This window comes from Cupressus sempervirens, chromosome 2 (assembly GCF_028749045.1).
Source record: "Cupressus sempervirens isolate cs-2001-9-10 chromosome 2, ASM2874904v1, whole genome shotgun sequence".
NCBI classification, from domain to species: Eukaryota; Viridiplantae; Streptophyta; class Pinopsida; order Cupressales; family Cupressaceae; genus Cupressus; species Cupressus sempervirens.
In genome coordinates, this window is record NC_143119.1 from 536,365,739 (window position 1) to 536,509,917 (window position 144,179).

Below are 144,179 nucleotides of genomic sequence, written 5' to 3' on the forward strand. Positions count from 1 at the left end.
TTTTATTTCATCCTAAATAGCTAAAATTCTTGCCAACTAATCATAAAATGTTGGCCACTCAATTCTATCTATTAAGTACACTACAACTTGCCTTATCTTTTCTTCATAATGATTATTCAATTCTACATGCATTGCATATAATTTATTCTTTTCTTCTTCAAATTCCTCTACAATGTATAATTTAGGCCTATGTGGGGTGTCTAGTATATCAAGAATGGTAGTTGATTTGAATGGCTCAATTGGTGGCTAGAGATATACAATTCTTATCCTACTGGATTCCCCCATCTTCCTCTTCCCAAGTTGCTTATCAATTTGAGATACCTGATTTTCCAATAGCTATATCTATTTTTTGCTTTGCTCATAGGCCTTTAGAACTTCTTCAAATTTAGCATTAAGTTCTAAGAACTTACTCTATTATTTCCTAGACACCACATTCCCAAATTTTAACATTTATTCAATCATTCCAAAAATTTATTGGCTACTCACTTCATCAGCCCTATATACTGTAAGAGTACCAGTATGTGCTGCACTAGAAATTTCTTGCATTCTATTTTTATCTCTTTTTTCAATTGACCAAATTACTAGGGCTTGATGATCATCACTAAATTTGATTCCCCTATGTGCTTTTCAAATTTCTTCCTCTATTGTATATTGCACATTTTTATCTTTTGTAATTGAGTCAAAGATCAGAGCATTAGCTATATCCCACTAAGGCAAAATTAGGACCCCTAACTCCTTAACTAACTGCCTCCCAGCCTCAAGTATTAACTAGGCAAAATCAATCAAAAATTTATATTTTACCTCTTCCTCAATAATAGAGTCTAGTTTGCTAGGTTGTTCTGCCTTTATTTCCTTACATACTTTCTCAAAATTTCCTATATTCTTTCTCCATAAAAATTGTGCAAAAGCCTTAGATTTTGTTGGTGTTTGAAAATACTATAGGTTTCCAATTATCCCAATGAAAATAAGACACATCTAGGGGCACCTAACTCCCATCCTGAACACATCTTTTCAAACATCAGGAAAACTATAAGGCTTGACCCTTTTTCGAATTCAGGCTTTGCAATACCTAGGTGGGTGAACCTCATAAGATCTAATTGTGTGACTAGTGTAATGAGCATAATCAAGATCTAGAATAAAAAATGAAACCACTAAATCTTCTATACTTTATCAAAAAATAACAAGCATGAAATAGCTAATATCATGATTCATGAAACTGGTAAGCTAAGTGAGGGTTAAAATTTGAATAACTTTCAACATGAAAGGGAAAAAAATTTGATTAATGATGTTGACATCAGCAAGACCTAGGTATGAGCAACAAAACTGAATGATCCTATAACTACTTAGTGCCTTATTTATTGGACAATTACATGAATTACAACCATACATCTCCTATAAATCTTTGACATAATTCCTACATCAAGATCCCTAATCTATCTTTCACCTTGTGAATAGACATCTACATGAAAATGAATCTCATACTCAAAATATCCCATCATGAAATCTACAAGCCTTGTGATAAACACCAAGAAATTACATGGCTCTTTGTTCCACAAGCAAGGTATTTTAGTCACATACATCCTTAAACAAAATGAAACCCTATTAATGCTCTTGGTTCACAAATTAGGAGAAATTACATATTCATGAATAAGAGACAAGATTTAGACTGAATTTAGAACCCTTTCCTGTGTTTTATTCATTCCCCTTGAAAATGAATACATAAAAGATGTATAGAAAATAACTCACGAATCACCTAAAAAATTCCAACTATTTGCATTAAAATTTAAATGTTGCTCAATACAAGAAGAAATTGCTGAAGTATGGTGTCTCAGGAGTGAGAAGTTTTTCTCAGCAAAACTAGAACCTCTATAATGAGAAAGAATGAGAATGATATAGAGGAAGGAATTTCTAGATCTGCTCTGCATTTGACATGTTTCCACTTGAAATTCCCTCTACTAGCAATGAAAAGAGTCTCTCTGACCTTTCTCTATAATGGGTTAATCAGATCCTTAACCATTTTGACTCTCAAAAGCATAAAGTATCTGAGATATTTGGTTGAAAAGATAACTAATTTCTGATGTCAAATTTGACCTTAAGGAAAAAGTGAAAATTGAGTTGAATATGACCTTTAGAAGCTAAGAAAACCTCTTAGAATTTATTTTCTTCACTTTCACGTTTTAACAAGCCTTTATATCTACCTCATAACCAATTCTGATGATCAATGACAAGTTTTGCCCATTCTATTGAGAATGCCTTGGGAATCACAAATTGGCTTATAGTGTGAACCAGTGAACAGTTTTGCAAAAACCAACCTCATTTTTGTTCCAACGATATATTGGAGCACCTATTTTGAGCAAAAATTGCCCCTGTTATGCCTCTTTGAAGATCAGGCTCCCACTCTATGGCCAAAGCAAATAAAAGAATAAATTTAAATTTTTTTAAAAGCCTATAGTTTAAACCATAAGAATTCACTATTTAAAATTAAATTTTTTAAAGTTTAGAATGAACATGCAAATAGGGATCTTTTTAAATTTTAAACTCCTTTATATCCCCTCAACCAATTCAATAGTGGCATTTGTCACATCTCTGGGAGGTCCTCTAGGCAAGCCCCACTTGTCAATCTTTGATAGGCCAGTGAACTCAGGTGGGCCCCACACATCCTTCCCAAATCTTTCCAAATTTCTAGATTTTCCAATAAGTCACCATGTCACTTGCCAAAAATTTTCCAATTTTTCAGTGGAGACATGGTGACCATCGGATTTCGATCAACTTTTTGGCGACTTCATCCTAGAGTGCCACATCATCCCCACCATTGCAACTGTTCATGCACCTGCTCATCGCCACTTGGTCCCACATGTCACTGCAACCTCAATGATTGCTATGTGACCATAGTTAACTGGTGAGAAACTCTGCTTGGTGACATACTGATAGTCATTATATCCTACATGTGGTGTGATCTCCTTCCTCAAATTCCATGTCAGCATCTCAAGCATGCATGTTCAAAATTTATGTTTGCTGACCTCTAGCTGGCATTCTAATTCAGGACCCACACACACACCTTTCTTTCAACAAAGGTTGGTTTTCTTAAAGACAACTTACCTTTGGAATCTAATATTATTTAAAGGCTTAAAACTTTCTGACACAATCAATGTGGGACATAATTTTTATATGGTTTTTGCTCTATCCTCTATGATTGCTTTGGAACACCTTCCTTCCTTTTTTATGGCATCTTATTCTCCTTCTGATTTGTATGATATTTGATTATAAATGTAAACCAAAGTTTCTCCATGGTGTTGACTGCCTTGACATGGGCATTATTCTTGCAACTCTTCAAGCTCCTTGTGTGTTTCCTTCATGTGTAGGGTCTATCTTGTTGATGTGATGCTGCTTCCAATTCCCCTGTGGATTGCTTTTTCTTTGGTCTATTCTACCTTTTAATATGCTCCCTATATTGATCGTCATGTATAGATTTTGGAATATTATCAACTTCATTGTAGATTCCCACTTGCATAGGAGTTCCCTCTAAACTAAGATGCCTACCTTTTTAAAACTACTACCTTCACTCTTTCCATTTGGGTGCCTTCAACTACAACTTCAAACTTTAACAAGTGGCTTCTACCTTTAATCTATGTGGGCATCTTTCCTTTCCTCCTATTTGATGTGGATGGTGCTTTGCCTTTTCCAGTCATGTTACCTTGCCTCTTTGTCTCTTGCTATGCCACTAACTTGCACCTTAACTGATGCTCTATTTTGTTTCCATGACTCCCCCTTTGGCATGATCTTTTTAAATTTTAAATCCTTTCAATGAAAAGTCTTTGAAAACTGAGTGAACACTCTTTTGGGTGGGATTTTCCATTTTTAGTGTTTTTAACACTACCTTTGCAACATATGTCATGTGTTGGATATCATCCCATGCCAAGTTAGTTTTACCTGATTGACCTTTTTTTTACATAACCTTATCATACTCATCCATGAGTATCCTTTTTGAATCAGGATTTTCTTCCAAAAATTTCATAGCCTACATTAGAGAAGCCCGTGCTGAGGCATGTCCTACTAAAAGAAGACCAAGATAGTTATCTTTAATCTCTAAGTCAGTCATTCTTTCTTCTTGAGAAAACCCATCTCTAGATATCATTGATTGAATGAAGTCATCTTTAATCTCCTCTTGCTTTCTTCTCCTCTAAAATATGTTGTCTAATAAGGTCATTAAAATCTCACAGGCCTTGTTTCCTCTATAATAGCTTGTCCCTGGTAGTTTGATATCAAAGCTAGTTATCCCATCAATTATGTAGCTTAGATAATTCTAGTCCATTTTCCAGGCTTGCTAATATATGGCTTATTATTCGAAAAGAAAACATTGAGGTTCCATCAAAGACTGAGACTATTTTTGTATACCAGCCATCAAGAGTCTCAAGACAGATGGCTTCCATTTTCTCAAAGTTTTTATTTATATTATCTAATAATAGTGGTTCTCCAACCAATCTTCTTATTTTCCTATGAATATCACCTCTTGGATAGAATATATTGTCACTCCCCAAAAAATCTTTAGCACTTTGGGTGCCTCCAAACTGGAATAATTTGTGTTCTGATTGAAACAAAAAAATTTCTTCTTCTCTATTATATTCAAATACCCATTTAAATCCAAGAATGTTGGTCATAAATTTTCTTCCATACCTTATGGAATTAGTTAGGCCCCCAAGTGAGTCCGACTAAAAATAATTTTGTTTCTGAACACCTAAAGTGGTAAATTGATCCATTCACCCTCTCATACTAATTAGAAACAAGTTCAATCATTGAACCATCAATTAAAACTCATTTTACCATTAATTTACAAACTATCAATTTAATGCTAGAGGGTCCTTTGATTGGCCTTAAAAAATGACTAGAACACCTAATCAAGATTTGAAATCAGACATACTAACTCTTTGCCCCGCACACTTTTACCTTGTTGAATGTCATCTCATGATGAATTTAGGATCAAAAGATATTGACCATTAAAGTGACCCTTCCAAAATTGCCTGCAAGCAAACATGTTAGAAAGCCATAAAATGCTTTCAGATTTATCTTTAAAACTAGGCTAACTGACACTTGGGAAAATGAAAACTGGGGTGTTGGTTCATTGTCATGAGGAGAGTATGGATCTAAAATTTGGGCTCATGAAAAATAACTAGGCACAAATGGTGAGCGGTCAAAGTGGGCTACTCAAATTTGTAGATTGGAAACAACAATAGAAAAGTGATTTTACAAACAGAATTGACCTAGGAAAGTCTGCAGATGGATTCATCATGACTTGAAAATTGACACATTTAAAGTATTTTCAGAGTATAACATAGTGGTACAATCTATTTGATCTCAGCTATCATGGATTAGGAGCTATAACATCACGAACAGGGGTTCTGACAAATTTGCAAATGCTGACACTAGTAAACCTTTAAAAATTGCATTTGGATTCACGTTTGAAAACTGATCAAATATATTTTTCATAAGCTCAAACTTGAAACATAACAATTCTCTAACCTCTAAAATGCAACACAAAAAGAATTTTAACATTTTGGTCAACTGGATCAAAATTATGGCAAGTTAAACAGGGCTTCCCAAAATTTAGAATAATTCATGTTAGCATGACATTAGTAGATGACCAACTTTGAGGGATTCAAAACCTAGTAAAATAGACTTGAAACAACTTGAAATCTAAAATATGGGCTCTTTGGTATGGATACTAAACACTCCCAAAGTGATGAGTCATGAAACATAACTGGGTGCAAGATATTCAATTGCAAACAAGGCCTCCTATCATTGTTTGACACTTGAGCAAAAATGCAGAATTGATAAGTGCTCAAAATGGGACTTCACGAAATGGCTCGAAATGATAATTTAACTTCATGAAACATATAGATGCACTAAATGCAAGATGATAGAAGCATTAAAAATCTCTTAGGCCTCTCAAGTATAGTTGAGTATGCATGCATTTAAAATCCTTTAAGGACTTGATTTTCTCAAAGGTACTCAAAATTGGGGTTACAATTTTGAGCACCAATAGTGGCTCTGTCTGGGGATGCATGTCCCTTGTGGGCATGGAAAGGATTTATATCTGTGGAAGAAGTAGACCATTCTCAAAACTTTTCTCGAACAACTTTATTGAAAGGAAGAAACAACTACCTCTACTATGTATAAACAATGGCCCCAGGCCATCGAACTTCAACAAAAACCTTTATCTCTATCATAAATCTGATTTTCATCTGAACATGCATGAGGTAAACTAAAAATACTTCTCCTATTAGTTTCACCAATTAGATCAACATTATGAAATGAATCACTTGGCAAAATGAAATCAACACCTTCACTTTCATAATGCATAGAAAAACTAGCTTCACTTTCAACCACTTGCTCATTATGAAAGTTATGATCAGCATGCTCAAAAATATCAAACTAAAACTGAAAATCCTCTTCATTTAATGACTCATACATGCTATCAACTTTGAATATGAAGGCTTCATACTCAACTTGGGGAAAAGGATCACACATACCTTCAAATTGTGTTTCCTTATACATAACCAGATTGTACTCAAATTAACACTTTGATTTGTACTCACACACGTCATCAATGTCAAAATCTAAAACTAATCCAAAGTCCTTCAGTGATTCTTCACAATCAACAAATGAATCAGTCATATTAAAACATTCATCCTAAAAATCCTTGCAAGGAGTAGGAAATTTTTTCAATAATCATCTCATCAAACACCTTGTCCTCATAATCACAATTGAAATGCTTATTAGTGTATTCACTATCACATCTAGAAGAAGAATAAGCTGATTTCTTATAGCAGTATGATAGTTCATCAGCATTTATACCTAGCTCAACTAAATCTAAAAATTCCATGTCTTCTTCAGACAAGGGGTTGATAATACTGTGTAGTGATCCTTTTTGAACATCTTGAGAAAATATAGGTTGATCATCATCAAGACTTTCATCATATAAAGCATTAGTGTACACTTTAAATCCATTTCTAACATTATTGTTATGGAAATTTTCAGAATGTGAAGAAAAATTAGAACTATATGAAGAGTTGATTTCTTTTCCATGAGTGGAGCATATAGAAATTAAACTAATGCTATTCTCATTGTCTTCATCAAGGTGATTCAAATATCTTGCAAACCTATCATTATTTATCTTACCAATAGGTGCTAATTCATTGATCTTAGGATCACTCATGTACTATTTATTATTACTAAATGCATCCTCAAGACATTCTTCTACACAATTATGCACTTATAAAAAACCTCTTTACCTTCATATTGTGTATACAACCTTTCTTCACAACTTTCGAATTGAAGCTGAGTTGTACAATTCTGAAATGGAATTTCAATTTCAAATTTAGAGAAAGAACTTATACCTTTACTTTCATAAGAGTGGCAACTTCTATTTTTGCTTTCTTCTTCCCAATTTTCATCTTATTCACATGAAGATGCATATGTACTGTCACTATCCTCTTCTTTCCTCGAGCAAAAAATCTCACCATTTTCTTCAACTGATGCTTCTTCATAATATGTCAAATCAAAAAATTCACCTTTGTCACTTGACACATCACTTCCAACTTCTTCATCCTCATACTAAGATGAATACCTTTTCTTTTCATGATTGGTTATGTTTTTAACATAATGCAAATCATTAATAGAAGAATAAATAACTAAAATTATATCTTGCATGTATATTTTGTCAAATGAATCAACTCTATCATTGGCTTTTGTAATACTCTAAAAATGTGCATTGAATTCAGCAAGAAGGGAATCATTTCTTCTTTGCAACAAAGATACTTTAGTTACACGTCTTTAATTCTGAAATTTCAACAAGATTTTTTACAATAGCAGGGGTACTTATTTGTTGATCTAAAAATAAACACTCCATTTAACATTGATTTTTCCTTTGCACCTCATCTTGTTGGCAAACATTTTTAGATAAATGACTTCTATTCAATCCATATTTTATGTTATTTTCAATCTCCATTGCTGTCATGAATTCCTGATGCAAAGTCTCAAGTTCCTTATCTCTCAATAAGTAACTCATCTTCTTATCAAATGCATTGAGATAAACCACTAAACATACTTGATCATCTGGCTTCTAACTTTTAGGAATATCATTCAAAACTTTTGCAAATCTGATATTGAATTAAGGAACTAACTCACTATTCCTAATTTGAATATTCAAAAACTTATCAAAATAATTAGATATGCTTTTTCTTTCCCCAAACTGCTTCATGAAAGCTAAAATTAATTCATCCCAAGATGAAATTGAACATGCTAGTAAAAATAAAAACCAATCCCTAGCATCAACTTCTAAAGTTTGGACAAACAACTTCATAAGAATATCTTCGTGAGAAATTTCAAAATAACCAACCAAGTCACTAAATACCTAAATATAATTACTGGCTAAAGTTTCATGGTTACCACTAAACCTAGGTAGATACTTTCTGAGATTGTAGGGCATAGTATTCAGGAAACAATGAATGCCATCAAAACATAATGGCATATGTCTCTTGGTAGAAATAGATCTATAATTCCCACTAACTGTCTACATACTAGGTGAAGGGAAATTTTCCATTTCTAAAAAATTTATAACTCAATCACCAAGATTACTTTTAGTAATTATTAATTGTAGGAGATCTAGAATCCTTTCTACCAATTCAGATATTCAAACATACTTCAAAATGCATAAACACTTTTGTTGAGTCTTCTTTTCACATAGTATGTTGAACTGTATTAAATCATTATCCTAGTTAATGCTAAAAACCATTTGATGAAGAACCTTTTGTAAATCTTACTTTCATGTTAACGAAATCACATGAAAGTGGAAAAATACCTTTAGTGTTGATGCATGAAAAAATAGATCTACTGATTGGCATAGGTGTCAGTTCTAATTTTTCACACCACTATTCCCAACTTTATAGAGTTTCCACCTCCTTAAAGAGGAAAATGAAATCACAATAGTGATTCACCTTGTTTATATTCAAATTTCTTATGACAATAGATCAACACAACACTTTAGAACTCATCAGTCAGGAACTCAGATATCTCTCTTCTTGCTTAAAACATAACATAACTTTTAGATCTACCTAATTCAGTTGAAAAATCTTGAAAACATTTATATAGAACAAATCTCCACTAGTACAAAGATCCTTGAGAGAGTTTCCACTCAAAATTGTGAGAAATATTATAAAAATATGATATATAACATGACAAATCTGAACTAGGTTTTCAATTTGTAGAACTTTGCAAATTTTCAAACACTTTGAAGAGAGATAAATCTTTGAACAATTCTGACTTTGATTTTACAACAACACTTCAAAAACTAAAATTGGCTAAATTGATTGAAAATTAAACTTAGTAGCAACACAATCTACATTCAATCTTTCAAAGCTACTATTGTCCAAGAATAAGCTTAATTGGGGAACACAAAATGTTTCATACAAAACTGAATATGCAAAAGATATTAGAGATTTCTTGCTCCTTATCAATGAATTCCTTCATAGACTCCCTATGAGAGTCACCATTTTGTTGTTGTTTGAAAACACTATAGGCTTCCAATTACCTTGACGAGAATAAGAAACATCTAGGGGTAGCTAATTCCCATTCTTAACACATCTTTTCAAACATTGGGCCAACTATAAGGCTTGAACCTTCTTCTGCTTTAGGCTCTACAAAACCTAGGTGGGTGAACCTCATAAGATTTGATAATGTGACAAGTGCAATGAGCATAATCAGGATCTAGAATAGTAGATGAAACCCCTAAGTCTTCTATACTTAACCAAGAAAATCACAAGCATGAAATAGCTAATAGCATGACTCATGAAACTGGTAAGCTAAGTGAGGGTTAGAATTTGAATAACTTTCAACATGAACAGGAAAACTTTTGATTAATGATGTTGATATCAGCAAGAGCTAGGTATGAGCAACAAAACTAAATGATCCTACAACTAATCAATACCTTATTTATTGGGAAATTACATGAATTACAACCATACATCTCCTAGAAATATTTGATGTGATTCCTACATCAAGATCCCAAATCTACCTTTCACCTTGTGAATAGACATCTGCATCAAAATGAATCTCATACTCAGACTATCCCATCATGAAATCTGCAAACCTTGTGCTAAACACCAAGCAATTACATGGCTCTTTGTTCCACAAGAAAGACATTGTAATCACATACATCCTTAAATAGAGTACAACCTAATTCATGCTCTTGGTTCACAAATTAGGAGAAATTACATATTTATGAAAAGGAGACAAGATTTTGACTGAATTTACAACCCTTGTTTCTATTTTATTCATTCTCCTTAAAAATGAATACATGAAAGATGTACAGAAAATAACTCACAAATCTCCTAACAAATTCAAACTATCTGCATTAAAACTTAACTACCCAATACAAGAAAAAATTGCTGAGGAATGGCACCTCAATAGTGAGAAGTTTTTGTCAATAAAACTAGAACCTCTACAATGAGAAATAATTAGAATGATATAGAGGAAGGAATTTTTAGATCTGCTCTACTTTTGACATGTGTCCACTTGAAATTCCCTCTTCTAGCAATGAAAAGAATCTCTCTAATCTCTCTTTGCAATGGGTGAATCAAATCTTTAACCATTTTGGCTCTCAGAAGCATAAAGTATCTAAGATATTTGGCTGAAAAGATAACTAATTTCTGATGTCAAATTTGAACTCAAGGTAAAAGGAAAAAATTAGTTGAATACGACCTTTAGAAGCCAAGAAAATCTCTTAGAATTGATTTTCTTAAATTTCACAGTTCAACAAGCCTTTATATCTGTCTCATGACCAATTCTAATGATCAATGACAACTTTTTCCCATTCTGCTAAGAATGCCCCAAGAATCACAAATTGGCTAATAATGTGAACTGGTGAAGACCTGTGCAAAAACCAACCTCATATTCAAAAAATTTAGATCATTCTGATTCCAATAATATATTAGAGCACCTATTTTGAGCAAAAATTGCCCCTATTATGACTCTTTGAAGATTGGGCTCCCACTCTATGGCCAAAGCAAATAAAAGAATAAATTTTAAAATTTTAAAGAAGCCTATAATTTAAACCATAGGAATTTACTATTTGAAATCAAAATTTTCAAATTTTAGAATGAATGTGCAAACATGGATATTTTTAAATTTTAAACTCCTTTATATCCCCTCAACCAATTGAATAACACCATTTGTCACATCTTTGGTAGGTCCTCTAGGAAAGTACCACTTGTCAATCTTTGATAGGCCAATGAAATTAGGCAGACCTCACACATCCTTCCCAACTCTCGCCATATTTTTGGATTTTCTGGCAAGTCACCATGTCACTTGCTAAAAAATATCCCATTTTCTAGTGGCGACATGGAAACCACCAAATTCTAATCAACTTTTTCAGTGACTTCATCCTGGACTACCACATCATCACCTCCTCTATGCCTGCTCATCACCACCTGGTCCCACATATCACTGCCACCTCAATGGTCACTATGTTTCCATAATTAACTGGTGAGAAATTTTTCTTGGTGACATAGTGATGATCATTAGATATTACACACGGTGTGATCTCCTTCCTTAGATTCCATGTCAACATCTCGAGCATGCAGGTTCAAAATTTATGTTTGACAACCTCCAGTTGGCATTCTTGGGGCCCAAATGCACACCTTGCCTCCAACAAAAGTTAGTTTTCTTTAAGAGAACTTACCTTTGGAGTCCAATATTATTTAAAGGAATAAAAGTTTTCCACACAATCAATATGGGACATATGTTTTATATGGTTTTTGCTCTATCCTCTACGATTGCTTTGGAAAACCTTCCTTCCTTTTTTATGGCATCTTATTCTCCTTCTAATTTGTATGATATTTGATTACAAATTCAAATCAAGGCTTCTCCATGGATTTGACTACCTTGATGTGGGCATTATTCTTACAACTCTTCAAGCTTCCTATGTATTTCCTTCATGTGAAGGGTCTATCTTGTTGACGTGAAGCACCTTCCAACTCCCCTAAAAATCACTTTTTCTTTGGTTAGTTCTACCTTTTAATATGCTCCCTATATTGATCTCCATGTACATATTTTGGAATATCATCAACTTTATTATAGATTCCCCCTTGTGTAGGGGTTCCCTCTAAACTAAGATGCCTCCCTTTTTAAAACTGCTACCTTCACTCTTTCCATTTGGGTGCCTCCAACTACATCTTCAAACTTTAACAAGTAGCTTCTTCCTTTAATCCGTGTAGGCATCTTTCCTTTCCTCATGTTTAACATGGATGGTACTCTACCTTTCCCAGTCATGTTGCCTTGCCTCTTTATCTCTTGTTATGCAACTAACTGCACCTTAATTGGTGCTCTATTTTGTTACAATAGCTCCCCTTTTGGCATGATCTTTTTAAATTATAAATCCTTAAAATGAAAAGTCTTTGACAACTGAGCAAACACTCAATTGGGTGGGATTTTCCATTTTGAGTGTTTCTAAGACTACCTTTGAAGCATATGACATGTGTTGGATATCATCCCATGCCAAGTTAGTGTTGGATATCATCCCATGCCAAGTTAGTTTTACCTGATCCATCTTTATTTTTCATAATCTTATATACTCGTCCATGAGTATCCTTTTGAAATCAAGATTTTCTTCCAAAAATTTCATAGCCCACATGAGATCAGCCCCTGTTGAGGCATGTCCTACTAAAAGAAGACCAAAAGAATTATCTTTAATCTCTAAGTCAGTGAGTCTTTCTTCTTAAGGAAACCCATCTCTAGATAGCATTGATTGAATGAAGTCATCTTTAATCTACTCACCCTTTCTTCTCCTCTAAATTATGTTATCTAATAAGGTCATTAAACTCTCACAGGCCTTGCCTATTCTATAATAGCTTGTCCCTAGTAGTTTGATATCAAAGCCAGTTGTCCAATCAAGGATATCAATGAAGTTCTTATGCAACTTAGATAACTCTAGTCCATTTTCTAGGTTTGCTAGTATATGGTTTATTATTTGAAAAGAAAACATTGAAGTTCCATCAAAGACTGAGACTATTTTTCTCAACCATCCATCAAGAGTCTCAAGATAGATGGCTTACATTTTATCAAAATTTTTCTTTAGATTATCTTATAATAGTGGTTCTCTAACAAATCTTCTTATTTTCCTATGAATATCTCCTCCTGCATAGAATATACTATCACTCCCCAACAAATCTTTAGCACTTTGGGTGCCTCCAAACTTGAACAATTTGTGTTCTGATTGAAAAACCAATTTTTCTTCTTCTCTATTGGATTCGAATACCCATTTTCATCCGAGAATGTTGGTCATAAATGTTCTTCCATACCTTGTGGAATTACTCAGGCCCCCAAGTGGGTCTAACTATAAAATAAAATAAAATTGAACACCTAAAGTGCCAAAGTGATCCATTCACCCTCTTGTACTAATTAGAAACAAGTTCAATCACTGAACCATCAATTAAAACTCATTTTACCATTAATTTGTAAATTGCTAATTTAATGCTAGAGGGTCCTTTGACTGGCTTTAAAAACTAACCAAAACACTTGATTGAGCTTTGAAATCAAGCACACTGACTCTTTCCCTACACACTTTTACCCTATTGAATCTTGTCTCATGATGAATTTGGGGTCAAAAGATATTGACTATCAAAGTGACCCTTTTAGAACTGAATGCAAGAAAATGTTAAAAAACTATAAAATGCTTTCAGGTTCGGCTCTAAAAACTAGGCAAACTAACACTTGGGAGAACAAAAACTGGGGCATTGGCTCACTATCATGAGGAGAGAAAGGATCTACAATTTGGGTTCATGATAAATAACTGGGCACAAATTGAAAGTGGTCAAAGTGGGCTACTCAAATTTGTAGACTAGAAACAATGATAGAAAGCAATTTTTACAAATGAAATTGACCTAGGAAAGTTTGCAAATGGATTCTCCATGACTTGAAAATTGGTGCAGTTAAAGTATTTTTAGAGTACAACATAGTGGTACAATCCAATAAATCTCACCTATCATGGATTAGGTGTTATAACATCATGAACAGGGGTTCTAAAAAATTTCCAAATGTTGACACCAGTAAAACTTAAAAATTGCATTTGGAATCACATTTGAAAACTGATCAAATGGATTTTTCATAAGCTCAAACTTGAAGCATAGCAAGTCTCTGACCTCTAAAATGGATCACAAAAGGAATTTTAACATTTTGGTCAACTGGGTGAAAATTATGGTAGGTCAAATAGGGCTTCCCAAAATTTAGAATAATTCATATCAGCATGACATCAATAAATGATGAACTTTGAGGGATTCAAAAGCTAGTCAAACAGACTCAAAACAACTCAAAATCTAAAACATGGGATCTTTGGATGGACACTAAACACTCCTAAAGAAATGATTCATGAAACATAACTGGGTGTGAGATATTCAATTGCAAACAAGGCCTCCTATTGTTGTTTGACACTTTAGCAAAAATGTAGAATTAACAAGTGCTCTAAACAAGACTTCACGAAATGGCTCAAAATGATAATTTAACTTCATGAAACATATAGAAACATTGAATGCAAAGTGCTAGAAGCATTAAACACCTCTTGGGCCTCTCAAGTATAGTCAGGTACACATGCATTTAAAAGCCTTTAAGGACTTGATTTTCTCAAAGGTACTCAAAATTGAGTCTACAATTTTGAGCACCAACAGATTTAATTTTTTTTCATCATTTATAAACTTCTAAGAAGATTGAGCAATGGTTGGATCTATCTCCTTACCTTGATAATCATCAATTGTGAGGTCTAAGGAGGGTAGAGGAGGTTCTTGAGGCACTCCTCTTTACATGTCTACAGAAGTGACAATTACATCCCCTTCTCCACCTATTTGTATTAGTTTCTCTCTTAAGGATGTTTCATCCTCTATTATAATTGGGTTTTGAGTTGTGGAATACTCTTCTACACAAGAAGAGGATCCTTGTTCCAGTTTCTACCTCTTTGGTTCAATAGGTGTAGGTGGGCTCTCTAGCTTTAGGCTTCTATGAGGGGGAACCTATATATGTTTTCAACTACTATGTACCCTACCCTCTTCTGCAATGTATACTGATCTAGATCAACTATCATTTTTTTTTTAATCTTCTCTCCACCTCTATTACTCTGTCAAGATAGGCTTTGACATATGTAGCCTTCTTGTCATTCATAGTTTACATTATTGTAGCGAAATTATTCATCAATACATGCATTTTGGCTCCCTAATATTTTTTCTCTTTCAAAGGATCATAATCAGAGTCAAATGCATTAATGAATTCAAAAATTTTACTAAATATTATTTATTTCTCTTGCCTCAGCTCTTGTTCCTATAAGGAGAATTTATTCCTAATAATATCTTCAGGGAAATACACCTGCTATGTGATATGGGTGGCTCTTGTCCTTTCTCTTAGAAGATCAAAGAATCCCTTTGGGTCAATGTACCTTGCATGGGATTTTTCCATATTGTACTTATTCAAAAATAGACTAAGATGTCTCCATCCCTTCCTCGCAAAAATAAAATCATGCAGCAGAGTAACAACTAGGAAGAAATTGCCCTTACCCTTACCAATCATATCTCTTTCCCCAATGGTGCTGATCTACCACAACAATTCTACTATCCCTATCTTCAATGGAAAATGGAAAGGTAGAACATAAGGCTTCCCCAAAAAACCATATACCCTAATCACTATAGAAACATTATATGGGATTATATCACCGCAATTGTCACTAACTAGGAGCCCTCTTGCATAGTGTTTAGGTTTGATCAATTCTAACAGTGATTGTGGGATCTTAAGGCTATCACCTCTCAAAAGGAATCTAATCTTGGATGCAAAATACCTATTAAACCTTACAAAATTGGCATTACTAGCCTCCCAAGTCATATAAACACTCCACAATTAGACTAGTAACTTTTCACCATCCCTTTACAATTCTAGTTCCATACCTTTAGAGAAAAAAGGCATCTCCCTTAAAAGACATACATGCATGAGCAGGGAGTACCAACAAAAGGGTTTTTTTACCTCTCCTTTTGATATTGCTACCAAACCATTGTGTATTTCTTCTACTAGGAAAGAGGCAAAATCCGAAATACTACTCATTCCAAACTATAATGTTTGAGCCATAATAAGAACAATAGATCTTGGGATGTAATCCCCTTCATCCATCCCAAAGAGTTGATAGAGGGAAAAGTACAAAGCTCAAAGCCTAGGATTGAATTTTTTCTCATTAGTGGCTATGGGGTAGTGGGTGTAACTAAAGGTAGTGTCCCAATTATGGTGAAACGTTATTGTAGAGGCCCTACTCTTAGGTACATCTTTGTGCATCATACCTTGCTTGAAGGTCATCCATGTCAATAATCTTGTTTACAACATGGTTATGGTTGAGGTTGAAAACCTCATGAATCAATTCAAGAGAAACCCTAAATAAATTATCACCAGCATAGTTTTTTGCAAACCTAGTAATTGGATCATATTTCTTAGATAGGTTAATCAGTAGATCACTATCAAAGAAAACCCCAGGGACTACTAATTTTCCAATATTGAACTCCCAGACATTACTTAAAGGGGTATCTAGTTTTCTTTCAATAAACCTTTTCTTGAATAGTTCTAAACCTCCCATGGAAATCTAAGCATCTCTCAAATTATTTTCCTTATCATAGAAACCCTTAGAAACCACTAACTTAGGGTTGTTTGGAATGAAATCCCTACTAGTTGTTATTTCATGCACATATGGGTGAAATTGCTCAAGGAAATCATCATGGACAAACCTCTTAAGATAGTCAATGTTTCTAGAGAATATCTTTTGTGGAGGCATTTTTTGAAAACTTCAAGTTTCACACAACAACAATTCCTTGACTTTAGGAGAATGCAAAGCACTTACCTACTAAACTATGTCTCCTTTCTGTTGAAATTTTCTATAACTCACTAAACACTTGGTAACATTTTGTGCCCTATTTATGGAAAATTTTATGCTTTGATAACCTTTCATGATTTTATGATTCAATTATGGTAGATTCACAAATTATACTCATGTATTAAGATCACACGATTGAGCTCTATGTGACATTAACTTCCATTAGCCATTATTTCCATGTTGCACTCAAATTTGAATCTTATTCATCAATCTCATAACATTGAATGACCTTGTTTCAAAAAACAAAACTGCTTTATGGCTTTAAAGATCCATCCACATGTTGAACATTTGCTTCCCCACATTACTTAAAATTCTTGCATCTTCATAATGTGGGCAAGCACTAGCCGTCAATCTTCCCTCAAATTGATGGTCAAGAAAATAAAACATCTTTACAGTAATATTTTCAAAAGTGAAATCCAACTGGCATAATAACTCAACATCTATTTCTAGCCTGTCACACTTTAGCACACCTTGTTGCAATTGGTCCCACTTTTCCATGCATTATTTTAGTGCTTCCTTTCATTAGTTAAAATTCTTATAGCTTCATAATGTAGGCAAGTGACAACCCTTAATCTTGGTCAAATCAATGATCAGATAATTTTGTATTGCTATAACACCCAATCAGCTCTCTAGCCAATAGAAAATCTCCACATGAAATAGTATATTTTGAAAATTTTCATGCAAGTAGCTTCCTTTTTACCTCCTAAAAAATTGGGTCCATAATATCATGCTTTCCATGTGTCAGATAGATGCTTCCTCATTTTTCCTAACTATCAATTATCTTCACAATGTGGGTAAACACTAGCTGTTGATCTTTGAAAGATCAATGATAGAGCAATCTTAGAACTTGGGAAATATGAAATAGAAATAATGATATTAGCATGGACACATTTCATTAAGCCACTTCTCTACATTATGCAAAACTTGTGCAACTTCATCAAGCAAGAAAGTGTTATTTGTTGATCAATCCAAGATCAACGATGGAGCAATATGATGGTGTGGAAAGCCTTGTCATAATTTTTAACCAATAGAAATATGGTACCTATGGTAAGGAAAATGAACAAGTATTAATATTGAAAATTTATCTCACAAAGTGTGGCACTAACATCATCGTGAACATGTGTCCACAAGGCACTTCCCTGCATTACTTAAAACCCATGTAACTTCTTCAAGTGGGAAATCATTATTTGTTGATTGATCCAAGATCAATGGTGGATTCGAAACAAATTAAAGTCTGCTCATGGTACTTTGCCTACTATCACCATGGATAGTTTTCAACATAGTCCTTGCCCACTTTTTTAAAAACTCGATCAACTTTACCAAGCAAGAAAGTGTTGATCATTGATCTAGAACAAACAATGGTGTAGTGAAACTATGGAAGAAATATCCACATTGCAAAGAACAACCAATGAGAGATCAAATAAGTGGAAAGTGTTAGGACATTGTGGCATGATAGGGAAATGACATCATTTAGGGACACGTGTTGCAATAGCACTTCCCTACTTTACTTAAGTCTCTTGCATCTCCATAATGTGGGTAAGTGCTATTTTTTGATCTTGCTTTAGATTGACAATTGACAAAAACTATCCTTTCAAACATAGAAAAAATGACCTTGATCAAGGATTGCTTAGAAAATAAAGGGTTTAATCACAAAAATAAAGTCATCTTTTATGAAAAAAAACCTACGATAAAATATAATCCAATGCCAATTTGAAAACACTAACCCTTTTGAACACTAGGGCACAAAAGGGGGGTTCTTGTTGGCATTATGATACATTTTTGTCATTAGTTACAACACTTATTGGATTCTGAATGCTTACCGAGCTCTCACCGGAAGCCAAGCTTTACCTAGTTCTCAGTGTTTATCGAGTAATCAAGGTGAACAAAGAAGTTAGTATTTATCGAGTAATCAAGGTGAACAAAGAAGTCAGTGTTTACCGAGTAATCAAGGTGAACAAAGAAGTCAGTGTTTACCGAGTGATCAAGGTGAACAAAGCAACCAGTGTTTACCGAGTATTCAAGGTAAAGAAAGGAATCAGTTTTGACCGAGTAAAGATGTACTAAGATGTAACTGAGAACTTCATGATAACCGAGCTCCTAAGGTTATCAAGGAAATTAATTTTTACCGAGCTCAGACGGATATCAAGGAAACTAACTATCACCAAGTCACAAGGTTCTATCAAGTGTTTCCTTTGATCACCGAGCAACAGTTCAGATAGAAGCATTCACCGAGTGACATCTCTTCTACCGAGTCTCCAGTGGTTACCGAGTTTAGAACTACTCGAAGTGTTTAGTATGAACCGTGCCTTCACTTCTACTGAGTGCATGATGATGCCGAGTAACGCAGTGGACACCGAGTATCAGAAGGACACCGAGTCAGTTCAGTGAACCCGAGTTTTTACCTTGGGCCGACTTTGTATAGAGATTTGCACTTGTTGTTTTAGCCGACCTTGCATGTATTGTTTAGCCGACCTTGCATGAATTGTTTATATGGATGGTATATATATGCAATGTATTGTATCATTCAAAGAATATAGTTGTTATGGCAATAGTAATGAATGGAAATGTGAAAGTGTGAAAGTGCGAAAGAAATACATGCGTGCGAAAGTATGTGGGCTGAATTGTGAAGATATTCAGCAGGTCTATTTTTGAAGCAAAAAAGTTTTATCTATCACATCAAGGTGAATCAGAGCATAGCGGATCTTATCAGCAATCAGTTGTAATCAGATCCACTGTTTCATTCTAACAGGTGAATCAATTTTTGTAAATCCTTTAACAAGGTAGACTTAACAGTCTTTTGTAAATCTCCTAACAGAGTGCATACTTTATTGTATGTTTGGAAATCCTCTAACAAGGTGGATCTAGCAATCCTTTGTGCTCCTAACAGGGTAGATCACCAGAAGTGGTCATTGTAAGCCTTAACCAGCCAACTTCATACTGCAGTAACGAAGCTTGTGGGTTTCATCCCCACCCCAGTTTTACTTTCTATTTGGAAGGTTTCTGGGTCACCAAATCTGTGTGTTCAAGTGTTGCAAATGATTTTGTTTCATGCTTACAATAGGTTACTTGGATGAATGATGAATATATCAGTATACAGTTTTATTGTTTGAAATTTTAGAAGTTACTGATTCACCCCTCCCCTCTCAGTAACTTGTCATATCTTGAATATTTCCAACTTAGAAAATAAGGGTTTAATCACAAAAATAAAGTCATCTTTTATGAAAAAAAACCTACGATAAAATATAATCCAATGCCAATTTGAAAACACTAACCCTTTTGAACACTAGGGCACAAAAGGGGGGTTCTATCCTATCCTTTAGGAAATTGAATTGGGGTTTTGATTTAGGATTACTAGATCAACAAAAAGGGCCTTGGTTTTTCTTTTATGGGAAATCATAAGCCACATACAAAAACTAGGCCAATAGTGGCTTTGTCTAGGGACATTGAATAAACTGGATTCAAATTTAGGCTTAGAATCCCTGGGGGAAGCAGGCCACAAGCTTGACCTTTTTACTTTTAAAAACTTTGAGAGAGAAAAATCACAGAATAGAAAAATATACAAGAGCTATATAGAAGAAACAAAGATTTTACAAAATATATAGGGAAACCTAGACTATTTTTCATGGAAGAAACAAGTATTTTTCAAGAAAAATACATCTTCAAAAACTATCCATGAATTAGTAGTTCAAGAATGTTAACTAAAAAATCCTTGAGAATAAAAGAGTCCTGTTGGGATGAAAAATTGCATGATTCATTTTTAGTCCCATTTCAAATTTTGAGTCAAACCAAGGCCTATGAATGCCAATAATTTCATATATACCCGGCTATCAATGTGAGACCCCTAAGGTGTTCAATGTTTCTAACACCTTCCATTCAGCTTGTCTAGCTGCTCCACGACAAATTGACATTCTGAGTCATTTTGTGAAGTCTTTTTTTGAGCTAGTTCCAAATTTGCATTTTCACTTATGTCAAACAATGATAAGTATCCATACCCAAGAACATAGGTTTCAGATTTTGAGTCATTTTGAGTTCGTTTGATTAGGTTTCAAACCCCTCAAAGTTGGTCACTTATTTGTTTTCAAGCATTTGCACTTTGTTTCTGAATTTTGGGAGGTCCTAATTGATGTGTTGTAACTTCTGACCAGTTGATCAAAATGCTAAATTTCCTTTTGAATTGCATTGTAAAGGTCAGAGACTTGTTATCTTTCAAGTTTTAGCTCTTTATGAATCTGTTTGATTAGTTTTCAAATGCGATTCCAAACACAATTTCTAAAGTTTTACTAGTGTCAGCATTTGCAGATTGATCAATACCCCAGTTTAGGACATCATAACTTGAAATCTGTGATTGCCTAGGTCAAATGTATTGTACCACTATGTTGTCTTCCAAAAATTCTTTAAGTGTGCCAATTTTTAGGTCTTGACGAATCTATCTACACACTTTTTGAGGTCAATTCCATTTGCAAAAATTGTTATCTTTTCAATGTTTCCAATCAGCAATTTTTGAGTAGCTCACTTTGACTGCTTTCCATTCACCCCTAGTTATTCGTCCCTAGCCCAAATTGCAGATCCATAATGTCCTCATGACAAAAAACAAATGCCCCAGTTTTCATTTGCCCAATTTTTCAAGCCAAATCCAAACCCAGTTTGTTGTTTTTTGACATGTTTTCTTGCAGATGAATTTGAGAGGGAAATTTTGATAGTCAGTATCTTTTGGCTAGGAATTTTTCATGAGACAAGACTTGGCAGGATGCAAGTATCTGAAAAAAAGATTCAGTGTGCCAATTTTTAGAGCTTGGTTAGGTGTTTGGATCAGTTTTTAAGGCCAGTCCAAGGACATCCTGGCACCAAATTCATAGTTTGCAAATAAGTGGTAAAGCAAGTTTTATTTGATGATTTAGTGATTGAGCTTGATTTTAATTAGTCTAAGGTGATGAATGGATTAGTTTTAAGACTCAAGTGTTCAAAAACAAAAAAAAAATTAGCCAGACCCACTTTGGGGCTAACTGATTTCGATAGCCTAATAAGAGAATCATGAGTTTTTCAAAGATGTTAAGGATGAAATCACTATGATTTTATTTGTTATAATCACTAGATCATGAAGCTCTTAGAAACCAAAGAGTCATTGTCATGGAGAGGTAGTGGAAATTATGTGACAATGGGCCCAACACTTGTGTAAATCATCACAACCCACAATTGCGTGCCCTACATATAGGACTGGATTAATCTTGGTTAACGATGCTTCCTGCATCAAATTTAAAAAGGACAAAAGGAAGATCAATGTTAGTCTTGTAACAAAATCCAAGAAGGGTCATTTTTAGTATGTGCAATAGATAAGCTAAATTTGTGCCATATGCCTCTTGGTGCCACAACTTGTTTGTTATCCTCAAATAAGTGACTTGTGTTGCAAAGCATGCATGGATGCAATGAACACCAAGACATGAATTATGGAGGTGACTGTTGAAGATTGAAAGGTTTCTGGAAATTGTATTAACATTTCCTATATGCTATTGCTAAGAATGTCCATGTTTTATGTTTCAAAGGTGCTTCTCCCTTTTGGAAGTATGATGTACATCTTGGATAAATTTGGGGAGATTATTGTTCAGATGTGGTGTAGGGAATAAAGATTACATTGAGGCACCAAAAGGAAAAATTTGCCAATAGTTTTCAAAGCCATGACATCAAATAAGAGACATCCAAGCATGAGAAGAGCTTAGAGGATTTAGCAATAGATAGGTGACTATCATGTCCCCTTTTCAAATAACTAAAAATAATAATCTTTGCTAAGGCATGCAGGCCCAAAAAGGTGAAGTTTCAGCAAAAGGGGATAAATCTTTGGAAGCGAATGGACTAATAAATGAAAATTATTATTAAAATATGTTTTATTAACCCCTCTTGGACGTGAGTTAGGTTCATGCCCTCTTTTAAGGGCTTTGGAGGCATTTTGGGCTCATTCCAGAACTTGAGTTTGCTCATTTCTTTGTTATTCTTCAGAGGCTGCCAAACTTGTGGAGAAGGAGACCCAAGAATGAGAGTTTGCAGGTTTCCAAGGAGACCCAAAAACGGGAGTTTTCAGGTTTCTAGGAAGGCTAAGGATGGGAGTTTGAATTCATTCTGTGTGCATGCTCATTCAGATTTTTCCTTTGTGCTGAACAATGCAGATTTGTGAGTTTTCGGGTGTATTTTTTTGTAGGAGTTTGGTGTTTCCAATTGAGTATTTCATATCAGTTTGGGTTGCTGCTGTATATAAGAATTTTAAATGTTAAAATAGAGCTGAAAATATTTATTTGGATATGATTATACTTTTTTGATAGATTATTAAGTTTTTGTGGTGATTCTGGGCTATTTTGTGCTATTTTCGGGAGCCCAATGAGCATTGTTTTTGTCCTCCATTTGGGAGCTATTATGTGCACGTTATACAGATCTTGAAATTTCATTTTATAGGCTGTTATGCTGCTCAAATTTCTATAAAAATGTCCACTTTCAGATTTATTAATAATAGGTGAAGCTGTGAAGCTTTTGGCACTATTTCTAGCATACTTGATTTGGGGTTTATTGAGAAATTGGTGGATCTTTGTGATATTAGTTGTTTGATTTTGAAAATCTGATTAGAGGCATAAAATATCATATAAAATTAGTAAAGTGAAATTTTAGTGTTATCAGATCCATGATCTTGCTAGCCTAAGGGTTTGTAGAAGTTTGCATGTTAGTTTTGACAACTACCCAAATCTTGCATGTCAGTTTTGACAACTACCTAGATCTCGCATGTCAATTTTGACAACTACCTAGATCTTGCATGTCAATTTTGACAACTACCTAGATCTTGGATGTCATAATTTATGGTTGCATGTTGCTTCTAATTAGTTGCATGTCAAAATCTATGATTACATGCTACTTCTAATCATTTGCATGTTAGTTCTTGGTGAATTTGGTGGTTGCATGTTGCTTCTAATCAGTTGCATGTGAAAATCTATGGTTGCATGCTACTTCTAATAAATTGTATGTTAGTTCTTGGTGTTTGAAGAAGTTATAACCTATTGAGGTTATACTCTATTTTATCCAGAATGGAGAGGTATAGTACAGAGTCTCAGAGGACACGATCTTGGACAATTGATATCCCAAGTCAGAATAGTAGAAAGGATGGTTATTTAGACATTTGAGATAAACTTAGGAAAATAAGCCATGACATGTTTGAATAGTTGGTTGAGCACCATCATATAATGAATGACATGTTGTTTGACCCAGCTAAGGTGGATAAGTTGACTGGATTTCTATTTGGCAAATTTTCTCACAGTGTAGATGACACAATTACCAAGAACTTGCATGTAGATTTTGAGAAACTAGCTTATAGCCAGGCTGAGGTCTTAGATTCTACTCTGCCATAGGAGGTAGCGAGAAAGGATATTATGCATATTGATAGTAATGGTCAACTTGATACTCAAATTGAGACAATTGTATACAGGTCATCAAAGGGTGATGTCACAGGTATTCAGGATGGTATAGTTACAACAGGTAGTGACTACATCATAGTGGGTTCAAATGATGATTATGAGGATGTTGTTGTGCATGATAGGGAGATACCTGGTAGAGATGAGCAGACATTGAGCATTCATGAATTTTCTGAGAACGAGTACCTGGCACAGTTAGATGCTTTGACACATGAGGTTGAGGCTGGTAGTACTTCACATGATTTGTCCAGCCAACTGAAAGTGGACAAAGATAGTATTGTGACTTCATTATCTCATCATGACAGGTATATGGAGTTAGTTGGTTTTGTTCATATTACTTAGGTGAGGAGTTTTCTTGAGTTACCAGCTGATTCTAGTTTACAGATATGGACTCAAGATTATTATATTGGCATTTGGGATTCAGTTGACTGGAGATCTTTAACACTTTTTGGTAGCAGTGTTTGTTTGGGTGCTATCATGGATTTGATTAGCAGATTGCATGGTGTTGTCTTTTCTTGTGCCAGCAGCTTGTCCGATGCTAGTATTAGTTTTTATACACTAGTGTTGGGCTTTGTTCATATATCCAGTCAACCACACTTGTTGGAATGTGTTGATGATCTTTCATATTTGGCAGTGTGTACCAATGAGTCCTAGGATCATATTGGCATTGATGACATCTAGGAGGATGCAATGGGTAGTTTTGAAGACTTAGTTTCCTTGGTAGTTTCTTTTGGTACAAAGGAGTTAGACATCAGTGCTATAGTTTTTGATACTCCCTATGTTGATATGAGCTTTGGAGTTGATTCACAGGATATGGATGGTAATACTCTAGAGACTAGTAACTTTGAGCATACTCCTTTAGATAGTGCATCAGAGGAGGTTTGTAGGAGACAGTCTAGCCAGTGCCATCATGTGTCTAATCAGTTGAGAGTTAGTGAGCGAGACATTGCTATCACTTGCCAACATTTTGATGTTGCTCATCATTTTTTAGCAGTTCATGGATGGGGTTCTCCTACTAGTGATGAGCAGGGAGGCAGTTATCTTTCCTTGACAGAGTTCCATTCTTTATGAGAGGCTATCCAAATTCTGAGACAAGATTATATGCAGTTGGTCACCGACAGAGATTATCTTATGGAGTGGGGTAGTATAGCATATGATGCATTGTTGGCCAAGGAAGATGAGGTGAGTGAGCTTATTGAGCAACTTGAGGTGACTTTTGAGATTCTTGAGAGTACACAGTTGGCTTTCAAGGAGTCACAACTTCATTTGGCTAAGGTGACCATGGAGTTAGAGCAACTACAGTCTTTACCTGATTCTATACAGTCACAAGCTATAGTGTTTGGTGATCCAAGGATGTCCATGGCCAATATTGTCAGAGACAGTGGAGATGGGGATGCATCCATCCTTGATACTAACATTGGCATATCAGGTTCATTCCCACTAGACTCAGGTTTAGTTGAGTTGGGTGTTGTAGCAAATTGTTATATGCCTGACATGGTGGTGGCCTCTAGTACTGATGGCACAGACACTAGAAATGTATCAAATATCATGTGTGATGTTGGTCAGGTAGCAATTGGCATGGTTCTTGCTAGTAATACTACTCCCATGGTGATATCTTCAAAGGTATTAGTCAGTTCCAACATGGTTAATAATCAATTACATTTAGTTTCATCTGGATTATAGTCTGAGCCACTGACTGAGGTTGGCGCATTCTATCAGCATTACACTATGAGGTATGCTCATCAATTTACCTTTGATGACCATGCTAATGAGATGATGATACAAAGATGTTCTTTGGTTCCTATTGCTTGTCATTAGTTATGCCTCAGGATGAGAGTTGTGATGAGCATGACATGGTGATAGGTTTTGCAGTTGATAGCTTGATAATACATGACTTAGAGTAGGAGTTTGGGAGTAATGCTTTAGCAGTTGTTGTTACTGATTCTACTCCTTTGGCTATGACATCTCCTAGCTTAGCTGGTGGTCAGTCACAGTGGGCTATATCACTTGTTCATGGCAAATTTGGTTTGGGTTCCATTTCTTACGCTTTATCTTGTAATGTCTTTTCACCATCAACAGTGCATGGGAGTTATGGTTATGAGATAATGGTCGGTGATTTGTAGAGTTTTGTTAACTGTAGGAGTTGTACAGTGTATGGATTCTCCATACTTGGTACAGTTTCATTCGAGGATGTTCACCATTGTTGCAGAGTTGGATTGTACATTCCATATAGGCCAGTGGGATGCGTTGATGGTATTTATTGTGTTGGTAGTTTGCTTTGTCCACTTTACTTGGGTTTTGATGCTCTAAGAGTTTTTATCTCATGGGTTTCTAACTATGGCAGTGGTGATTTTGGAGTTTGGTTGAGCTATAATTGTTAGTTTGATTATGGATTCCTCTTGGTCATATTGCAGAGGATATTGCAGGAGCCTGTGTTAATTGACAGTAGTATAGTTCATGACTACATTTGGGATCCAGGTGGATTGATTGGTTTATTGTTCAGCCATTGCTTGAGGACAAGCAATATTTGAGAGGGGAGGACTTTTCATGTCCCCTTTTCAAATAACTAAAAATAATAATCTTTGCTAAGGCAGGCAAGCCCAAAAAGGTGAATTTTCAGCAAAAGGGGATAAATCTTTGGAAGCGAATGGACTAATAAATGAAAATTATTATTAAAATATGTTTTATTAACCCCTCTTGGACGTGAGTTAGGGTTATGCCCTCTTTTAAGGGGTTTGGAGGCATTTTTTCTCACTCCAGAACTTGATTTTGTTCATTTCTTTGTTATTCTTCAGAGGTTGCCAAAACTGTGGAGAAGGAGACCCAAGAATGGGAGTTTGTAAGTTTCCAGGGAGACCCAAGAATGGGAGTTTGTAGGTTTCTAGGAAGGCTAAGGATGGGAGTTTGAAGCTATTCCATGTGCATGCTCATGTAGAGTTTGCCTTTGTGCTGAACAGTGCAGATTTGTGAGTTTTCAGGTGTATTTTTTTTTTGTAGGAGTTTGGTGTTTTCGGTTGAGTATTACATATCAGTTTGGGTTGCTGCTGTATATCAAATTTTTAAATATTAAAATAGAGCTGAAAATATGTATTTGGATATGATTATACTTCTGTGATAGATTATTAAGTTTTTGTGGTGATTCTGGGCTATTTTGTGCTATTTTCAGGAGCTTGATGAGTATTGTTTTTGTCCTCTGTTTGGGAGCTATTATGTGCACATTATATGGATCTAGAAATGTCATTTTATAGGCTATTATGCTGATCAGATTTTTGTAAAAATGTCCACTTTCAGATTTATTAATAATAGGTGAAGCTGTGAAGCTTTTGGCACTATTTCTTGCATACTTGATTTGGGGTTTATTGAGAAATTGGTGGATCTTTGTGATATTAGTTGTTTGATTTTGAAAATTTGATTAGAGACATGGAATATCATATAAAATCAGTACAGGGACATTTCAGTGATAGCCAACATTAATGGACCTGCATTTTAATAGAGTAGGGTGCAGTAGGGGCACATGTGAATGAGACTCCAGGGCAACAAAGAGACCCACGGCATCCAAAAAGGGCCCACGACAGAGATGAAGGGGAAAAAGTATATGACTGCAGAAAAATGCTAGTCAAAGAAAATGAAGCCACCAACATAGTAGGAGACATACCAGCAAAGGCAAGCTTGTAAAAGGAACACAACAGATGTGTTGGGTGTAAATTTTCTAAAAATGCAAAGACTTGGAGGAGAAAACATTAAATAGCATAGAGCACTTTACATTGAAAAGGTAGAACACCTATGCTAAGGGAAGGAGGCATAGCATGAAAGTGAACATAGGAGGGAGCATTTTGTCAATGATGAAAAGGAGACCCATCGTCGATGAAGGCAAAGGAACCATTTCATTATTCAGGGGAGGCATTGTGCCTTGTTTAAAGGAAATGTGCATGTGTTAAAGGAGATACATGTTTTTAGTGGAGGGACAAACATGGAAAACTCTACTATTTTTAAAGAGAAAGGCACAGATAAATAAAAGAATGTCTTTACATATTGAGATATATTGCATGCCTTCTTCAAAACACTTCCTTAGACTTGGCGACAAAATAGAACATTTATTCCCAGTAATATATGATTTAAAAATGTTAAAGAGTGCAGTTATAGAAAAAACATGAGATTTTCAAATCCATTGTATGCAGCAAGCCAAGCCATTCATACCATGGACTAGAGTAGTATCAATGCACAAAAAGGATATCTACAGTATAGAAGCCGCACAAGCAGAACATGGAAGGGAGGAATTAGCAAACAAAATATCCCACATTGGGTGGGTGATATAATGTTTAGTCATTTAAATACAATTCTTTGCAAATTGTTTAATGTCTTGGAGACAAGCACTTTTGAAGTGCCAACCATGCAAGGTGGACCCTGCCTGGATAGGTGGCAACAAAATGAAAATTTTGAACAAACTGCCATAATAAAAGAGATGACATCATCCCATTTCAAAGGGACTAAAAAAGTCAATAATCTGGCTAGTCGCTATGGCACTAGCCAAAAAATTCAAGAAATTCTAGCTAGTGACATAGTGACTAGCCAAAAAATTCAAGAACACAACGAAAGATAAAAGATGATTGTGGGGCTTGTGTGTAGTGCAGTCAGTGAATCGAGCAATGCCACATGGCAACAGATAAAATGACTATACGAGGATGTGGTGAGATTGCAAATGGAGGAAGGAGATGTTGACATGTGTCCAAATCAGAGGGTCATCACTAACTCGCGAAGCAGAAGATGCACAAGATTTATCATAGCGAGTTAGTGATAATATGGCATGTGGCGATCTAATGGTGTCTAGTTAGCTGAGGGGATAACAAAGCAAAAAATAAAATTTTGAAATTAATGATTCTCCCATGCATTTTTTAAAAAGAGGATAATTTCAAATTGAAAATGTTTTTATTCTATAGTTAAAACTATAGGCAAATCATTATTTTTCAAAAAATTTTGAATTTTAAGGAGAAGTCATGGAGCAGAGGGCCAATTTTTAGAAGGTCATAACAGGGGTTTATTTTGTCAAAAATTGGCACTCCAATATACCATTGGAACTGATAGAAAATGAACTATCCATTTTTGGGATTAGATTTTACACAAGTGTTCATTAGTTCCTATTGTAGGTCAATTTGTGAGATTAGGGGCATTGGTAGTGGAATGAGCAAGTTTCTTCATTGATGATAAAAAGTCAATTATAGAGTGGTTTAGAAGACTTTTTGGAATCTGAATGAGAAGAAAATCAAGCCAAATCAATTTTATTGCATTCTACAAGCCATTTTCAACTAATTTGTTACTTTTACCGAGTGCATTTTAACATTAGAAATCAATTACATCCTTTCATCATCAAATTTTTGAGATATTTTTGATGCCTTTGAGAGATGAAATGATGAGGGGATTTGATTGTTAGTTACAGAGAGAAGGTAGAGAGAGGTTTCTTCTACTTCTTGGAAGGAACTCTGAAGGGACACTTGTCATCTCCTGATCAGATCCAGGATTCTCTTCTTCTTCCTATATCTATTTTTGTTCTTCTCTTTTGTAAGGGTTGGAAAATTTGGAAAGTCACTCTGAATGAAAACACTTAGCAAAATTGGCCCTGGAATTGATGAATTCTGGATTGAAGATCTTGGATGTGCTGGTTCCAGACCATGAAGCCTTGCTTTGGCTGTGATATGCCCTTCCCATCCCATTAGTTTCTCATTCCTACCATTTTCTCTCTTGTATGACAACATCTATTATTATACAGTCTAGTTTATTAGGTGATTTGTGAATTAATTTCATGCATTTTCATGTATTATTTCAAGGAAATAAATACAAAGAATAGTAATGGTTTAGTTTTAGTTTAAATCTTGTCTCCATTCTTAGTTGATCTGTGATGTTTTATGATCTTTGAACAAAGAGCCTAGGTCATTTTTGTAGTCCCTTAAGGCTATATGTTGTTTCATTATTGCTGATGATTCAAGGAATTGTGTAAATGCTTCAGAGATTCAACAGGGTTGCATGTTTATTGAGAAGGATATCAAGTAAGAATGAGATTTGAAATGAACATTTATGTCTATTTGCAAGGTTAATGGATAGATCACATATCTAAATATATGAATAAGTATCAGATATCGAAATGCATGAGGGAGATTCATGAATTTTCCCAATGGATCAGGCACTCACCAGATACATGGTCATTAAGTTGTTTTTCATGCATGGTTTTCATTCGCTTTCCCCCACCCACATAAAATCAAAATCAAAATCATCTTTACATTTTATGTTAAAGGACCTAATTATTTAACCCTCACCTAGCTTGTGAATATTCTAGATTTTCATTTAGCTATTGCATATCTGTGTCATTTCATGAGTTACTAGGAGATATAAGGGGTTTTTATCTGCATTAAATAGATTTAGGGATATATTTTGCACTGGTACGGTATCAATTGAATCTGAGGTCCACCTGCCTAGGTCTTTCAGAGCCTGAAGAAGAAGAAGGGTCATGCCTTATAGTTGGCCTGTTGTCAAAAATGGCACATTGAAAATGGGAGTTAGCTGCCCCTGGATGTGTCACTTTCTTAGTGGGATAATTGAAAACCCTCTAGCATTTTCAAACACCAACAAGTCCTTTCCCCATGTATTTTCAATTAGATAAGGACCTAACCATATAGGATCAAAATTACTATATTTTTCTTTATCGTCAATCTTGGCATTCCACATGAGGACTAAATCTCCATCTTCAAATTTCCTACTCATTTTCCTTTTATCATAGAGTGCTTTGAACTATAGTTGCAACTTCTAATTTCTAATTGATGGCTATCTTCTAGTTTCTGCTAGTCCTATAAGCTCATCTAACCTTTCTTGCATATCATTAGTAATATCTTCATCATATAACTGGATATAATTGTAAAGTCCTACTAGGTTGTTCTAAGGCATTTTTGCCTAAATTCCATACACCATATCAAAAGGTGCTACACTAATGGCTTTCTTCACAATCACCCTATCAGCCCATATGGCTAATTGTAGCTTAGAATCCCAAGCTTTCTTATTATCATCTAGTTTCCTTTTTATTATTTTAAAAAAAATCTTATTTGTGAACTCAACTTGTCCATTCCCTTGTGAACGATAAGGGGAAGAAGTTGATCTTTAATTCCATACTTGTCACAAAATTTTATGAACTCCTTAGACCTAAAGCACATTGCATTATCTGTTACAATTTTTTGAGGACAACCAAATCTAGAAATAATGTTATTTAGCAAGAAATTATTGACAACTTTACTAGTTGCATTTCTTGTAGGGACTACCTCCACCCACTTTGTGAAATAATCAGTGGCAACCAATATCCACGAATAACTAGCACTAGAATTAGGAGAAATTTCTCCTATGAAATCCATTCCCCATTGTTGAAATGGTGCTTGAACCTCTACTAACTTCAATGGAGTATTTCTTGAGAATTTCAACTTACCTGTGAATCTCTGATAGGCATCACATTTTCTAACTATCACCTAAGCATCTTTAAAAAGAGAAGGCCAATAGAAACCAAATCTCATTATCTTTTGGGCAGTCATCTTGGCCATATAATGTCCTCCACAAAATCCAAAATGTATTTCCTTCAATATCTCTTTTGACTTTTCTTGATCAACACATTTTAGTAGAACTCCTTCAAACTTCTCCACCATAAATCATTCTGGCTGATAGCTTGTAACTTGGTATTTTTTTTTTCATTCTCATTCAAATGAGGAGGGGCTTCCATATGTTGTAGATAATTGATGACATTGGTATACCATTCACACTGGTCCATTTCATATAGGCTTGACTTCAAATCATCTATTACTATATTAATCTAATTAGCATCTAAGTTAGTCTAAGCCATAAGCTTAGCTAATCCCTAGCCTCGCACCAATTTTGTTATTTGTATTTCAATGTTAAACTCTTGGATCTTGTTAATCCATCTGCATCTTCTACCTGACACTTCTTGTTGAGAAAATATGTCTTTTATAGTAGCACTGGGTACAAATGCAATGATAATGGCACCTATCAAATAACATCTAAAAGCCTTAACAACTTTTACCAAAGTATATTCTTGTTTCTCACTTATCTCATATTTTAGTTCAATAGGCTATAGTGACTTACTAAAGAAAGAAATAGGTTGTTCATACCCTTTCTCATTCCTCTATAACAAAACTGTAGCTATGCTATGGAAAGATGCAAAATAAAATATGTGCATAGGTTTTGTGTAGTTAGGGGTCCTAAGGACTAGAGCATTTTTTATACTAGTCTTAACGCCTTGAAATTCTTGTGAAGGTTCCCATCCTATTTAATAGTAGCTCCTTTCTTAGGAATTTTTTAAATAGGCCTACTAATCTCAGTAAAATTTGTAACAAATCTCCTTAAGTTTATTGGCCCAAAGAAAGATTGTATCCCATTCACATTTTTTGGTCTAAGTACCTTATCAATAGCAGTCACTATTTTAGGATCTATTTTCATTCCATCCTTTGATACTATATGTCCCAATAGTTTACCTTTAGTTACCACAAATGTACACTTCTTAGGGTTTAATGACACTCCATATTCTAAGGCTTTGATGAAAATCTTCTCCAAATATCTACAATGGTCTATAGGCCTTTGGAATAAGTTGTAAGGTCATCTTGGTATACAAACATGAAATTATTGATATACTCATGGAAAGATACATCTATAGCTCTTTGAAAAGTAGCACCAATATTAATCAATCCAAAAGGCATTCTCACATACACATAAGTCCCCCATGGATTTGTAAATTTTGTCTTAAACTACTTTTCTTCTTTTACTAGGACCTGGTTATATACCCTAAGAACAAATCCATCATGGACATCAACTCATAACTAGTCACTTGTTGTAACATAGCCTCCATATTTAGCAACCCATAATTATTTTTTAAAGAAGTAATGTTTAGGTTTCTGAAATCCACACTCAATCTTATGTCTCCATTTGTTTTATTAATAGGTACTAGATTTGAGACCCAAATGGAATGTCTAATTGGTTTAATTATCCCTCCATCTCTTAATTTCATCAATTCTTCTTGCATTTGGGTGCTAGGGTGGGATTTACTAGTCTCTTCTTCTACCTAAAAGGTTTCATATTTTCTTTGAGTGGAATGAGATGTGAAAAAATATCTTCTCTATAAGCCTTTAGGTCATCATAAAACCATGCAAAAACATGTCTATATTTTCTCAATAGGTCAATCAAAGGATTTCTAATTTTAGCTAACAAATTTTGACCAATATAAGCTTGCTTAGGGGCCTCATTAGTACCCAGATTGATTTCTTCTAGCACTTGAGGTTTACAATATTTAGCCTTAGGCCTTACACTATCTTGGTTATCAAACATATTCTCCAAAACAACCAAATGCTTAGGTACTTTATTAGTCTTTAATTGTATGACCTCTTGACCAAAGATTGTTTCCTTCCCATCTATGGTTTTAACCAAATCACTATAGTCCAACTCTTGACCATGGTATTTATCTTCATTCAACAATAAATTCACAATGTCTTTGTCATCTTCAAATACTTGCCAATGTTCAATATTATCAGGTATTGAGGGTCTAATCTGGATCTCAATTTGTGAAATTTTTGCAAATGATACATATTTTGGTTTAATTGCTACATTTTTTGATAGGTCAGCCATCTTATTCTAAGTTTTGTCTCTCCATGAAATTCCAAATGCATCAAAGAATTCTATCTGATCCCATACAACAATTCTATACTATTTCAATCTTTTATTTTGAGAGGCATATGTCCCCCTTATCTATGAGACAACCAATTCTAAATCACCTATAGCATGCATCTTTTTAATTCCATGGTGGGTAGTAACTTTCAATCCTAACAATCAAGCTTCATATTCATCTATATTGTTGGTGCATGAGAATTTCAAAGTGAAGGAATACCTAAAAGTGTTCTTCTCTAGAGAGACAAATACTACTCCTACCCCTGCACCTTCTTTAGAGCTAGCCCCATCAAAGTACATGGTTTGTAAAATTGGTGAATCAATACAAAATTCAAATTCTTTCTCAACCACAACAAGCAATTTCTCAACTTCTTCAATAATTAACTCTACCCTAAAAGCATTCACACTAGTGTCCAAGAAACAAGTAGAATCTCTATCAATTTCTTCCCCAAAAATATGACTTACCCTTGGTTCTTTATCCACTTTAATAGCCTTATCTCCTATATGAAAAGTTGCATAGGTTAGGTCACATTGTAGGCTACCTCCCATAGCAACACTCCATTTTCTAGAGAATAACACTCCATAATGTAGAGGAATATCAACTACAAGGACTGACATGGTCAACTCTACCTTAAGTTATGCAGCTAACGTAAATGGTAAAGCATTAATTGTACCTAGAACTAGAAATTCTCTAGCATCTATACCTCTGCATCTACCTTTCTTAGTATCTACCTTCAACCCTAGGGCTTCCATTACTTTGGAAGGCATGATGGTGTTAGAAGCTCTTAAATCTATCATGCAATTTTTTAGGGTTTTTCCCTTTATAATCAAAGTGAGAAAGAAAGGGTCAATATCTTCTATATATGCTATAGTTGAATCATCCAAGAACATTTGGATAATTTGAGACATAATACAACTATCTTCTAATACCAACGGTGTTTGTTGGATGCCATTTTTTTTACAACATTGTTATTAGTTCCTATTTCACCCAATCATGACAAGGCCTTTCTTTTATGCTCTTCAATTCTAAATAGTTTAGATAAAGGTAGTTTTACGATTATTTGGGACAACATAAATATCATATCAATAGGTTTAGATATAATGGGTTTCATAAGAATACTTGGAGGTGAAATTTTTTGAATAGTAGGCACCATTACTTATTTGGCAGTATTAGATCTCAATTTCTTTTCTTGAACGACTGCTTTTGTTATCTCATTTGTTTGTAATTGAACCTTCTTCTTGGGTTCCCACTCCTTGGTTTTGATGTCTTTAACTTTAACTACCTCTACATTAGCCTCCTTATTATTTTCATCCTTCATCTTATGTATAATATCCTTGATGAATATACTAGAAGGCTTCCCAACAACATTATTAACTATTTTTCTTCTCAAATTGTAATTGCTATGTATTTGGGAGATCATCTCTAGAGTGATCCTATCAATTTCCTCTTTAGAAGGCATTCTCAAGTTCACATGACCAACTTCAGAAGATGTAGAACATACCTTATCTTCATCATACTCTTCATAATTTGAGAACACTTGTTGATGATGTAACTGATAGGAAATTCTCTTATTTCAAAGGTCACTTTCAGTCTCTTCCAAATCAGAATCCCCACAATCATTGCACATGCTCATCATATTACAGCTTACATCATCATGACTTTTTTCTTCTTTTGCCTCCTCATTTTGTGAACTATGATCTAAAAGAAATGACTATGCAACTACACAGTACTCTAAAGAGTGAGCTGACTGACAAATACTACAACTTGGCACATCATTAATCATATTAATAGATCTTTTATGTAGAGTATCTAGTATACCCTTATCTTTTACATTCTAGGTTTGGCTAGGAATTTTCTTACCATCCTTCCACTGAGTGGTATAAGGGTAATTCTACATTTTAGGTTGTCTATTGAAATTATTGTTGTTCACTAGGGCCTTCTCACCAACATTTGACTTATGTATATTGAAAGTAGCTGGGTTTATTTTTTATAACAAGTCCAACACCTGACCTATTGTGGGTTCTTCAACCTTCTTTTCTATATAGGTTTTATCAACTTCCCTTTTGTTTTTATTCTTGGGATTGAACAACTTTGGATCATCTCTCCTGCCAAGCTTGCTAGATGTTTTCCTATTATTTTCAATATTCACTACAATCTTATAAGCATCCCTCAAAGTTTTAGGATCTTTATCCCTCAACTAGTAAGCCATCTTCTTGTCAAAAGCATTGAAATAGCTTGTAAGACAAACACCCTCTATCAACCTCATAACCTAGAACAATTTGTACATACCCTTTTGGAATCTTACATTGAAATCAAATGTCGACTAATTAGGTTTCTTCTTGATGTTATTGAAATCATTCAACATAGACCCAACATTAGTATTATCTCCATATTTTTCTTTGAAAATTTTCTCCAAGTCACTCCATGAACTAATGTTGTCATAAGGTAATCTTCTGAACCAGTACCTTGCATCTTTAGTCAATGAATGAACAAATAACTGCATCACCACATCTTCATGTTCAATTTCAAAGTAATTTAGCATATCTATGATAATTTTCAAGTGTTCTTCACCAGTAATAGCATTATTTCCAAAGAGCTTGACAACTTTATCTCTTAAATCAAAAGATATAGGGTGTGGAGCACCCAAAATACCTACAAATGAAATTTTTCTATATTTTTCCATGTAGATGGGCTTCTTCTAAAAACCAACAATATTTGAGGTGCTTGCTACATTGGCTTGGTTGGGAACAATATTTTTAGATTGTTGAGGTTGGATGATTAGGAGTTGAGTACTAATGGTGGATGATGAGGTAGGGACAGATTGAGATATTCCCTAAGTTGAAATTACTAGTCCAGAAAGAGGTACAAAAGTTACAATTGGGGTAGAAAAGTTTGGCCATGAAGCCAATGTAGAATTAGACTTTATGAACTAGATTTTTCTCCTAGTTTCTATGGCTTGGGCTTCATTCTCAACCTTCTCAAGTTCTTTTTCAAGATCTTGTTTCTCTTTACTAGCTTTTTCCAAATCTATATCTAATTTTGACATTGGGGGATTTAGAAATTTATTGGTTGCTTCTTGAGTCTCATTTATCTAGATTCCTATAGCATTTCCTTTTCCTTTATCTATCTACTTGATAGTAGGTTCTACCTAGTTACTCTAGACAGGCTTGTAGGGTTGAACTTGGGAAATAACATGTTCTTGTTTTTGGCTTAGGAGTTTTTCTTGTTCCTAGACTTTGGCTCTCAAAATATCTACATCTCCAAAGACATCAACATGAAGGATTGAAGTTATTTCTTCTAACTTCTTATTTTTTTCTTTTAAGGAAGCCATCCTTCTAAGAAAATTATCTCTTTCAACAATGGCATCTAGGGTGGCTTGCTCTCTTTCCTTTTCTAGATGAGCATATTTAGCTTCTTCCTTAGCAACCCATTTCTTCAAAAATCCTATCTCTAACCATACTTCTTTAGGATCTGTAGAAGTGGCTTTTGGATCAACAGGATCATCTAGGTGTATAAGATTAGTTTTCATGTATAGGATCACTCTAGGATTAAAAAGATCTCCAAATGAACTCCTAATTCCTAGCCTATGATTCATCTTAGTTATCAAATCTAGCCTAGGGGATGCATTCCCTATTGGTGACATATCCTTGTCTTGATAGGTTCTTTCATCTAGTAATGGGGTACTAAATATTCCTCCTAAAAATCTTATGGTTTCTAATTCAAAACTGAGTGAAGAGGACTCTCTCCCTACCATTGGTTGGTATTGAGAATCAACTGATATACTACCTCTTGGCTTCCAAGTGGGGTTTGGGTCTACCTTTTTCTTATTCAAGTTCTTCCTACCACCTTGAGGTAAGTTAGTATACATTGGTACATCAAGGTTGGATCTTGTGTAAGCTCTTGTGTTTTCTTGTTGTCAGCCATATTACTATTTATCAAATAAGTACTAGCTTCAAAACCTTGATTAAGTTGCCACCATATTCTAGGGAAAATAAAATAGTTAAAATTACTACCGACTTTAAGGAAAGGACACAAGATAACATATAAATATATGACATACAAATGAACTAATCACTAGGATCATAAGCTTGCAACTCTTGCTTGATAGATAAGATACTTGGAAGGGCTATGTACATCAGTGCACATCTATGGTATTTGGTTTTCTTTTTCCTTTTTTAAATTCTCAAGGTTTTTCACTAAAACATGTCCACTATAACCATGAGCAATACTAAAATATCTGAGAAACACATACCCAAAAAGAACAAATAAATTGTAGTACTTCTTACACTTGTGTTGGACAACTCCCTAGTAGAGTCACCATTTTGTTGGTGTTTTTCAACTATTGAACAACAAAAGCTCAATACCAAGATAATAATAATTAAAAATCTAACGACTAGCTGCTTCCCATTAACAATTATGTTTTCATATTATTTGGAACAAACTTCAACAAAACCAGGACTAGTTTTCTACTCTTTAGGTTCTACAAAACCAAGGTGAGTATACCTAAGGGGATGATTCAAATGAATGCTATTTTATGAGAATCCAATTAGTTTCATTCTGATTCTCATATTTTATCTCTAACATATACATAGTTTATCCATTCCTTGACGTTTTTAGATGATATACATCCCTTATAAGTAGATTTGGTCACAATTCTTCTTAGATTTGCAAGTATCTCTAGAAATAGTAGCTAACTCAAGCTTAAAGGCTACATGCAAACAAGTGCTGACCATCTTTGAAACTCTTCAAATAGTAAAATAAAGTTGATTTTGATTTTAGACTTAGTTCTTATTCATGATCTACCTATCTATAGACTAGATGAACTAGATCAGTGCCTATTGCGTTGGGATTCAGTGTATACTCCAATTTATAGATCTAGCTTGTTGTATTACAACAAATATAGTCAGCAATTCTGACTGGAATTCATTCTTACAAACATCTTTTCTATTACCATAGCAATCCCATAAAATTCACTAAAGTATTTATGTAGTTCATTAAATTAATAGCAATAATGAATTGACATACAACCTAAGTGAATTGCATTCAAGTGGAAAAGCTTTGGTTACACAATATCAGAATAACCAGGTAATAACAATGGAGACAAAATGTTGTGCAAGGTACTAAGAAAATGCTTGGAGAAGGGTGCTCATGGAAAATTGGCAATGGGTCTAGGGTGAGTTTTTGGGAAGATGTTTGGCTTAAGGATCACCCCCTGATCGAAGATGTTCAAGATCTGAATCAAGTTGACTAATGCAAGCGGAGATATGACACTCTTGTTAGTCATTGTTTGCAGAATGATGCTTGGGTTAACTTAAAGGACATTGATCAAAGTTTCTATCACATCCAATTATCTCTCAATGTTGTTTCTCTTCACCCTTCTTTTGACGATGAGATTATTTGGTATGCTGATCCTAGTGGGAAATACAAGGTTTCCTCTCTCTTTTCTTCTAAGGAGAAGAAAAATCATCCCTTATGGTCTCAGGCTTGGATTAAGGGTCTCATTCCTAAAATTAATTTCTTCTTTTGGGTCCTACTTCAAAATAAAATTTTGACCCTTGATAACTTGTAGAAAAGAGGTATAAATTTGGTGAATAGGTGTATTTTATGTAAGAATGGTTTTTAAGATAGAGACCACCTATTTTTGAACTACTCTTATTCCCAGATGGTTTGGACTGAGATCCTAATGTATTGGAACTTGACTTGGGTTCATCATAACAATGTGGAATCTTCTTTTAAAAGCTCGAAATGCCCGTCTAAGAATTCTGATGTTCAATTTCTATGGAAAATTACTCTGCCTCATCTCTGTTGGGGTATTTGGAAAGAAAGGAATAATAGAATTTTTAGAAACAGAGAGGTTCCTAGATGGGTGCTTGGTCAGAATATTATTAGAGCTTGTAAGGAGAATTTCAGATCTCTAAAAAAATCTGATCAAACCTTTCCTATTAATAATCCTATGTTTCCTAGAAACCCTAAGACTCAAACTGATAACCCAAGATTGAATGTCACTTGGAGTTCCCCTCTGAATGGTTGGATTAAAGGAAACTTTGATGGTGTTGCTAAGGGAAATTCGAGGAGTGCGAGTTGTGGAGGTTTTTTGAGAGATCATATGGGAATAGTTAAAGATGCTATAGCTATCCCTATAGGTCAGACTAATAGTCACATTGCTGAAGCTACGGTGGCCCTTTATACTAAAAAAATTGTAGTGGATTTGGGATGTCAAAAATTATGGTTGGAAGGTGACTCTTTAAATATTATTAATATCCTTAATAATAAAAGTGCTATCTCATGGTCGATAGAGACCACTATCAAGGAGATTAAATACCTTATTCAAAAATTTGAAAAAGTTGTCATATCTCATACCTTTCAGGAGGCCAATGGTGCTACTGATTAGGTTGCCAACTATGCTATCCTAATGGGGAAAATGGTGAGGTGGACCGATGAATTAAATAATCAAGTTGATCTCAAAGAAATTATCCATTATGAAGCTATTCATGCGAAGGTGGGTAAGATTTGAAAAGATTGGAAAGTTAATGATTTCGTGGAGTGATCAAATTATTGCTAGATTTTCATTCCCTATGAAGTACACTCAAACGAATACAATGTGGTGTTTTCAAGTTTCTCCGAACAAAGGTGTCTATTTTGGTGGGAAGAAAAATAGTTTTCTTTCTAACCCTCTCCTTCTATGCATCTAGTTTTTTTGGTCTGAATGTGTTTACTATTCTCTGCTAATGGGGGGCAAACCGCGCAAACAAGAACCAAAAAATTATGAGGCATGGAAGGCTCGCAAGGATGTTTGGAAAAATATGCAGAAAGGAAAAGTGACTCATTACATGGAGCGAGTCAATGATTTTAAGCCACACATCACTATGGCTTTCTTTAAGAACTGGTCCAATGACAAAGTCGCTCTCCATGGTGTGACTGTGAAACTTACAGAGGAGTTTATTGCTGAGATCATGGGGCTTCCTATGGTGGGCATAAAATTCACTAAGAAAACTAGTATTTCAAATGCAACCTACAAAATTTTTTCAAAAATGGAAGAAGAGGAGAAGCTTCTGGAAAAGAATGGTGATTTCTTTGATGCGAACTAGATAAAGGAGATCTGGAGGGATGTTCTCTGCTACATCTGTGAGTATTTCATACTTGATGGAAGAAATAAAAGAGTTCATAAATGTCATTTTGTTTTTTTAAATCATTTCAAATATAAAGATAGAATATCTTTCCCCTTTTTTTTTGCGGTTTTCTCTACTTAATAGTTTAGAAGCCCATAAGAAAAAGGAATCCAGACCCATTCTTCATGAAGGTCTGATACTTCTTATTGAGGGATATTGTAAAAATAAGAAAATTGCCTTTACTCCCTCTAAGGACAAGAAGAAAGAGCCCATTAAGAGTAATAAGGGTGACTTTGTTAAAGGTAAAGAAAATGTCCCGAATTTGAAACCCTCTGTCTCTCAAGTTCTTGAGGATGAGGAGTTTGAGACTAATAATTCGAAAAACTGTGAGAATTAGAAACCTGAGGATGAGGATGATACTAAAACTACAGAGTAAAGTTTTAATTTGGACGGGTATCTGGAGACTGAAGATAATAATGAAAAAGGAAAAGAGGAAAACAATAGTGAAGGTAACTTTGAATAGAGTAAATCTAATAATGAGGGCAACAAGGTTATTTCTAGTGGGGGTAATAAAGTGGAAGATAACACTGTTGGGAATCCTATTGAGAAGAATAAGGAGGACCATATGGCTATTACTGCTTCTCCTATTAAGGGGATAGAGGAAGAAAAAAAGAAGGACTCTACTCATCCTAAGGACTATGCCGAGGGTCGGAAGGAGGATCAAACAAAAATGGAGGATATCAATGACAATGTCTACTCCCCCCCTCACAAGACTGATGAAGATGATTGTGATGCTATGCAGAGGGATACCATGCTTACCTTCTTGCATTCTGCTAAGGAGAAAGCCGACACCAGTCTCAAGGTTGATTCTTGGATCTACAATGAAATAATGGGTTTGAAGAAAAAGGTGGAAATTTTGCAACATAACCTGGATACTATCAATGCTAAACTTAGTCATATGGAAGGATAGATGGGAGACATCCCTAACAAACTTAACAAATATGAGCAGAACCTCACTATGTTAATCAAGGAGAGTAGCACTAAGATGGAACAGGTCACCTCGAGTATTTGGGCAGCCGCTGCTAGCCTGGGCAAAAGGGCGAATGAAGATATCATTTTGGCTAAGGGTCCGAACAAAAGAACTAGGCAGAGCTCAAGGAAGAGTGCTATGAAAGCTACTGCTACTAAGGATGCTTTTTCCATTCAAGAGACTACTGCTATTGGTAAGGAAGTAGCTAAATTAATCCTGGAGCTACAATAGTGGAACTGGGGTGGGTTCTCTAGTTTGGTGCCTATCTGGTATTGGTCGCTGGTTGGGGACTCTAGTCTTGGTTTTTTGTTTTTTATAGTTTAGATTGTTTGTGGTTCCAGGTCCCTGTAAAACCTAGGTTAGTTTGTTTTGGACTTTTCTAGTGGTTTCAAGTCTCTGTAAAACTTGATTTTGATATTGTTCTTCAGTTTGTTGCAAGTTTTTTCCTGGTTGGGTTGTCTTGCTTTAGCTTTCTATTTTTTGTTAAAGGGTTTCGGGATCCCTTCAAAACCTACTTTTACCGTAATCTAAAACAATGGAGACAAAATTTAGCAAGAATAGATATGGGGATGGTTCAATTTTGTATTAATCTCCTTTGAAGATTTGGATATAATTGTAATAAAACTTAGAATGACTCTAGAAAAGACATTAGACCCCTATAATATCAATATATTCTAACTATTTGTAGAGAGTATACATCCTAAGTTTTGCACCCATAAAATAGACTGAACCATACTCAATATAAACTTAAATTGTATTAGAAATTGGACCCTTCTCTAGCCTTGGGATCTCACTTATATAATGTGAGATGAAATAAGCTTCAGGCATAGAGAACTAATAGCTATCCTATAGACAAAATACGTTTTACAAATGTTTTTGTCATAAAAGACCAAAAGGTGTGTAACAGAAATACTTTGACATCAAAATATTCTTTTGGGTGAACCACTTTTCTATTACACCTCCAAAATTGTGAAATCAATGATTTTCTCCCATGTTATTCTAATTCTTCAGAGTATGTAGCTATTAGGCTTGAGATGATATGTCCTGTTCTATTACCTGCAAGCTTACCTTTAGTTAGGGGTTCTCATTATCTTCATCATGAACTATTCAAGTAACATTTTCCTTTGCATCTTCTTCCACCCCATCATCTTATGCCATCTATTCTATAGACATAAATTTCTCTTTCCACTTGTTGAAAATAGTGTCATCAAGCCAATCTAAGTTGAGGATTTCCCTCTCTGTTTTTAATACCAAATTTCCAGTTGCTTCTATTTCAACAAGATCCTTACTAATAATATTGTAAAATAACTACACTTTGACCAACTCTTCATTGATCATTACCCATATTAGATGCCCCTTTTCATTTAAAACATTATTCATTCTTTGGAAAAATATTTCATCTAATTCCCTTTTCCATTCTTCCTTTTCTTTTATTCTATCAAATTTATTGAGAGCACTAAAAAAAAGGTCAAACTTCTCAGTTATATACTTGGAGAAGCAAATTGTTATTCTTTTTTGAATAGAAACCCATTTTTCATCAAAACCCTCCTTGCCGCTTTCTCAATGTCAAGTTTAAGGGTTCAGAGACTAACTATAGGTCTAATCACCATAAGTAGAACTTGTAACAGTTTATACTTCTACAGTAGCCTATCATTTAATTATCTTATTAAGTAGATCAAAACTCTTTTGTATTTGGTGACATGGCAACTGGATGACAGATATGCACATAGTGGTAATGTCATTATTTCTTTTTCTCCACTTTTGTACAATGGGTATCACTTTACCTTCATCTCCTTTTATTTCATCCCAAATAGCTACAATTCTTTCCAACTGATCATAAAATGTTGGCCACTCAATTCTATTTATTAAGTGCATTACAACTTGCCTTATCTTTTCTTCATATTGATTATTCAATTCTACATGCATTGCATATAATTTATTCTTTTCTTCTTCAAATTCCTCTACAGTGTAGAATTAATGCCTCTATGAGGTGTCTAGTATTTCAACAATGGGAGTTGATTTAAATGGCTCAATTGGTGGTCAAGGATATACAATTCTTGTCCTGTTGGATTCCCCCATCTTTCTCTTCCCAAGTTTCTTATCCATTTGAGATACTTGATTTTCCAATAGCTATATCTATTTTTCCCTCTCCTTATAGGCCTTCAAAACTTCTTAAAATATAGAATTAAGTTCTAAGAACTTACTCTATTCTTTCCTAGATACCACATTCCCAAAATTTAACATTTTTGAAGTCATTCCAAACATTTGTGGCTACTCACTTCATCAGCCCTATATACTATAAGAGTGCTAGTATGTTCTGCAATAGAAATTTCTTGCATTCTAGTTTAATCTATTTTTTCAATTGACCAAATTACTAGGGCTTGATGATCATCATTGAATCTAATTCCCCTATGTGCCTGTAATATTTCTTCCTCTATTTATATTGCACATTTTTCTCTTTTCTAATTGAGTTAAAGATCATAGCATTAGCTATATCCCACTAAGGAAAAGTTAGGACCCCTGACTCCATAACTAACTACCTCTTAGCCTCAAGTGCTAAGTTGGCAAAATCACACAAAATTTTAGATTTTACTTCTTCCTCAATAATAGAGTCTAGTTTTCTAGGTTGTTCTACCTTTATTTGGTTACATACTGTCTCAAAATGTCCTATATTCTTTCTCCATAAAAAATATTCAAAAGCCCTAGATTTAGCAAAATTTTCATCATTTATAAAATTTTGAGAAACTTGAGAAATGATTGGATCTATCTCATTACCTTGATAATTAGTAACTATTAGGTCTAAGGAGGGTGTAAGAGGCTCTTGGGACATTCCTCTTTCCATGTCTGTAGAAGTGACAATTACATCCCCTTTTCCTCCTATTTGTCTCGGCTACTCTCTTAAGGATGCTTCATCCTCTATTCTAATTGAGGTTTGATTTGGAGAATACTCTTCTACATGAGAAGAGGATCCTTATTCTAGTTTTTACCTCTTTTGAGCACTAGCTATAGGAGGGCTCTCTGGCCTTGGTCATCTGTGAGGGGGAACCTATTGTATGTTCTAAACTATTATGTGCACTACCCTCTTCTGTGATGTATACTAACCTAGAGCAACTATCATTTTGTTATTTATTCTTCTTCTCCACCTCTGCTACTCTTTTAGGATTGGCTTTGACATATGTAGCCTTCTTCTCATTCATAGTTTGCATTATTACAGAAAAAGTATTCATCAATACATGCATTTTGGCTCCCCAGTATTTTTTTTCTTTGAAAGGATCATAATCAAAGTTAAATGCATCAATGAATTCTAAAATTTTCTTGAATACTATCCATTTCTCTTTCCTCGCCTCTTTTTCCTATAAGGAGAATATATTCCTAATAATATCTTCAGAGAAATACACCTGTTATGTGATACAGGTGGCTCTTATGCTTTCTTTCAAAAGATCAAAGAATACCTTTGGGTCAATGTACCTTGCATGGGATTCTTCCATATTGTACTTATTCAAAAATATACTAAGATGTCTCCATGCCTTCCTCACAAAAATAAAATCATGTGTTAGAGTAACAACTTGGAAGAAAGTGCCCTTACCCTTACCAATCATATCTCTTTCCTTGATGGTTCCGATCTACCATAGCAATTTTGTTATCCCTATCTTCAATGGAACATAGAAAGGTAGAAAATGAGGCTTCCTCAAAAAACCATATACTCTAATCACTATATAAACATTATATGGGATTATATCCCCCCAATTGTGACTAACCAGGAGCCCTGTTGCATGGTCTTTAGGTTTGATCAATTCTAACAATGACTATGGGATCTTATGGCTATTCCCTCTCAAAAGAAATCTATGCCTAGATGAAAAATACCTATCAATCTTTACAAAACTAGCATTCCTAGCCTCCCGAGTCATATCAACACTCCACAATTGGATTGGTAACTTTTCACCATCCCTTGTCAATTCTAGTTCCATTCCTTTTGAGAAAAAGGTAGCTCCCTTAAAGATATACATGCATGAGTAGGGAGTACCAGAAAAAGGGTCTATTTACCTCTCCTTTTGATATTGCTACCAAACCATTGTGCATTTCTTCTACTAGGAAAGAGGCAAAATCCAAAATATTGCTCATTCCAAAATGTAATATTTGAGCAATAATAAGAACAATAGATCCTAGGATGTAATCCCCTTCATCCATCCCAAAGATTTGACAGAGGGAAAAGTATAAAGCTTGAGCCCTAAGACTAAAAAATTTCCTCATCGATGGCTCCAAGGTAGTGGGTGTAACTAAACGTAATGTTCCAATTATGGTGAAATGTTGTTACAAAGGCCCTACTCTTAGGTACACTCTCTATGGATCATACCTTTCTTGAAGGTCATCCATGTCAATAATCTTGTGCATAGCACGGTTAGGGTTTAGGTTGAAAACCTCATGAATTAGTTTAGGAGAAACCCTAAATAAGTTAACACTAGCATAATTCTTCACAAACCTAGTAATTGAATCATATTTCTTAGCTAGGTCAACTAGTAGATCACTATCAAAGAAAACCCTAGGGACTACTAATTTTCCAATATCAAACTCCCATACATTACTAAAAGGGGTATCTAGTTTTCTTTTAGCAAACCATTTCTTGAATAGTTCTAAACCTCCCATGTAAATTTGAGCATCTCTCAAATTATTTTTCTTATCATAGAAATCCTCAACAACTACTAACCTTGAGTTCATTGGAATGAAATTCCTACCAGTTGTTATTTCATGCATAGACAGGGGAAATTGCTCAAAGAAATTGTGATGCACAAACCTCTTGAGATAGTTAGTGTGTCTAGAGAAATCCTTTCATGGAGTCATTTTTTGAAAACTTCAAATTTCACAAAACACCAATTCCTTGACTTTAAGAGGATGAAAAGCACTTCCCTGGTAAATTGTGTCTCTTTTCTGTTGAAATTCATTGTAACTCACTGAATACCTAATAAAATTCCTTGCACTCTAGTAACCTTTTGCAATTTTGTGATCCAATAATGGTGAATTTGTGAATTATACTCATGTATTAAGATCACACAAATGAGCTCTAAGTGACATTAACTTCCATTAGCCATTATTTCCATGTTGCACTCAAATTTAAATCTTATCCATCGATCTCATAACATTAGATGACCCTATTTCAAAAAACAAAACTTCTTTATGGCTTTAAAGATCTAACCACATGTTGAACAAGTGCTTCCTTAGATTACTTTAAATTCTTGCATATTCATAATGTTGGCAAGTGCCTACCGTCGATCTTCCCTGAAATCAATGGTCAGGAAAATGAAACTTCTTTATAGTAACATTTTTAAAAGTGAAATCCAACTGGTGTAATAACTTAGCATCTATTTCTAGCTTGTCGCATGTCAATGCACCTTTTTTGCAGTTGGTCCCACTTTGCCATCTATTAGGTTAGTGATTCCCCACATTACTTAAAATTATTGTAGCTTCATAATGCAAGAAAACACCAACCCTTGATCTTGGTCAAATTGACGATCAGACAATTTTGTACTGCTATAAGGCCCATTCAGCTTCTCCATCCAATAGAAAATATCCACATGAAATAGTACATTCTAACAATCACCATGCAAGTAGCTTCCTTGTTACCTCCTAAAAAATTAGGTCCATAATGCCATCCTTTGGCACGCATCAGATAGGCACTTCCCTACTTTACCTAACTATTGATCATCTTCACATTATGGGTAAGTACTAGTTGTATATCTTTGAAAGATCAATGACAGAACAATTTAAGCATTTGGATAGTATGAAATAGAAATAATGAAATCATCATGGACACATTTTGTTAAGGCACTTCCCAACATTGTGTAAAAATCGTGCAACTTTATCAAGTGGGAAAGCCTTGTCCGTTGATCGATCCAAGATCAAAAGTGGAGCAATATAATGGTATGGAAAACCTTGTTAGAATTTTTAACCAATAGAAATATGACACCTATGGTACAGAAAGAGAACAACTATTAGCATCATCATTTTATCTCACAAAGTGTGGCACTAACATCATCATGGACACATGTCCACAATGTGCTTCCCCACATCACTTAAAACCATTGCAACTTCATCAAGCAGGAAAGTGTTGTCTGTTGATTGATCCAAGATCAATGGTGGATTGGAAAAAAATTAAATTCCACTTGTGGTATTTCACCTACTATCACCATGGATAGGTGTCAACATAGCACTTGCTTGCTTCATTTAAAACTTGATCAACTTTACCAATCAAGAAAGTGTTGATTGTTGATTTGGAACAATCGATGGTGTAGCAAAACTATGGAAGAAATATCCACATTGCAAAGAAAAACCAATGATAGATCAAATAAGTGGAGAATGTTAGGACATTGTGGCATAATAGGTAAATAACATCATTCAAGCACATGTGTTGCAATAGTGCTTCCCTGCTTTACTTAAGTCTCTTGCATCTCCATAATGTGGGTAAGCACTATTTTTTGATCTTGCTTTAGATCGATGGGTGAGAAAAACCATCCTTTTGAACATAGGAAAAATGACCCTAATCAAGGATTGCTTAGAATATAAAGGGTTTAATCAAGAAAAATAAAGACATCTTTTATGAAAAAAAGCCTAGGATAAATATAATCCCACGCCAATTTGAAAACACTAACCCTTTTGAACACTAGGGCACAAAATGAGGGTTCTAACCTATTCTTTAGGAAATTGAATTGGAGTTTTTATTTAGGATTAATAGATCAACACAAAGGGCCTTGGTTTTTCTTTTATGGGAAATCATAAGGCACATACAAAAACTAGTCCAACAAGAAGTAGATTGAGATATGCAATTTTATTTCTCGTTGGTCCAAGTGACCAACCTCTTTCCTAAGAAAAATGCTCCTCCACTTGTGCTCTTTTTATCATCAATATTTCTAGACCAATAAGCATTAGTGTAGGCTCTCAACTTAATTTTTTTATTTTTCTTGTAGTATGAACCATAGTCTTATATTCCTTGTAGATATATCATTATTCTCTTCATAACCAAAAAATGATTATCCTTAGGATTAGCACAAAATATTGTAACAATCCCAACAAATAATGCAATGTCAAGTTTTCTACGCACTATATATTGATATTTTCCAATCATAGACCTATACAATGTTTGATTCACATCAGTTGAATAATCATTCTTTGACAACTTTTTCCTATCACCATAGGTGAACTAACTAGTTTGGAATCTTCTAATCCAAAAAAAATTAATATTTCCTTCACATACTTAGACTAAGTGATTTATATTCCATATTTCATCTAATACTTCATTTTTTTTGCAAATGCCTTACACAAAGTATCTTAACCTCCAAATATGATATCATCAACAAAAATTTCAACTAGTAAAATACCTTTCCCTCATTCTATCTTCAAGTATAGATTTTTCTTATCATTAGTCCTCTCAAATCCAATTTTAAAAAGATATTTGTGGAGCCTTTCATTCCATGCTCTTGGAACTTGCTTTAAACCATATCAAGCTTTGTGTAGTCTACATACCATGTTCTTGTTGTTAGCATCAACAAATCCTTTTGGCTATTATACATAGACCTCTTCCTCTAATAATTTATTCAAAAGTGTTAAAATCACATCCATTTAAAAAAATTTAAAACCTTTGTATGAAGAATAAACAAGCAAAGTTCATACTCCTTCCAATCTTGTAACAGGGGAAAATGTTTTTCCTTAGTCTATTCCTTCTTCATGTCCATATCCTTTGTAAACAAATCTTGCCTTATACCTTGTGACTTAACCATTTTCATCTAACTTGTTTTTGGGCACCTACTTGGTTCCAATCACATTCTTGTCCTCCAGTTTGGGAACCAGAGTCCATGTCTTGTTCTTCTCAATATACTCAATCTCTTCTTTCATTTTTTTAATTCAATCCTCATTTTCTAAGGCACCTTTCACTATCTTAGGCTCATGTATGTTTAGAAAACATGTATGACTTCTCAACATGTTTCTTTTCATTGTTCTAGCATCTTTATCTCCAGTAATTTATTCAGCACAGTGATGTCTTTTGACATACTTTGACAATCTTAGTTCTTCTCTCCTATCCTCATTAGGTATGTCAACTTTTGAATCACTATGTACTTTTCTATTAGGTAATTTAACATCTCATTCATGTACACTTATCTCAATATCTGAATGTACCCCAACTTCTATTTGCAACTCAACTCTTGACTATAGCTTGATTCCTAAATGTAGCTCGGTAGTCATTTTATGTGACTCAATAGTCACTGAAACTTGTTATTGATTTACAACTTGATTTACAACGTCTTCATCAAAAAACATTCTTTCATAAAAATATACAAAATATTAGTACTCCTCTAGTTCCTTCATAGGTTTAACCTCATGTACCTCTATATATTCATCAAACTTCACATTTTCACTTTCCAGAACTTTATTAGTTTTAGTATTTAAACACTTATAAGGTTTACTTCTTATGGAATAGCCAAGGAATATACCTTCTTCACTTTTAGCATCTAATTTACAATTTCTAAAATCCTTAAGAATTTAGTACTTTCTTCCAAATACCTTAAAATATTTTACATTGGGTGAGCATCCATACCATGATTAAAAAGGTGTTGATTGTGTACCTTTCTTGACTTTCACATAGTTCAAGGTATAGACATCTATAATTACAACCTCTCTCTAATATTTTAAAGAAACATTATTCTCAATTATGAGTTTCCTAGCATAGTTCATTATAAATATATTCCTCCTTTTAGTAATACCATTTTGTGGAGGGGTCCTAGGTGCATATGTCTATCTTTTAATTCCTCTATCATTAGAGAACATCTCAAACTCATTTGATGTAAATTCCCCACCTATGTCAAATCTTAGACATTTTAGGTGTTTGCATGTCTCCTTTTTAACTCTATCTAAGTACCACTTAAACATTTGGAAAGCATCAGATTTTTGTTTTAGTACATAACTTTCACCATCCTAGAATAATCATCAACAAATAGGATAGTTTATACTTGTCACCCTTGTAGATTTTCACATCAATTGGTCCACAAAAATTAGTATGAAAAATCTCAAGAATTTCTTTAGAGATGTGAGTCTTACTTTTAAAACTATATTTTTTCATTTTGCCTAACTGATATTGTTTGCAAATTATATTGTCGGGTTTCTTCAATATAAGCAAACCACTGACTCTTTTCATGTTACTAATGCTCATTAAGTTATCGCAATTAACATGACATAAGCTCTTGTGCCATAACCACACATCATCAAATTATACAACAAGAAAAGTAGGATCATTCATATCAAGATTAAAATAGATTACCTCTAGTCTAATCACGTTTCTCAATTATTTTCCCATCAATGTCATATATTTTAACTATCTTAATCTCAAACTCAACTTTTTAACCTAAACTATTTAGTTGTGACACACTCAAAAAATTATAGTTAAGCCCTTCAAAATAATAAGCATTGTCACACATGATCTTTTCTATGAGTTTGATAAATCCTTTTCCTTTTATCAGATAGGGTGCATAATTAGCAAACCTTATAATATTTCCATCATAATAATTTAGGGTAATGAACTGACTTCTATCTCCAATATTATGACATGAACACCCATTATGATTTATCCATGTATCATTCTTATTCACATAAGACACTAGTGTAGTTGCCTCATCCTCATCAAAATCATCCTTCATTGCAGCATACAACATTTCATCATCATGGTCATCATATCCATCTCTAGTTTCCTCTTCTACAATGTAGCAAGACTTCATTCCTTTTCCTTTTATAATCTTTTTCATCCTCATCTCTTTTACTTTTGTATCTATCTCCACTTCTATTTTTCTTATTCTCTGGACATCTAGCAATAATTTGACCAACCTCATTGCAATTAAAACACATGATAGGTAACTTATCTTTGAATTTTCCTTTTCATCTATGAAATCTCCTTGCTAGTAGTTCTTCAAGCTATTCTAAATCCTCTCATCTCTATCACTGTCACTAGAAACATATTTGACCTTTTTCTTTTTCTCTTTAGTTCTTTTAATGATAATTTAGCTTTCAAAGAAGATTCAACATCAAAATTAGAGAGTTCAAATGTTGTAAACCTACCTACCAAACCTTCAAGAGTCAACTTAGAACCTAGTATACATCTTAATTCTTATATAGTAGAAACTCTAATAGCATAGATGGGTAGCAATTTTTTCAATACTTTTCTTAATATAGTCTCATCATCAATTTTATGAGTAGCTCCTCTTCTAGCATTAATAACATCTTTTATTCTAAAGCAATATTGAGAAATGTTCTTACCTTCTTGCACCCTCATATCACCAAACTTACCTCTAGGAATTTTAAATTTGACTATTAAAACATTTTCATCTCCTCCACAAATGGTGTTAAGATTATCCCATATCTTCTTTGCACTATCACAACCCTTGATTTCATGAAACTTAGAATAACTTAGGGCAGAGGCAATTGGCAACATTGCTTGATTATTTTTTTTCTTTTTTTTAGATCATCAAAAATTGGGGCTCCAATAGGATAAACATGCTCTTTGGTGATGGTAAATTGTGTATGGTCACCAAGACCTCCTAGGTGTAGCTTCATCATAATTTTACATGAAGGGAAGTACTCCTTTTTGAGCTTTGGTAAATCTCTTTTTGACGTCTTGATCCTTTTCTTCTAGTACCTTCAAACTAAACTTCTTAAGCACTATGGTGCTCTAATGCCAATTTTTGGAATTCTTTAGAATAACTGAGAGGGGGTGAATCAATTATCCAAGGTCAAGATGTATAAATAAAACTTTTCAATGATTAGTAGACCCATATCCATGAAACCTTATTATGCATGCATCCATTAGATCATGCAATACATAAACATTTTCGGTTACTGTCCTAAGTAAAAATAAATTTACAAAAACATAAACATGAAACATTAAAAAATCAATAACATATTTGAGACAAGCATTTTACATGGAAACCAAATTTGGAAAAACCACCAGTAATATGTTACTAACTATCACTCTTCTAAAATGATGCCCTGTGAAAGGCTAGCTTGATTAAATGTTACAATACACACTATTAAGTGTGACCTAGTTAGAGGATTTTAATCACCTTGTTAGGAGTGAGCCTTGCTAGAGGAAGACCATTCCATTAGAATTTCACTCAATTAAAGGATTTATAAATGACTATTAGGTCAACCTTAATCTAAAGAATTTACCTTGACTAATATAATGATTATAAAATAACAACAATGGTTGATCTGATGACAAATAAAAACTCACTTAAAGATTAGAAATCTTTTTTTTAGCTCTCCATTCTGCTTGACATTCACACACTTAAGCTCTAATAGCTTGTTCAACCTTCAAGCATTCATACTCTTAAACCATCTTTCTTTGCATACCAATTGTAGTCTCTTTTGTTTAGCCACTGAATGAAGTGATACCCTAGACTCCTTTTCTTCTTTAAATCCTCACACATGATGACCTTTTTCTTCTAACCAGCTCTCATAATAAATAGAGAATTTAGATCTTTTTTCACTAAACCATAATCATCCATTTTAGGTTTAGAAAGTATTAGGTAGGATACAATAAATCTAGCCACTTTTCCATTTGATTCATCTAGAAACTTCTTCTACAATTCTCTCTAAATTCACCACGAAATGGTCTACCTTGAACTATGTACCACTAGTTCATCATAGTTATCTTCCACATGCTTCACATAATTCAAGAAAATAAAATAGTCAGCTCAGATTTATCAAATATTTGATTTAACATGAATATTGAAACTCAACATCAATATACTATCACTTGGCTCCTAAACTATTCTACCACTTGGCTAACCCTAGTTTACTTAGAAAACACTAAAGTTTATTGATGCTTGGCATCAACTAAACTTTACTTGGAATATACTAACAATCACTTAGCTTGCACCAATTTTATCTTTTCTCGGTACCTCTTGTGTTTCACTTGGCTTCCACTAATTTCTTCTTGGCTTGCACTAACTACTCAGTAAGGCTTGGCTAACACTTTTCATACTTGATCTTCTTCCACTCTTAACTTGAGTAATCTTTCATTTCAAACTTTAAGTAGATAAAAAATAAAATATAGTATCAATGCCTTACTTGGTTTTAAGGCTTCTTTTACATACTAAATAACTCAACCTTTCTCTAGGTTCTATTCTTATCTCCTCTTTACAAATCATCTTCATCAATCAACTAAATGATAGCTTTGAGACCAAAAAATTAATTGTCTCACCAGTAGGTAGCAAGTTTCACATTATTAAAAAAATAATGATTGTTCCATTATAGGTTCTTCACCTCAAAATATTCTTATATTGACAAGAATTTATATTGGAAAAATATTAAAAACTATTGCAGGAATTTAGTCATGGTGGAACTAAGGAAAATGATGAAGTCATTTGGAAGATCTTGAAAAGTTTGACACCAACATTCAAGAAAAATTTTGATAACTTGATAAAGATAAGAAAAAACGAAAGATTAAGAAGTATTCCTAGTTTGAGGAAACCTAATATGGGTCTATGCAAAAATTGTTAAATTGGTAAGATTGGGGAGAAAAGTTTCAAGGGCAAGAACTATCATTTTGAATATGTCTTGAAGTTGGTTCATCCAAACCTTTATGAACCTATTGGAGTTGAAAGCTACAATGGAGATAAGTAATTTATTTTATTTATTGATGATTATTTTAGAATGATGAATATAATGTATCTAAAAGATAAATTTGAAGCTTTTCAAAAGTTTAAGTGGTATCTGGCAAGAGTAGAGAAGGAAACATGAAAGAAGCTGAAATATCTAGGATTAGATAGAGGAGTTAATTTCATTTCTAATGAATTTAAAAAATTTTGCACTAAAAGAGGAATCAAAAGACAAGTATCATCCCTAGTACACCACAGTAGAATGGTATAGTAAAAAGAAAGAACAAGTCAATGATGGATTTTGCAAGAATACTAATGATAGAAAAGAATGTTTTAATCAAATACTAGAAGGAAGCAATCTGTACAATAGTTCACACCTTGAATAGAGTACAATTGAAGAAAGACTTAAATCAAACTCCTTATGAAATATGGTATGGCTACAAACCTAATGTAAGATACTTGAAAGTATTTTGTAGCAAATATTATATCTTGAAGGAGATTAGGAAAGGTAAATCTGATGTCAAGAATAATGAAGGAATATTCCTAGAATACTCTTGCAGAAGTAAACCATACAAATGTTTGAATCTATCTACTCATAAGATCATAGATAGTGCACATGTGAAGATTGGTGAGTTTGTAGAAAAGAGAAAAGAAGAGAGCAACAAAGAACTTGAAGATTACATAAAGTTCATTTACTTTGAACCTAATACATTGCCTAATCCAATTGAAAGTAAGAAGACTTCACCTCCTGAGTCCCAAAATCTTTGAAAGTGCCCAAGTTACAGCCGATGCAACTCGAGTCATAGTCTGAAGGACCCGAGTCATAGTCATAAGCTATTGAGTTTCAACTGGTGTAACCCAAATTTGAATCTGAAGGACCTGAGTCATAGATGGTGGGACCTTAGTGTGATGCAAAAGATCATGGTCAAGCAAGTGGAAAATGTTCTAAATCCAAAGTTCCTATGTTAGCAAGATATGTTAGAATGCACTATGCACCTAAGGAGATCATTGGAGACAATTCAAATGGTACAATGATAAGGAACAAATTGAAAGGTACATATTTCCTTACTAAATTTAAACCTAGATCAGTTAATGATGCTTTGGATAATAAAATTTGGATTGAAGCAATGAATGAAGAGATAGAATAGATAGAAATGACTAAGACATGGACTCTTGTTTCTAGACCCAAGGATAAGAATGTGATCTGCACTACGTGGGTTTACAAAAACAAGCTGAATGAAGATGGAGAGGTTTCAAAAAATAAAGCAAGGTTAGTATGGAAATGTTATTCTCAAGAAGAAGCTATTGATTATGGTGAAACTTTTTCTCTTGTTACAACATTAAAAGGTGTTAGGAATTTACTTTCTTATGCTACATTTAAAGAATTTAAATTGTATCAAATGGATATGAAATCTACATGCTTGAATGGAATTCTAGAAATAGAAGTTTACATAGAACAACATGAAGGTTTTGTAGATCCTAGCAAAAAGTATATGATTTGTAAACTACAAAATTCATTGTATGGTCTCAAGAAAGCTCCTAGAGCTTAGTATGAAAGACTTCATAATTGTTTGATGAAGATTGGTTTTCAAAGAACAAATGATAGCAACAACCTATATATCAAAGAAGGACCAAATAAGAAGATTGTGTTTATAGAAATCTTTGTGGATGATACATTATTTTCTGAAAATGATGATTTGTGCAAATATTTTTTAGAGGAAATGAGTAAGGAATTTGAGATGCCAATGTTTGGAGAGATTAAATTATTTGTTAGATTAAAGATTCAATAGAAAAAAAGTAGTATCTACATTACTCAATCTAAGTATATCAAGGAGATAATAAAGATATTCATAATGGAGGATTCAAGACCAGTTGGAACACTTATGTCTATTGGACATAAGCTTTCCAAAAATGATGATTGCAATGAGGTAGATTAGACCACATACAAATCAATGATTGGAAAATAACAAATATGTAGTGCATACAAAAGCTAATATTGCTCTTGCAGTTGATGTAGTGGAAATATTCTCAGCTAATCCTAAAGGAAATCATATGATGGAAATAAAGAGAATCATGAGGTATCTAAGGGGTGCTAAAGACTATGGATTATGGTACAAAAAAGGAGGTAATTTTGATTTGAAAGTGTTCACTGACATAGATTGGGAAGGAAGTGTTGATGAAAGGAAAAGCACTAGTGGTGGAGCATTCTTTGTTGGTAAGAGACTAGTGTCTTGAACAAGTAAGAAGAAAAATTGTATTTCTTAGTTTACAATAGAGGTAGAATATGTTGCAATAGTAGTTAATTTTTCCATTGTTGTTTGGTTCAAGTAGCTATTGGTAGGTATGAATGTAGGAATCAACTATCTAGTGGTTATCTTCTATGATAACACATGTGCAATTAATATATGAAGTAATCTTGCAATGCATACCAAGACCAAGCACATTGCTATAAAATATCATTTTCTGAGAGAATTGGTGCAAGAAAAGAGGTAAGATTGGAATATATGAATAAAAAAGAAGAAATTACAGGTATATTTAATGCATTTTTGTATCTAGGAGGTAAGTTAGGGGTTATTCCCCTATCTAAAGCTCACTAAATGAAGTTTAGTGATGCATCAACTAGAGCATATTGAAGATCAGTTAGTTGATTTAATAATGAAAGAGAAGATTGTTAATCTAAGATTGGTTTTGACAAGTGAGTATCAGTACACTTAAGTTAATTACTTAGTTTATGTTGAACAATTAGTACATGTCTTGCACAACATGTATATTATAGTGCATGTTGAGTTTACAATGTGTACAAAGTTTACAATGAGTGTGGAGCCAATCATGTGTCGAGTTGCTCAAGTGCCAAGTAGACAGTGTATGCCGAGTGATTCAAGACATGAGTGAATAGTGGATTTCAAGTACTATTGATGATGAGTCAAAGTAAAAATATGAGTATATCTTGAGCATTAAAGACTTTAGGTGCTGAGTAAGTTAGTTTTGACATAATTGTTTGTAATGGTACAAACAACTGTGTAAACTATTTTTGAGATAAGGATGAATCTTAAGTTAGATTCCCAATGCAATTACATGAAGATAATCAACAAATGGGAATGAATAAGTAAAAAAATGGATGAATCTCAGCAATAAATTCATACCTATTCCTAAGTCACCAAAGTCTTATTAAGGATGACAAACCTTAAATTCTTTAGAGAGTGTGTAAGGTGTTGAAGTAAAGTATAGAAAAGTATAAATGCACAAATAGAGCACTCATGGTGGCTAAGGAGTTATGAAGTGAGATTACATTGTAGAATTAGTTAGAGTAGAATAGAGGAAAGGAGATAGCATACAACAAAGAGACATTTGATCAAGAAGGATCAAGAAGACATTAGTTTAGAGGTGATCTATCATCAAGAAATCAAGTCCTAACTACAGGATCAATGTTGAGACATTTTAACAGGTGATTTCAATCAAAATCTCTTAACAAAGTAGTCCTAGTCTATATTGAAATCCTTTAGCATGGTTCTTACATAATTTTGAGTTAAAGTCCTTTAGCGAGGCACATTTCTAACAGGGTGTTGAAATCATTTAATAGGGTGAGACCTAACATTCTTTGTAAGCCTTTCACAAGGTAGACCTTTCACAAGGTAGATCATGTTCCATGATCAAAACATTGTAACCTTCATTGGATACACTTTATTACTATAGTACTGAAGATTTGTGGGTGACATCCCCACCCGAATTCTACTTTCTCACTTGGAGGGTTTCTGGGTAATTATATCTAGTATCATATGTGTCTGAATGTTTACTTGCTTACATGTTTTGGATGTACATGCTTTACATGATTATTTTAGTTTACACATTGAACATATGGGGTGGATGTGTGGTGAATGTTTTATGGATCCAAGTTTAAACTGTTAATTCACCCCCCCTCCCCCCATAAGTTTACCTTTCCTATTGTAATTCCAACAATTTCTATCAAAGCCTTGTTATCTAAAAGAGAAGCTTTGCACCTTTGTGAAAAGATCTTGAAATGGAATCTAAAAGTTGGGAAAGACTATTGAGAATTAGAAGATGGAAATACATCTCATTCTACATCAACTACATAAAGCAAGAGAAGAACTAAAGAAATCCTTGAAGAGAAAGAAGGAAATTACTATTGTAGAGAATGCCACACAGTACAAAGAGATGGACACTACTAAGGTATTTTTAGATGGAGACTTAAATAAATTTGATGTAAAAACTAAAAATTTAATGGAAAAGAATGGAGCCCAAGCTGAGGAAATTAAAAGTCTTAGGTTAGAACAAGAATCACAATCCATATTGTTATGTGAGGTGACTAAATAGAAGAAGAAAGCTATTGAAGACAAAGCCATGATTGAAGATGATAAATTAATTTTTGCCAACAAACTAGAAGAGGAATCATAAAAAATAATCAAGATTTTGAACATGCAATTGGATACTCTAAGTCAAATGATGAATGCTAGCTATGAGCTAAATGTCAAGGACATTGAGATAACTATATTGAAGTTGTAGAAAGAACAATTACAGAGTGACCTAAAAAGGGAAAAGGAGTGTTGAAAGTTTCAATAAGCCTAATGAATTCATCAAATAATTTTAGCAATTATTGAGATCCCTAGATCCAATAATGATACATCTAGACTATGTTACACAAGTACTAAAGAATGAGAGTCATCCAAAAGTTCTTTAGAAAGGAACAACAAAGGTAAGAACTCCAAACCTACTTGTCAGAATTGTGGTAAGAAAGGACATACTGCTAATATGTGTAGGAGTAGAACTACAAATTAGAATGTCAATCATAAGAGCATGGTTCAGTGTCATAAGTGCAACAAACAAGGTCATCAAGCACATGAAATCAAAACCAAGACCATGCACACACAAAGTATTGAAGGATATTATTATAACTATCAAAAGTATGGAGATAGAGCTTTTGAATGTAGATCCAAACCCATGTAGTTATCAAATAGGAAAAAAAAAAGGTAAGGAACAATGGAAACTCATATAACTAGGATTATAATACAAGATATAGCTATCATTATTGTCAAGAATATGGACATGTTCCTAAGAATTATATTAGGACACACTTTAGATGTGACTATAAGAGGTGGTTGAGTCAAACCACATGTTTGAGCTATTTTAAGATTGGTCACATTAGTAGGTATTGCCCAACAAGGTTAATGGCACCAAGTTGTGAGTTTGATAAAGGTAAAGGCAAGGCAAATGTTGAAAATATTTGAAGTGAAATGAACAAGACATGGAAGAAGAAAGATGATTGCAACACATCAAATGGAGAAGGAATCACTTCACGTAATGGGTTAGATGATCACACCCCATCAAACTAGGAAATCATGAGGTATGTGGGACTAATATTCATAAAGTTATTTCATTCATCAGTTCCAAAGAATTTATTAATAAAAAGATTACATTAGCATGAATAATGATGCAAGATGTTATTAGGAATTCAAGAAAAAAATTAAGATTTTCATGTTACTACCAAGCTTGAAATATTTCCTATGTGTGCCGAGTGAAATACTAGAAGATTTCGAGCTAACAAATTGGCTAGTTGATGTTGAGATCATAATGGATGTTGAGTGAATGGAATATTAATTGATCTCAAGTGAGCCTAAAATTGGTTGATGTTGAGCTTACAATTGTGTAAGCATTTAACATTTATTGTAGGGTTTTCAAAGGGTATTTGATCAATTTTAGCTCATCTCACATCATTTCAAATTTGAGAAAGAGTAATGAGAGTAGAAGGTGATCTAGAAAATCATTGAAAGTAGTTGCAGAAGATCTAAGCAGTGATTATACATAATTCCATTGGATCTCATAAGGTATTTATCAAGAGCTTACTATGTAGTTTATATTTTTATAAACCCTAGTTTCACATAATGGCTCCTAGTTCAAAGAATTAAAGGGAAAGGAGGTTTTGAATGTTCAATTAGTGGGTAATGAAGTTAAGAAATCAATTTTCAAAGCTATTCCTAATACTGATTACAAGAAAGACCCTTCTAGTGTGCTATCCATGATACCATTGAATTTTTTAATGGTGCAAGACATGAGGAATTGCTACAACTACAAAATAGGAAGCATTGGTGACATGGAGATTAGGGAAGCATACAATAGACTCTATGATAATGTTGTACTAAAAGAAGAATTCAAAATTGTAGAGAGGAAAGGGCTGACACAAGCCTTAGATTTTTCAAATGTATTCAAGATAGAATGGATAAGGATAGTGGTTAGCTAAATTCATGCTAGTTCATTATGGCTAGATAATGGACCTATCAAAATTACTAAGAGGATAATTCATAGGGTTACTAGACACCAAACCATACATTAGCCTAAGACACTAAGAAGTGACTCAAAGAAGGAGATTAAGAAAAACAGTGGAGCTATATGGAATAAGAGAGGCATGACAATTGTTACAAACATTGATCCTTTGATAGAATTTTTAGTAAGAGTTATTTCTCATATTTTTTGCCAATCTAGTAAATTAAATAGTGTGCCCTATATAGCTATAGATGTTGGACATAAAATTGTCAAGAAAGATCATACATATGATATGGTAGAGTTAGAAATACAATAGCTAGTTAAGAACCTTGGAGCAATCAGAAAGACAAAGAGTGCACAATGTAAATTTGGTTCTATTTTGATATGCATATTCTTTTATGTGCAAAACACTTTTTCTACATTTGGAATAGTTGCATGGAAAAAAATAGATTAGTACCAGTGAAAATTGGTGAACACATTGAATAATTATGAGAAAATTTTGAATCTGTGATGACAAGCTACTTTGAAGACTTCAAGTAATTAATGAAGAAGAGATTGAGAATATTAGTATCCTTAGTAGAGAAACACTATGATGATATATTTTTCCTAGTGGATACTGACTATACTTTTGTACAAGCTATTACACCAAGGGTGAGATGGTTGAGACCCTTAGGATATGAAATAAATGTGGGTAAAGCATGTGCAACTATAACAACTTTACTTGTAGAAGAGGTAGATAAAAATGCCAAGACATTTGTAAACTATGAGTTGGCTAAGTCCAAAATTACCATGGAATTGAAGATAGTTTCTATTATTAAGAAGAAGGATAAGCTAGTGAAGAAGCTAAAAGATAAATTTGGAGAGGGTGCCAAGTAGGAAGAAGAAGAAGAAGAGGAAGAAGAGAAAGAATATTCTCAAACACAAGCACCACTATCTTTGACATAAGGCATGAGAGAGGACCAGCAAGAAGAGGAGGAAACTGAAGTCACTAAAGGTATCAAGGAATAAGAAGATGAGGAAGCACCTACTTCCACACAATAAAATAAGAGGAAGGCCAAGGTACAACCTATGAGAAGGGCTAAGAAGACTATCAAGCCAAGCCAAGCCAAGCCCACTACACCTAATACAAGTGCCTACACATGTGCAACTGCAAAAATGACAAAAGAGAAGACCAAACTAGGAGTGTAAGGAGCTCAAGTGTCTAAAAAGCCAAGAAGGAAATATGTGGCACAAGAAAAATCTAATGAGGAGAAAATGGAGTTAGATGAAAACAACTAATTTAAGGTGGTGAGTCAATATGATCCTTTATCAAATCTTGAAAACTTATGTGAAAATGTTAAGAATAGTGTAGACTTATTAGTATTTACACATGTTGATTTGATAATTTGAAAAAAGTGGAGAAAAATCAAGTGGTGGAAGCCATATATTCCATGATGGAAAAATTCAAGACTACCCGACTAGAGATTGCCAACTCAATGCTAAAAGTTTATATGACAAAGTTGAGCAGAAATGGAACTATTTTCTGACCTTGGAGTGACAAATTAGAGAAAAATCTCTAGTACAAGAGATTCCTAAACCAATTAAAATTATGCTAAGGTTATGAAGAAATATGTAGTTAGTTTTGTACCTAAGTATAGAGCCTTTTAGCATTTTGAAAAATAACATTGAGGATGTAGTTAAGAAGACCACTCAAATGTGGAAGCTTACATATGGATTAATGATAGTGAAGGAAGGTGAGGAAGAGTTCTTAGAGGTAAATGATGATGATGAAGATGATAAAAATCAAGGTACTATTGAGGGAGGAACAAAAATCCATATAGATGACAAGGCAATAGGTAAGGTAGAGTAGCATGAAGAATAGAGTGTGCAAAATACACAATTACCTAGTATGAGTCCTCAACATGTCACAAGTAAGAATACTAAAACAATCATAGTTAAGGATGTTTTTGATGTCATAATAGAGAAGATCAATTTACTTATAGAGGAAGATCTAAAGAAGATCCTAGATCAATCCACATTATAGGAAAAACTTTGTGATAATCCTATACTAGTCAGTGTGGATGAGTTGCAAAAATTAATGACTGAAATAGCAAGGGTAGAGGTTAATCCACAAGAAGTACCTTCTATCATCCCTAAAGTCACTCATACACAACCTTTGGTCAAAATACCATAAGATACACCAGACAAGGTTGATGCAATTGCAAAGGATACAATGGAAACATAAGTAATTACTAAAGAAGAACAAGAAACAAGTTAGATAAAGTCATTTGCACCTACAACAAAAGATCAAGGTGCATCACAAGTCATTGTGGAAGTCAAGGGCAAGCCTAATGAGACAAAACTAAAACCTAATGTGAAGGAGAAAGTTTCCATCCAAGCCCTGGTAACCTTACCAGCATCTGGCACCCCTTCCACTCAAACTCTTTAGAAGTCGAGCATAGATGCAACTCCACTATAGATCTCATTACTAAGCCTAAGTTCATCAAAGGCTAAAGAAATCATACAATATGGAGATGTGAGCCTTGATGAAGAAATTATTCTAGGAAAGTATAATTATGATAGAATGACTATAGAATAGATAGGTATACTCCAACAAGCCCTAACAAGGAAGAAGCATCAAGAAATGCTTAGAAGGGAGCACATGTAGAAGTAGGAATTGTAGGATATTAAAGACATCTTTTTAGATACATTTATTCTACCATTTTTGGCTAGTCACTAATTGAATAGTAGACACACATAGTGGAGAAGGTCAATGATACAAACCTAGATACAAATGCTAAATTATTAGAATGTTAAAAAAAGAAGCTTCAAATCAAACTAAATGAAAATATATCAGGTAGCATAGCACTAACACAACTTGCATTGGTAGCTAAGCTTGAGGATGTAAAGAAGATACTTGACAACATATTCTCATTATACACTAAATTGTGTAATCTAACACTCTTCGCCAAAGAAACCAAAAGTTGCATCTTGATCTTAGTAATTTAGATCAATTCATCAGGTGCAAAACTACCTATGAATCTAGCTTAGAGTGAGAAGAACTTCAGGATGTTGCTTTAAACCCAAAATTAGTTAGCTTGATTATCAATAGATGAGGCTAATATAAGGATTAAGTTGATTAGCATCTAGACTACTCTAATCCCTCACATGGAAATTTTGAACAAGGAACTAATCTATGTTGAAACCCTCATGAAGAAAGACCCAAATCCTTCTACACTAGATGGCCTAGTCTACCTTACTATCGAGCTAGCTATCCAAATCAAGTCATTTGATGTAGCACATGAGAATTGGGATGTAACTCTCAAGATAATCCTAGATGTCCATAAATCTTTTATGGACAAACACATTATAAGTGTATAGCCCATTGAAATAAGTGTCAAAAAGGGGGAAGAATATTTTGGGGGAGAATAAGAAGAATAATAATTTTGGGGAGATATAAGGAAATTATGAAATAAAGATGAGAGATATAAGAGGGAGCAAAAGGGAAAGGAATAGAAAAAAGATAGATTAAGCTAAGGGGGAGCAAGAAAAAACTAGCATGAAGTGAAAGAGTATTAGTTGAGGTATATTTACTCAGCAAGAGTAAAAAAATTTGGTTACAAAATAGACACATCAACTTAGGGGGAGCTATCAAATTTTGCAGTATACAAGTAGTTACAAAATTTTGAAGTTTTGTACATAAGCTAAGTTATAGATATGTTATTCTTATAAGATTGAGGATAATAATTCATACTCAAATGTTTTTGACACTCATGTCAAAGGGAGATATTGTTGATCTCACATTGGTTTTGACAAGTGAGTGCCAATACACTTAACTTATTTACTTAGTTCATGTCAAACAAGTAGTACATGTCAAGCACAACATGTATATTATATTGCATTCCAAGTTCACAGTGAGTGCCAAGCCACTTGTGTGCTGAGTCACTCAAGTGCTAAGTAGATAGTGTATGCCAAGTGATTTAGGACCCAAGTGAATAGTGGATGATGAGTAATACATATGTTGAGTCATAATAGAAATAATAGTATATGTCAAGCATCAGAGACTTTAGGTGCCAAGTAAGATAGTTTTGACATAATTATTTGTAATGACACAAACAACTATGTAAAATATTTTCTAGCCAACTTAAGGATGAATTACAATATTATGGAGATGAGGAAAAATATTAAGTTGGATTCCTAATGCAATTACATGTAGAGAATCCAAAAATGGGAATGATTAAGTGGAAAAATGGATGAATTTTAGCCATAGATTCATACTTAACACTAATTCACCAAAGTCTTCTTAAGGAGGAAAAAACTTAAATTCTCTAGAGAGTGTGTAAGGTGTTAAAGAAAAGTATAGAGAAGTTTTCATATGAAAACAAAGCATTCATGGTGGCTATTATGAAGTGGGATTACATTGCAAAATCAATTAGAGAAAAATAGAGGAAAGGAGATAGCATACAACAAAGAGAAATCTAATCAAGAAGGATCAAGAAGACATCAATTTATAGGGGATCTGTCATCAAGCAATGAAGTGCTAACTACGGGATCAATGCTAAGACATTTTAATAGGTGATTTTGGTCAAAATCTCTTAATAGAGTAGTCCTAATAGGCTGTATTGAAATCCTTTAATAGGTTTCTTACTTAATTGTGAGTTAAAGTCCTTTAGCAAGGCAAATTTCTAACAAGGTGAGACCTAACAATCTTTGTAAGCCTTTAACAAGGTAGATATTTCATAGGGTAGATCATGTTTCATGATCAAAACATTGTAACCTTCATTGAATACACTATATTACTGCAGCATTGAAGATTTGTGGGTGTCATTCCCACTCCATTTTTACCTTCTCACTTGGAGGGTTTTCTAGGTAATCATATCTGGTGCCATATGTGTTTGAATGTTTACTTGCTTATATGTTTTAGATGTACATACTTTACATTATTATTTCAATTTACACATTGAATTTATGAGATGGGTGTGTGGTGAAATTTTTATGGGTCCAAGTTTAAACTATTGATTCACCCCACCACCCCTTAGAAGTTTACCTTTCCTATTGTAATTCCAACATAGATTACATATGAGTTAGTACATGAGGTACATTTTTATTCATTGAATATTTTCATTTGCATAATATGTCAAAGAGGGAGAGTTTGTGTCATATCACAGAATTTTTTTTTTGAAGATGTCAAAGAGGAAGAACTTGTTTTGATATCAAAAAGGGAGAGTTTGCTATCAAAAGAAGTTGTTGAAGACATACAAAGTTTTCAAAGGGAATTCACATTGATAGAGGGAGTTCTTATGGATAAAAATCAAAATCAAAATCAAACTAAGGATATTGTATTATGACATATTTTTCTGCCATCAATGCTAAAGAGGGAGATTTTCAAAATAATTGAACAATTACATATTGTCTTTGATGTTACACAAAATGTCATATCTTTACTAGTCAGTTTATGCCAAGATCACTCGGATGATGAACATATTTTTCTATGTTTGCTAAGCATTCTAGTGTTTGCTAAGTTTAGAAGATAGTGCATACCAAGTTTACTCAGGCATTAAAGAGAATTTCACATAAGTTGACTGTTAATTAAGCTCACTTGGTTAACAAAGGAAAGTCAAATGGAACTAGTGCTAACTGAGCTCACTTGGTTACTAAAGAAAGTTTGCAAAGTGTAGTGTTAACCATGTTAACTTGATTAACATAGGAAAATAATTTCTAAGTTAGTGTCTACTGAGATGGATTAGCTAATGAAGGATTTTTAATTTTTTTCATATTGTGTTTAATAGGTTTTCTATTGGTTCTAGTTGACTGAGCAAATGCATATTAATTATTCTAAGTTATATTCAAGCCTACTTGACAATTATGATATAAGTATAAGGTCAAGTTGAGGATTGAATGAGTGTGAGAATGTGTGGAAGATAAGAAGATTCTTAGAGGAAGCAAATTGGAAGGATAAGAAGAATATCCTTGAGGAGCTACAAAGATACATTTGATTAGAAAGGATTAAGTATTTGAGCTAGAATTGAGATCTAAAATCAACAATATAGTTGCATCAACAATCAGGTCATATCATTTTTACTCTCTAATAATTGTAGTAGTGTATCAAATATATTAATCAAGTACACTTAACATCTATTTTCCAAATCCTCTAACAAGGTGGCATCTCTAGATTGAAGTGTCTAAAGACCTCTAACAAGGCCACTCCTAATAGGTGATTAAAACTTCTAATAGGGTCACACCTAATAGTTTGTTTTGTAACCTTTAAAAGGTTTGTCTCCTAATAGGGCTAACTTTAGAAGAGTTAAAAATAGTATCTAGTTGCAATTGGTGATTTTTCCCAAATTAGTTTTTCATGTTAAATCTTGGTGTCACTTGTGTTCATGCCATTTATTTCATGTGTATGCAAATAAATTAATTAAGGTTAATCACAAATAATATGTTAAGATCTACATTTTTAGTATTTTTTGAGTAACAATTGATATTATAGTGCTTGCCAAGTTACAACATATCGTTAGTGTTAACCGAGTGCCTATGTGTTAACTGAGTAACAATAGTTTCAAAAGAGTTTATTTTTTGTATTGACATCTAAGGGATCTAGGATTTATTTTTATGGTAATTTATTTACCCCTCACCTCTCAATTTCTACTCTTAGATTTTCAATAGTTACATGCCACATCTTGACGACTCTTTTCTTCTTTACCTTCTTCCTATTGTGTTTTCTAATTTTTTGAAAAATATTTGGCAATCGCACAATAATTTAGAGAATGAGGAGATTGGCATTAAATACACTAGGTAAAGTCTTCCACCATATTCGTAGACTTTATATGTAGTGAATCTAGTGTACCCTTATCTTTTTCACCTTGGGTGGGATTAGGGATAGGTTTACCATCTTTCCATTCAGTAGTATAGGGGTAATTCTACATTCTGGTATGCTTATTATAACTATTATTGAATTGAATCTTCTGAGAATAATTTGGCTTGTTTGAATAGTTTCCTAGTGGATTTAAATTTTTAAAAATATTCAAAATTTGGTCTATTTTTTCATCCTCAAGTTTCTTTGTTGTAATAGGTTTTTCACATTCTCTTCTATTACCCTTTGGGTTGAATAACTTTGGATCATCTCTTCTCCCTAACTATTCAGATGCTTTCATATTATTTTTTATGTTGAAAACTATTTTATAAAAATCCCTCAATGTCCCAGGATCTTTATCTCTTAGGGTGTAGGTCATCTTACTATCAAAAGCATTGAAATAAGTTTTAATACAAGCATCTTCACCTTGTCTCATTACTTGGACCAACTTATACATTCCCTTCTAAAATCTTACATTGAAGTCAACTGTTGACTCATTTGGATTTTTTCCTAATTATATTGAACTCATTTAGCATAAAAATTACATTATTGTTATCACCAGACTACTCCTTAAAGAGCTTCTCCAAATAATTCCATGAGCCAATACGATCATTAGGTAGCCTTCTAAACCAATCTATGGCATCCTTTTAAAGAGAATTTATAAATACTTTCATAACCACATCATCATAATCTACATCATGGTTGTTGGAAATGAGAATGGAGTAACTGAGAGGGGGAGGGGGTGAATTAGTTACCAGAAAAACATTTCACAGTCCCTTAGATGTCTAAAAGCTTGATCTTAGTTACAGATTACTGAAACTTGATAATGCAGAAAATAATAATTATTATTAAGAACTAATAACCAAAAACAATTTAGCAATCATGAACACTAGAGACACCAGATTTAATGTGGAAACCCAATATAAGAAAAACCACCAATGTAACTAGTTACTGTTTTTCACTCTTCTGAAGTGAGCCCTGTTAGGAGCCAACCCTGTTAAAGGTTACAAAACACACTGTTAGGTGTGACCCTGTTAGAGGATTTAATCACCCTGTTAGGAGTGGCCTTGCTAAAGGTCTTTAGAACAATTCAACTAAACTGTCACCTTGTTAGAGGATTTATAGAATGGCTATTAAACCAACTCTTTTCAGAGATTTTGAATTCACTGTTACAATGGTTAGAAAGCAACAATGAAGTGATCTGATACAATATGCAACTTATCTTTGCTGATTACAGATCTCTTTTATTCTTGATTGAATCCTTACTGATCAAATACAACTTTTTAGCTCCTTCAATGCATTTGATCCTTCATTAGACTTTTCTCAACATTCGCCTTTTCATTTCACACTATAATGCACCTTCATAACTTTTTTCACACATTTTTTGATTTACAATTTGAGTGATCATATATACCTTTTAGATTATCTTAGTCGGCTTGAATCACTAACCAATAATCAAACAAATACAATAGTCGGCTGGAAATAATTAAAATTACAAACTAACAAATCCCTTTACTGGCCGACCCTGCTCAGTTAATACTGTTCAGAAAATAATTCCTGTGTTAACCGACTAAGCTTGGTTAATATAGCAAACTTTGTGACAACCCTTCAATCGTCAAAAGAACTCGGTAAGTACTAAGTTTCCATAGATGACCAAGTGAGCTCAGTGAAAATTGTCTTTGTAAAATTCCTTTGTTGACTAAGTGATTTCGGTTAACACTGTCTGCCTCATTTTCTTCAATAACCGAGTGAGCTCGGTTAACACTTATCTGCCTTATTTTCTTTGATGACCGAGTAAGCTCGGTTAATACTTGTCTACCTTATTTTCTTTGATAATCAAGTAAGCTCGGTTAATACTGACTGCTTCATTTTCTTCGATGACCGAGTGAGCTCAGTTGACACTATCTGCCTCATTTTCTTTAATGACCAAGTGAGGTCGGTTGATATTGACTACTTCATTTTCTTTGATGACCGAGTGATCTCGATTGACAATGTAGTTGAGCTCGGTTAGCTAAGACTAATAACTGATATGAAATTTGTGTGACATTAAAGAAAAAATTATCCAACAATCTCCCTCTTTGGCATTGATGGCAACACAACATGTCATAATAGAATGAAATTTTGAAATAAGTCCAACAAGATAACAGACTTCTCCCTCTTTTAATATTCTCCCTCTTTTAAGGAACTTCATAGCAGATTTTTCAAATTTCACAAATTTTAGAAGGATATGATAGTAGATCTCTCCCTCTTTGACAACACATGCCAAAGATAACAGAAGTAAAGTGAATTGCAATGTACCTTTAGTACTCATTCATATGCAATGATTTCTAATTAAACTGCATCAACAGATAGATCTTCAATCTTATATGTGTTGATGCATCACTAAAACTTATTTTAGTGAACTTCAGATAGGGGAATGACCCCTAACTTACCTCTAAGATACAAAAATGCATCCTTAGATAAGGGCTTTGTGAATATATCGGCAATTTGTTCCTTTGTGTGAACATATTCCAATCTGATCTCCTTGTCTTGCACCAATTCTCTAACAAAATGATATTTGATTGCAATATGCTTGGTCTTGGAATGCATCATTGGATTCTTGGATATGTTGATTGCACTAGTATTGTCACAGAACATAACAACTAGTTCTTTGATTTCCATCTTCATTCCTTGTAATAACTGCTTAAACCAAACAATGTTGGAACAATTTACTACTGCAGCAACATACTCTGCCTCTACTGTAGATTAGGATGTACAATTTTGCTTTTTGCTTGTCCAAGAAACCAATCTCTTTCCAAGAAAGAATGCTCCTCCACTTGTGCTTTTTCTGTCATCAAGATTCCCTGCCCAATCAGCATCAGTAAAAAATTTCAAATCCAAATTACCTCCAAATTTGTACCATAGTCCATAATCCTCAGTTCCTTTCAAATATCTCATTATTCTCTTGATTTCCATTAGGTGAGTTTCTCTTGGTTTTTCTGAAAATCTTGCAACAATACTAACTGCAAGAGCAATATCTGGCCTGGTATGAACTACATACTGCAACTTTCCAATCATAGATCTATACAATGTTTGATCTACTTCTTTAGATTCATCATCTTTGGTAAGTTTCAATCTAGTACACATAGGAGTTCCAACAGGTTTACAGTCCTCCATACCAAACTTTTTCAATATCTCCTTGATGTATTTTGATTGAGTAATGAAGATGCCATTCTTATTTTGTTGAATTTGAAGACCAACAAAGAATTTTATTTCACCAAACATAGACATTTCAAATTCCTTGTTCATTTGTTCTAAAAATTCTTTGCAAAGATCATCATTCCCTGTGAAAATAGTATCATCTACAAATATTTCTGCCAAGACAATCTTATTATCTGGTCCTTCCTTTATATACAGGCTACTATTATCATTAGTTCTTTGAAAACCAATCTGAATAAGATAGTTATGCAATATTTCATACCATGCTCTAGGGGCTTTTTTCAGACCATACAGTGCCTTGTGTAATTTGCAGACCATGTTCCTTTTATCTGGATCAACAAAACTTTCAGGTTATTCAATGTAAACCTCTTCATCCAGTATTCCATTGAGGAATGCTGACTTGACATCCATCTGATAAAATTTGAATCCTTTGTGAGTAAAATATGCAAATAAGGTTCTGACTCCTTCCAATCTTGCAACAGGAGAAAAAGTTTCCCCATAATCTATGCCTTCTTCTTGAGAGTATCCTTTGCATACCAATCTAGCTTTGTTCCTAGATACCTTACCATCTTCAGTCAACTTGTTTTTGAATACCCACTTGGTTCCAATTATATTCTTATCTTTAGGCCTAGGTACAAGAGTCCATGTCTTGTTCTTCTCTATCTATTCTATTTCCTCATTCATTGCCTCAATCCAACTATCATTTTCCAATGCATCTTTAATACTTCTAGGTTCAAAATCAGCAAGTAAATAAGTATTTTTCAACTTACTTCTTGTCAGGGTTCCTTCAAATTTGTCTCAAATGATATGATCTGGTGTATCATGTCTTCTGACATATTTAGCTAATATAGGTTCTTTACCTCTTGAATGAGTTTCATTGATATCTGCTTGTGCTTCAATTTCATGTTTAGGTTGTTCTGGCTTGGTTGCTTTAGACTTGGTAGACACTTGCTCGATAGTGTCTGAATATTGTTGTGGCTTGGTTTGAACTATTTGCAACTTGGTTACTGAAGACTCAGGAGTTGAGGATTCTTGAGTGAATGGTATACTTGGTATAGTGTCTAGTTTAATGTAAACAAATCTCTTGTAGTCTTTAGGTATCTTTTTTCTTTCTTCTTCTGATTTGTCTGTAAACTCATCAACTTTCACATGTGCACTTTCTATGACTTTGTGAGTGGATAGATTTAAACATCTATATGCTTTGCTTTTGCAAGAATATCCCAAAAAATTCCTTCATCACCTTTTACATAAAATTTTCCTTTTCTATATTCTTTCAAAATATAACATTTGCTTCCAAATACTTTTAGATAACTTACATTTGGTTTGTAGCCATACCATAATTCATAGGGAGTCTTGAATGAGTCCTTCTTCAACTGTACTCGATTTAAGGTATGAACTGCAGTGCATATGGCTTCCTTCTAGTATTTGATAGCAATGTTTTTTTCTATCATTAGGGTTCTTGCACAATCCATAATAGATATGTTTCTTCTTTCAGCTATTCCATTTTTTTCTGGAGTTCCTAGTGCTGAAACCTATCTTTTAATACCTCTTTCAATGCAAAAGTTATTGAATTCATGTGAAGTGAATTCACCACCTCTATCTAACCTTAAACATTTCAGCCTTTTCCCTTTTCTTTTTCTACTCTTGCCAAATACCATTTGAATTTCTCAAATGCTTCTAATTTATTCCTTAGATACATGGCAGTCATCATTCTTGAATAGTCATCAACAAAAAGAATGAAAAACTTTTCTCTAGTATAGCTTTCTATTCTAATGGGTTCACATAAATCAGTATGCACAATTTCTAATATATCTTCAGACTGATAGTTTTTACCTTTAAAACTAGTCTTTCCCATTTTACCAATCTGACAATTCTTGCATAGACCAACCTCAGGTTTCTTAATGTTAGGAATGCCTCTTACTTTCTTGAATTTGCTTATTTTTACCAAATTATCAAAATTGACATGACACAACCTTTTATGTCATAACCAACTCTCTTCAATTTGAGCAATAAAACATGAGCGTTTACCAAGTTCTAGATAGAACAAGTTACCTTTAGTTTGGGTGCCAGATCCTATCAGTTTGCCTTTCTCATTCAACAGTCTTGCCTTTCCATGCATGAATTCCACCTTGAATCCAATATTTAGTAACTGTGCAACACTTAGCAAATTATGTTTGAGACCTTCAACCCAATAGGAATTATTACATATAAGCTCTTTGGATAGATAGATTCTTCCTCTTCCTTTAATGAAACGAGGTTCATTATTACCAAACCTTACACTGCCACCATCATAGTCTTCAAAGTGATCAAACTTAGTTTTATCACCAGTCATATGATGTGAGACACCTCTGTCTACAATCCATGTATCATTCTTACTTACATGAGAGATAAGAGCCATTTTATCTTTGTCATCACTGTCAGAGTCATCTTTAACAGCAATATAAATAATTTCATCCTCACTATTATCAGAATCCTTAGAATTTTTAGCCATGAAACATGATTTCTTACCTTTTTTCTTGGATGATTTAAAGTCTTTCTTGCCATTCCATTTGTGATCTTTCTTTTCATCATTGTTTTTCTTGTTTGGGCACCTTGCTGCAATATGACCAATTTCATCACAAGAAAAACAAATTAGAGGAACTTTACCTTTGTATTTTCCTTTGCCTCTAGAATATTTCCTTGCTAGTAGAGCTTCAATCACTCTGAGATCACTGTCTGAACTTTTTCTTGATTCATTTTCACTTTCTGACTGTGATTCTATCTTATTTTTGTTTTTCTCTTTGAGTGAGAGCTTGGCTTGAAATGTTGATTCAATGTTTTTGGAGGCTAGAACATAGTTGTCAAAGTTATCTAGTTCAAATGCAGTTAGTCTTTCAACCATGGCCTCAAGATTTATTTTATGATTTGCTTCACACCTTCTTTCTTGAATTGCAAAGACTCTGATTACATAAATGGGAAGCAAGGTTTTGAGAACTTTTCTTATAACTGTTTCTCCTTTGATGTCACCTCCAGCTGCCCTGATTGCACTTACACATGCTTTAACTCTTTCAGCATACTTTGCAATGTTTTCATCCTCTCTCATCCTCATTTAATCAAATTGTCCTATTAGACTTTCTTCTTTTTCTCTTCTCACATTATCATCTCCTCCATAGATCTCTTTTAGCTTGTTCCACATGTCAAAGGCAGTTTTGCAGTCCTTAATGTCATCAAATTATTCATAGCTGAGAGTAGATTCTATATCTATCATCATATTGTTGTGAGTCTTCTTTTCAGCAATATCATTAACTAACAATGTGCCAGAAGGTTCTTTTTTTCAGCAATATCATTAACTAACAATGTTCCAGAAGGTTCTTCATATTCTTCTTCAAGGTATTTCTGTCCAGCATCACCAACAGTAGCCAGATGAAGTTTCATCAATCCTTACCATGCTGAGAAGTTGTCTCTGTTAAGTTTTGGAATTTCTCTTTTGTAAGACATCTTGATCTTTGGCGTAGATCCTTGAAATATTTTCCTGCAAGCACCAAAAGCTCTGATACCAATTGTTGGAAATGAGAATGGAGTAACTGAGAGGGGGAGGGGGTGAATCAGTTACCACAAAAAAATTTCACAGTCCCTTAGATGTCTAAAAGCTTGATCTTAGTTACAAATTACTGAAACTTGATAATGTAGCAAATAATAATTATTATTAATAACTGATAACCAAAAACAATTTAGCAATCATGAACACTAGAGACACCAGATTTAACATGGAAACCCAATATGGGAAAAACCACCAATGTAACTAGTTACTATTTTTCACTCTTCTGAAGTGAGCCCTGTTAGGAGCCAACCCTGCTAAAGGTTACAAAACACACTGTTAGGTGTGACCCTGTTAGAGGATTTAATCACCCTATTAGGAGTGGCCTTGCTAGAGGTCTTTAGAAAAATTCAACTGAACTATCACCTTGTTAGAGGATTTATAGAATGGCTATTAAACCAACTCTGTTAAAAGATTTTGAGTTCACTGTTACAATGGTTAGAAAGCAACAATGAAGTGATTGGATACAACATGCAACTTATCTTTGCTGATTATAGATCTCTGTTATTCTTGATCGAATCCTTACTGATCAAATACAACTTTTCAACTCCTTCAACGCATCTAATCCTTCATCAAACTTTTCTCAACATTTGCATTTTTATTTCACACTATAATTCACCTTCATAACTTTTTTCACACATTTTTTGATTTACAACTTGAGTGACAATATATACCTTTCAGATTATCTTAGTCGGCTCGAATCACTAACCAATAATCAAACAAATACAATAGTTGGCTGGAAATAATTAAAATTACAAACTAACAAATCCCTTTACTGGCCGACCCTACTCGATTAATACTGTTCAAAAAATAATTCCTGTGTTCACCGACTAAGCTTGGTTAATACATCAAACTTTGTGAAAACCCTTCAATCATCGGGAGAACTCAGTAAGTACTGAGTTTCCATAGATGACCGAGTGAGCTCGGCGGAAACTGTCTTTGCCAAATTCCTTTGTTGACCAAGTGATTTCAGTTAACACTATCTACCTCATTTTCTTCGATAACCAAGTGAGCTCGGTTAACACTTGTCTGCCTTATTTTCTTTGATGATCGAGTAAGCTCGGTTAACATTTCTTTGCCTTATTTTCTTTGATGACTAAGTAAGCTTGATTAATACTGACTGCTTCATTTTCTTTGATGACCGAGTGAGCTCAGTTGACACTATCTGCCTCATTTTCTTTGATGACCCAGTGAGCTCGGTTGATACTGACTGCTTCATTTTCTTCGATGGCCGAGTGAGCTCGGTTGACACTGTAGCTGAGCTCGGTTAGCTGAGACTAATAATTGATATGACATTTGTGTGACATTAAGGACAACATTATCCAACAATGGTTATTTAATATGTCAATGAATTTTCTAAGATGTTCTTCACTAGTTATAGCATTGTTTCCTAAAAAAATAATGACTTTGTCTCTAGGTATGCATACACAAGAAAATTGTTTATATTTCTTCATATAAATAGGTCTTCTCTAGAAACCTATGGCATGTGAAGTTCTTGGTCCTACCCATTAAGTCTGCACATGGATTTGAGCTTGTTGATTAGTAGGTATTTGGCCAATTTTTGTGGAAGATGAAGCTGGTACTAATTGAGAAAAATTATGATTAGTTACTATAGGCTCACAGATGAGAATAAAAGATATGGCTTATGAAGATTGATTTGGCTAGGATGCTAAGGCAGAGGTGGTTTTAAGGAAATGTATCTTTCTTCTAGCTTTTACAGCCTCAGCCTCATTTTCAACCTTCTCATGTTCTTTATCTAGATTTTCCCTTTCCTTCTTTTCTTTTTCTAACTCCAAAATCAAGTTTAGACATTATAAACTTATTAGAAGGAACTTGGGGCTCATTAATCTAGATCCCTACTACATTTTTCTTTCCTTTACCTCGATTGTTCATAGTCAAATATATGATATCCTTTTCAATAGGTTTTTATGGTTTTATCTAGGAGATAATAGGCATTTCCTTCTCCTTTACAAGGTGTTCTTGTTCTTGAATTTTGGATCTCAACTCTTCAACATCTCCAAAAACATCATAATGTAGGGTAGAGGATCTTTCTTATAACTTTCTATTTTTTTCTTTCAAGGCCTTCATCCTTCTAAGAAAAATTCCTTTCTATTAGAGAATTCATGGTGATGGTTGCCTTCTCTTTTTTTAAATGAATGCATTTTGCATCCTCTTTTGCAACCTTCTTTTTGAGAGTCTCAATTTTTGACAATAACTCATATGGGTCTATAGAAGTGGTCTATGAATCAATTGGATCATCTAAGTTTATGATATTTCTCTCAACTTATGGGATTTTTCTAGGATTAAATCTAGTATCTAGAGTATTTTTATATCCCCACCTATGTTAACTTCTCTATCAATGTTAGGCTTAAGAGGGGTATCTCTTATAGAAGAAACAACTTTATCTTAGTAGATCCTTTCTTTTGGAAGCGGGGTGGTGAATATCTATCCCAAAAGTCTAGTGGTTTCCAATTTATAATTTATGGAGGATGACTCTCTTTCTATCATTGGATAGTATTGTGAATGGACTTATACACCACCTCTAGGCTTCCATGTATGTTTAGGATCTCCCTTCTTCTTTGCTTGGTTTTTCCTAGTCATTTGAGGTAGATCTATGTACAAAAACACTTCTGAATTTTCTTTTGTGAATGCTCTTGTATTTTTCTTTTTGTATTCCATTTTTGAATTAATCACTTTAAGTATATAGCACCAACTTTAGAACCTTTGACTGAGTCACCACCTAATGAAGGGAAAATATATTTTAAAAAAAATCACTCAGAGACAAGAAAAAAGCATGTACAAAGTAGCTCATAAAAATATATCTAATTCATTAAACCTAATCACAAAGGGACTTTAATTTTGTACTTTGGATAGAGTGACTGTGTGTTTTAGATAAGGCACTATTCATACAATACCCACATTATGTTCCACCTATTGTATTAGAATTATTAGATCCTCAAGGTCTATCACTAGAAAGAAATTAATGCCAATCGGGGTAAAACTCAAGAGACTGATGTGATTTAGATAATGAGTTTCATTGAACAACTCCCCAATAGAGTCACCATTTTGTTGGTTCCTAATTTAACAGCAATTTCAACTACCTTTTACAATGTTAGAAAACCCAAGAACTTGCTAGAAACCATATTGGGTATTTTGAATGGAAAAATAAAAGATCCAACTAGCAAGAACTTGAAATCTTCTCCACTTTGAACTCTACAAGATTCAAGTGGGTTTACCTTAGGAATTCACTCTTTTTTACAACCACCTTTTACAATGTTAGAAAACCTAAGAATTGGCTAGAAAACATATTGGAAATTCTAAATGGAAAAATAAAACAACCAAATAAAAAGAACTTGAAGTCTTCTCCAGTTTGAACTCTACAAAATGTAGGTGGGTTTACCTTAGGAATTCACTCTTTTTTACCTCAAAATTAATGCTCTCAACATGAAATCAAGAAATAACAAATTATTTAGCCCTTTCTCTTTTAATTCAATGGAAACAAAGAGATTATAAAGAGATCATGAATCAAGTGTAGGTTGATGTTTGAGACTTAGACAACAAAAAATGAAAAGATTGAGTAATTGATATAATTTTTCTGCATTATGCAAAGTATTCCAATTAGATCAAATTATAAGGATGGTTAGTGCCTTATCCATTGGGTTATAGCTCACAGAGATCACACACCTTCTTCAGAATCTTATCTTGACACTGTGTAGAGACTTATCATTGCTCATTTCCATTTCTTATACTTATCATATCTATACTTAAAACCAAAGTGTTCTTTCAACTTACATTAAGCATTTACATAATCCATGAGATTATCAATACAAACAAATTGAAATATAATTCTAAAAAAATTATAATTGAAACTTAATAAAAAATTTGTATTAAATCTTAGAGGAAAAGATGAAAACAAGAAAGAGACAAGATATTGGATGAAAACTAGCTTTCTTTACTTGTATTAATTTTTTTGAAACTATATACAATTTATTATTTATCTCTATCAGAAAATAACATACACATAACAACAACTATTCATTGTCATATTCAATTCTAGAATAAAATCATAGTATGTATGGACTGACTCAAAATTTACAAAACTAATGTAACTAAATAGATTCAGACCTTCCTCTAGCCTTGGGAACTCACTTATATAGTGTGAGTTGCAATAAGCTTCAGACTTAGTGGGAAAATTATAGCTTTCCTTAAAACCAAAAAGGTTACTAAAGGACAAAACTATCACTTTATTTGTCACTTTTTGGTGGGCCCAATTTGATTTTGGTAGTTTCTTGTGCATCCATTGTACCTAATGATTGATTTTCCTCCTTCTATTGTTCCTTAGGCTATGGGACCACTCCTTCTCTTATGCTTAGCTCTGACACTTGGGTGTCTATTGCAAGTTGTTGATTATCTAACATGTCATTAGTTTGAGTAGCTACATCAAGCAATTGCATTGTATCTATAATTTCCATTTTATCTACTAGCCCTACCTAAGGAGGCACCCATAATAATTGAATAAATAAAGAGTAGACTATCATCCACTTGCTAAAAACTATGTCATCTATCCAATTGAAGTTCATTATTTCTCTCTCTCCTCAACACATCTTTTCCTAACCCTTTTATTTCAACAAAGTCTTCATGGAAAGAATAAAAGAATAGTTGTACTTGCACTAATTCTTAAGCAGTTATGGAAAACCAAATTTAATTCTCTTTGTTTATCACTTCATTCATCCTAATTCTTAGGAGCTCCTTTAACTCATTCCCCCATTATTTCTTATCTTTAATATGGCCTAAACACTTTAGAACATGGGGGAAAATGATCATGAAATTTACTAAGATATTTAGAAAAACATAATTTCAATTTTCTCTAACAGAATTCTCTATTATGGTAAAAAATGAGTATATCATGTGCTTGATCAAAAGGTTTTCCCAACATGATCATCATAATTTTCAATGATAGAACAACACAAAGTAGAGATGGCATCTCTACTGATTCACTTATTCAAAAATTGTCTTAAGGTGGCTTCATTATTATTTTTCTCTTTTCAAATATCCACCAACTTGACATCTCCAAATGAAAAAGAGGCCAATTGAATCTATCTACTAGGAACATATTTGAGTCTCTTATCCTATCCTCATGTTGGGTCCTCAACTCTATATATAGTTCCCACAATTTTGTCTTCTCCTCTTTACCTATTTCCTCTATAGTAGGACTTCCTTGATGTTGAAGTGCGTCAGGAATTTCAAATATGGGTCTAGTGGGCAATGCAGGAGCTGGGGAAGAAGCAATCAAAATCTATCTTTATTCTTCTCCTACTTTCCTTATGCCCTACTTCTTCTAGAATTTTGAGATGATTTTTCTCCATCTCACTTATTTTTCTACGCCTCTCATTATATGCCTCAAGAACCTTTTCAAAATTTTCATTGAGTTCAAGGAACTTGTTCTTATCCTTAATACCCACTACCACACCAAAATTAGCTACTTTCTTAATCATTTAAGCTACTCGCTCACTATCCACTTCTTCCACCCTATGCATCATAAGGCTCCTTATATGTTCGACATCTGAGACCTCTTAGATCCTAGCCTTGTCTCTTTTTTAAAAAGACCATAAGACTAAGGCTTTGTGATCATCACTATACTTCACCCATTTATGGACTTCTATTATCTCTTCCTCAGTTATGAATTTGGTTTCCTTTTCCATCCTCACTACATCAAAAATAATTGCATTAATAATGTTCCATTCTTGCAATATCATTATTCCTACATCCTTCAGTAATTATCTTCCCCGTACAGGGGTTATCTCATTGAATCCTTGCATCATATTGGTCTTTAATTCCTCTTCAATGTTAGAGTCCTACCTAGTAGGTTGCTCTACTTTTATTTTCATTCACTTTGCCTCAAAAGTGCCAATATTACTCCACAAAAATTGCAAAACTGCCCATGACTTCACAAAAAATTTCATCATCCAAAAAAAACTTGTGGCCCTCTCGACAATAGGATCAATCTCGTCCCCTTTAAGATCTTCTATAGTAAGGGATGGAAGTGGCATTAGATGCTCTTTCTAGTGTTTTAAAACTACCAAGTTGATCTAAAAACCCCATACTAAGATGCAAAAGACCAGACTTAGCCTAAGGGTTAGTTATTTCCAATAATCAACTGGGTTTTCTTCAAATCTAGACCAACATTAATAGAATCATAGGGACTCTCTAAAATTTAGGCTCTGCAAAGCCAAGGTAGGTGCACTTTAGTGATGGAAATGACTAGATACTTGATATTCTTCTTCATAGTTCATTAATTCACATTCTTCTCTTCAAATCTATTCCCTATAGCAAACAATTGGTCAACATTCTTCTTAAATTTGCAAGTAACTCCTTGATTGTAGTAGCTAGCTATAATTCAAAGGACAATTACTTCAAACAAGTAAAGACCAATAGTTGATTCTTCATTATAGAAAAATAAAATTGATTTTGAGTTATAATTGTGCTTTGTGAAACCATATGACCTCCTCAATTTTCATTTGAACTAATGATCAGTGTCTTATCCATTGTTATAGAAAGTATACCCAACAAAATCTTGACCTACTTAATTGCCTTACAATTAAATTTATTAGTAGTTGACCTTGAATTTCATTCTTATTTTATCCCTCCCATACACCTAGAAACCCTATTAACTCATTAAAAGAATTTAATTATCTCTTTGAATTAAAAGAAATCACTGAAAGATATACAACCCATCCAAAAAGCATTAAAATGAATGAACATTGTTCAATTCAATCCCAAAGTTATAGATACATCATAATGGAGACAAATCTCAGAGACCAAATATTGAAAAACCTTCCTTTGTATTAATTTTCCTTGAAAATAATACATTTACTAGTTTGAACTCAAGAATAACTCAAGATATGTAAAATTCTCATTCAAGATTCATTTATATTCCTAGATTACAAAATTGAATACATCACATAAAAATTGACACAAAGACCAAGTGGATTGATTGAAAAATAGAAAAATCACTAAAATTATACATACTTTAGACCCTCACTCCACATCTTGGAAATCTTTTTATAGAAAGGATTGCAACAAGATTTAGATGGGAGGGCATGTGTCAAAAACCTATTTGAGAACAAGTAAAAATATATTTTATATTGTTACATTAAAAAAATTCTTTTTACTTAAATAAAATTTTGGAATGCAGTTACAAAACTGGCAGGTGGCACTTTTAGCAGATATCTTTAACATAATTATGTTTGTCTTCAACCTCCTATCACTTTCCTTTCCTTTTCTTTGTTCCTTTTGCCTCTGCTACCTATAACTGCATCCTTAAAAGTTGCCTAGTCACTCTCCCCTAATGGTAGGGCCTTTATGTCTACTATGACCTCCTAGATGGAAATATCTATATCTATATCAAGCTAGGTGGCATCACTAATTGTATCCAATTCTTTGAGGCATTTTTTCCACTTGGTATCTTCTATTTCTTTAACCTTTGCAGTTACTTTTGACATTTTTGACTCTAATTTGTAGAGCATGTCAATCAAATCATGCACCTCTACTATAGCTACCTCATCATTGTAATATGATAGGAATCTAGGATGGTTTAGAATACTATCAAAAGATGATAACCATTCTACTTAGTTCTTAATTGTTCCATAAATTTCAAAAATTTTAGGCACAAAATCTTGTAGCAATTTATTTCATTTTATTTTGATTTAACTACATCTTGCTAGTAAAGAAAACATTCAAATCCTTCACCTTATTTATCATTTTTCTGGTGTTTATAATAATTACCTTAGGCATATCTTTCTTCTAGGCCAACAAATGTACTAGGCTATCAAAATATGGAGTATAAGAATCCCATGTGGTAAAAAGAGGAGATAATAAGGTAATTGCCTCTGAACATCAATACTCTACTCCCTCCAATATGAGATAGTTGCTATACACATTCTGAGAGACCTATTTTAGTGTATTTATTTTATGAATCAACAAGTTCTTGATTGTTATGATTCAATCTCCCTTCTTGATTCTAGATCCTCTTCATGTACTTCCATTGCTTGGCCTGATGCATCCCCTATTTTAGGTATATGGCCCTCCATTTTCACACCTCTTTCCTAGATTTCTATAGTTGATTTGATAGATTTTTTAGTCCTACTATCTCATTCTCCAACTTGATGGTTTTCTAATCTAAGACATAAGTATTCTTCATTTCTGGCTCATAGTGCCTCCTAGTCTTAATGTATCACTCATGGGCTCCCTCTAGCTACACTTCAAGAACATCTATTTTGTTCTTATCCAACAATGCCACCAAATTTTTCATTCCATATACTTGGCTTCTAGACATGGAGCGCACCTTCCAAAATATAACATTTCCCCTTGGGGATTCTTTGATTTCCATTAGAGTAGACTTCTGGTGTTTTGGAGCTAAGATCCATATTTCCATTGCTTGTGCATCAATATTATACCTAGAGCCTCTCAATTATCCTAGCTATTTCTCATCCTCAATTGAGATAGCCTTTTTATATCTCCTCATCTAGTCTAGTAGAAAAGAGGAACTAATATCCCATCCTAGGAAAAAAATCATGCCACTTCTTCTCACTAGGTCTCTAGCCTCTTCTATAGTGAGGGTTCTCCTAGTAGGCTCATACTCTTGTAGCCTCTAAACTAACTTAGGAACCACCTCATTAGAGTCACTAGCTTCATTTACAAATCTAATTCATTATGTTTCAACTTGAATAGAAAACTCTTGAATGCATCAATTTTGATGAAGTTAGCATCACTCATAAATTCATTTTCTTCAATGATCCTATTATCAATTATTTGGGCTTGTAGCTATAGTTTCTTAGATATTTTTTCATCCTTAGAGGCCTAAGTTATTAGATATCTCCTTCTAACATTATCAAAGTACTAGCTACTCCTAGGTAGGATTTGCAAGGCCTTTTGCTAAGCCTTTTGTGGAATTTCCACCATCTTCTGCATCTTGTTCCTCTGCTCTACCCATTTTGAGCTTTCATGTTGATCCTCTTCAACATCACTAACTTCAACCACAATATCTTCATCAAAATAGTTAGGATCAAGTTTCTTCCTTATTTCCTCATTTACTTGGGCTAATATCTCATCAAAATTTTTAACACATTTGTCTAATCTAACCCAATAGTCCATCTTAGGATAAATCCTTTGAACAATGGATGAGATTTCCTCATCTCTTGTTCAAAACTAATAATATCTCATAATTTGATCATTTATTCTCTACACCCACTCACATCTATTCTATCAAAAATGACATCTTCCTACATAGGTTTTGTAGGAGGTAAATTATATCCCCTAATGCTTTTTAGGGCATTCATAACTATAGTGCAGGGGTCATATGTTATGGTTGGCCTTGTTGGCAACTTGTAGCCTCTCAAATAGTCATCAGTCTCTTCTACACCAATTTTTCCTATCTCAAAATCCCTCCTTTGGTGCATCTACACAAAAATGTTCCTTTCTTGATAGCTATACCTAGATACTCTTTGTTTGGTGAAATCAGTTGGAAAAATATTTTTGCAAACCCTAGTCTCTCTAGGAAATTCTTGGGTAGAATGTGATGTGGCTGAGGTCATCATATATTCTAATAATAGTATACTCCTCAAATAGAAAATCAATCCCCCAATCATGTGTCAATTGTTTCCTAGCATCAAAACACATGTTAGGCTTAATAATCTTCCTAAAACTCCTAGGTATTCCTTCATTAGCCAATCCTACCATTCTAAAAATAGGACGCACAAAATCATTATAAAAGAAAATGAAATTTGATAATGGGTAGAACCTTTTCCATACAATTGTCCACCTTTGCACTGGTATTCTTTCTCCTCGTTCCTCTATGGATTTGAAGAAGCTTTGATCAAAGGAATCAAGATTTTTGAATAGGATTAAGTCCATGATCAGAGAGTAGTAAGGGAACCTAAAATTTCCCAATTTTCCCTATTGTGCAACAATGATCTCCTCATGTATTTCGTCAATTATGTATTTCACATAATCATACCCAACATTGGTTTTGGGGTCTTGAATATTTAAGGCCATGACATAATGTCCTCCTAGGGCATTCATGGTTCCATATGAACCCAAGACTTTATTGAGGTCAAAGATAGTATTTTGGAAATACCTATAAAAGAATTCAAGAGGCATGATTTTCTCTACTTCCTTCTTCTTTGGAATCTCTCCCTTTTCTTTTTTGGATAAAGGGATATGTCTTGTCATTTTCCAACCCAAATAAAAGATCTTCTACCTCTTGAAATTCTCAGTTAGGTCATTGATGTCAATAGGAAATGACATTGGGCCTCCCAAATCAAATTCGTAAATAAATGTTTCTTTGTCTGGGGATAGGAAAATGCTTATGTCTCTCTTGTGGAATGACTTGATGACTAGATTATAACATTTGATTAATGCCTTCACTAGATCCACATCTACAAATACCTCTAGCATGATCAATTTGCCTAAATTTCTAACCCAAGGGTTGAAAACTAGTACTTTCTCTATTATATTCTTATAAAAGAACAAGAACAATTCATATCCATTTCTATCTAGAACCTCTCCATTTCTATAGAATACACATGGATCTCTAAAAATGTGGTCATTTATAGATTGTGCATCAGTTGAACTATGTAGAATATGCATCCATTCTTCCACAAATGAGCTAGGACATTTTTTTTGTGATGTAGTTTCTTCAATTATAGCCTATGCAATCAATTATCCTTCTTTCTGAGCTATTCATTCAAACAATTCAATCAAATTTTTTTGTTGTATGTTGGAGAATCACTTCAAATTACTTCACAACTCAAAATTTTCTCTGAAAACTTAAAAACTTATGCAATTGGTAATGAAATATCCATGCTTCTTTGAATTTATTTGTCTCTAAAACTAGAGTGTGGCATTAATGGCATTTAAATCAGCACACTTCAAAACCTATCAAGCTCTAAAAAGTTGGCAAAATCTTTTCTTTTTCATATTTCGTAGTTCTAGCTCATGCCCTTTTTATCCAGCTCAGACGTGGCTATTAAAAACTACTTTTACACTTTAAAACTAAAAGCTACAATGATGTGATGATTTATTTATCAATATTTCACTAGAGTTTCCTCTCTTTTCTTATCTCTAGCTATGACCATGAGAATAAGGATATCTTTACTATTTCACAACCTTGCACCTCTTTTCTTTAATTTCTAACTCTATCTTGCAGTGTTTTGATTCCCTTTGTTTGCTTCTTTTCAACTTTATTTTACTTTATCTTTCTAACCACTATTATCTAGAGATGACTTCTTTATTCACTATCTCACATATTCATCATAGTTTAGGAATTAACATCTTTTATACTTGTGATGCTGCAATGCTTCTAATCTTATCATTGTCACTTCCTCATAGCCACCAAACATAATATCTACTCTAACCATGCCATGTTGCAATGCTAACTATTACTTTATTTTGCAACATCGTAACTCAACATTCTAACTCTCTTTTAAACCATGTGATACTATGCTAACTCTTCTATCATTAACACTTTCTTTATTCTCAAGCTCACAACTTTACTTCTTAACTATAGCTCTTGACCCACAAAACTTGGCTTATGAGCATTTCTCTCCTTCATAACTCTAACCTTGATTCAACCACAAAATCCTACATCATTGCAATTCCATGCCTTTTCTACTTTGCAATTCTGACCTTGAGTTAGCTTTTACCTCTTGTGATAATGTGGTAGTTTAGTTTTAACTACTTATTCACTTTCACATATTCACAACTGAAACATCACATCCTAAACCCTTGCAAAAGAGAGATGAGAATTTATTCTAACTACCATATTTTTTTCATGGCTTTGCAACTCAAAAAAATAGCTTCCATCTTAGCCTCATGATGTTGCGATTAACCCTTAACTTAACTATCTTCTTTGTTGTTACTGCTTTGCAACTTAAACTCTTAACTTGACAAATAAACTTGTGAAGGCATTATTACAAGCTTTCATAGTGTCACAACCTTAACCTAAGTTTTCTCTTAACTACTTGTGAAGGTATTATAGTCTTTAAATCTTAACCACTATTGTCTTTCACATCCTCATACTTCAGCTTCACAGTTTATTTGACTACCTACACTGAAGCAATGACTCAACTTTAACTATTCTTTCTACTCATCGCACCATCACAAATTTAAAATGTGACATGCCTTTTAATCCAACAATGTTGTTGTAGCCTTCTTATTGATTATTTCCTTCTATTAATAGCATCGCCACTTAAATTTATTTAAGCCAAAATTGACTTGTGATCATGTGCTTTCAAAGACATTTCTCCTTTGCAACATGAACCTGACACTTAACCTTAATAGTTGTGAAACTGTGCTAACCATATTGATAGACCATTTCCCATCCTTATACCCTTCAAAAATGTTAGTGATTGAAATAGAGAAATGTTGTGATTCAAAGGTATTCACAACAACACAACATAAGAAATGAGAAAAACATGAAATATAATGTGGTATAATGTCAAAATACTTAGGGATATAATTGCATAAGCAAGGTTTTTATCATTTATCCCTATTTAGTATTTGAAAGTCAATTTTAAATGAAATTTAATTGAAACAACAACAAGACAAAGGCCCTAGGGATTTTTTATGAGGGAAAACAAAAATTTAGAAACCATAAGTAATTGTGAAACCAATTTCAACTTGATTTTCATAGAATATCAAAAAAATAGGTAGGTGAAAGATCAGACCATGAGCTCCTCAGGTGCTCACTCCTCTAACTTTGCTGTATTTATGACAAAATCACCTTGGCCTCCCATTTGTTCATGTTATTCCCTTAGGGAATCCTTATTTTTAATATGAAGTGGGGTTCATGAAGGGGAGTACTCCTCAACTTTGGATGAGGAACCCTACTTGTAGATGTTGGTGCTAAGGGTGGGCTCTTTGAATACTATCTTTTATATAGGGGAACATGTTGGAAGTCTATATTTCTGGCTATAACATATCATACCCTTCTTTGCAAGGTATATTTCTTTGGGCTTGCTATTACCATTTTTTCCAATCTCTTTTCAATCTCTATGGCTTGATCACGGTATGATTGTATCAAAATCCCTTTCTTCTCATTAAGGATTTGCATAAACCCAAAAAATTTTTCCATAAGTTTATTAATCTTATCTCCCCAATATTTAATATCAACAAGGGGAACATATTTCTTATCTTAGGCATTAATAAACTGTAGGACCCTACTATATACTTTCCATTTTTCCTTTTTTACTTCCTATTCTTGCAAAGAATATTCATTTCTTATAATGTCTTCAAGAAAGTAAAAAATATCTTGATAAGATTTAGCTTTAGTTCTATCTTTGAACATGTCATAAAAGCCCTCTAGGTCAATGAAATGATGATGGGACTAAGCCATTGATACCTTTCAAGAAAAATACCTAGATTTTTACATCAACCCCTTGTAACCAAAAATTTATGGACCACTATGAAATTTGGAAAGATTGTTCCTCTAGATCTACCCACCAGCTCTCTTTCTTCAAGTCCTCCAATCTTCCATAGAAATTTTGCAATCCCAACCTTCAGAGGTGTTAGAATATATAGTCCACTGATATAATTGAGAGGGGGGAGTGAATCAATTATCTAACTACTATCACCATTATCAAATTTAAATTAACTTAACCATATGAGAAATATAAACGAAAACCATAACAAGATACTCATACAAAATAACACCAGATATGTTAAATAGAGAAACCCTTGATCAGAGGGGAAACCCTAGCGGGGAAGGTACCCACAAGATGATGTACTAATATGAATATTCCCTTTTAGAGGATGGACCCTATTAGGAGTCAATGAATACATTTATTATATATGAGTCCATGTTAGGAGACTTTAAATCCATGTTAGGAGAATTCAACCTTGTTAGGAGTTTTGCTAACCCTATTAAGAGTTGCAAAAGATAGTTGGACCTAATGCCCAAGAAAATTAAAGGACAATACCAATGAACCCACTATCCAAATGATCTCTATATTATTCCTTGTAGAAATGTACTTCCTTTTTTTCTATCTTGTCAACTAGAATTGTGCTTCTTTTGATCTTGTAACTAGATCACAAAATTTGTATCCAATAATCCCTTGGATTGCTTACACACATTCCTCAATCACTCTAATCCTTTTCACACTTTACATTTCATACAATGATGAATACATTTTATAAACATAGAAACATCTTTCCTTTATACCATATCTTCAAAATAAATCCTTGAGTCGACCTTGAGACTTTCTTAATTAATTAAAATAAGCTAATTAATTAATTACAATTATAATAGCACTTTCAGCTCACAGTCTATACCAAAATTCACATGTGTGATATTAGGGCTTGTGCACTTGCTGACATCACCATTGACTATCCTCTATCACTACCTAACTACACATCTTCTTATTGCATCACAGATGTAAATTAGCAAACAAACATTAGTAACTGCTTTTCCAATACATTGTCTCTTAACTACTCTCTAAAAATAAGGTACAACTTTTGTATAAATTCAACTTAGAGTCTATGCACTCGACCATGTCATCAAGACATAGTGAAAAATATGTTCATGACTACACATCACCATATAATCAAACCATTATTTGTACCATCAAAATCTTTGTCTTCTTACTTAGCTAGTCTTTAAAGAAACCATGTTATGTTGACATCACAAATATAGTCATGAATGTAACATGTAGATACTTTATAATGCTCACAATACTCCCCCAAGATGTATCATCAGCATTCATGCTAACAATCTCCCCCTTTGGCATTGATAGCAACATAGATGAAAAATATCTAAGTTCCAAGAATACCAAATAGTACTCTACTAATATTTTTTATTTTTCTCATCTTCTCAAATCATCTTCATCAATCAAGTCTATAATCCTCTAAACTCTAGGATTAACATCAATTATTTACACACTAAAAAGTATCAACACAATAGGTGCATATGCCTACTTCTCTAACAACAATTGTTCACTTCACACTAAAAAACTTTACAATACATCAGGTATATATTCATGCTTCCTTACATGATTCTTTATATATCTCCCTAAAGAGATCTCTCCCTCATTCATACAACTCTTCATGCATATCCTATCCCCCATACATAGGATTAATTATCTCCCTCATTCTTAGGAGTTTTTTGCATGCATATTCTCCCCCATTGACATCAATGTGAAAGGCCACAATCTCAATGTTGTAACATACCAATTATTAAATACCAATTGCTAATATGTTGCACCAATTCTTCAACTAGATCGAGTGTCTAAGACACTATTCAAAACCAAATACCAATAATCCTCAATGAATCATCTCATTATAGATACTCCCCCATATGGGAAGCATCAACATTTAGTCCAATCTAACAATAGTGCTCTATACCACTAGACTGATGCACTCACTGTATCACCTACTTAGAAGTAGGTAGGGACATAACCTCAAGAATACCTCTCAAGTACTCAAATGTATCTTTAGGTAAAGGCTTCATAAATATATCTACAATCTAATCTTTTAGTACTCACATACTCTAATCTGATCTCCTTTTATATTTCTTTCTCTCTCAACACATAATTCTTAATAGATATATGTTTAGTTTTAGAATGCAATATAGGATCCTTAGACATACTCATTGTACTTGTGTTATCATATTAAATGATAACAGGTTCTTCAAACTCAATTTTGATATCCTTCAACATTTTCTTCATCCACATAACTTAATTACAATTTTTTTTGCTACAACATACTCTACCTCAACTATACTCTTTGAAATGCAATATTACTTTTTTCTTAACCAAGAAACCAATATTCCTCCTAGAAAGAATGCTCCACCACTGGTACTCTTTCTATCATCCATACTACCTTCCTAATCCACATTAGTATATGCATATAGAGTGAAATCACTTGATCTATCATACCAAATTCCATATTCAAATATTCCTTTCAAATATCCAAATATTCTCTTTACTACTTCACAATGATACTCCTTAGGATAAATATAGCTACAATACCAACTACATTTTATATATCTGATTTGGTGTGAGTCGGATACTACAAAACACCAATCATGGATATGTACTTCTTGTGCACAATTATAGGTGTCTCATCATTGCTAGATAACTTGTGGTTGATTATCATAAGTGTTCCAACATGTTTACAACTTTCTAATTCAAACCTTTTCAAAAAATCTTTCAAGTACTTAGCTTGTGAAATAAAAATGCCATCACTATTCTACACAATCTACAATCCTAGGAAAGACTTCATTTCTCCTATCTTACTCATTTCAAACTCATTCTTCATTTTTTTAAAAAACTTATCACTTGCTTCATTATTACCTCTAAATATGATGTTATCAACAAATATTACTATTATGAACAAACTATTCTCAAATTCTTTCAAATACAAGTTACAATTTGCCATACCCTTAGCGAATCCAAGCTTTGCCAAATAACTATCCAACCTTGCATACTAGGTTCTAGGTTCTTGCTTTAGACTATATAGAGGTTTCTTCAATCTACATACCATGTTTTTCCTCCTAATAAAGGAAAACCTTCAAGTTGCTCAATATATACTTCTTCTTCAAGTTCTCCATTCAAGAAGGTTGATTTAACATCCATCTAATAAATCTTGAACTTCCTATTTGTTGCATACAATAGGAACATTATTACTACTTCCATTCTAGCTACGAGTGCATACATGATGCAAGAGCATCCTGAGTGTAAGAGCAATCTTGCATCACTAAAAAATATTTGTATTTAAGTCTTCTCTATGTTAATAAGGACTAGTAGATAGGGTGGTTACTATTTATGAGAACTTGCTATTTTTAGTAAGTTTTTCATATGAGATTAGAATGTTCTTATTTTCTATAGAAAGGTTCATTATAGAGTTGTAAGACTACCATAAAAATATCATTACTCAAAAATAAGTATTCAAGAAGTTATTGTAGATTTTTGGTGGGAAAAAATTCCTAAAAAATCTTAAAGCTCATCATTGGAGGTCTTAGAGTGCCCTAATGAGCTCTGAATACTCAATGGAAGAGTGCTCGCACCATTTTGAGCCTATATATGAAGATCTGGCATTTTTTAAAAGTGGTTATAATAGCCAACCAAAGCAACAATCCATGAGTTATGGCCTTCAAAAGTTGGGCTACCAAAATTTCTAAAATAATTTGTCAAAGATGTATTTGAATGACTCTATGTGTATTGTTAGGGTTTGTCCACCCTAGGTATTAAGTTTGAGCATCTAGAACCTTCCTAGGTGGCATAAAACTACTTATTTAAGAAAGGCTCAAACATTGTCTAGGATAGCTTTAGGTGATAGTTGGCAACTTGTCTTGCAAATTGTTGTAATGAAAGTGCCCATGTGAGTTAGTATATTGTACTTATGAATTTTGTAATTTTTCATTTGTGGTGCAAATAAGAAGTCCATATTTTATTCTCGTATTTTCTATTATTGCTATGTTTCTATTATGAGTTATGGTATTAACAGGAGCTCCCTACATCAAGTGGTATCAAAGCTAGAGTTCTTGAGTGTGTAGACAGATCACTGAATATGAGGCAATTTGCACCAGGGTTTTAGTAGAAGCATGAAAATGCCTCCATGAAGAGAGCATGGAAAATGAGCTATAGGTGTTAAACCTAAGGGTTTTTGAGCCATCCAAATAGAAGAATTAATCTTCCCATAAGAGATGAAAGTGAGGATGAGGATGAAGTAGAAGAAAATGCCAAAGCAGAGTTAGTTCTAAATCTAGAGGAAGAGAGACTTTTTAGGGTCATATCTAAGATTGGAAAAAGATCTAAGTTTGAGGTTCCCACATTTTTTGGAAATCTTAACCCAAAGGAGATGATCAATTGGATTAATGAACTAAAGGAGAACTTTGAGTATGAAGATATTGATGACCCTCATAAGGTCAATTTTACGAATGCAAAACTATAGGGACATGTAAATATTTAGTGGCAAAAGGTAAACTGAGGAAAAAATTCATTCCTATGGATTATGAGCTTAATCTATTGAATAAAATGTAAGGGTTAAAGCAAGTAAGAAAATATATTGAAGATTATACTGAAGAGTTCTATTGAGTTCTCATTAGAACTGACCATGCATCTTAATGGGTTAAAGCCAGGCATTCAAGATGAGCTATGTCTAGTTCAAATGAGCAGTATTGAGGAGGCATACCAATTTTCCCTAAGAGTTTAGGAGAAATTAAGCAAGAATTTTGACAATATGAACATGGTGGAAGATCTAGTGGATGATCTTATGGTGGTCATTATTATGATCAAAAGAACAAGGATGATGCTAGAAGTAGAAATCACAACCAAAGGGGAAACAATTAAACAAAATAATAGAGATCAAAGAGGAGATATGGAAGAGGAGGCTTTCATGGAAAATGTTTTCACTACAAAGAAGAAGGGCATAGGGCATTTGAATGTACTTAGTACCAAGGAAGGATAGATTGAAGAATAGAAGGTTAGGAAAAAGTTGTACATGTTGAAGAAGATGCCAGATCCTCACATTTTGAAGATGTTGAAAGAGTAGAAGTCCTAGTTAACTGAAGAGTCTTGCTAAGTGGTAAGAATGAACTTGAACAAAGAAGGAGCTTGTTTTACACAAGGTGCAGATGTGAAGATAAGTGTTGTGATGTGATCATTGATGGTGGAAGTACTAACAATCTAGTGTTAGAAATGATGGTCGCCAAGCTAAAATTGAAAAGGAAGAAACAACCACATTGTACTACTTGGGTACAAGATGACCATAAGGTCATCGTCAATGAGAAGTGCTCAGTGAAGTTCAAGATTAGAAGCTACCAAGATGAGGTAATATGTGATATCATACCTATGGACATATGCCATATGTTGTTAGGTAGGCCATGGTAGTTTGATAGACACATTGTACATGATCGGTGAGCAAATACCTACACTCTAACTAAGGATGGAGTGAAATGTAAGTTGAATTCATTGAAAGATAAAAAAGAAAATGTATGTAGTGCTGCTAGAATATGTTTTGTTGATGGAACAAAGTTTCTTTAAGGTATCAAATATGAGCATATGTATTTTTCTATAATTCCTAAAGATAGTAAAGAAGAAGTAGAGGAGGTACCTATAGAAGTTCTAGATATATTGAGAGTTTTCTGATATATTATCAGATAATGTACCTAAAGTATTACCCCTAATGAGGAAGATCACTCACCAGATATATTTGATTCTAGGAGCTAATTTTTCAAACAAGGTTGCACATAGTATAACACTAGTAGAAAGTGAAGAGTTGAATAGGCAAGTTCATGAGTTGTTGCAGAAGGGGTTGATTTGAGAGAGTTTGAGTTCATGTGTTGTACCAGTAGTATTAGCACCAAAGAAGAATGGAGAATGGAGGATGTGCATAAATTCTTACACTATCAACAAGATCTCAATAAAGTATAGATTTCCATTGCCAAGGATGGATGGTATTATGAATTTTTTAAGTGGAGCTATGTATTTCACAAAGATATATCTAAAGAGTGGGTATCATTAGATTTGTATCAGAGAAGGTGACTAGTGGAAGATTTCTTTCAAGACAAGGGAAGGATTATATGAGTGGTTAGTCATGCCTTTTGGGCTAACCAATGCACCAAGCACTTTTATGAGGCTCATGAATGAGGTACTGAAGGAGCCTCTAGGTAAGTTTGTCATTATTTACCTAGATGATATATTAATATTTAGTAAGACATTAGAGGAGCATTTGATTCATATTCACAAGGTGTTTAATAAGTTGACGAAAGAAAAGTTGCTATTAAACCTAAAGAAGTGTAGTTTTGTAAAGAAAGAGTTGGTGTACCTAAGATTTGTAGTTTCAAGAGAAGGCCTAGAAATGGACCCAGAGAAAGTGAAGGTATCCTTAAATGCACTACTCCAAGAAGTGCAATAGAGGTAAGATATTTTCATGGACTAGCTAGATTTTATAGAAAGTTCATAAGAAGTTTTACCAATATTTGTGGACCCTTGAATAAAACAATGAGAGGGGTAAGGAAAAATTTTAAGTGGATTGTAGGAGCATATAAGATTTTTAATCTATTGAAAAAAAAACTTACTGAGCAACCTATTTTAGCACTTCTTGATTTTAACAAGGCATTTCAAGTAGACTATGATGCTAGCGGTACTACAATAGGAACTATTTTGAGCTAGGAAGGTAGACATGTTGCTTATTTCAGTGAGAAGTTGAATGATGGAAAAAGAAAATATTTTATTGATGATCAAGAATTTTATGCTATAGTTTAAGCATTGACCAAGTGGAGACACTATCTTCTTCCTAAGGATTTTTTTTTTGTATACTGATCATCAAGATTTGCAATATTTGAATAATCAAGGAAAATTGAACCAAAGACATCTAAAGTGGGTTGAGTTTTTGAAGAGTTATACATTTGTTTTGAAACACAAGAATGGGAAGTCTAAAAAAGTTGTAGATGCTCTTAGTAGAAGACAACTTTTGTTGACAAAAATTCAAATAGAGGTGGTTGGGTTCAAGGAACTCAACACATTGTATCCAGATGATCCTAATTTTGGTGAAGCATGGAAGGCTTGTACAAAACTTGTCACACTTGATAGGACAAAGTGGTTGGTTTCATGATCCAAGATAATATGTTGAAAAGGAAGCCAATTGTGCATTCCTAGAAGTTCAATGAGAGAGAATCTCATCAAAGAGAAGCATAGTGGAGGATTGGTTTGATATTTTGGAAGAGATAAAACCATAGCTTTGGTTGCTAGAAATTATTACTAGCCACTATTGTAGCAAGATGTGATAAAATTTGTACAAATTTGTAGAGTATGTTAGATGGTGAAAGGAGTAAAGAAGAATACAAAGTTATATCAACCATTACCTATACCAGAGAATCCATGGGAGGCTATCAACATGGATTTTGTTCTTGGATTATCGAGGAAACAACACAGGCATGATTCTATTTTTATGGTGGTTGACAAATTTTCAAAGATGGCACATTTTATTTCTTCCAAGAAGACTAGTGATGTTGCTCATTTAGCAAAGTTATTTTTAAGAGAAGTGGTGAGATTACATGGTCTACCAAATAGTATAGTTTTAGATAGAGATACCAAATTTTTTGGGTATCTCTAGCATACATTATGGAAGAAGTTGAAGATAGATTTGAAGTTTAGTTCATCACATCATCTGCAGACTGATGGATAGGAAGAAGCTATGAATCACAATTTGGGAAACTTGTTTAGATGCTTGGTTGGAGATATATCAAAAGGTGGAATATGATTTTACCATAGGAAAGATTTTCATATAATAATTCTATCAAATTGGTAAATTTCCATTCCAAATTGTTTATGAGATTAGTCCCAAAAATGCTTCTAAACTAAGACAATTGGATAAAGGAGAGATAAGTAGTGTTGAAGCAAAAGATTTTACTGAACATTTGAAGAACCTCCATGAGGAGTTGAGGAAGCACATCATAAAGATGAATACATAGTATAAGGCTAAGGTATATGTTAATAGGAGATATAAGGAATTTTATATTAAAGATGAAGTCATGGTTCATTTGAGAAAGGAGCATTTTCCAGCACGTATCTATAATAAGTTGAAGATTAAGAAGTTTGGACTATGCAAGATAGTGAAGAGGCATGATTTTGAAAATGCGTATGAAGTGGATTTGCTCGCTGAATTGAATATTTCACTAGTATTTAATATTTCAAAATTGATAGAGTATTATGAAGGAGGTGATGGAGATAAAGTTGTAGAAGCTCAGTGGAGCATTCTAGTAGCTAGTTTGGCTACAAAGGATATTAAGGAGACACTAGACAATCATGTTGGAAAAAGTACCAGAAATAGAACTTATGAGAAATATCTGGTCAAATGGAAAGGGAGACTAGTTGAGGATTCATCATGGCTAGCAAGGGAGGAGGTTAACTATCTTTTTTTTCTTCTACACACTTCAGACATGACAAGGTCACTTCTCAAATTACCCCAGTTGTCTAATGCAGGAGCATCCTAAGTATAAGAGCAATCTTGCATCACCCAAAAATATTTGTATTTTAGCCTTTTCTATTTTAATAAGGACTAGTAGATAGGTTGGTTATTATTTATGGGAACTTTCTATTTTTAGTAAGTTTGTCATATGAGCTTAAAATATTCTCATTTTCTATAAGAAAGTTCATTTTAGAGTTGTAAGCCTACCATAAAAGACTCATTGCTCAAGCATAAGTATTAGAGAATTTATTACAAATTTTTGTTGAGAAAAATTTGTTGAATAATCTTCAGGCTCATTGTTGGAAGCCTTAGAGTGTTTAGATGAGGTCTAAAAACTCGACAAAAGGGTACTAGTGCCATTCTAAGCCTGTAGATTAGGAGCTAGCATTTCCAAAAATGTGGTTATAATAGTCAATTGGAGCAACAATTCATGAGTTATGGCCTTCAAAAGTTGGGCTACCAAAATTTTTAAAATAATTTGTCGAAGATGTATTTGGACTGGTCTACATGTATTATTAGGTTCTATCAACTCTAGGTATTAAGTTTGAGCATCTAGAACCTTCCTAAGAAGCATAAAATTACCTATTTAAGAAATGCCTCAACATTGTTTAGGACAACTCTAGGTGATAGCTAGTAGCTTGTCTTGCATATTGTTGTAATGAAAGTGTCCATATGAGTTAGCATATTGTGCTTATGAATTCTATAATTTTGCATTTGCAGTGCAAATAAGAAGTCCATATTTTGTTCTTGCATTTTCTATTGTTTCTACATTTCTATTACAATTTATGCTATTAAGAGGAGCTTCCTACAACAATACATCTCCTCATAATCTATTCATTCTTTCTATGAATATCCCTCTCATACAATTCTAGCTTAGTTCCTTTCAAATTCACCTCAAGCTTGTTCATCTTATTTTTTAATACCCATGTCACATTCTTATCTTTAGATCTAGGAACTAATTCTCATGTATCATTCTTTACAATATGATCCAATCTTCTTTCATTGCTTGAATCCAGTTATCATCTTTAAATTCTTCATCTATTTTCTTAGGTTTAACTTGAGATATCAAGCATATCTCCTCGTTTACTTTTTTTCTTGTCATTATTGTTAGATGATGGTGACTAATTAGGAAAGTACTGCACAGAATTCATAATTAGTGGGGTTCAGGGCATCATCTCGAGAAAAAAAATTTGGGCCATGGTCGACATTGTAGCCAACATATTATGGCCGATATATGGCTGACATTTTGTAATCCTAAAATGGATAAAATACTTGTATAAAATGGTTTAGGGTTAGGTATTTTCATTATGTTGTGATGCAAAATTGGTTCTTGCAGCAGTATTGAGCTGTAAGGGATTACAGACTGTAATCAAGTTGTAATCACTAAATTGTAATAAGATCGAACTTGCTGTTTGGTGGATGTAGCCCAGGGATTGAGTGAACCATGTTAAATCTTGGTGCCTTGTGTTAATTTATGTGTGATCTTTTATTTTTTCTATTATTGGTTATACTTGCATGTAGTTTTTATTTCTGTCTATGGTTTATCCTAAGAATTGCACCTGTTTCTTTGCTTCTAATTATCTTCTTAGGAGGGTGATTCTTTGTTAGATTCTTGTTAGAAATAGGAGTTGACATCTCAACTCATATCTCATCTCTATGTTTAGATTCATGTTTTTGCATAGTTGGTAGCTTGTCTTGCCAATTGTTGTAATGAAAGTACCCATGCGAGTTAGCATATTATACTTATGAATTCTATAATTTTGCATTTGTGGTGCAAATAAGAAGTCCATATTTTCTTCTTGAATTTTCTATTGTTTATACATTTTTGTTGTGATTTATGCTATTAAGGGGAGCTCCCTACATCAATACATCTCCTCATAATCTATTCATTCTTTCTATGAATATCCCTTGCATACAAGTCTAGCCTAGTTCCTTTCAAATTCACCTTGATTCTTCACCTTATTTTATAATACCGATTTGGTTCCTATCACATTCTTATCTTTAGATCTAGGAACTAATTCTCATGTATCATTTTTTATAATCTAATCCAATCTTCCTTCATTACTTGAATCCAATTATCATCTTTACATTCTTCATCTGTGCTCTTAGGTTTAACTTGAGATATCAAGCATATCTTCTCATTTACTTTGTTTCTTGTCATTTCACCTTTTTCTTTGATTCTAATTATCTTCTTAGGAGGGTTATTATTTGTCTAATTCTTGTTAGAAATACGAGTTGACATCTCAACTCATATTTCATCTCTACGTTTAGATATCTACTCTCCTCTTTCCTCAACAATTAGCACATCATTATGCAAATCATTGCTAGTCTCAATGACAACTTCCACATTTTCTTACTCTCTTAGGATATCTTCACAAAAATTGACCAAACTCTTTACATGTCCAACAAACAAAAATTTTCATACATTCTAGTTCCCTATTCACAAGTAGATCAATACATTCTTTGATCTTCTTATCTTCTTTGGATCTAAATATATCTTTACTTGTGCCTCTATTCTTTTGCATGCAACAAAAGAATTTTGAATCTAGAAACTCAATTCTCAATTCTTTATATATTTTTTATGTCTTGCCAAGAAGATCCATCTTCTGGGTGTCAAAATTTCTTCCATCAAACTCAAGACTATCTTTTCCAAAATGACTGTTCATTGATCTCTGAAAGATGTTAAGCTTCCTCTTAAAGGACCTAGTACTTTGATACCAATTGTTAGAATATATAGTCCACTAATATAACTAAGAGGGGGGGTGAGTTAGTTATCCAACTATTATCACCATTTTCAACCTTAAACAAACTTAACCATATGATAAATATAAACTAAAACCATAACAAGATACTCATATACAATAACACTAGATATGTTAACTAGGGAAACTCTTGATCATAGGAAAAACCTTGGTTAGGATGGTACCCACAAAATGATGTACTAATATGAATATTTCTTGTTAGAGGATATACCTTATTAGGAGTCTATGAATACATTTAGTACATATGAGTCCCTGTTAGGAGACTTTGAATCTTTGTTAAGAGATTCCTACTGTATTAGGAGTTGTGGAAGATAGCTAGACCCATTGCCTAAACATCTTCAAGGAGAAGACAAATGAAACCACTATCTAAATTATCTATGTATGATTCCTTGCAAAATAATAAAACTAAAATTTATTTACTTCCTCTTTTTCTATCTTGTCAACCAAACCTTTGCTCCTTCTGATCTTATAACTAGATCGCCAATTTCACATCAAATGATCCCTTAGATCACTTACACACATTCCTCAATCACTCATCTCCTTTCACACTTTGTACTTCATACAACAATGGATATATTTCACAAACAAGGAAAACAACTTTCCTTTACATCATATCTTCAAAATAATTCCTTGAGTGAGCCTTGAGGCTTTCCTAATTAATTATAATAAGATACTTAATTAATACAATTACAATAGCACTATCAGGTCATAGTCCATACAAATCTTCACACATGTAATACTAAGGCTTGCACACTTACTAACATTGCCAATTGACTATCCTCTATCACTACCTGATCGTGCATCTTCTTACGACATCTTAGATGTAAGATAGTGAACAAACATTAGGAACTATTTTTTCAATACTCTATCACTAAACTACTCTCTATAAATATGGTGCAACTTATGTACATCTTCAAATTAGACTCTGTGCACTCAACCACATCATCAAGACATAATGGAGAACATATCCGTGACTACACATCACCGGATAATCTAAACATTGTCCATACCATTAAGATATTTGTCTTCTTACTTAGCTGGTCTTTATAGAAACCTTTTTATGTTGATGTCAATGACAAAAAAAGTCATGAATGTAGCATGTCAATACTCTCCAATGCTCAGGATACTCCCCCAAAAGTAGTATTGTTAGCATTCATGATAACAAGAGGCACCTGATAAGGAAGAACGTGAGGTTTCCCCTTGAAACCACACACTCTTAAAATAGTAAATACAAAGTATGGGATAATATCCCCTAGTTATGACTCACTTTCAAACATTTAACATGATCCTTGGGCCTAGTCAGCTCTAGTAATTCAAGGCTTCGGTATACTGAGGTTATCTCTAGTCAATAAAGTCCTCAACTTTGAAGTGAATATCTATAAAAATGAACAAAACTAACATTTTTAACCTCCAAGGTCATGTCAACACTCCATAGTTGAACTAGTAGTTTCTCTCCATCCTTTTCCAACTCTAGCTTCATTTCTTTAGAGAAAGAAGAAAGTCCTTTATACAAGCACATATATATCAAAAATGAATACCAATAAAATCTCTTCTCAACCTTGGCCTTAGTAATGCTAATTAATCCATTATGAATTTCTTCTACAAGATATGATGCAAAATCAAAAATTGAGCTCATACCATATTGCAGTGTCTAAGTAATAATAAAAACTAGGGATCCATGGATGTGATCTTGCTCATCCATACCAAAGACTTTTAAAAGGGAGAAATAAAGTGCCCGAGCCCTAGGATTAAAATATTTCTTCAACAATGGCTCTATTTTATGATTTGTTACTAGTGGTAGGTACCTTATCCTTACAAAATGTTCTTGCAATGGCCATCCTTGAAGGTATACCCTCTTAGCATCATACCATGTTTGCAGATCATCTAGGTCAATTTTCTCATGCAATGCATGGTTAGGATTCATCATTAGAACTTCCTTAATCACTTCTAATGTGACCCTAATAAGGTTTTCCCCCAAATATTTCTTACAATGCTCAACACAAGATCATACTTCTTTGCTAACATTGTTAGCAGGTCATCATTGAAGAAGATACTATGAATAACTAGTTTTCCAATATCAAATTGCTAGATATTACTTAATGGAGTATCATGTTTCCTTTCTAAGAGTAATTTCCTAAATAGTTGAAAACCCCTAGTAGACATCTAGGCATCTTTTAACTAGGTTTATTTATCATAGAAACCCTCAATAGCCAATAATATAGGGTTTTCGGGAACCAAATCTTTTCCTTTACCTTCTTGATTGGTGGAGAGGGGTAATTTTTTCAATAAATCATGTACATTTCTCTATTGGTAATCTACATTTTTTCAAAAAATCTTTTCATGGAGGTATATCTATAATTAAAATTTGAGACAGGAAATTCTTCAGACATAAAAAGTTTTAGGCACTTACCCAAAAATTCCTTTCTTCAACAAAAAAAATTGTTTGCAATAATTCAATATATGGAGAGATCATATTCCAAGCTCTGGTTCTCTATGCTACAAATATATTTCACTTTATAACTATTTATTAATTGAATTACAAATTTGATGTGGATTATTTTCACATGAATTCACATTGATACACCATTAATACATCAACAATCAAACTATGCATATTATGCCAAAATTTAAAAATTGATTATTAATCTTAGCATGGTCAAATAGTCTTGTTTTAAAATAAATGGTTTCCTCACCTTTTACTTATTTTGACACATGTCAAGACCTCATATTCTCAATTTGGCTAAAACTCAAGCACTTTCATTGTGAAAGAATATGACCACCATTGATCTTTTTGCATCCTAAGATCACAAAAGATCCTAGCTCTTGCTACATTCCTTTTGAGGCTTGGCCCCTCTAAGACAAGTGTCTATATTGATATAATATTGTTTTGAAGTGAAGAACCTATAATGGAACAATTATTATTTTGTCAATAATGTCAAACCTGCTACCTATTGGTGAGACAATTGCTTTTTGGTTTGAAAGTTATCATTTATATGATTGATAAAGAGGATTTGAGAAGATGACATAAAAATAACACCTAGGGAAAGGTTGAGTTATTTGGTATGTAAAATAAGAACTAGGACCAAGTAAGACATTGATATTATAGTGTGTTATTTATCTACTTAAAGTTTGAAATGAAAAATTACTCAAGTTAAAACTAGAAGGAGATTCAAGTATAAAATGTGTCTGCCAAGCCTTACTGAGTAGTCGATGCAAGCCAAGTAGAAATCAGTGAAAGCTGAGTGAAAATGAAGAGGTTTCAAAAAAAGATGAAAAATAGTTCATATCAAGTGATGATTCATACATGATGAGTAAATTTTAGTTGATGTTGAGCATTTTTAAACTTTAGTATTCATCGAGTAAACTAGTGTTGGCTAACTGAAAGAGTAGTATAGATATTGAGTGAATAGCATGTTGATGTTGAGTGCCAATAAATGAGTTTAATTGAAGATTTAATGAATTTGAGCCCACTATTTTGTTTTCTTGAATTGTGTGAACTGTGTGGAAGAGAACTATGATGAGATGGTGGCACAAAACTATTTTGAAGAAAATTCAATCAATATTGTAGAAGAAGTTTCTAGAAGGGACTCAAATGAAACAGTGGGTAGATTCATTGAGTCATACCTAATCCTACCTAACCCTAAAATGGATGATTGTGGTTAAGTGGCAAAGGTTCTTAATTCTCTATTTATAGAGATAGCTAGTCAAAAACAAATGTTTTCATGTTTGAGAACCTAAGGAAGACAAGGAGTCTAGGGTATTGCTTCATTTAATGGCCAAACAGAAGTGATTGTAATTGGCATGCAAAGAAAGAAGGCTTAACAACATGAATGCTTGAAGGGTGAAAATTAAGCTATTAGAGCTTAAGTGTGTGAATTCCAAGAATAATGGAGGCTTAAAATAGAGATATTTAATCAGCAAGTTAGTTGTAATTTGTTATCAAATCAAGCCTTATTGTTACTTTCTAATCATTGTATTAGTCCAGGTTAAATCCTTTGGATTAAGGTTGACCTAATAGTTATTTGTAAGTACTTTAATCAAGTGACATTCCAAGTGAATGGTCTAAAGTCCTCTAACAAGGCTCACTCCTATTAGGGTGATTGAAATCCTTTAACTAGATCACATTTAACAATGTGTTTTGCAACCTTTAATAGGGTTGGCCTTTCTTAGGGCATCACTTCAGAAGAGTGAGAATTAGTAGCATGTTGCTTGTGGTTTTTCCCAAATTAGGTTTTCACATAAAATCTTAGTTTTAGATGTGTTATTGAATCTATTATGTTTCATATTTACATTTATGCAAAGTTATTTTGACCCAGGATACTTTAGCTGTATGCTAGGTACACTATTTTCAAATTTTTAATGTTGACCTCATAAAGAATTAATGGTTTTCCCTAACCATATTTATATGAATTTTCAATGTTCTAAGATATTTGATGTAGAGGTTCCATGGATTTAGGTTTTCACTATTAGAAAATTTAGTTTTTCTGAAAACACATTGTTTAGGAAGATCTATTGGCTATGAAGATTGAATAAAGGTCGAGAAACATAATAGATGAAAGTCCAAAATGCAGACCTAAAGTTGGAAGGAAGATTGGGTGCACTTTCTACTCTCAAAAATGGAATTTCCTCCAAGCATCAAATCTATAATAGAGAGATGGAAAAGAGCTCTTAATTGATTAAAAAAAGAATATTAATATCATAATGATTTATCACTTGAATATTTTGACATCAACATGACATTATATATGAAGTGGAAAATTTAATTTTTTCTATGCCTTTCACAATCAGGCTAGAGATTTCCATAAAAGGGAGAAGACCACAGTTAAATTTTTGCAAAGAATGAGTTGGAGTGTTCTCTAACCAGTGACTCGATCGTAAAGAAGATGTATTACTTGTTAATTATTTAAAAAGTGTAGCTATTACTAGAATGTGCAAATTTCACCTACAAAAAAGAAGTGGAAAATTGAGAACTTGATATGCTTTTCAACCTCCATTTGGGATTTTCCACTACAGGCATTCTAGAGACTCACTCCAAAAATTTAGCAAAGAATCAACATGGTAAAAATGGAAGATAACATATTGGAAAATTGAAGACATATATGTTACAGAGCATGTGAAATAAGAGTGGCTGGAAAGTTTATTTTATCAATTCTAATTTTGTAACAATCATATAGACTAGCATTCAGTAGCTCATATCTTTTGACTTGATGATTATTTTTTTGATCACTTTGGTCAAAATGTAGAAAATTAGGTTTGGAAAAATATATCCAAAAAAAAGTTGATCCAATGGTGGAAGAAAAAGATATCCCTCAAAACATGAACCATTTTTACTGGTAGTAGTATTTTATTTTTGTCCACCCAATAAAAGAAAGATTTTGATATTGATTTAACATATTTACATGTCAATTGTTAAAATATAATTTAAATATATTGAGATATATCATTATTAAATTTAAATTCAATAAGCATATATATATATATATATATCAATAAATGGTCGAAGCCTTGATTAAACTATAATTAAATCAAAGTCTTACAGAAAGTCCTCCATTCTGACAGGCACTAGTAGGGAAGAATAGGGAAAGAAACCCTCCAGTCTTGCCCGAGACCACAGTCCTATATTATACATTGATAAAAGGGGCATAACCCAATTTTTACAATGATAAAAGGAGCATACCCTAGTAGATAATATCACAATTTCAAATTTTCAATACATACGGTTTTGGGGCATACCCCTATTATTCACATTTGCTTTCGAGGCGAGTAAAATAAAAATATCCTCTTATCTCCAACCTAAAAGAAAGATCTAAAGCAAAAGGATCTGCTCATATCCATCTTTTGGCTATCTAAATCTTTCCTATTAAACTACAACTTTGTTTATAGGAGTACATTCCTTGCTAACCAAAATGGGATATCACCTGATCAATACCTGTGAAACACCAATAGCTGGGAAAGCAGTAATAAAGTATTTTCCAAGACATAGATATTGTGAAAACCTCAAGTCATAGGATTAATCACAGATGACTACTCATAGCATATACTTTAAAAGACCAATCCAATAGACTAAATCTCTATCCAAATAATTCCTAAGAATTATCCATTAATCCACTCTTTCATGAAGGCATACCAAGAGGATACCCTATTTGGTCTTAGGGTTTGAGAATAAATACTTCAGCAGATTAATCAAGTGCTTCTCCAACCAAAATAGGCCTAGTTAATCTTGCTCAAGAAAGATTATCTAGATATCTCAAAAGTAGCCTCATTCATACAACAGAATTTTAAAGAGCATATCCTCTAATTTTAGATCAGAGCACTGTTATTAATCTATGCTAATCCCATCAACATAATAAGAAAAAAACTCGAAAAACAATCATAATAGGAAGCATCAATAAGATGAAAGTTTTGATTAAGCACTTCTTCTAGAATAAACTTACAGGGGAACCATAAGAAACAGACACATACTATTCTAAAAGAAGTGGAAGAAACCCAGAAGAAATTTAACACAGAGACAAATTAGTTCTATAATGTTCATACATCAGAGGATTACTACATGAAGTCCTAAATTTAATCAGATGATCAATTTCTCATAGCCAACCGGAGCATCTACAACATTCATACTTTTAAACTAAATACTACTGTTTAAAAGATAGAGTTATATATACACGTTTTCCATCCAAACCCAAGTTACAGGGGGGTTTTAAACTTTTAGAATTCTATCGTGTTCATATATATACCATAGAAAAGATTTTATATGGGAGGAGATTAGATCCTAGACCCTTAGTATTCCAAAATAAAGTGCAAAATTAGGAGGTATCAATCTGTCCGATACGGAGTATAACATAAAGTTTATACTACTACTAAGCTACTCCAGCTACTTAAACCAAACCTAAGACCGGATTCTTCAAGCTATATTAACACACTACATATAAAAGTCCTTACTATTGAGAGACCTACCCCATCCTTATTCTATTTGAGTGACCATAAGCACTTCAAGTTCATCTTCAATATCATCCGTGGCCATATTCATGGGCAGATCGATTCGTAGTGAGACCCTGCTTATTTTTTCAGACTCAAGGATGTCAAAATTGATAGCATTCAAATCCTCAAAGGAGACTCCTGGCTCAATGTATGTATTAAGCAGTTTGAGGTGGTTGTATACCCATTCATTGTTGTCTTCTTCAATGATCCCTCTCCAGCATAAAAGAAAATTAACGATGGCTTCCATACGAGGCCATTCCTTATAGAAGGCTAGGCCTTCCCTCATGATTAGGGCTTGTCAAAGAGGGGTCGTCTTCAATTCTTCATCACCCTCCAGTAGACCCATGTATTTTTTAGGGTATGGAATTCTGCCATTATCATCTATGTTGTATACGACCTTTTTCAGCCCCTTCCTCTATGTCAGGCTGAGAATATCAAAACAAAGCCGTATAATGTCCTCCTTAGGGATTTTAGACCTAACCATTATCCCAATAAAAGAGCCGATGATGGAGCTATTTATCATCCAAGTTGCAGAATAATCAAAAATTTCTTCACCTAGTGCTCTGTTAACAACAAATCTAATCATTTCATCAGTGATTCTCAACAGCTGGCTCCATCTTTCAGGCTTGATTTTGCCTAAGAATGCCATAGTTCTGGTTTCAGTAGAGTGAAAGATATGAATGTTGGATTCCATTTTCGATTAGAGGACTACAATACCAAAGGTTCTAAGCAAAGACTAAGAGGGGAGGAAACTATGACTAGAGATCTTCACTCTAAACCTTTCCTTCTGCTATGATTCTGGGAATGCCTTAAAGTTTTAAATGAACCAGTGGTCATGAATAATCACGAACTGGCTTGAACTCTAACATATACCTCACACAGATGTTGGAACCTAACTTCGTACCCTATCATGAAAATTTAGGTCATTCATACAAGCTTGGGAGGTCCTTCCATATCTTGTGATGATGGGAGTGAGATCATGCTCAGCTTTGGCATGCTCGAATAAGATGGGTATTAACTAACTATAATTAAATACTCCACTAGGAATGATTTCAGAGAGACATACAGGGAAAAAGGAACAACATGTACTCTTTCTGAAATGAAAGAATAATGAAAATTAATATTAGTACTGAATAATCATTCATGTTGCTAGAAGAAGAAGGTTTTGGATAGTTTAGGCATAATTTATTAATGATTAAAATAATAGACTTAATCCTAATCCAAAAGTACTCAATAATTAAATTCTAATTATATACTTATAATACTTGTTAATGTTACTATCTAACACAGGTATGTTAATATCTCTGAATAGATTAACATATTTGATCTCTGGTTATATATATATATAAGAAAATATTATTATATCTATATACCTATAGTTTAAAATAATATAAATGATATATATATATATATATATCTGTGTGTGTGTGTGTGTGTGTGTGTGTGTGTATAAACTAGTATTAAGTAATTATTGATAATTTGGACCTTCAAAATGATTTTTAAATATTATAAGATAGGTGATTTATTATGAAGGATTATAAATCAGAAGGATATAGGAATTAGCATTATTTTAAAGAATATAAATATTTGACAATATGATACATTGCTTAAATTATATCTTGAGTTGATGTGATAATATTTCGCTGAATATTAATTCTTGTGAATTGGTTGAAAATAAATGCAATTCTTTTGAATAGGAACTAAATCTGGGCTTGGGATTTTCCCAAAAAGGTAACTTTTGTATCAATCTGTAGTTGATTATATTGATAAGTAACTATCTTGTTATTATAAAGGGGGGGAGATATCTGACTTGAACAATAAAATTGATTCTCCATCCGCACCCTTATTGGCAAGTTCATCTGCCAATGAGTTACCTTCTTGATAAATATGACTGATATTGATCTCCTCGAAATGCTCTATTAAAATTAACACTTCTTGGAGTTTCGAATTCAAGACCCAATTTGGGGTCTTTTTTTGTTTGATAGCATTAAGAACAACTTGAGAATCACCTTCAATGTGGATTTTGTGGAGGCTTAATTTAAGACAGAGCTAAAGACCCTTCTCCAAGGCTTCAAGATCTGCCATGTTATTGGAAACAGGAGGAAGGGGGGCAGCTAGCTTTTCTACCCATCTGCCATTCTCATCATTTAAAATAAATCCTACCCCTACTATACCCAGGTTCCCTCTCGCTACCCCATCAAAGTTCAATTTGTGCCAACCTGGGGGAGGAGGGACCCATTTACATTTTGCCCTTGCCTCTTTATTGCTTGCCGCATACGCCAGTGGTGGATTGATAAGGTTGGACCATAATTTCTTCATAATTCCATCCCGATATGAGAAAGATCCTTCCACATGCGTTGTCTTCCTCAGATTAGCATTCATTACTTATACTATTGAAGCTTCTAGATTTAGAATAAATCTACCTAGATTCTGCTCTTGATCTTTAAAAATGTGATGGTTTCTTTCTTTCCATATTTCCCATACAACTATGGATGGGCAAATATTCTAGAATTTTCTATAGACCCCATGTCCCATATTTGTGGGCCATGAACATAGGAGCCATTTAAGAGAATTTTGTAGAGGGGTAGCCCAGTTTAGTCAAGACTTGAGCCATTTCCAGCAATTTTGTGTGAAAGGATAGTTGAGAAATAGATGATCAGCATCTTCATTGTTCTATTTACACATGACACACCAATTAGGACCATTTATACCAAATCTAGTGAGTCTGTCTGCTGTTAAAGCTCTGTTCTGAAGGGCAAGCTATAGAAAGAAACCGGCCTTAGGAAGACAAGTTGTATCCCAACACAATTTTAATGGGATCTCCACCGAGTTCCATTGCTGTGAATGAATAATAGCTTGATAACCTTGTTTCACGCTGTATAATCCATCCTTTGAACCAGCCCAAATAAGACTATCCGACCTTTCAGATTGTTTTATTTTCCTATTCGAGATGATCTTTTTGAAGGCTACAACTGATTTCAGATCAAGATCTAAATCATCTATTGGCTACCATCTCCATTGAAGTTCCCCATCAATCAACTCTTTAATTTTGTAATCTTTGACCTTACTACCCCACAATGATTTTAGCCTTATTATTAGGTTTTCTAAATTGGGAGGTGTGTTTAAAGGGGGGAGCCCATCCCAGGAGTCTTCCTAGAACAAGGCTTTATCTCCTGCAGCCACATCCCACGTTCGGTATTTGCTGATAATACCCCTGCATTTTACCATGAAATTCTAGCATTCTGACCCTTTCAGCAAATTTCCCATTCTGAACAATGATTCCAGCTTCGTTGGATCCAGATATTTATGATATAAAATTTTAGCCCATTTGTGCTCATGTTCTTGGTATAATCTCCATACAAATTTGGCTCCCAAAGCCTCATTTTGCCATTGTGGTTCCCTCAATCCTAAACCTCCATATTCTTTAGGTTTGCATAAATTGTCCCATTTAATGAGAACAAGTTTCTTATCATTTTCCTTATCCTTCCAAAGGAAATTCTTAAGTTTAGATTTGAATCGCTTGGACATCCAATTTGTGAGAGGAAGACATGCCAAAGGGAAAATCGGGATGGCTAAGAGGACAGATTGTATCTTAGTAATCTTACCAACCTTAGAGAGCCATCTATTCTTCCAACTTCCAATCCGCTTATCCACCTTTTCAATTGTATCCTGCGAAACTTTGATGTGTCTTGAGTTCTTTTCCAAGGAGATACCCAAATACTTACAAGGGAACATACCCTTTCTATATCTCATAATTCCACATATCTTGTTTTCCATTTTTGGAGAGGTGTTCATAAAGAATATTTTGGATTTATCTTTATTAACCTTCTGCCCTGAAGCATCCATATAATTTTGAAGTATATTTTTAAAACCCATAGCTTCTTGGATCGAACTCTTGCCAGGTAAAATAGTGTCATCTGCATACTATTGATGGGTAATGTTAGGGAGGTTTCTGGTAATAGAAATCCCTGAAATCTTCCAAACCTGATAAGCATAGGAGACTGCTCTATCGAAGGCTTCAGCCATTAGAATGAAGAGAGAGGGAGATAGAGGGTCTCCTTGCCTAATACCCCTAGAGATTTCAAAGAAATCTTCAGGAGTCCCATTTATGAGAACAGAAATCTTCAGAGTTGAGATAAACTTAAATATTAGATTTACCCATTGACGTGAAAAGCCAAATGGTTCTAGAACTTTGCATAGGAAATGCCAATCAACCATATCATAAGCCTTTTGTATATCTAATTTCATAAACATACATGGTTCTTTATCTCTGGCAGCCGAGTGAATAGCTTCCTGAATAATGAGTATGCCATCCAAAATGGATCTACCTGGAACAAAACCTGTTTGTTCCTCAGAAATAAATTTTGGCATAATTGCCTTGAGTCTAGTAGCTATAACTTTTGAGAAAATTTTGTAAATAGTGTTGCACAGAGCTATAGGGTAGAAGTTTCTAGAATTTTATGGATATTCCTTCTTAGGGATAAGTGTGAAGAATGAATAATTGATTTCAGCCAGCAAGGATCCACCATTTCTTGATGCTTTAATTGCTCTCCATAGGTCTTCTCCAAGTATATCCCAACATTTTTGAAAAAAGAAAGCCTGAAACCCATCTGGACCTGGAGATTTGTTTGCACTCATATTAAAGACCATAGTCCTTACCTCTTCCAATGTTATTGGTCTATTTAGATTTTTATTTTCTTCTGCCATGACCAATTTTGGAATAAATTTGAGCATTCAGGCCTGTGCTTCCCTATTAGACCCTTCATAATTATTTATTAAATTTTTAAAGTGAGAGACTATTGTGTTTGCAATTTCTATAGGATTTTCTGTACGCAAACCCTGCGGAGTTGAGATACTAGATTTCTTTTGTAGAGATCAATTCTGAATAGTAGAATTGTGAAAATAAATTGTTTTTCGATCTCCCTCTTCCAACCATTTCTCTCTAGATTTTTGTCTCGAGAAGGTTTCCTCTTTGGATAAAATATCTTCTTGTTTCATGAGGAGCTCTTTTTCTAAAGTATATTTCTCATAATTCATGCCATATTTTATAATTTCTTGGTTCAGGTTTTTCAGTTTATCTTCAACTTCCAACTTTTCTTTAAAAATGTTGTTGAAGTGTTCTTTGTTCCACCTCAAAATGTTTTCTTTCAACAATTTTAGTTTGAAAATGAAAATGAACATTCTGGACCCAGTGAAGTCCGCTTGAGTCCACCATGTCTTAATCAGTTCTAAAAATTTTGAATCCTGAAACCACATCTTTTCACACTTAAAAGGATTTCTCTATGGTTTAGAAGGTTCTAAAATCTCCAAACATACCGAGAAATGATCTGATCCTACAAAGGGAAGAATGGAGGATTGGAAGTTCTTATTGTAAGAAGAGATATTTCCTACAATAAAGAATCTAACTTTTTTGCAATATAATCGTTATCCTTTCTTCTATTATTCCACGTGAATATACCATTTCTTGGAGGAATTTCTAATAAATTAAATTTTTCAATCCATACTTTGAATTCTATTGATGATAGCGAGAGATGTTGAGTACCCCCTATTTTCTCATTTAAAGTTAAAATCATATTAAAATCACCTCCTAATATAATCAGACAATCTTTTTGTTCTAAAATAACCATACTTAATTCAGCCCAAACAGTTTTTTTTCCTATTGTATTATTAGGACCATACACATTGATTAGGATGAATTTCGTATCTGATTTTAGGCTCTATATACTAGCACACATCCAATTATTTTTATTAACTAAATAAGTTAGACTAACTTTCTTAGGGTTCCAAACAATTCCTAAACCCCCTGAGGCACCTATTGCCTCTATGAAGATTGAACCCCACATTCCTAACATTTTGTTAAATTTGTCTCCTTCTACTTTATTTAGTTTTGTTTCCTGAATTAATATTATTGCTGAATTAAAACTTTTTAAATGTTGTTTTAATAACCTTTTCTTGTTGGGGGCATTTAGACCCCTAGCATTCCATGAAGTTATCCTCATGTAGTCTTAGGAAGGCACTTCCCCTTCCCCATGTTTAGGAGTTCATCAATTTTCCTCTATTCTCTAGGTAGGCCTTCAGCCTCACGTAAATCCTTCAGTGATCTCCTCCCCCTTTTCCCTTTTGGTTTACCATATTTTGGAGAGGTTATACCTTCTTGATTCATTTCTATACCAAGTTCTTGCTGAAATATACCCAGTTCTTCTGCTGTTGGACAAATGCATTCCTTTTTTCTTTCAAATTCTTCCATTTCCAGTTCTTTGCAGATTTTACTCTCGAGACTGTCCTCCTCCAATTTTTTATTCTTTCTTTCTCCCATGTTTGTCCGTTCACCTACTTGATTGTCTTTTGACTTCTTCTCACTCTGTTTGTCCTGCTTCCTTGCACTATCCTCCATCTAGATCTTTATCATATCCCTTTGGAGATCTTTAGCAGTATAATCATCTCCTCCTAGTTTGATAATTTTTTGGATCAGCCTCTCTTTCTAAGAGGTAGTACTCTTATCTAAATTATCAAAGTCAAACACCTTAAAAAGTTCCTCTGATAGCTGCTCAAGATTGTTAGCCTCAACCTCTGATAATCCAACCTTTGGTGTAAATTCTAGGTCCTCATTTCAAAATTGTTGAAAGTCTTTAATGATAGAGACTTCTAGTCTTTTTCCATCATTCTGAATCTATGACTGAATCTCCTCTGGGGTGAACGGCGAGGAAGGATATCCATCTGCTGTCTGCCAAAATTTTGAAGTTCTTATAGCACCTTCAATTTGTGGGGTGGTTAACTCTAATTCAGGGATAAGATCAGTGTTCAAATGCTGAGAATCCTATTTTTCTTCTCTAGAAGCTACTTTTTCCATCCACACCTTGGGAGAAGAGAAAAGATGACATTTTCTGCTTCACCTATATCTTGATTATATGTTATTTCTGTAATGTTGTTTTGTATCTCTCCTTATCCTGCAGTATCCTTGTTCCCATCATTCTCCTCCTGATATATGTATATGTTAGGCCCCTTCATTTTTTCTGATTTCCGACTACTTTCTTCATTTCCATCCTCCTTATTACATCCTTCTTTATACTTTGCAGGAGCCTCATGCCTTACTGTGCCTTGCTCAAGATTTTTGTCTGTGTTCCAAATCCCATCTGATTTGCATGTTGTTTCATGATTTTGACCAAAATTTTCTCTATTGCCTACCTCAATTCTGATTTTTACCAATTCTTCCTTCTCCTTCCATTTTCTATCATCCTGGGCTTCCTTCTCTATATGATTCACAGAATCCAATTCTGAGGGAGGGAAACCTTGATCTCCCAAATTCTCCTTGTTTGTCCTATAATCCTTACTATCTGCTCTATCTAATAATTCATTTTGCTCTAAGGCCTTGCTTTTTTCCTTGTACTATCTAACAGTTGGCTCTTTCATTTTTCTAGGGTGCTCTCTTTTGTCATTTGGAAGCTAAATCTTAATTCCATCAAAGCCCCTTTTGTTGGTCTTATGTTTGTTGTCACATTTTTCTGTTCCCTTGAGTTCCTTGTCATTTTTGCTACAAACACCATTCTTCAATACTCTTGTATCCTTTATTAAATCTACTTTTGAGATTAATAGGGTACCTTCTCTCTCATTTGGCATCATTTTTATCAATGAAGCCCTCTGTTCTGCCTGAGAATTTTGTCCAATCTGAATCTCTGATCGGTAGTTTCCTAAATTTTTATTCCTTCTGACTAATTTAGAACTTAGTCCTGGGAATTTGTCCCTGAAGTGCGATGTGAGGGGAAGGACCTTAGTTCTGTGATTATTTTTAATTTCAAATTTCAGTATATCAATGATCTTCCCTTTATACTCTTGAAAGGTTATATCATATGAGGCTTTCCTAGTAACAATTTTCTTTTGGAACTCTGAAGGGTGATTAATATTAAGTTTGATAAGAATTTTAATATTGTTACAGCTAAAAAAGGAAGCATCAATAGCAATAACTACTCCTATTGTAGAGCCTATTTCATAGATAATATCAACATCACATAGCTCTGGAGGAAGAGACATGGAATACCATAATGGGATCATACAATCCACCTTATCAATATGAAAATTAGGAACCCATTCAACAAATTTGACATAGAAACCTTTAAAGAAACATTCTGAGACAACAATAAACTCATTTTTAACAGACTCTTCTTCACATTTTAAAAACAAAAAATTTTCATGATGGTGAAAGATACTTACCTGTTCTTGGCAATTGTCCGATAGCCATTCCATTAAGAGATGAATGTCTTTGGAAGGGCCAGTCCGAATTGCGAAGATCCCTCTCTTCAGATAGTCGAACCAAGAATCTTCAACATCATAAATGGTGATGTGAACTGGTTTGTCAAGGGGGTTTGGTTGCAGTGATCCAAGAGAACAATTAGGGTTAGGAGAACGGGGTGGGTTGCTAAGCCATTTATGAGGGGGTATATAGATTGGAGAGGAGGCTGGTTTTAAATCAAATTTAACATCTGGAAGATTAAAGGGAATTGAAGCACTTCCTAGAGGGGACAAAGATTTGAAAGAATTTGGAAATACATATTTAGTCATGTTAAAAACTCGGATCTGGTTATCGAGATGTTCTATCATGAATATAGGAAACTGGGGGCATGTTCTAGATAGGTTTTTGATATTAGAGGAAACTTCTGCATTGATTGTAAGTCTTTGAGGCCCTTCTTTTGGACGGAAGCGGGTGGCCTCAACTACTAATTTATCCAGAGCCTCGAATCTATTGGTCGTAGGAACATTGAATCTTACATCCATTTTACCATATTTTAGGTTAAGAAATTTGCTCTGGTTTGCTGGAGAGCTTCCATGTCTCGCTATTTCGATGGCCCATGCATTTTTGGAGAGTCTCCGTTTATTCCTCTATCCTTTATTTGGGCCTAGATAACTGAGTGAAGTTTTCGCTTTCGGCATTTTTGCAAGCAGAGTTAGTTCTCCCAATAAGCATATTAGTTTCCAAAAGGAAAAAGATTATAAATCAAAAAGACAAGAGTCAGTTATAGAATTGAAAAGTTACCAAAAGAAACCAAATGATTGCTAGAGAATGTATTTATTGTAAAAAAAATTTGTTAGAGACAAGAATTTTTCTTCTACAAATAGTCAGAGAGCTAAAGTAGAGGGGATATACCATTTTATTTTGGAATTTCACTTTATTTTTTGGAGTTTTCTATTTTGATCTCTGTAATAGATTTGGCATAATTTCTAGGCAAATAAAATTAGAGTATCATATTTGTGTGTTGAAAATAAAGAAGGATTTCATTTTTTAATCTAATTATTTGAGTGTTATCTTTTTTATTATAATCAATCAAAGAATTGATGTATTGAAGTTTTGAGCACTTTCTTGTATCTTGAGTCAAAAGTTGAGTTTATTGTGAATCAGAGAATTTGCATCGATTCTTATCACCAAAATAAGATCAAATTTCTCCTCTTTATGTATTGCATTTGCATAAGTAGTATTTATATTGCATTTGCAATGTTGGGAAGTCATAGGTATTCTAAATTCTTGGAGTTGGTTAGGTTCATAATTGTATTTCATTAGTTTTGTCTAGGACTAGCTTGGTTTTCCTCTTCTATTCTTGGGTTAAGAACATACCCAGTTAGCTTAGTAATTAAACAAATTCATTGCATATCATTCATAAGGGAGTTGTACCTTTCAATTCAGAGGAAATCTATCAACTAAATGATAGATTATCCAATTATTGGTATAATGCAGGAGCATCCAGAGGTATAAGGGCAATCCTATGTCACCCAAAAAAATATACTTAGACTTAGTTTATGTTTCATGTGTTTTCATTTTTGGATACTCATTTGGGCCAAATAAAGGTTCCAACTCTCACAGTTCCATAATCAATGTTCGTGTAGATTTTGAAAAAATAGGAGTATGTAATTGAGCCATCATTTTGGTGAACTAGGAGTTGTAAATTGGCTAGATGAATGTAATTGAAATTTAGAGCATTCCAAAAAAAGAATCAAGTCAAAAGGCCCCACGGTTTGAAAGTTATTACTATTTTTTGGATTGTGGAGACCTCCTAAGAATGCTTCAAAGTCAGGTTAGGGGTATTAAATGACCTCAAAAAGGGCTGAAAAATGGGGGATGAGTGAAGCTGGTCCATAGGGCTATAGAGAACTTCGAGAGATTTCCAAAAATGTAAACAATTTGTCAATCGGAGCTATGGTTCAAAAGTTATGCCTCCCAAAAGTTTGGTTACCATTTCTGGATTCTACTAGATTTGCATTGACTTCTAACGTAGCTTTCGGTACCTTCTATTTGGTTAGTGGTTGCCTACTAGCACTTTCTAGAATGTACTCCTAGTCCTTAACCCTCTGAGGTCTATTTAAGGAGATTTTTGGCATTGTAAAAGGCAGTTCGGAGTGGAGTTTGAGAGGAGGTACTGAAAGGAGAAATTATCTCCACATTTATGCTATTGTAAGCCCTTAGGGCATGTTTTGAAGTTTATTTTCTCTGTACTAAATGTACTAGCTTATTTTTTAATTAATAAAATTTCCCTTTTCTGTTGTGTCGATTCTGTTCTTGGGTTGTGTCACCATCATGGTAGATGATCATTTCTTTTAGATTTGGGTATTTGGGGGTTTATTGAAAAATAACAATTTGTTTACCAACATATAGTAACCTACAAAGTTTAAGTATTGTATGATCTAATGGATGCATGTATGATAAGGTATTGTGGATATGGGTCTACTAAGTATTGAAAAGTTTCATTTGGACATCTAGACCTTGGATAACTAATTCACCCCTCTCAGTTATTCTAAAGAATTCCAACAATTGGTTTTAGAGTGCCATAGTACTTAAGAAGACGAATTTGTAGGTACTAGAAGCAAAAGATCAAGATGTCAAGAAGAGATGTACCCAAGCTCAACAAGGAGACTTCCTTGCATGGAAAAGTTTGATGAAGCTACACCTAGGATGTCTTGGAGACCATGCACAATCTACCATCACCACTGAGCATGTTAACCCTATTGGAACCCTAATTGTTGATGACCTAAAGAAGAAGAAAGAACATAATCAAGAAATGTTGGAGATTGCCTTAGCCCTAAGTTATTCTAAGTTTGATGATATCAAGGGTTGTGAATGTACAAAGAAGATGTGTGATACACTTCACACTATTTATGGAGGAGATACAATTGTTTTGAGAGCTAAATTTGAAAGTCTAAGAGGAAACTTTGATGACATGAGGATGCAAGAAGGTAAGAATGTTGGTCAATATTTCTCTAGAATAAAAGATGTTGTTAATTCTATAAGAGGACATAATGGTAAGATTGATGATGATACTATATTAAGCAAAGTATTGAGAACATTGTTGCCTATCTACGCTATTAGAGTTTCTACCATACAAGAATTAAGATATAGTCCAGCTTCTAATTTATCTTTGAAAGGTCTAGTAGGTAGGCTCACTACCTTTAAACTCTCTATTCTGATAACTTCAAATATGAGGATTTTGAATCTTCTTTCAAAGCTAAAATTTCATTAAGGAACCTAAAGAGAAGAAGAAAAATGTAAAATATATTTCTAGTGATAGTGATATAGATGAGGAGGATGTAGAGCATCTTGAAGCACTTATAACAAGGAGATTTCATAGAGGCAAAGGAAAGTTCAAATGTAAGTTACCTATCATATATTTTAATTGCAATAAGGTTGGTTATATTACTACTAGATGTCTAGAAAAGAAGAACAATAGAAGTGGAGACAAATACATAAGTAAAAGAGATGAGGAAAGAAAATATTATAAAGAAAAAGGAAAGAATTCTTGCTACATTGCATAAGAAGAAACCAAAGATGAATCTGACAACCATGATGATCAAGTAGTGTATGTTGCAATGAATTGTGATTATGATGAGGATGAGGTGGTTGCACTAGTATCTTATGTGAACAAGAATGATAGATGGATCATTGATAGTGGGTGTTCACATCACATGACTGGAGATAAAAGTAAGTTCATTACCCTAAATTATTATGATGGAAATAGTGTAAGGTTTGGTAATAATGCACCCTATCTAATAAAAGGTAAAGGATCTATCAAAATCACACAAAAAAATACATTTAACAATGCTTATTAAATTTAAGGACTTAACTATAATTTTTTGAGTGTGTCACAACTGAATAGTTTAGGTTGCAATGTTTAGTTTAAGAACAAGATAGAAAATATCTATGAGAATAACAAGAAACTAATTGGGCAATATGATCAAACTAGAGGTAATCTATGTTATCTTGATATGAATAATGCTACTTGTCTTATAGAATTTAATTGTGTGGTCATGGCACAAGAGGTAATGTCATGTTAAATTTTATAACTTAGTTAGTATCAATAACATAAAAAGAGTTAGAGGTTTTTCTAAATTGAAGAAGCCTACCAATATAATTTGCAAACAATATTAGTTAGGCAAGATGACAAAATCTAGTTTCAAAAGTAAGACTCACATCTCTAAATAAATTTTTGACATTGTTCATATTGATTTGTGTGGATGAATTGAAGTGCAAAGCTGTAGAGGTGAAAAGTACATTATCATATTTATTGATGATTATCCTAAGATGAAGACAATTATGTTTTTGAAACAAAAATCTGATGTTTTCCAAATGTTTAAGTGGTACTTAGCCAGATTTGAGAAGGAGATAGGAAAATTCTTGCAATGTATGAGATATGACAAAGGTGGAGAATTTACATCAAATGAGTTTGAGATATTCCATAATGATAGAGAAAAAAAAGACATACATTTGCACATAGGAACCCTCCACAAAATGGAATTACTAAAAGGAGGAATAGATCAATAATTGACTATAATAGGACACTCATGTTGGAGAAGAATGTTTCTTTAAAATACTAGAGAGAGTTTGTAAGTACAACTATCTATACCTTGAACTATGTGCAAGTCAAGAAATGTACTCATTCAACACCTTTTGAATTAAGGTATGGATACTCACCAAATGTAAAATATTTTAAGTTATTTGAAAGAAAATGCTATATTCCTAAAGAAAACATGATTGGTAAATTTTATGCTAAAAGTGAATAAGTTATATTCTTAGGCTATTCCACAAGGAGAAAGCTTATCAATGTTTAAAAAACTAATACTAAAAAAGTTGTGGAAAGTAAAAATGTGAAGTTTGAAAAATATATAGAGCTACATGAAAATAAATCTATCAAAGAACCTGAAGAGTAAAAATATTTTTTATACTTTTATGAAGATATGCCTATTGATGAGGATATTGTAAATCAAGTTGCAAATTAACAAGTTTTAGTGATTATTGAGTCACATACAATGAATATTTAGTTGCATTTAGGAGCTAAGTTATACTTAGGAAACAAGTTACAGATAGAAGCTAAGGTACATTCTAATTCTAAGATTAGTGTACATGAAAGAAATATTTAATTACCTAACAAATAAGTACATAGTGATTTTGAATTTGATAGACTTAAAGTGAAAAAAGAGTAGAACCAAGATTATCAAAGTATGTCAAAAGACATCACCCTACTGAACAAATTATTGGAGATAAAGATGTTAGACCAAAGATGAGATACAAGTGGAGAAGTGATACATGTCTTTTGAGAATTCTTGAGCCTAAGATGTTGAAAGATGTCTTAGAAGATGAGGACTAGACTAAAGCCATGAAAGAAGATATTGAGAAGAACAAGACATGGACTCTAATTCCCAAACCAGAGGATGAGAATGTGATTGAAACCAAGTGGTTGTATAGAAATAAGTTAGATAAAAATGGTAAAGTCACAAGGAATAAGGAAATATTATTTTGCAAAGGGTATGCACAACAAGAAGGAATAAAATATGGAGAAACGTTTGACCCTATTGCTAGATTGGAAGGAGTAAGAACTCTACTTGCTTACTCTACATACAAAATTTTCAAAGTTTATCAGATGGATGTGAAGTCAACATTTCTAAATGGTATATTAGAAGAAGAGGTTTATATAGAATATCCAAAAGAATTTTTTTGATGCTAAAAAAAAAATAGCATGTAGACTACAAAAATTTGTATATGGTTTAAAGAAAACCCCAAGAGTATGGTATGAAAGGCTTCACAATTATCTTGTGAAGATTGGATTTGAGAGGACTGATGATAATAGAAATATGTACTTGAAGATAGAAAAAGGTAAATGTATTTTACTAGATGAAATTTTTATTGATGATATCATATTTGGAGATCAAGATACTTTATGTAAGAAATTTTAAAATGAAATGAAGAAAGAATTTGAGATTTCTATGTTTTGGAGAGATCAAGTTCTTTGTTGGTTTGCAAGTAAATCAAAAAAAATGTGGTATATACATTACTCAATTTAAATATGTGAAGGAAATATTGAAATTTTTTGGATTAGAAGATTCAAAAATAGTTAGCACATCTATGGTGACAAGATATAAGTTGTCAATGAATGATGATTTGGCCGATGTGAATCAAATATTATATAGGTCTATGATTGGAAAATTTCAATATGTAATGTATTATAGACCTAACATTACATTATCTATTGGGATTGTTGCAAGATTCTCTACTAATCCTAAGGAGAAGCATTTGATGGTTATTAAGAGAATTATGAGATATCTATAAAGAACAATAGATTATGGTCTATGCAATAGGAAAAATGAAAATCTTGAATTGAGAGCCTACATAGATGTTGATTGGGATGGAAACATTAATGACTGAAAAAGCACAAGTGGTGGAGAATTTTTCTTAGGAAAGAGATTGGTCACCTAGACCAAAAAGAAAAAAAAAATTGTATATCTCAATCTATTGCCAAAGCTAAATATGTGGTTGTTGCACTAAATTGTACAAACATTGTATGGATCAAATAGCTACTCAAAGGTATGGAGGAGGAAATCATTGACCCTATGGTACTTCATTGTGATAATAAAAGTACTATAAATATATCAAAGAATAATGTGATGCACACGAAGACTAAGCACATCACAATCAAGTACCATTACTTGAGAGAGTTAGTTTAGGACAAAGAAGTGAGGATGGAATATGTGAATATAAAAGAGAAGATAACTAATATCTTCACAAAATATTTATGTAAGAATGTTCATGTTGGTCTCAGATTGGTTTTGACAATTGAGTGTAAACACACTTAACCAATTCTCAAGATGATGCCAAGTATAATACAAAAGTTGAGCTATAGTGTGCTGAGCCAAAGAATTCAATAGGTGTCAAATGAACTTTAGGTGCCAAGTGAAGTTCAAGTGCCAAGTGATAAGTGATGCCAAGTCACTATAGGTCTCAAGCAAAGTATAGATGTCTAGTGAAATAGAATTACTATAGGAGTCAAGTGAGACAAAATTTCTATATGTGTCAAGCATTAGCAACTAGTAAGTGCCGAGTAACATAGAATCAACAAATGAGTTTGTATCTTCGCAAACTTAGATGTAAACCATTTTTCAGCTGACTTAGGATGAATCTCAAAGGATCTTGAAGATAAGATCGAATGTTTTGCATTACCTATGTAATCAGCATGTAGCGAATAAGAAAAATGGAGAAGGCATGCAACCAATAAGAAAAGTGTAAGAAATGAGCGAGAAATGAAGATTGAATATTGATAGTAGATTCATACCTAACCCTAAGTCTTTGAAGCCTTTAAAAGGATGACAAAATCCCATTATGTATGTGCATGAGAGAAGTGTATGGGTGAATTATAGTAAAGTGAAAAAGGGTGTAAAGACTTAGAAAGAGTAGAACAACATTGTAGAATCCAATTAATCAAGAATAGAATATTAGAATTTTGAAGAGAGACATATCAGACCAAGCAAGGATCAGAATAGACATAGTAGAATGAGGATCTAGAATTAGCAATTAAAGATTGCAAGTCATCATGTCAAGACTTTATAATACTCTCTAGCAATTGTATTAGGAATGAAAATAATATGATGATAGGTTGGTTTAATAGCCATGTGGTAAGACTTTAGACATGGTGCTAAATCCTTTAATAGGGTAACATTCCAAGTGAATGTTTGTACATCCTTTAACTAGGTAACTTTTAATAGGTATAAAATCTTTAATAGGATAGGCCTTTCATAGGGGAAACCATTGGAAGTGGTCAAACATTGTAAACTTGAATAATTACATATTGCTATAGTGATAATTTGTGGGTCTCATCCCCACCCCAATTTTACCTTCTCATTTTGGAGGGTTTCTAGGTTATCAAATTCTTGTGTTATCTATTTTTATTCATGTCTTTACTTTTATGCTTATTAGATGAATTAGATGCATGTGAATGATATCATTTTAAAAGGTTAAATTTAGCTATTTTTGATTCACCCCCACTCTCATAAGTAAATCTTCCCACTTATAAATTCCAACAATTGGTATCAGAGCTAAGTTCTCACAAGAAGGAGGCTTACAACTAGGAGAAAAGATCTAAAAATGGAAGTCTAAAAACTTTGGAAGATCATAGAGAATTAGAAAATTGATATACAACTTACTTTACATTCTTTGTAAGAAGCTAGATAGGAACTGAGAAAATCCTTAAAGAGAAGAAGGGAGATTTCCATAGCTGAGAATGATATACAATACAAGGAGATTAACACTTCAAAACTATTTACAAATGGAGATTCTAAAGAGTTTAATGCAAAAATAGTAGACCTAATGGAGAAGAATAGAGATCAAGCAAAATAAATTAGAACACTCAAGCTTGAACAAGAGTCACAAGCCATGATGCTTTGTGAGGTAATTGAATAAAATAAAAGAGTCATTGAAGATAAGGCTATGTTAGAAGAAGACAAAAGAAACCTTGCCAACAGGCTGGAAGAAAAATCAATTGAGCTTGTAAGAATTTCAAACATGCAACTAGACACCCTAAGCTAGATGATGAATGCACACCATGAACTAAATGTCAAGGACATTGAGATTTCTACACTGAAGATGAAAAATGAACAACTACAAAATGATCTAAAAAGAGAGAAAGAAATTATAGAGAGCTTCAACAAATCCAATGAGGCCATCAAGTACTTTGAGGAGCTATTGAAATCATCAATAGCTAGCAATGATACTTTAGGACTAGGATACACTAGCACTGAACAAGGAAAGCCATCAAAGGTTGTAGAAGAAAGGAGTAACAAAGGTGAGAACACTAAACCTACTTATCATTTCTATGGTAAATAGGGACATACCTCTAATGTATGTAGGAGAAAGAATGCTCATCAACATGACAAGCCTAAGAATGTGAGTCGCTATCATAAGTGCAACAAGCAAGGACATCAAGTAAATAACTACAAGACTAGGACTATCAAAACTTGAAGATTTGAAGGTCATTTCTACAATTGCAAAAAGTATGGACATAGAGCTTTTGAGTGTAGATCAAAGCCTATGTGGACACCAAATCAACTAGTAAGGGGAAATAACCATGGGCATCACTATAATTGGGACTATAACATCAGGTATAGCTATCAGTACTATCAAGAATATAGACACTTTCCTGAAAATTACATAAGGACACATTTTAGTGGAAACTATAGTAGATGTTTGAGCCAAACCACATGTTTCAGTTGTTTGAAGACTAGTCATATCAACAAGAATTTCCCAACAAGGTCAAAGGTACCCAATTTAAAGAACAAAAAAGGTAAAGCGAAGGTAGATGTTGAACACATCAAAGGAGAAATGAATAAGGCATGGAAGAAGAAAGATGGAAGAAACACATCAAATGAAGGGATCACTTCACCTAATAGGTCAAGTGATCACACTTCATCAAACTAAGAAAAAAGAAGGCATAAGAGACTAATTTAAAAAGCTTTATCATACATCAGTTCCTAAATAAGCAAGTACTAAAAAGAAGAGATCAGCATGACTAAAGATGCAAAAGAAAAAATTTCAAGATTTCATAAGTATTGTCGAGTTTCCCTTAGATGTCAAGTAAAATTTCAATACATGCCAAGTTAACTACCAAAGACAATAGAAGCCAAATGCTTTGTAGCAGCCAAGTTTTTAGTGGAAGCCAAATGAAGAGAAATTTTAGTTGAAGCTGAGTGAAGGATACTCCTATGGGTGTTGAGTAATGAAAAGCTAATGGAAGCTAAGTAAGGCATAAATCCTTAAGAAGCCAAGTGGACAACTATAAATGCATTAAGCATTAAATGCAATGAAAATAGGGTATATTATTGCATTTTCAATCATTTCTTCTTCTTTATGAATGAAGAGAAAAGAGTAAAAGGAGGGAAGAATGACTTCAAAGCAAAGAATCCAGTATTTAAGTAGATTTCAACAACATTTCAACATGATTTCATCAAATTCAAGGTATTTACATTTTTGTCAAGTTATGTAGTTTCATATTTTCTTCATTTTCAAACCCTAGAATGCACAAATGGCTTCTAGCTCTAGGAAAACATAGGAGAAGGAACCATTTGAGGTCCAACTAGTGTCCAATGAAATAAAACAACCAAATTTTTGACCAATTCTAGAGGTAGCATATAAAAATGATACACCTAGAGCCTTATCTATCATACCCCCTTAGGTAGTTATGGTTCAAGATGTTAGGAGATGTTACAACTGTAAGATTAGAGCCATACGAGACATGGAAATGAGGGAAGCTTATGAGAAATTGTGTGAAAATGGAGTATTGAAACAAGAGTATTAGATTATTGAGAAGGGTTTGATGCATGCCCTAGAATTCCCTACAATTTTAAAGACTGAATGGATCAAGCTATTGTTTTAGTAGAATACATGATGGAAGCTTATGGTTGGAGGATGGTCCAATGAAAATCACAAAGAGGATTGTACATAGAGTGATAGGTTACCCAACCCTAGATTAGCCAAAGACCCTTAGGAGTGATTCTAAGGAAGCAATTGAGAAGAAATATTGTTGCTAAGTTGAACAAGAGAGGAATGACAATTGACACCATTCAAGACCCTCTTATTGATTTTGCTGTTAGAGTCATTAGACATGAGTTCTACCAATCTAGAAAGCTTAATAGTGTGCCTTGCATTACAATGGATGTAGATTACAAATTGGTAAAGAAGGATCATACTTATGATATTGTAGAACTGCAACTGCAACAAATTAATGAAAATCTAGTAGCAATAAGGAGAACCAAGGAAGCCCAATGCAAGTTTGGTGCTATTTTGATATGTATATTATTTTATGTGTAGAATGAATTTCCTTATTTTGGCAAAGTTGTATGGAAAGCCAATAGGTATATCATAGCTAAATTTAATGAGTATATTGAACAATTGTGAGCTAAATTTGAGACCATAATTACTAGCTATTTTGAAGGCTTCAAGAAGACCATGAAGCAAAGGCTAAGAATACCAGTTTCATTAGTAGAGAAACATATAAATGATGTATGCTTTCTCATAGATATTGACTATACATACATTCAACTACCATACCAAGAGCTGAATGGTTAAGACCTCTTGGCTATGAAATAAATATAGATGAGGCATTAGTAGCTATAACTACACTACTAATAGAGGAATGGAAAAAGAATGCACCACATTTTGGAACCTATGATGTAGTCAAGTCAAAGGTGGATATGGAGTTAAAGATTGCCTCCACACTGAAGAAGAAAGATAAACTTGTGAAGAAAATCAAGGCCAAATTTGGTGAGGGCATGATAGAAAGAGAAGAAGAAGGTGAAGAAGTCGAAGATGATGAAGAGGAAAAAGGTTAGGGAACACTTGCATTAACCCAAGGAATGGGGGAGGATGCAAAATAAGAGGAAGGTGCCAAGCAAGAAACACCCAAGGTTGAGCCAAAGAAGAGAAAGGCATAGAAACAACCAGTTGCATAGCCCAAGGGAAAGAAGAAAGCAACAAAGCTAAGCCTAGCCAAGCCAACTACAAGGGCAAAAACTCAAGTGGAAAATGAATAGGGGAAGAAAAAGGCCACAAAGAAAGGAGGGCCTAAAAAACCAAAGAAAAGGAGAAAATATGTTGCACCCTCAGAATCAGATGAAGAAAGGATAAAGTCTGATAATGAACAATTTAGATTGGTAAGACATTCTACCAAATCTAAATTAGAAAATGTTTGCAATAACATTAGAGATAATGTAGATCTAACTAGTTCAAGACCATTGATTTTAATAAGTTGTTGAGAGAAAAATAAAACATAGTGGACGAGTCCATCTACACTATGATGGCTAAGTTGAAGACCACCCCACTTGAACTAGACAATTTAATGCCTAAAGAGATAAGCTCATTAGTTGAAAATAAATGGCATTACTACCTAAAATGGAGAAGGACATAAGGGAGTCAACATTGGCTCAAGTGATGCCAGACCTTATAAAAGGTCAAATAACTAAGGCTAGTAAGAAACATGGGAGCAAATTTGCACCCAAATATAGAGCCTTCAGTATTCTACTAAATCAAATTGAAGATGTTGTGTAGAAATCCACACAAATGTGGAAATTAATTTATAGGTTGGTAATAGTAAAAGAAGGGCACAAAGATCCCTTTGAGGGAAGAAATAATGAGGAATAAGAGGAGAATGAAGAGGAGGAAGAAGGAGAGAAAGAAAAAGATGAGGAAATAATGGAGAAGACACAACAAGGTGAAGAGGCAATAGTTGAAGGGCAGTAGCCAGAACAGAGTGTCCAAGACACCCAAATGCCACCACCAAGTCCTCCATAGACAACACTTATAGAAATTATAATAGTCAAGGACATTCCTAACACCACAAGTTAGAACATCAATACATTAACTATAGAGGATCTCAAAAATATCCTTCATCAAACCACATTGCAATCACAACTGTGCAAAAATCCTATTTTGGTGAGTGTGGAAGAGTTGCAAAAGTTTGTAGCAGAGATTATAAGGGAGAAGGTGAACATAGAAGAACCACCTTTGCAACCTCCCATAGCTACAATAAATCAACCAAAAGAGCAAGAAGCACATGATACAACTGCTAAGTTTGATCATATAGTCACAACAACAACAACTGCCAAGGAGCTAGCAAAGGAACAAATAGGATAGGATGTTCCTACTGCACAAAGCCAAGGTGCACCTCCTCAAATCATCATTATTGATCAAGATAGTAGAATAAGAGAAGGAAGAGGAGAAAACCCCTAAAGAAAAAGAGTAGGAGGCAATAAAAATATTGGTAAACTTGTCTACCTCAAGGACTCCTACCAAGCAATCGAGCACTGGTGTAGTACCACTATAGATTTTAGCTCCAAGCTCAAGCTCCACCAAGGTAGAAAGGGTACTTCAGTATGGAGACCTTTCACTTGATAAGTAAATAGTCATACCAAGTTATGACTCCAAGAAAATGAACCTTGCATAGATAAATGAAGTGCAAGAGGCACCGGAGAGAAGGAAGAAGTAGGAGATACTCATAAATGAGTATAGACCAAAGCAAGCATTAGTGAAAATCAAAGACATATTCCTTAATGCATTCAATTTGCCAGTACCTAATGAAACTAAGCCCATAATGGAGCAATTGTCAAACATAGTGGACCAAGTATAAAATGAAGAGCTTGATACTAATGTTAAGTTATTAGAATGGTCTGGAAAGAAGTTTCTAATGAAAGTTAATGAGAAAATATCTACTAAAATAGTACTTTCACAAGTTGAATTAGATAAAAAGGTTGAGAAAGTGAAAATAGTAATTGAGGATATATTCTCATTATACTCCAAATTATATGACTCATCATTGGTTACACAAGAAACTAGCCAAAGAATATTGATCTTGGAATGAAATCTCAAGATTTCTAGCACATAGCTACCCAAAGATCTAGCTCAAAGTGAGAAGCATTTTGCAAGTATGCTTCACAACCAAAAAGAGTTAGCTATATTGATAGTAAAAGAGGCTAATGTTAAGGCCAAATTCATATAGATTAAATCTTCCATTACTCCACATCTAGAAGTACTACATAAGCAAATGACCTATGTAGAAAATGTTCTAAGAAAGACCCCAATCTTTCTACTCTAGAAGGCCTAGTACATCTTGCAACAGAGATAGCCATCCAACAAAAATCACTGGAAATCACTTTAGACAATTGGAATGCTTCTCTAAATATGATCATGGAGGTAAAAAAAACATTTTTGGCTAAATATTATATTCATTCTTAGGACCCTTTGACATAAGTGTCAAAATGGGGGAGATGTAAATAAAAAAGTAGAGAAATTACATTTACATTTTTGGAGATCATATTTCTTTGATGGAGGTGATAAAGAATATCCAACAGTGAAGATATTAAAAATTTTGAGGAAGTAATAAGGGAATATTGCCAAAAAGATGCAAAAACTACAAGAAGATGTGAAAGAGGGAGCAAATACAGAGTACAAATAGATATAGAGTACAAATATAGAGTACAAATAAGGAAAAGAGTATTAGGCACATTAGCATGAGAAAAATTCAGGACAAGAGTCTTTGGTTATGGGAATGGAATTTTGGTTACAGAATTGGCACATTAGCTCAAGGGGAGTTATAAGATTTTGAGGTATACAGAATTTTGAACAAGTTTTTGAAGTTTGGTACATATGTTGAACAAAATGTGTAGTATACCCATAAAGATCAGATTCATAATGGTTAGTTATGTGTTTTTTCCACTCATGTCAAAGGGGGAGATTGTTGGTCTTAGATTGGTTATGAAAATTGAGTGTCAAAACATTTAACCAATTTTCAAAGATGCTGACTATAATACAAAATTTGAGCTACAGTGTGTGCCAAGCCAGAGAATTCAATAGGTGCCAAGTAAACTTTAGGTGCCAAGTGAACTTTAAGTGTCGAGTGAAGTTCAAGTGCTGAGTGATAAGTGATGCATAGTCACTATAGGTGCCAAGAAAAGTATAGATGCTGAGTGAAATAGAATTACTATAGGAGTTGAGTGAGATATGATTTCTATATGTTTTGAGCATTAGCAACTAGTAATTGTTGAGTAACATAGAATCAACATATGAGTTTGTATCTTCACAAACTCAGATGTAAACTATTTTTGAGATAACATAGGATAAATCTTGAAAGATCTTGAAGATAAGATCAAATATTTTACATTACCTATGTAATCAGCATGCAACCAATAAGAAAAATGGAGAAGGTATGCAACCAATAGGAAAAATGCAAGAAATGAGAGGAAAATGAAGATTGAATATTGATCATAGATTCATACCTAACCCTAAGTCTTCAAAGCCTTTGAAAGGAGGATGAAACCCCATTATGTATGCACATGAGAGAAGTGTGTGGGTGAATTATAGAAAAGTACAGAAGGGGCTAAAGACATAGAAAGAGCATAACAACATTGTAGAATCTAGTTGATAAAGAATAGAGTATCAAAGTTTTGAAAAGAGACATATTAGATCAAGCAATGATCAGAATAGACAAAGTAGAACAAGGATATGGAATCAAAAATTAAGTATTGCAAGTCATCAGGTCAAGAATTTCTAATACTCTCTAGCAATTGTATTATGAATGAAAATCCTATAATGATAGGTTGGTTTAATAGCCATGTTGTAAGCCTTTAGACAAGGTGCTAAATCCTTTAACATGATAAAATTCAAAGTGAATGTTTGTAAATCCTTTAACCAAGTCACTTTTAACAGGGTGTGAAGTCTTTAACATGATAGGCCTTTCATAGGGCAGACCATTGGAAGTGCTCAAACTTTGTAAACTTGAACAGTTACATATTTTTGTAGTGATACTTTATGGGTGTCATCCCCACCCTACTTTTACCTTCTCATTTTGGTGGTTTTCTGGGTTACCAAATTCTTGTGTTATCTATTTTCATGCATATCTTTACTTTTATGCTTATTAGATGAATTAGATGCATGTGAATGATATCAATTTAAAAGGTTAAAGTTAGCTAATTTTGATTCACCCCTCCTCTCAAAAGTAAATCTTCCCACTTGTAAATTCAAATAGTTCAAAAGTATCTAAGAGGTAAACTAGGGGTGATACCTCTATCGAAAGCTACTTGAGAAGCATAAGTAGTGTCCTACATCAATTGAGTTGAATGTTGTATATTATAATTTCATGTAGTGGATATTACTTTAGGATATACCTAAAGTAATGAAAGAACTAAATTTGAAGACTTATAGTCACATGAAAGGTGACAAATGCAGTATCTAGAATTGATTAAATCTTCATATAGAGATGACACATCTTCAAAGAGGGAGAAATGGCCTATTAAGGGAGATATAAGCAGCCTAAGGAAAAATAAATATGCATCTACCTAATAAGAGGAAAAAATTACTAAGGGGGATATAAGAACCGAGCATACATAACAGAGTAGAAAGAGGGAGTGATATTTTATAAGAGGGAGATATAAGTCAAAGGGAAATGACATAGTAAAGGAACTTGACAAAGCTCATATTACCCTACATAGAGAAAGGACATACACTACACTGATAGAGAGAGAAATTTCAAAAATTTATTTTCTTTTTGTTATTGTTGTTGGTATTAGTTTGCCATTAATTCCAAAGAGGGAGATTGTTGATATAAGATTGTTTTGAAGTGAAGAACTTGTAATGGAACAATCATTTTTTTGTCAATGATGTGAAACCTATCTACTAGTGAGACAATTGTTTTTTGGTGTGAAAGATATCACTTAGTTGATTGATGGAGAGGATTTGAGAAGAGGAGATAACAATAGCACCTATAGAAAGGTTGAGTTATTTGGTATGTAAAAGAAGAACTAATACCAAGTAAGACATTGATACTATAGTGTATTTTTTTATCTATTTAAAGTCTAAAATGAAAGATTACTCAAGTTAAGATCGAAAAAAGATCAAGTAAGAAAAGTATCTACCAAGCCTTGTCAAGAAGTCAGTGCAAGCCAATTAGAAATCAATGGAAGTTGATTGAAAATCAAAAGGTGTCGAGAAAAGATCAAAAATAGTGCAAGCTAAGTGATAGTTAGTATATGTCAAGTAAAGTTTAGTTGATTCTGAGCATCAGTAAACTTAAGTGTTTTCCAAGTAAACTAGTGTTGTCCAAGTGAAAGAATAGTATAGATGCTATGTGAACAACATGTTGATGTCGAGTGCTAGTAAATGAGTTTAATCAAAGATTTAATAAAACTAAGCTAAATATTTTTTTTAATTGAATTGTGTGAAGCATGTGGATGATAAATATGATGAGCTGGTGGAAAAGAATTCATGGTAAATTCTTTTGAGAAAAATTCAAGGAAGATTGTAGAAGAAGTTTCTAGAAGGGGTTCAAATGAAAAAAGTGGGTAGATTCATTGAATCGTACCTAATCCTACCTAACCTTAAAATGGATGATTGTGGTTGAGAAGAAAAAGTTCTTAATTCTCTATTTATAGAGATAGCTAGTCAAAAGAAAAGGTTTTCATGTTTGAGAACCTAAGGAAGACAAGGAGTCTAGTGTAGTGCTTCATTAAGTGGTTGAACAGAAGTAACTACATTTGGCATGCAAAGAAAAAAGGCTTAAGAGTATCAATTCTTGAAGAGTAAGCAAGCTATTAGAGCTAAAGTGTGTGAATGCCAAGTAGAACGGAGGATTAAAATGTGTATCTATAATCAACCAGTGAGTTGTAATATGTTATCACATCAAGACTTACTATTACTTTCTAATCATTGTATCAGTCTAGGGGAAATCCTTTGGATTAAGGTTGACCTAAAAGTCATTTGTAAATTTTTTAACTAGGTTACATTTCAAGTGAATGGTCTAATGTCCTCTAACAAGGCTCAACTCCTAATAAGGTGATTGAAATCCTTTAATGATGCAGTGCAAGGTAGGAGAATCCCCAAAGGAGATTTCTTAGCCCCCAAAAAATAACCACATAGTGAAAGAATAAATAATAACACATATAATTAGATCCAAAATAATACTAATTCTCATAATATAATCATAAGAATTACATCCAACATGCCTGTCTATAAGGCCTTCTGGGTTACAACCAAATACATAAGTAATTGTAATAGTAATTCGGAAAGATCCCTCAAAATCCAACCCAAACACTAGCTAGTTTTGATCCACACTCTAGTAGAAACCTCCAAGGAAAATCTCAACTTGTGATTGCAAGCCTACCAGTTAATCTTCTTGTTGTCCAAGCCATAGCTACTAGCTCTTCTCAAACTTTATTCAAGATCCAACCATAAATTGTCTCACATTCGATGCTCTATCCACACTATGGAAATCTTCTCTCATTCATCTACTCCATCTTCCATTCTCTTCTCTAAGATAGATGGTTAATCATAATCCTATTGTAAACTACCTCACATTTGGCACACTATCCATAGACTCATGAAAAAACTCACTCTTCAACTACTTTCCACACTCACTCCTCCAAATGAATGAATTAATAATGACAAGACAAGACCCTCTACTTATCCTAAACCAAGCCATAGGTCGTCCACTAGAAAGTTACATTAAATAAACCCTCAAGACACAAGTTGACCTAGCAAGTTACATTAAACAAACCCTCTAGCCCCAAGTTACATTTGATAATGCCACCTATTAAATTCATTTTCCCTCTTTTATCCATTTTTATTTTTATTTTTAAAAAAATTCTTCTAATTTTGGTCAATTTCTCTCTCCTACAGTATTTTTCCTTAAAAAAAAAAAACAAAATTATTTCCTCCTTTATTTTCAAATGCAAGATACTCCTGCATCAGAGTCCATAGATAGATAGAAAAATGTGTCCCACACTTTGACACCAAAAGAAATATTTGCAACCATCTTCATGTTCACCAAAGGCTTCCACTCCAATAGAGGCAAGAAAATCAAGATGAAAATCATCCACATCTACATCACCAAAATCCTAACCATTCAATCAACATGCTTACTCCCAAGAATGAGCTAAATATAGTGCTTCATTAGCAACCCTCATCCACATTAGCAACTAGTAAATCCACACCAGTAGCAACAAAATCCATATTGACAACAATATGTAGATCTCCATCAACACATTCCAAACTCACAAGACCAACAGTCTTGTTGCTCACAACAAGATGCTCTACAACATACAAGTCACAACCAATAGCAATTAGACCATCCATGATTGAGTGCTCTCTCCATGTTACACTCAACCCACTAATAATGTAAACCAATCTCCATCCAAGCATCAAAAAGGTTAGGAATATTCTCAGCAAAAACCTCTAGTTTCTCTACAAGTTCTATATCAGACTCCACAAACTGATCAACAAAACCAACCTCTTCCACCTTGACCTTGTTATGCCATCTTATCTCTTGAACAAGTCTCTTAATTGACCACACAACTCTCTTCTAGATTGGTAGACTCCAACTCCTCAAACATTTACAAAATTCCTTCCTCACCCTATCCTTAACTCGATCAGCCAAGCTAGATTCAAACTAAGTAGACATCTCAAAAAACCTCCTCTCCACCACATCATGAAGATTCATAATCATCCTAGGGTCCAATCCTCTTTAATACATATTCCAAGCTCTTCACAAACCCTCTGCAACAAATTACCAACACATCAATCTTCCCAAACAAGATCAACCTTCCATATTTGTAACCATAGATCCATCTACATGTCCTCCCAAGGTCCTACTATAAACTACCTCAACTTCAGCAAGCTATCTACACACTCAAGGAAAACCTTCACCCTAATACCACTTGACATAGTGCAAGGTAGGAGAATCTCCAAAGGAGATGTCCTAGCTCCCAAAAAAATAGCCACATAGTAGAAGAATAAATAATAACATAATAGCTAGATCCAAAATAATGCCAAATCTCATAATATAATCATAAGATTTTCATCCAACATGCTTGGCTATAAGGCCTTCCTGATTATGACCAAATACATAAGAAATTACAATATTAATTCTACAAGATCCCTTAATATCCAACCCAAACACTAGCTAGCATAGATCCACACTCTAGTAGAAACCTCCAAGGAAGATATCAACTTGTGCTCATAAGCCCACTAGAAAATCTCCTTGTTTTCCAAGCTACAACTACTAGCTCTCCTCAAACTTTGTTCAAGATCCAAGTTTAACTATCTCACATTTGGTACTCTATCCACACACTCTAGAAATATTCTATCACTTAGCTACTCTATCTTCCATACTCTTCTCCAATATGGATGATTAATCACAATCCTACTATAAATTGCCTCACATTTAGTGCTCTATCCACAAACTCAAGAAAAACTTTCTCTTCAACTACTCTCCACACTCACTTCTTCAAATGAATGAATGAATAATGGCAAGACAAGACTCTTATACCAAACCAAGCCACAAGTTAGCCACCAGCAAGTTATAATAAATAAATTGTCAAACCACAAGTCAGCCTAATAAATTACATTAAATAAAGCCTCTAGCCACAAGTTACTTTTAATAATGCCACCTATTAAATGCCTTTTCCCTCTTTTCTCCATTTTTACTTATTATTATTTTTTTCTACTTTTTGTCACTTTCTCTCTCCTCCAAAAGAATAATAATTTTTCTCTCTTCTATGTTTTTTGAAAAATAATATTTCCCCCTTTATTTTTTGATACAAGATGCTCCTACATAATTTGACCAAGTTACATTTAATAGTGTATATTGTAACCCTTAATAGGGTTGACCTTTCATAGGGAACCACCTTAGAAGAGCAAGAACTAGTAGCTTGTTACTGTGGCTTTTCCCAAATTGGGTTTCTACTTAAAATCCCTGTGTCAAGTATGTTATTGAATCTATTGTGTTTCATATTTACATTTTTGCTAGGTTATTTTGACCTGGGACAATAAGCTATAAAGTTTAAGTATTGTATAATCTAATGGATGCATGCATGACAAGGTTTTATGGATATTGGTCTACTAAGAAATTAAATTTTTATTTAGACATCTAGACCTTGGATAACTAATTCACCCCCCCTCTTAGTTATTCTAAAGAATTCCAATAGCCACCACCTCAAATTCTCACTTGGGCTAATGACCTTGCATTTTCATTATGTGAGAATACAATGACCATTGATCTTTAAGAAGTGGTTGATCAAGATTTTCTACTTCAGGCTATATGCAAAGAGTGGCCCACATGGATATGTGGTGAATTCTCACATTTTAATTTTGGCTAAACATTGAACAACTTTTATTGTGAGAATGTGATGAGTATTGATCAACTTGACATCTGACAACTGGGAACAATATTAATACTTGTCATACCTATTTTAGAGAGTAAATCAATACATGCTAGCTAGAACTATTTGCTAAGAGAGATCTTGGGTAACTTATAACACACTTTGGTCCCAAAAATTCCACATGTCAACATGTTGAAACCTCACTTTGGTTATAACTTGAGTACTTTGGTTTTGTGAGAATATGACACTTGTCAATCTTGATCTAAATTGACAATTGGGAAGATGCTCGCTTTCATACTATTTGAATACAAGAAGGGCCCATAGAGACACTTGTCATTTGTCACAATGTCACACTTTTCAAACTACTCTAACCTTCATCTTATGACAATATGATAGCCATTGAATTTCATTTTGATAAAAAGTTAGGAAAGATATACCTTATTCTATGTTTTGAAGATCCACAAAGATCAATAATTCAATATCAAGTTCATCCAAAGAACTTTCCTATAATCCACCACCACTTGAAAGTTTTAGCCACAATGTACATAACAAGTTGTCCTAAATGATGTTATTTATTTATGTTATATTGAAGAAATTATAATTACTAGAAAACAAATGAATATTATTGTCAAAATCATCATTTATCATTGGAGAAATTTTTCCTCTTGTTCTTGACATCAATAATTTTGAGTCATCAATTTTTGGCTTGGCATGAGTTAGATTTTTCAGCAATTGACAAAATAGATTTTATTTAGAATCCTCTTCATCTTGTTTGAAAACTCTTTCCAATGTGACCACTGTTTTAAATTCTTTCCATAGTGCTTTTCTCATCTACTGATATTGTATATTGGCTTTTCTTTCACTGGAGGGAGTTTATCGAGATCACTAACCAATATCATTTAAATTCCTATAAAAAACAAAAAAAAATTGCTAATGTCTTGGACTACTAAAATGTTGTTTTTTAAAACCTTAATAATGTACAAAGCATTTTGATGCATCCACCATATTAAATTTCAAAGGATTGTTCAACTACAAAGTTGAGATTAGATTTTTTACAAAATGCTTGATGAAGTTGGGGGTCTATGTTATCAAGTAGTTTCTCTCCAATAAATCTTATTTCATCTACCAATTTATATTTAATATGAGACATTTCTTCCTGAAACCTTATCAAACATGTTACTTCTAATTGAGAAAAATTTGTAATTGGAATTTTCAATTTGGAATGAACTATTGATCCACCTAGCTTGAATGCTACCACTCTTGTTAATGCAAGTAGTAGAAGGAAATAATGATTAGACATTGATGATTATTTGAGATTTTCACTCATTGCACTAATTAGATAGGACTTTCCAGTACCAAAAATTCATTGAATTATCATGTACAATGAATCCACAATTTTATGTCCATGAGCATGAGCCATAACTAAGTTGATTTTTTTTATTTTTTTTTACTAAGACTTGCAATATTGATTTGTTGTTGAGTGAGCTGATTTGGAATGCTTTCATCTTTTGGCATCCTACTTATAAAACTAGTTGCTTAATTAGTTTCTTGATTAGATCTATAGTCATTGGACCAATTTGATTATCTATCCATGTTGCTTCTTCCCAACATATCAATTTCAAAAGCCTACAATATTTGTCCATAATGAAATCATGAAATGATTTCCTATTCATGCTCTATAATGTTTACCTAACCATTTTCATTGTTTTCACTTTCTAAATCACTAATGTTATCAAAATATTATAGATCCACTATTCATTGGACATGCCACTAACCATAATTAAATCACTCCCAATTTGAAATTATTATGTAACTATCTTCACCAATATCTAGTGTGATATCATGAAATGGTTTGTAGAGAAGCAAATTTGAGAAGCATAATTCAATATTTTTTTTTTTTATGAATAGATCCAAATCTTGGATAAAATTTAACAATTGCATCATTTCTATTGCATTCCCATTTACTATCCCTTTTTCTATTTGTGTTACATATCCATGATTTAGATTCTTCAATCAATTTAATACTTTCCATAGAGAGGGGTCTCTTTCTATATGCATCAATAAATTATTTTGTTTGGTCTTTACTTTCACCTTCATTATTTATAATTAAAAATTTGAATATTTTTGGAGGAACATTTAGACTAACAAATTTTCTCTTACTTTCTACATTTAGAGAGCACAACAGAAAAGGATTTAATGTGGTTTACCCAATCCCTAGGCTATGTCCACCAACAAAAACTCTAATATCATTATTATCTAGTGATTACAATCCACAACCCTTTATAGCTCAATACTACTAGAAGAAGCTACAATCTCATCCTACATACTAAAATCCCTAACCCTAAGAAATTTAATACAAGCTTTTTTTTTCTTACAAAATTAGGGCTAGAATAAGTCATCCAATAGAAAAAAAAAGCTAATGCTTTTTACAATATGATTCATTTTTTGCTTTAGGAGCACTGCCCTCAAAACCCCTATGGGGGCATTGCTCCTTGACTGCACCATTTACTACAATAGGGAGGGCACTATCCCTAAACCCCTATAGAAATAATCTAGGGAGAAACCATGTTGAATAAACCTCCAAGTCTAATTAGGCTCCAAATCACAATAAAACACCACATAGCATCAATATTATAAACCAATGGTTAAACAATCAAATAATGTAGCAAGTCTTGAATCATAGGGTATCAAAACATGAATTTATTAATTAATGTCAATTTTAATTAAAACATGTTAATCATAAAATTTTTCATCATCATAATTATTTAATTCCATTAATTTTCTATCACCTAGCCATGTAGATGTATCCTAGAGACCACAAGAAATGTTTATGATTTAAACCATAATTTTAAACAACCAATAACCTATCCCAATTCAAAAATATAACCTATTGTACATGATACCCTAATAACTTTAACGCATAATAATATACTTTTTATATTTAATATTAAGCTACCCTAAGGGTGTGTGCACCAATATGGTGTACAATTTAGTGCACACCAAAACAAAAAAAAACTAAAAATGTTTCTAACCCAATCAAGTTATATGAAATTAAAAAAATTAGCTACGATTGGTTACCAAGACTAACAAAAATACATTAAAAAAATTTGTGATTGGGTTTTGAAACCTTATCAGGTTTCTAGTATGAAAAATCTCTTCAAAACCTGATCAGGTTTTGAAGAAATAAAAATAAACTCCACTCTGGAAGCCATAACTTTCACTTCCATACTCTAATTGACTCCATTGAAAATGCGTTTAAAATATATTGAACATATTTAAAACATAATGAAACTAAAATAATATTATGAAATAAATATTTTTATTTTCATCCATTATAATAAATCATGGTCTAGAATAAGTAGTTATTATTTTCCAAACATGGAGAAAATAGTTAGGTAAGAGTATTATTATAGTTTTTACCTTTTTATCACCTCTCCCCCTCTCTCACTTCTTCTATCTCTTTCTCACATACAAATTAACTCACTCGTTCACTCACTAACTCCTAATCTCTCTCTTACTAACTCTTTAGCTCTCTCATTCTCACACCAACTCCTAATCTCTCTCTCTCTCTCTCACACACACACACACACACACACACACACACACACACACACACACACACACTTATTCACTCTTTTACTCTGGATATCTATCTCTCTCATAAAATCCTAACCTCTATATAATTCATAATCCTTAAACCCTATCTCTCTCACATACACATAGATCTACACTCATGCACATTAACTCTTAAAATCTCCCTCTAACTAGCTCATAATCTTTCTCTTACTAACTTGTAATCTCTTTATATAACTCTTAGCCTCTCCAACTATCTTACTAACTCCTAACCACTCTCTCTATATAATGTTCAATACATAACCTTTAACTCTCTAACTATTGCCTACCACTTCTTTAACTAAGCCCTACCTATTCAAATACATACAAATAAAAATAAAAATAAATCATAAGGTCTCTCCTACTAGTGCTTAAAACTCTCTCTTCCATATACCCACATACTCATTAAACTCCAATATTTCTCTCTTACTAATTCTTAACCTCTCTTTTAACCCTCTCTCTATCTCTCTCTTATTTACACCAAGAGAAAAGTTAAGTGTTACAAGTTAGAGAGAGATGTTATTAGTTATGAGGAAATATGAGAGATTAGGTTTTAGTATGAGATATTGCCTAGGAATGTGTGTGTGAGAGAGAGAGAGAGGGGGGTTAGGGGTTAGTGTGTGAGAGGGGGGAGTTATGAGCTAGTCAAATAGAGGTTATTATTAAGTGATAGAATGAGAAGTTTAGGAGATAGAGAGAGAGTATGAATTAGTGAGAGATTGAGAGAGCTTAGTATTTTTTGCTTTTGTATATGTGTGTGTGTGTGTGTGTGTGTGTGTGTGTGTGTGTGTGTGTGTGTGTGTGTGTGTGTGTGTGTGTGTGTGAGAGAGAGAGAGAGAGAGAGAGAGAGAGAGAGAGATGTGAGTTATGGTTTAATATGAGAGGGGGTTATAGGTTGGTTAGAGATTGAAAGGTGAAATGTCAAAAGTTATGAAAGAGAGAGAGGTTTAGGTATTACTTAGATATATATAGAGATAGAGGGAGGGAGGGAGAGAGAGAGAGAGAGAGAGAGAGAGAGAGAGAGAGAGAGAGAGAGAGAGAGAGAGAGAGAGAGAGAGAGAGAATATTTATGGGTTAGTGAGAGAGATGGGGGTAGGGATTACTTAGAGAACTACATCTCTTAAAGGTAATGTTGGTGTTTTAAAAATACCAAGAAACAAAATACTTGATACCAAGATGATGATGAACAACTTAGTCTAAGAGTTAGGTATTTCCTATGTTCAACTATGAAGTCCTTAGATCTAGACCCAACTTTGACAAAATCACAAGGATTTTCTACACTTTAGGTTCTACAAAACCAAGGCAGGTGCACCTGAGGGATAAGAGGGTTCAATACTAGATATTATCTTCACACTTACTCATTTATTGATATTATTTCACAATAGTTATCCCCTATAGAAGATATTTGGTCATAATTCTTCTTAGATTTATAAATAATTTTGAGTTACAATAGCTTACTACAACACACAAAGATTAATTGCAAACAAGTGTTGATCAAAAATTAAATCCTTCATACATTAAAGTAAAATTTATTTGATTCTTGAAACTTTTCTTCATGCAAGTCTATGACCTCTTCATATGAAAATTTAATAAATGATCAATGTCTCATCCATTCACATCCATAGTCTACCCATATATTTTGACCTAATCAATTGCAATACAGTCAATATTATCAAAAATTTACCCTAAGCCTCATTCTTATGCATATCCTTCTTACTAACTAGAAATCCTATTATCTTACTTAAGCATTTACTTAATTCCTTGAATTAAAAGCAATAGTAAACTGGTATACAAGCTATCCTAGTTTCATTAAATTGAATACACTTTGCTCATACAACCTCAATAGAGACAAGATTTAGAGAAAATAGATATGGTGGTAACTCTCCTTTGTATTAATTTTCATTTAAAATCACACAACATTGGTGTAAAAAATTAGAACAATTTAGGAAAAGACAACATGATCCTTCAATATTAATGTATTCCCATATTTGTATCGAGATATAAATCACAAAATTAACATCTAGAAAACTGGACTGAATGCAAAAACTAGCAAAATACTAAAAGTTACATAAGAGTTTAGACCATTTCTCTAGCCTTGGAATCTCATTTATATAGCATGAGATGCAAGAAGCTTCAGGCTGAGAGAAGAAAGATAGTTGTCCTTAGGACATAAGGATATTACAAAAAGGTTTACTATCATAAAAGACAAAAAAATGTGCAACTAAATGTTTACATCATGAATATTCCTTTTGTGGGGCTAATTATATTGTAGCTCCTTGTTATCATTGATTTTTCAACAATGGGATAGCTTGATATTCATATTAGGTGTCTGATTCTAATATTTGGAAACTCAATATAACTCATGGACCTCCCTCCAAATTATCCTAAACTGACAATTCAACAGTTACACTTGATTTTTTTGATGAAAAATCACTAGTTTGACTAATTGCTTCTTTCATTATAAAAAGTTGATCTTCTTTTTTCTCTTTTGGTACATCTACTATTTTAAATTCATCTAGATCCATACTACTTTCATTAGCTTCCTCATCTATTAAGTAATTTTATTGGGAAATATTTGCCATCCATTTGTTAAACAATGAGTTATCTAGCCAGCTAAAATTCAAAATTTCTTGTTGTTTCCTCAAGATTTATTTTCCCAACTTCTTAGTTTTAAAAAAATTCCTTTTAAAATAATTGAAAAAATCTAAACTCAAAAAACTTCTTCAACTATTTTAGCAAGCCATATGTGGCCCCTTTCATTGATGATTTTATTCAATCTAAAACATATCAATTCATCTAGCTCTTTAGCTCACTCCTCTTTATCTTTCAAGTTATCCATGACTTTGAGTGCATCAGGGAAAAGATCAAAAATTTCATTAAGATACTTTGAAAAGTAATTAATAATCATCCTCTACAATTAAATCCTCTCATTTTCAAAATCAATGGTTGTTAGTTATGTCAAAGGTCTTCTCTATTTTCTGACATGAAAGACCAATTACTGAACAACACAAAAATGTGACATCACTACCTTGTTGTTTCAATTTCTAAAAATTGGCTTCAAGAAATCTTCATTATCTTTTATCCCATTCCAAAAATCCATTAGTTTTTACAATTATCCATAAAATGCAGGCTATTCAACCCTATCTACTAGATACATAATAAGGTCTCTTAATTATTTTTTATATTGGACATCCAACTCCACATGCATTGCCCATGGTTTATTCTTTTCCTCCTCAAAATCTTCATCTATATATGACTAAGGTCCCTATGGGGTGGTTGGCATCTCTACAAGTGTTGTTGATTGGAAAGGTTCAATTGGAGGATGAGGAGGATAAGTGATCCTGGGATTGCTAGATTGTCCTTTGTACCCCACTATTTTATTCTTAAGCTCAATCCTCTTCTATACTTCTTTATTGTAAGAATCTAGAACATGTTCATATTTTTTTCGTAATTCCAATTTTTTCCTTTTCTCCTTTTTGGTAGTAGCTAATGTGAGGTTAGCTATTTCAATATTGAACTCTATGGCTTCATCATTTGTGGTATCTTTCACCCTCTTAACAATCAAGTTTCCAATCAATCCATTATCATCGAGCTAAGACCAAATTAATAAAGCAGCATGATCTTCACTAAACTTAACACCTCTAAGTCATTTTTCTCACCTTTTCATTAGCATTTAGCTTCTCGGTGACAATATTAAAAGCCATGGCATTTGCAATATCCCAATTGGGTAAAAGAAAAACCATAGATGATATTATCATTCTTCTTTCCTCTTCATGAGTCAAAATTCTAAATTCTTGAATCATTTGTCCTTTATTTGATTTTTTATATTTGCCTCCTCCATTTCTAGATGCTTGGCCTTCCTCTTATTACATGTTTCTTTAAATTTTTTAATATTAGTTCTTGAAGAAAATTGGTAAAAGGCCCTTGATTTGACAAAATTATCATCTGAAAGAGATTCATGACTAACTTGTTCTATCACAAGGTCTAATTATTTCCCTCTATAATTAGCAATAGTTAACTCAAGGCTAGGCATCAGAGGTTCTTGAGGGTTTTCTTCTTGCAATTCTATAGCAATAATAAATACTCCCCTTGGGGATCCTAATTGTTCAATTTGCTCCTTAGTGAGTTGTTCCTCTCCTATATGCAAGGGAGAATGAGAAGGTGTGTAGCCTTCTATTTGTGACATACACTTCTCTTCTATTTTTTTGTCTCTTAGGCCTTGTCTCTTCAAACCTTTCTCCCAAAGTAAAACTAGTTGATCCAACTATGTGTTTTCCCTTGTTAGTTGCATGCTCTATGTTTCTAATTATGTAATACTGATACCTCCTTCAGATGACCAATTTTCCTAATCCAATTGGAGGAGTAAAAACCAACTTCTTCATTACTTCCCTTGCTTTATCAAGAAAAGTATTGATGAGAAGAATCTTCTTTTCATTCATTTTCTCCATAATCTTTGAAAAGGTGATCATTACTTTTCTCAATATGTCTGCTGATGTCTTTAAATCTTTTAAAGGACTATAATCTTTCTCAAAAAAATTAATGAATTCTAAGACCCTAGAGTAGACTCTCCACTTTTCTCTTTTACTATCTTGTTCTTGGAGATAATTCATTTCTTATTACATATTCAAGGAAATAGGATTGATGCTTATGAGTAGTAGTCCTAGCCCTCTATCTAAATATATCAAAAAATATTTCTCTATCATTAAATCATGCATGGGAGATAGCTATTTTGTATGGGTCTAAAATTTCATACAAAAATAACCAACCACCTTTTGTGATTATAAATTGATGAGCTACTATGCAAGATGGGAAAATAGAGACTTTTGACCTACCAGTCAATTTTTCTTCTTTTAGACCACCTAGTTCCCATAACATCTCAGTTATTCCTACCTTAAGAGGTACTTGGTAGGAAAGCACATGTGGTGCTCCTTGGAATCCATACACTCTAAAATATTTTGGCATTGGATATGATATAATGTTTTCCCAATTATGGGAAACTTTCAAATGCTAGGGTTATCCATAGACCTGATGAAACCTAGCAACGCCTTGGGTATCCTAGGATTATCTTTTAATAACACGCTCCTTAGTCTATATGTAAAATATCTATCAAATATCACAAAATTGTCCTCCTCTACATCCTCAGTCATATCTACACTCCACAATTGAACTGGTA